This window comes from Gouania willdenowi, chromosome 6 (genome assembly GCF_900634775.1).
Source record: "Gouania willdenowi chromosome 6, fGouWil2.1, whole genome shotgun sequence".
Taxonomy (NCBI): domain Eukaryota; kingdom Metazoa; phylum Chordata; class Actinopteri; order Blenniiformes; family Gobiesocidae; genus Gouania; species Gouania willdenowi.
In genome coordinates, this window is record NC_041049.1 from 40,799,377 (window position 1) to 40,943,555 (window position 144,179).

The 144,179-nt window shown below is 38.5% G+C and overlaps 5 protein-coding genes and 1 pseudogene across 9 annotated transcripts in view; 3 read left to right on the forward strand and 3 right to left on the reverse strand.

Annotated features, from left to right (window-relative positions):
- Positions 1-4,906: 4,906 nt before the first annotated feature.
- Positions 4,907-30,818, forward strand: LOC114466004 (zinc finger homeobox protein 3-like). Of its 2 annotated transcripts, none has more exons than XM_028451420.1 (11): positions 4,907-5,318; positions 9,557-11,231; positions 11,947-12,488; positions 12,563-12,776; positions 15,854-15,961; positions 16,059-16,195; positions 16,349-16,459; positions 17,959-18,100; positions 19,216-23,837; positions 23,923-24,519; positions 26,247-30,818. In XM_028451420.1, exons 2-11 carry the CDS (start codon positions 9,593-9,595, stop codon positions 26,361-26,363), a joined length of 8,229 nt encoding a protein of 2,742 aa, XP_028307221.1. In that variant the 5' UTR covers positions 4,907-5,318; positions 9,557-9,592; the 3' UTR covers positions 26,364-30,818. The 2 variants fall into 2 exon arrangements, with proteins under 2 accessions (XP_028307221.1, XP_028307220.1); XM_028451419.1 differs by having other exon boundaries at positions 4,908-5,318; positions 17,959-18,121.
- An 8,746-nt stretch (positions 30,819-39,564) lies between these two features.
- Positions 39,565-39,680, reverse strand: LOC114466254 (uncharacterized; annotated as a pseudogene).
- Positions 39,681-42,849: 3,169 nt separating this feature from the next.
- Positions 42,850-53,882, forward strand: LOC114465469 (deoxyribodipyrimidine photo-lyase). 2 transcript variants are annotated; one of them, XM_028450498.1, is made up of 10 exons: positions 42,850-43,134; positions 44,622-45,060; positions 45,144-45,455; positions 45,532-45,704; positions 47,797-47,881; positions 47,946-48,178; positions 48,239-48,433; positions 50,143-50,368; positions 53,246-53,783; positions 53,862-53,882. In XM_028450498.1, exons 1-9 carry the CDS (start codon positions 42,916-42,918, stop codon positions 53,779-53,781), a joined length of 2,418 nt encoding a protein of 805 aa, XP_028306299.1. In that variant the 5' UTR covers positions 42,850-42,915; the 3' UTR covers positions 53,782-53,783; positions 53,862-53,882. The 2 variants fall into 2 exon arrangements, with proteins under 2 accessions (XP_028306299.1, XP_028306298.1); XM_028450497.1 differs by having other exon boundaries at positions 53,246-53,876.
- A 1,694-nt stretch (positions 53,883-55,576) lies between these two features.
- LOC114466138 (glycine cleavage system H protein, mitochondrial-like) lies at positions 55,577-63,912 on the reverse strand. The gene is made up of 5 exons (XM_028451656.1): positions 63,724-63,912; positions 63,118-63,200; positions 62,981-63,044; positions 58,754-58,885; positions 55,577-56,046 (listed from the first exon to the last, which is right to left on the reverse strand). Exons 1-5 carry the CDS (start codon positions 63,863-63,865, stop codon positions 55,949-55,951), a joined length of 519 nt encoding a protein of 172 aa, XP_028307457.1. The 5' UTR covers positions 63,866-63,912; the 3' UTR covers positions 55,577-55,948.
- Positions 63,913-65,459: 1,547 nt separating this feature from the next.
- On the reverse strand, positions 65,460-113,187 carry fam107b (family with sequence similarity 107 member B). Of its 3 annotated transcripts, XM_028451207.1 has the most exons (5): positions 112,804-113,187; positions 106,404-106,473; positions 70,819-70,990; positions 68,136-68,292; positions 65,460-66,758 (listed from the first exon to the last, which is right to left on the reverse strand). In XM_028451207.1, exons 1-5 carry the CDS (start codon positions 113,122-113,124, stop codon positions 66,639-66,641), a joined length of 840 nt encoding a protein of 279 aa, XP_028307008.1. In that variant the 5' UTR covers positions 113,125-113,187; the 3' UTR covers positions 65,460-66,638. The 3 variants fall into 3 exon arrangements, with proteins under 3 accessions (XP_028307008.1, XP_028307010.1, XP_028307009.1); XM_028451209.1 differs by lacking the exons at positions 106,404-106,473; positions 112,804-113,187 and adding an exon at positions 96,218-96,368 and having other exon boundaries at positions 65,463-66,758; XM_028451208.1 differs by lacking the exons at positions 106,404-106,473; positions 112,804-113,187 and adding an exon at positions 74,146-74,295 and having other exon boundaries at positions 65,464-66,758.
- A 6,062-nt stretch (positions 113,188-119,249) lies between these two features.
- The window catches only part of elapor2a (endosome-lysosome associated apoptosis and autophagy regulator family member 2a), a 41,351-nt gene continuing 16,421 nt past the window's right edge, over positions 119,250-144,179 (forward strand). The window contains exons 1-20 of the mRNA XM_028451161.1: positions 119,250-119,502; positions 127,212-127,332; positions 128,605-128,794; positions 129,227-129,374; positions 130,781-130,870; positions 132,779-132,884; positions 133,032-133,184; positions 134,133-134,221; positions 134,298-134,478; positions 134,551-134,679; positions 137,560-137,650; positions 137,722-137,836; positions 137,909-138,046; positions 138,872-139,135; positions 139,195-139,368; positions 140,853-141,033; positions 141,678-141,774; positions 141,856-141,957; positions 143,403-143,529; positions 144,043-144,179. The exon at positions 144,043-144,179 is cut by the window's right edge and continues 42 nt beyond it. Of these exons, the coding sequence (XP_028306962.1) occupies positions 119,404-119,502; positions 127,212-127,332; positions 128,605-128,794; positions 129,227-129,374; positions 130,781-130,870; positions 132,779-132,884; positions 133,032-133,184; positions 134,133-134,221; positions 134,298-134,478; positions 134,551-134,679; positions 137,560-137,650; positions 137,722-137,836; positions 137,909-138,046; positions 138,872-139,135; positions 139,195-139,368; positions 140,853-141,033; positions 141,678-141,774; positions 141,856-141,957; positions 143,403-143,529; positions 144,043-144,179 (2,732 nt within the window). The 5' untranslated portion in view covers positions 119,250-119,403. The remainder of the gene's footprint in view (positions 119,503-127,211; positions 127,333-128,604; positions 128,795-129,226; positions 129,375-130,780; positions 130,871-132,778; positions 132,885-133,031; positions 133,185-134,132; positions 134,222-134,297; positions 134,479-134,550; positions 134,680-137,559; positions 137,651-137,721; positions 137,837-137,908; positions 138,047-138,871; positions 139,136-139,194; positions 139,369-140,852; positions 141,034-141,677; positions 141,775-141,855; positions 141,958-143,402; positions 143,530-144,042) is intronic.

Consider the following 144,179-nt stretch of genomic DNA (forward strand, 5'->3'; position numbering starts at 1 on the left):
ATGTGAGAAGAAGGACAGAGTACAGACAAAGAGACATACAGACACCAAAAAGGAAGTAAAATGAATGCTGAGGCTAAAGTTGGAGTGTGTGTTTTACAATCAGGCAGAACGGGGGGCACACCGTGTAAATTAGCAGAGGCAGAGGCCCCCCCTTCAAGCTTTTGGGATGCAGGATGAACTTCTTCCATGAGGCTGTTCCTGTACATGATGTATTACCCTTGGTGCTCAGTGGCGTACCCTGGGGCAGGGCCGTGGGAAGGGTGGGGGTGGGTTGGGGGTTGAGTGACATTAAGGACCCTCCAAGGTGTCACATGGGCAACTGGCGGCACTCGCTCTAATTTTGAGCAGTCCCTGAAGTAAATGAACAAAGTGAACTAAAAACACCAAATTACAGAAATATATACTCGACCAGCGATTCTCAACTGGCGGGTCGGGACCCAAAAGTGGGTCAAAGTGTGGTCAAAAATGGTCAAAAATGAATAAATACTTAATGTCTCTCATGTTGGGCTTTTTTTATTTTGAAAGAAAAGTTCTCTTTTGACAACCATGCTGTGAAATGCATGTTGCACAGGATAAGATATAGATTTATGTTTTAATAATGATTATTTATTTATGTGTGTTTTCAACAGCTATTTCTGAAAAACTAAATTTGGTTGGTTGAATTCTAAAAAAAACTACAAAACAACAACAAAAACACAGAAAACAAATACACAATAATCAGAATCAGAAGTACTTTATTTATCCCAGAGGGGAATTCCTTATGTCACAGACACTAAAGAAATATTACAAGTGAAAAGAATAAACACTAAACAAAGAAGAAAAAAAGACAGAAACATACATAATTAAGTAAAAGACTGTTAATTAAATGAGTATTAAATACATGTGCACACATTACAGAAAAAGTAAAATAAAATGAAATAATAATTATAATAATACAAATATACAAATATAATACACATATATACAAGAATCAGAAATAAAATGTCTCCAAAATTACAAAAAAACTACACAAATTGGCAACATAAAAAACAAACAAAATGAGATGACAATACCCTAACTGACTCCAAAAACACCGTAAAACTACAGTAAAAACACAAGACAACAACAGAAAGTGCAAAATGGAGGAACAAATTACACAAAATGACCACAAAAAACCAAACAAAACAATAAATTACACCAAAAACACATGAAATGACAACACAAAGTTGTTGTTCTTCCCTGTAATAATGCTCAGATTGGTCATTATTCTAAATATTGACACAAATGCTAATATTGTGGCCCTCAGATCAGATAAAATCACTTTTTTGTTGCCCTGCTGTGATAATAGTTGTCCACCTCTGCTCCAAGGTGTCACATCGCTCCCCTGCTTCCGGAACATTTTCCCAGAGAAATGTCATAACGACAAGTTTAGATTGTTGGGGAGGTTTTGGGGTTCTTTTTCTGCCTGAGGGATGGGGGGGAGTAACGCTGTGGTTAATTGCCCCATTAGCAATGACAGGGTAAATTGGTGGAAGGGCTAACTATATATATTTCAGTGAAAACAACAAACCACAGGCGTACACCTGAGGGCACGAAAAGCACAATGAAGAGGGAATGGAAACGGGAGGAAAATTAACATTTGGAATGGAATAAAATCCACATCATGTCAGTCAAAAAAAAAAAAGTGCTTCAAAAAACCCACATTTAGCTGTTTAGTGTTAGCTTGTTTTTGTTTTTATACTCAAACCACAAATTAATCACTCACTCATGAGCAACATAAACATCAAATGTGACCACAAGCCTATTTAACAATGCAAAAAGGAATGGAATAAGTCCATCCATTTATTTGCAGGCCACTAATGAGCATTTTTGTTGCCGATTTACAGTTTTCCAGTTTCAAAAAGACTATATCATTGCATGCTTTTAAACACACACACACACACACACACTATTAATAATTGAGTGTTTTGCATACGTAAGCACCAAACATAAACATTGTGAAACAAAGCAGGTGTATTAACGTCTTAGATTTCCCCCTTTTTTTTATTAGAAACTATAAACTTAAGGATGCACTTAACAGATAAATTTTTCATATGGTCTGTGACACACACACACACACACACACACATGCACGCTCACACACACACGCACACACACATTATACATCCACTCTCAGCCTTTGTCTTTTGAAATAAAATGACAAATCGTGACACTAAACATTGGCCTTAACGAGGAAAAAACCCCACGAAAGGATAAAGACAACAAAGAAGTGACAGATTTATGTTTGTCTCCATTTATAACGCCGCTCTGACACAGAGGCCGACTGTAAGACCATCATTATGAATGTTTTTCAGGCCATAAAAATAATCATTGGATGAGGATCAGGCCATATGTCTATAATATTCTATACTGTATAAGTGCTTTCTTAATTGTTTTCAAATTGCATTGAAAATTATCCAATACATTTGCACATTTTCTTAAACAAGGTTAAAAAGCAACCAGGGGAAAATTGTATGTCAGTTTTTCCTGCTAAAGACTGCAGAATGTAGATGTGGCCTCGTCGTAGATTCTCTCAGCAATGAGCTGATGTTTCAGCGCCACATTTATATTTACTGCTGGAGCATTTCACTACACATCTAAGCTCACCCGTGTCTATTAAACAATTATAATGTGCATTTTTTTGGAATGTAAAAATGAGCTGCTGTGATGTAGATGACCACCCTGTTGTAAAAATATAGAAAATCTAAAAACAATGTTGCATAAGGACAGTTTCCATGGAATCCCATTTACGCCAGTAAAACACAACAAAAAACAAAAACAAACTAGAAATAGTACAATAAAAAAATACTGATACACTATCTCATAATTATGATATACTAAGTCATAATATATCATGATTATGAGATACTAAGTCATCATGTTGATATAGTATCTTGTGATTATGAGCCCATTTCCGCCAGAAAAAACCAAACTAAGAATAATAAAAAATCCCAAGTCTATCTCGTAATTATGAGATACAACGTCTATACTAAAACACTATATCATAATTATTAAATTCTAATGTTATGTTACTTATGAGCCCATTTCCACCAGTAAAAAAACAAAGAACAAACAAACTAGAAATAGTAAAAAAAATCCCAAGTCTTTCTCGTATTTATGAAATACAAAGTCTATACTAAGATACTATATCATAATGAGATACTAACGTAATGTTACTTATGAGCCCATTTCTGCCAGTAAAAAACTAAAAAACAAACAAACTAGGAAGAGTAAAATATATTTTTTTAAATCCCAAGTCATTTCTATAGATTATTATTATTATTATTATTATTATTATTATTATTATTATTATTATTATTATTATTATTATTATTATTATTATTTTACTTTTCCTAGTTTTTTAGGGTTTTTTTACTGGCAGAAATGGGATTCATAGAAACCTTCCTTATGCAACATTTTGTTTTCTTTTTTTCTTCTTTTTTTGTTTTACAACAGGGTGGTCAACAGCATCACAGCATTCCTCAAAATAAAGTCCCAATAGTTAAACAGGCACAGGTCAGCTTTGACGTGAAGAAAAACAAACAAATCCTATTTGATCTTACAAATAAATGCAGATTTCACTTTTTTTTTCTTTCTTTTTTTAAATATGGACGATGGACAGATTGCACATCGCAGCGTGAAATCCAACAATAGTATTATCATAACAATGGAGGCGAGAGGAGCTGAAGGATGGGACGGACAAAAAAAGCCACTGAAGGTCCTCCCGTGATAACACACACACACACACGCACGCACACACGCACACACGCACACACACACACACACACACACACACACACACACACACACACACACACACACACAGAAATAAATGGACACGTCACTTTGGCTTTAGATTATTTTTCCATGTCCATAGACAGAGAACAATCAGCGTGACAACCCTGCAAACCTCTGCTCCATCCCCAAAAAAAACGCTAAATATCAAACACTAAAACGATTATTCCACTAAATTATTGTTGCTATATCTATTGTTGAGATTTTATTTGAATTTTATTTATTTATTTTAGGTTCTTCAAAGCAAGGCCTACACATTTTTAATCAAACAAATTGATGTGATTACTTCATTTGATCCCACAGTGGGGAAATTAACATGTTACAGCAGCCAAACACACAAAGAGCATGAAGTGAAAAAACTAAATACAAAAATGCAGAAAGAAAGATAAAGTGAAAATAATAATAAAAATAAATAATAGATATTGGCCAAGATAACAGTTCAGGAAAATATATAAATAGGCAGTAAGTGTGATAAGTGTAATACACCAGTGTGAATAACGTGAAGATATTTGACTTTAATCCTAAAATAAGAGATTTTTTTTAAAATTTCAGAATCAGAATTTGAATCAGAAATGCTTTACTTATCCCATAGGGAAACTACTTATTTCATAGAGGCTCGAGAAATATTACAATTGAAAAGAATAAACACTAGACAAAGAAAGAAAAAGAAAATGTACATAATTAAGTAAAAGACTGGTAATTAAATAATGATTAAATACAAGGGCACACATTACCCTAGAAAAAAAAATATAATAAAAAAAAACAATAATAATCATGGAATTGTGTTGAATTAATTATATATGTTATGAATTACAGTTTTGCAATTAATTGTCTTTTTTTGTGATATAATCGGAATAAATGATTGAATTAGTGAATACAATGCAAAGAAATAAATGGGTTTTATTTTCTCCCCCAGCTACTGATTCACGCTTTCAAAATAAAATGACGGCATTTTTGGTTGAAATATTCTGACTGTTTGTAAAGTGTGAGCATCCCGTGTCCTCATCCTCATCTCTCTCTCTCTCTCTCTCTCTCTCTCTCTCTCTCTCTCTCTCTCTCTCTCTCTCTCGGAATCCTATTGATCCAAACGAGCTAATTAGCGGCGTCTGCGCAATTACGCGCATGCGCACTGCGCCTAATCTCAGCCATTTTTTGAAGGGAACTAATTAGCTTGAATAAAGAGCCCAAGTGTTTTTTGGCCGCACACTGATCAGAAGTCATTCTACCTCCGGAGCTGGCACCGACCCCTCCTGCCTGTCCCCCCTCCCGTCCTTCGTGTGTTTACTACGGCCTCCATGTAGCTTTAATTACTCCCTTGTTTGGGAAACTTGGAGCTCTCTCTTCCTCTCTCCCTCTCTTCTTTCCTTCTTTTCCTCATTCCTGACTCCGTAAACACGTCCAAAGGATCATTCAGAAGGAATGAGTGGCGTTTCTTTACCTTTGCTTGTCGGACTACTTCACGTCGCTGGTGCGGAGCTTTGTACCGGAGTCGCTGCGGAGAAAATGTAAGTGTTTCCGTTTTTTGTTTGTGGCGGGTCGGTGTAGGTATAGCTCGTGTTTCCGCTGAAAGCAGCAGCTTTTCCTCTGGTTCGGCTCGTGCTTTGAAGTCACCTGTTACTGGTTCTGTGTCGCTCGTAACCGGAACCGGAGCGAACGGAGCGGCTCGCGGTGTAAACAAAGGCTGGAGTGAGTGGGCAGCATCGGTCACGGGCTGGGGGTGAACCAGTGAACCATCCCATTAAAACACACCTTGTCCTTTAGTCATGTTACCTCCAGACCAGATCTTTGCGCTGCTCTGGATCCTTTGAATAGACGATAATAATAATAATAATAATAATAATAATAATAATAATAATAATAGAGTGTTTATCCATAGAAAGCGTTTGTAGTGCTGCTGCTGCACGAGCCACAAAAACTATAGAGCCATTGGACTGAAGAGTAGTGTCACACACACACACACACACACACACACACACACACACACACACACACACACACACACACACACACACACACACAGGGTTGCACTGTTGTTACACAATAATATTAGTGTTATTATTACACCAATCTCTGTGTGTTACATGTTTATGCATCTTCTATTTTAGAATGTTGTGCACCTTTCTCATCAAACATAGTCTCTCTCATACACACACACACACACACACACACACACACACACACGCACACACACTAGCTCAGTGTTACAGGATCAGACTTTAATAACATATTTGCTCATGTCCACCCTTACTTATTTCGTTTAAAGGCTAATGTATAATGCAAGTTAGTGTTGATATTAATATTATTATAAAACGTGTGTTTACCATGTTTATTATGCATTTTGAATTTCAGATGTTGTGCACCTAATTAACATCATCAGAGTCTCAACAGGATACACACACTCTCACACACACTTTGTTAAACGATGGTTTCCCGCACTTGTGATCGATAGAGAGCCAGGAATGCTTGTATAAATAGTTACATTGCCGATAGAGCCGGCTTTATTGATCCGCAGTGTAAATGAAAATCTTTATCAGATTAGAGATTGTTCTCGGCTGCTGGCAGCAGGAGGAGGAGGAGCCTGCTCTCTGCTCCTCTCCTCACTCTGTGGGCAGGACGGTGGACAGCTGCAGTGGCCAAGGGTCTGTGGCCTGTGACATAAACACAGTGCATTAAAGCACTATCAGGGTGCCGATATGAGCCATATATCTTAGAGCTGCATGGGGAGGGGGTAGGGAGGCTGTAGGGGAGAAGAAGAAGAAGAAGAAGAAGAAGAAGAAGGGCTGTGGGAGGTGGGTGAGGGGGTGTAGGTACTGGGTTGGTTGGAGGAGAGAAGGTAAAAGGGTAGATTAAGGTCCCTGCTTGATTTAAAAAGGTCAGTAATGAGATTGTGAGGACACACACACACACACACACACACACACACACACACACACACACACACACACACAGGCCAACTGACTCTGGCATTTATCTGTCTGTCACAAACTGGTGGAGGCCCGGCCTGTGATTAATTCTATTAATCTTCTGTGGTGGTTATGCATTATTATGCCGAGGTCATTCGAGAATCCTGGTGAAATCCTAATGATAATTTACTTTTTAGAAATGTTAATGATCCCCCCGTGATTAATGGGATTGTCTCATTTTTCCTTTTTGAATTATGATTCACAAATTTATGTCCTTAACAAATCCCACTTTTGAATTGTTTTGCATTACAATTTTTGAAATTAAGATCTAAATGCAAACATGGACTAAACAGAACCGAGCATTTATGATCCGTGTTTCAAAATGCTTGAATTCTTTTTTGTTTGGATGTATTTTAGGGCTTGGTGATATAGACCACAATTTATATCTCAATTTTGTTTTTTAAATGGCAATATATGACATAAATATAGATATTTTAAACTCAAATTCTTACCAGAAAGTCAATTCTGGGTTAAATTTGCTGATGCAAAATGACACACAGGCACATTTATTAACAAACAGCTTCACAATATAAGCCACTTTTGGCTTTTTGTCATCTAAAGGACAGCATGTGTGAGTGAGTTCTGTAGTGCGGCTTGTTTAGGGGAAGGTCTGAGTTAGGACGCACTTAGCAATCCATCTAACTGTGCTCTTCATGCTGTTCTAAGAAGTAGCAAAAGCAGCGACTCCTGAAACGAGAATTTAATACAAAATAAGCTATTAGATAAAAAAATATGTTATAGGCAATACTGTAATTTTATTTATCATCAAAATAGAAAACTTGATATATTGCCCAGGTCTAGTGTGACTATATTAAACATTTTATTAATTTTTTTTTAACGAAAAAAACTATTTCATTGTGCTAGCATATGCATAGCACGTAAACTTCGGCAACTTGGTGTCAGTGAACCACATCAGACCTTGTTAAACTACATCACTCCTCAATGCATTTTAGCTGGAAGTTGATTGCATTTTATTTTTCTAAAACATACTGGGCACTTTTATAGATGTATGTGATTCCTTTAAAAAAAAAAAAGATTTAAGAACTTAACTGAATCAGAATCCGTTATAGAAGCAAAAGATTTTTGAAAAACATAAATTGACAGTTAGATAAATATACCACATTTTTTATATTGGTGCTTGAATTACAGTTCTTTTTCATTTACTCGTTCTCACAGGTTTATAAATTGTATTTCATACCTTCCTGTTTATTTCTCCTGGCTGGCTCACCAACTTGGTGTCAACTTTTTTACTTAAAGTTCAAGTATTATGCTATTTTTCACTCATCTTTATTCATTCTAAGAAGCCCAAAAACATAGTATTTGAGGTTTATTCTCCCAAACTCTCCTGTTTTCCAGAGGTGTCAGTTTAATGACGCTTCTAAAAACGGGTTGTTAGGGGGCCTTCATGCATATGCATGAGTGGGTGTGTCTATATACACTGACTCCACACAACAGTTTTATTACCATAGCAATTTTCTTTAGCTATGCACACACTCTTGTTATTGTTTTCAGCCAAAAAACTGCACATGACAATAAAACACATGGCTATTTAAGCGGTTATTGTGATTGTGAGTCCGACAAAAGCTGCTCCATGGTGTGTGTTTATTACAGCAGCAGAGTTGGTCAGTTGTTTCAGCTGTTTCAAACACTCACCGGAGCTGCTCTCCTCTACTGATTGCAGGAATAGTCCATTCATGATCATAGTCTACTGTGTCCAACCGCTGCGTCGCATTGAGTCACAAACACATCTGATCATGTCAAAGGTGATACAAATTGAACTGATTGTAACTTCTCCCACATTGCGTGTATGTAGCTTTAGATATATGATAATAAAGTATGATGTATATTCTATATTAAATGGCAGTGTTTGTTTTAGCTGTAAGGTTGTTTGAGAGGGAGGAGCTCACATTCTTATACAGAGTAGGAGGAGCCCGGTTTGTCAGGAGGAAGAGATTCCTCGATGTGATGTCACATGGCAAGAAAAATCCAACTTGTCCGTTTGGAGCTGACTTTTTAAATGTGGAATAACAAGGGAGGGAGGAAACCTTGGCCCTTTCAATGAGGCTAAAGGAATGTATATCACTGTAGCAAAACCATTATAAAGTTTTTTTTTTCATTATACTGCCCCTTTAAAGGTGAAATTTGTAATTATTGATATTGCAATGTTTATTGAGTTGTTTAGTATTGTATCGTGACATGCAAATCGTGAATCGTGTCGTATCGTCAGATTCATGGCAATGCAACCCCCTAATAAAGTACAGTTTTGTTGTGTAAAAAAAATGTGCTAAAGGTTGAAGTGTAAAATTATTAAATCCAAATTGCTTTTCAATATCTCAGTGCTAATTTTCCACGTAATATGTAGCGAGCGATACTCGTGCTTCCAACTGTCTTCCTCTCTCTGCTTTTATCTAACTGTGGTAATTTAGTGGAAGCCCTTTAGCTCCGAAGCGTTCTCTTCTTTATTTAATCCTATTCCCCCAGGAATATTATAGACCTCCTGCGTAGCCTTTTTACCCGAATTCCTCCACCTAGTTTAGCGCTGATGCTATTGATTTTCCCATTAGGAGCTAACGCTAACCCCTGGGTAACCAGCAGCCTTTGGATTGCACGCTGTGTGAAGCCGGTATTGAACAGATGCTATCCAGGGACTCTAATCAATGCCTCCACTGTTATGCAATATTGTTATTTACTTGACTCATGAATTTCATTTTCTCTCTTTTCTCTCCTGTCTCTGTCTATTCGTCTACCTTCCCCTCGCTCTCTGTATCCTTTACACACAGGCGGGGGAGTGATGCGTGGCATCTGTAGCCTCTGCGATGGACAGCGGTGAGGGGGGAGGAGGAGGGGATGGAGGGGGAGGAGAGGAGAGAGATGCTGACCTCAGTCCCCAGGCTTTATCTCTTCCTCTCCTGACCCGAGTGGTCATTCCTGGGACGGGGTCATCCTCTCATACCTCAGCCACGGCCCCCGCCAAAGAGCCCGTGACCCTGCCCTGGCAGGGGGAGGAGGGCGCAGGGGGGTCCTCCACTGGAGAGCCAGAGAGAGGCAAACAGAAAGGAGGCCGATGCTCGGAGGAGAATGGAGTGCGTCAAAAGCCGGGGATAAAAGAAAACTTTGGGGAGGGATATTTGTCATGGCAGAGGAAAGAAGGAGGGGAGGCGCATGTAGGTGTGGGAGACGACCCCCCAGGAACCCTCAGCAGGAGAGTCAGAGAGAAGGAGGAGGAGGCCATCTCAAACCAAAGCCAAACCAAATCCAAATGTTCTTTATTACCTCAACAGAGCCAGCACAGCTCTTCTTCCAGCACTGCAAAGGCCAGTGGAACACTCGACAGCAAAGCCGCCTCCTCTCCAAAGCTCTCCTCGACTCCGTCTCCCCCTCCAAAGGCCTTCCCCATCTCTCCAAAGCACTTCAGTAGTCCGTCCTCTTCTTCTGCCCTGCTGAGTGAGACAGAGCCAACAGATGTTAAAGGAGATCAGGGCTGGATTTCTGAGTTCCCTCAGAGCTTTAGATCCCAGCAGTCTTATCTGGCTACGCCGCTAGCAGGAACCGATCCCGCTAGCAAACCTGCTGAGGATGACCGGCCAGCAGGGGATCCTCACTATTCCGTTTCCAATGGAGATGATGGTGCCAAAGCTCCAGAACCAAATGACAGCAAGATAGATGCAGAGGTGGACGATGGAAGGGATAAAGAAGACGAGGAAAAAGAAGCTGTCCCAAAAAACCTCAACCAAGACCTCTCTCCCAGTTCACTGAGCAGTCACATGACCATAATGCACTCACGCAACTCCTGCAAGACGCTCAAATGTCCTAAGTGTAACTGGCACTACAAGTCACAGCACACGCTGCAGGTCCACATGAAGGAGAAGCACCCGGAGACGGGAGGCCAGTGTGTATGCGCTGCTTCTGGGGGGAGTTGTGTGTGTGGCGGGGCAACGCGAGGTGTGTGTACCTACTGCAGCTCAGGGAAGCTCCATCCACGCCTGGCTCGTGGTGAAACCTACGCCTGTGGCTACAAGCCTTACCGCTGCGAAGTGTGCGACTACGCCACGTCATCCAAAGGCAACCTCAGCATTCACATGCAGTCGGATAAACACCTGAACAATGTTCAGAACGGGGGACTCACGACAAACAGTCACTCCTCACAAGTCACCAATGGCAGCAGCTCCTCCAACGGCCACGGAGCGGAAGAGTCAGCTTTCAGCAAGCTTGCGCTCTCTGTCCCCGCACCACCCGCGAGTCAGCACGCCAAGATCACGCCGCCCGCACACTCCCACTCCAACGGTAAGCGGTGGCGGTGCGATGTGTGCGACTACGAGACCAGCATTGCCCGTAACCTGCGCATACACACCACCAGCGAAAAACACACACACAACATGCTGCGGCTGCAAAGAGGCTACTACCTGTCGCACTGCAGGAGCCTTGGGCCGCAGCTGAAGCACCTGCAGAACGCCGGTGGGTAACGATACTACGGTGTACATTTTAGGACATCCTCAGGTCTCAGAGTGAGGTCTCGGGTATCAGGAAGACATCTGTCATTTGTCTGACCAAACTGATTCACTTGTCAAATCAAACAGACTCATGTCTCAGCAAAACCTCAATCAAATGAAACGGCGTCACTTGACAAACCAAACGCCATCAAATGACACGGCCTCAGGCTTCAAAATAAAAGTCGTCTGACTCAACGGCCTGAGGCTGTAAAACACAACAACAATGTATTTTGAAGGAACCGGAAATACACATGGTGTCATTATTATATGCTGCTTCGGACACAAGAGTAAGTTGAAAGCTGTTTTTTTTCTATTTGTTTTTAAAGGTTAAGATATATCAATGTTTCATTCAACTATGGATTTATTAATCAAACAATACGTTGATATATCTTAACTGTCAAAAAATAAAAGGAAATAATGGCTTTTCACCTTACTTTGTCATGTGTACTTCCGGTTTCTTCAAAGTAAAACACCATGTGTTTTACGGCCTGAGGCTGTCGAGTCTGATGAGGTTTTGCTGAGACATCAGGACGTTTGGTCTGACCAATGACAGAGCATTTCCTGGTACTTGATATCTCACTCTGAGGCCTGAGGATGTCCTAAATTGTAAACAGTACGATACAAATCTGAAGGAAATACTCAACCTAACTGTGACTGATGGAGTGTTTTTTTGGTTTCAGGTGCAGAGCTCTCTTTAAACATGCGTCTAACCGCTCAACAAGTCTCAGAGCAGCCAGTTACCCTTGGATCCACTTTGACTCCTTCCCCGTCCCCTTCGCCCTCCCCGCCTCCCGCGCCGTCGTCCATCTCCCCCACCGGGTGCCTCTCCCAGGGCGTGTTCCAATGCCTCATCTGCTCTAGCTTTTCCTCCGACAGCACAGAGTCCATGGAGCAGCACCTGAATGCACTGCGCTCCCTGCCTCAGTCCGACTGGTGCTCCCTGGTTGCGGGGGGTTGCCACTGCAAGCTGTGCGGCTACACCACACCGCTAAGAGCGAACTTCTCCCTGCACTGCCAGACTGACCGACACCGAACGCGATATCAGCTCGCCGCTCACCTCCAGGAGGGCGTGGATCGAGGCCAGGAGGGGGCGGCCCTCATCGCTAAAGGAAACCCCGTCCAACTGCGGTGCAACCTGTGTGATTATGTGAGCAGCAGCCTGGAGAAGCTAAGGGGGCATTCCTTTAATTCGCACCACGAGGCAAGCGTTCGTGTTTACAGAGTGAGTACGCACTGCAGTGGCGTCTGATTTTCGAAACGAACAAGTGCATAATCTCTCCTTCGTGTTATCTAAAGTTCTTGCAGCAGTATGACGGTGAAGTGGGCGGAGGCTCGTGGCTATTTCACTGTCTTCTATGCAACCACTCGTCATCGTCCAAACTACAAGTGCTGAAACACAGTCAGACGCCCGCCCATCAGCAGAGGGAGGGGCTGCTGCAGTTACAGCCAATGGGAGGAGAGGAACTAGCAGCCATTTTTACCATCAGGAAAAGCACTGATGGCAACACAGGTGAGAGCAGGAACTGTGATCAGGGCTTATTTAACTTCAAATTTCTGTTTTTACTTGTTTTAATAAGTCGACCCTAAACAGACTCCAGATCGTTCAGAACGCTGCTGACAGACTTTTATCTGGTGCTTCTAGAACATCCCATATTACCCCCATTCTTGCCCCTCTGCACTAGCTTCCAGTTAAGTTTCGCAAAGAATATAAAATATTAGTTCTCACGTTCCGAGCATTACATGGTCAGGCCCCTAAATATATCTCGGACTTGTTGTGCCCCTACTCATCAGGGCGATGCCTTCGGTCTTCAGGTCAGGGTCTCCTAAAGACCCCAAAAACTAAATTTAAGACCAGAGGAGACCTGGCGTTCCAGGCTGTAGCTCCCAGACTGTGGAATAACCTGCACCAGTCTCTCAGGGAGCTCAACTGTGTGGACACTTTTTAAAAACTGCTGAAGACTACACTTTACAGAAAAGCTTTTAGTTAACTGGATTTTAATTTTTATTTGTCCTTTAATGTTGCTGTTCTTATGATATTTATGCACTCTTGTTTTATTATTCTGTTGTGTTGCACTTGTACTTTTACCACAACTCTGTACAGCACTTTGTGATTTTATCTGCAAAAAGCGCTTTATAAATAAACTACTTACTTACTTACTTACTCACTTACTTACTTACTTACGTACTCAAATCTCATGCTTGGTTGCTAAGATCAGAGATTTGGAAAAGAAAAAAAAAAGATTTTTTTTTCTTCTATTTTTTCATTTTTTCCCTCTTCTTTTTTTCTACTTTTCTTTTTTTTTTTTTAAGCTCTCATTTCTTTTGAAAATATTCCAACCAACCTGGAATTGGTTCTAATCCCTCCTACTTTATTTACATTAGGTCTACTAGTGAATCTTTTGGCTCTACTAGTCCTACCTGTGGACTAAAAACAGTCTACTAGTAATACTAGTGAGAATCTGAGTGTACTTTTACTACAAGTAAACAACATTTTGTGATAAACTAATAAAAGTTTTTGGCACACTAGTGGTCGAATAGACCTTACTAGTAAAGCAAAATCATCTACTAGTAGACAGTTTTGTGTTACTAGTAGACCTATTTTTCTCTCTATTTGTTCTAAGAACCCCAACGTAGTATTTTGAGGTTTATTTTCCCAAACTCGCCTGTTTTCCAGAGTTTTAGCCCTCTGAAAAGTGACTTTCTGAGCAGTTCTAAAAACCGGCTGTTTTGTGGCCTGCTTATGCATATTCATGAGTAGGCGTGTCTGTAGACGCTGACTTCACGCCTCAGTCTTGCGAGGGAGATCAGTGATCACCAAAGCGTTTTGCTATCCACGCACTGTTGTTATTGTACAACTGTACATTACATTAAAACACATGGCTATTTAAGCGGCTATTGTAATTGTGAATTGGACAAACACTGTTTCAATGTGTGTATGCAGCAGCAGCGGAGGTATCAGCTGTTTTCAAAATCAGAATCACCCACCAGAGCTGCTACGTCACTTTCTTCTCCACAGTCACCTATGGATAGAAGGGCTGGAGTGTAAAATTTTATCGGAGCGCTTATATCAGTGATTTTAGATGCAGTCCGATAAAATTTGTTTTCTGGCTATCGGACCGATATCTATAGCGGATTGGACACCTCTAGTTTCTTGTAAAAATCAAAGTGTTACTTGTACTGCTACTAACACACAATGCACTAGTATGCCAAAAACCTTTACTAGTGGAACTACATTTCTGTTTACTAGTACTACTAGTACCCTCAGATTTTCACTAGTATAATTTGCCTTTCCCCACCACCTTATTAGCATATAATTCTAGTAGTAGTAGTAAATCAAATTTGAGCACTCGTAGAGCTTAACTAGGGTTGATATCACGTCTAGCTATAGAAAGAGCGAGAGGGATTGAGATGAAACCCAGGAGAAAATTAGTAATGGCTGTTCCGGAGTTATTGATCAAGCAAAGTGATTAGTCAATACACATCCTTGTTATATCCGCAGTCTTTCCTGACAACAGCTAACTAGCACCTGCTAATCAATGGACCGATACAAATCCCCTGGATCAGGTCTGTGGGAGACTGTTGCTCCATTTTTCACCGGAAATAGAGTTTAAAATCTCTCTGCAGTGAGATTTTTAGTTTAATTCAGTGCTTATTCGGGAGAACTGATGTGTTGTGAGTCCATAGCTCTGCTACTCCACCTCTGAGGAGAATCTAATATAAAATCAATAACTGATCGATAACGTGTAAAGGTTGGAGAGTGGCTCACTGATGTCGGCCTTTTGAAGGATATTATCACGTCCTGTAATTTTCAACCGAAAATGACCAAGTAAGGTATCAAAACTTGGTTAATTTCTGGATGTTATGCTATGTATTGAGTTAGTTTTTTTTTTTAAACTTCAACTTTTTTTCCATTTTCAACTTTCAAATTTATTTTCCATCCACTTCATCACATAGTAATGACTGATGGGGTCCTGTGATGTTTGTCATTAGCCAATTAGGAGCCAGCAGAGAGAAATGCTCACCTTTGATGTTAAGTTACCTAGTTACCATTACAAAATGTTACAATGAATTAGTTACTTTGTTACAATTACAACATCACAGTTAATTAATTACAATTACAAAGTTACAGTTAATGAGTTACATAGTTGAGTTACTTAGTTACATAGTTAGTTATATAGTTACAGTAGTTACAGTTACTTACTTACATAGTTAGAGTTACGTAGTTACATAGTTAGAGTTATATAGTTAGTTACATAGTCAGTTACTTAGTTACAGTTTCTTAATTAGAGTTACATAGCTACAGTTATTTTGTTAGTTACAGTTACATAATTACATAGTTGCAGTTACTTAGTTACAGTTACTTTGTCACAGTTGTATGGTCAGCAGAGGGAAATGCTGGGTCCTGATTGGTGGACGAAGTCAGGTTCTTTTTCTTCCCAGCAGCCAAATAGGGGTGCATTTCAGCTATAAATCTTCACTTGCATTTCCTTCGGGAAATAACTAACAACAATCGGCTGGACGACAATATGTTGGAACAATGCTGCAAGACACTTTGTTTGCATAACTTAATCATGTGTCGTCTCTCAGGAGAGCTCATTGAGGACATGGAAACTTCCAGCGAGACCAGCATTGCTTCTTTGGACTCAACCAAAGACACGTATGACTTGGGGGCAAAGAAGATTCCAGTGGAGACAGGTGTGTGCACGGTGCTTACACTAACTCTGCAGATTGCATTAAAATAGAGACAGCACAGGGTTTATCAACACTTTTGTGTTCACATTTAATTTCAAAGAGGAGAGCAGAAGACAGGAAGAAGAAAGGAGAGAGACTGTGCCCTCAGTCAAGCGTCCGTCGTCTGCGTGCGAGGAAATGGAAAGCACGCTCTCAACCAAACGGCCCAAAACTCACCAGCAAAATGAGAACCAGCAGGTGAGCGGATAACGCAGCCGCCCATAAGAATTTATTTTTATTCAAAGAAACTTGATCAAATAAAGACCTGAAGACCTGCAGTTTGATTTTTAATTTCATGATTATGTGTTTGTTGACGTTTTCTGTTTGCTTTGCGGTGATGTTGCTTCGCAGGCTGTCCAGTGCCCTCTGTGCCAGGCTAAGCTTCCATATTTTCACCTCCGTCAGCATCTCACACACATGCACAGTGTGGCGCAGGACTGTGTGGACAAGCTGATCAGCGCCGTGAGTGCACGCAACTGTGTATTTGTTGTATTTGCGTTCATAAGGAATCAAAAAGAAAGAAAGTGAGAAGGCGTAGCGATTGGAGGGGAGGGGGGGATGGTGGAAGTGAAATGTAGAGAGACAATTCCATTAAGAAGGCACCAGAGAGAGAAAGGCAGCGCTTTTTTTTTAATGCATGTTTAAGTAGCTCCCCGCTATCATCTTTGATGCAGCCGTGGCCGCTCGGTGTGTGTGCGCACGTGTTGTGGAGTGGAGGAGCAGGGAAAAAGCCAGCCTTTCTATAATGCATGTTTAAGTAGCCTTCTATTACCAGAAGTGCAGTCAAGCCAAAAAAAAGGGGGGCCCCATGCTTTATTTTTTTTTCTTTTTTTTTTTTTTACTGTGTCTCTCTAGCTAACAATGAGCGGTCATCTATCCACATCACCATCCTCCATCCTCCAGCTCCTTAGCCCTGTATGCTAAGTGGCCTTTGTCTCTTGCTCTCTTCCTCCACTTCACTGAATGCTTTTCACCCTTTCCCCCTCTGCCCCCCCCCACGAGTGACTCCTATCATTTCTATTCTGCAATTTCTGTCTCTGCCCCTCCTTCTCTGTCTCTTCCAAGCTCTCTCTCAATTTCTTATGCATCACCCCCCCCCACTCACTGTTTTTCCTTCAGAGCAGTTTTTTTTTGTTCATCGCCCTATACTTCCTCCCTCCCACTAGCTGCTTTTTCATATTCTTCACTCCTGAGCCCCTCATCCTTCCTCCTCCTACCCCTCCCTCACTCTCTCTGATAGTAATTGAGGTTCATTAATTCAGACTGAGGTGATGATGGCCATTATGTACCTTGCTTTCCAATTACGCTCTCTAGATTAAGGCTGACCTTCACTTTTTTCTTTGCTGTGTGTGTGTGTGTGTGTGTGTGTGTGTGTGTGTGTGTGTGTGTGTGTGTGTGTGTGTGTGTGTGTGTGTGTGTGTGTGTGTGTGTGTGTGCTTCCCTTTTGCTACTACAAAGCTGTTTTGCAGTAAAAAATTCTTGTCATGTAAATCTCATCTCTTGCCGTCCTTTCCTTAAGGTAGTTAGCTGCTCACGTAGATACACTATTTGCTCACACCACGTGAAGCTGGAGGGAACGGAAGGCTTTCTATATGAAAAATGATTTTTGAATAAATTCATTATTCAGCCCAGTAAAGTTATTGAACCCTTGGGGTATGTTGGAGGGTGTCAGAAGAACTGAAGGGCAGCCCCATATATCTTAACGTTGCAGACTTATTAACAAATTGCCTCGGTTTGCTCAGGCTGCTCTGCAAGCAGGTGCGAGATTTAACAATATACTTTAATGTTTTATGATATGAACATCCACTGTTTATTCATCTCGGGTATATTCGCTTGCTTTTATACATGATTACAATTAAACATGCATTATTTATAATGTTGGATCAGGAAAATGACAATATATCTTTTGTCTTAAAATGGTAATACAATGTTTAGTGTTTATTTTCCTCTTTTTTAATCAGGTCACGCCCCCTTTGCAGCAACAGCAGACACAGCTGGAGACCAAACTACAGGCAGATCCGTGCACAGACAAACCTCAGAAACATAAAACTACAAAGAATAATGATGCAAGCAACTCCCATCCTGCAGATTCCCCCGACCTGTGTGAGTCACCGACAAACAAAGGTGGGTGCACAGTGGAGGAGGTAAAAAAAGCAAATGTTTTTGAGCTAAGTTAGTTTATTCATTTATTTATTTATTTGCGACAAGGGACAATGAACATTATTGTACACAAACATGTAAATGTGCTAGATTGTAGCCACAGGCTAGTTTCCATTTGTAGTCTTCAGCAGGTTGATGTTGTGTACAACAGAAATTACATTTAAAAACAGACAACTCCAAAATCAGACAGCATGGACAGTACAATAACATACAAAGACTCAAGTATAACACATTGAGCTGAGGACAGAGCAGAAATAAAGTGATCCTTGCAGCTAAAGTGCAATACTGTAATAAGGCAGATGATAAAGTGCTTTAGTGCTAAAGTGCAAACATGCCAATACTTTGTCTTAAATAAGAAATTGCACCTCACCCTTAGCCTGGTTGGTTGTTATTTAAAGTGCTAATATTATTGCACATAGCCCTATTGCACATGGTTAGTATTAAATGATGTGTTTATGTATATTATTATTGTAGAGAGAGAGAGAGAGAGAGAGAGAGAGAGAGATGTATGCATATGTATATTTATTTATGTATGCATATGTATATTTAAATGATTAGGCATGGTCACAATTCCAGAGAGTCCTGAGCCACACATTATAAATTACCCTTGCCGCAATGACAACAAATGAATAATAATAATAATAATAATAATAATAATAATAATAACAATAATAATAATAATAAGACCTCCGCCAAATACAGCGCGAGTACTGGGCGGGACATACAGACAATGCACTTTCCTACCGCTACTACATTACCCATAAGCCAACGCGCTTCAAGGAGCAGGCTCAGGCACTGCTGCTATTTTCCTATTTTTTGGTATTTTCTCATTTTTTGTTATCCAGAACATCACCAAATTTAAATCACCTGTTCCTTGTCCCATTATCAACACTTTTGGAAAATGTTATCCAAATCCATTCAAAACCTTTCAAGTTACCTTGCTAACAGCCAGACAGACAGATAAGCACAGGGTAAAACATAACCTTCTGTTCTGCGCTTCACGCTTGGTGGAGGTAATAATAATAATAAAAATAATTACATTTTTGTGCATCCTGTAGGTGATTTTGTGGAGGACACTGAGGAAGATGCAGCCACACCCAAAGATGTCACAGCTCTTCTAACCCCACCCTTAGAGGACAACACAAGTCACCCTTCAAATGCTCGACTGGATCCTCAGTCCCCGACGCACGTCCCCCCAACCTCCCCGCCCGCCTCTTCACCCAGCGACACCCCTCCTCTCTCCGATCGTCATGGTTACCGCTTCCGTTGCAGCAGATGCAGCTTGGCCTTCCCGACGCAGGAGAAGCTCCAGCTGCACTGGCAGTACCACGCCATGAGGGCGGCGACGGAGTGCCCCCTCTGCTCCAGACAATGCCGCAGTCAGGAGGCTCTGCAGAGGCACATACAGAACACACACTCGCAGCTGGACAACACGCAAGGACAGAACACACACACTCCTGCCCAAACTGTGCAACACAGGGACGCTAATAAGAACTCAACTCAACAGGATTGTAGTCTGTCACCTCATGTGGGTCAAGAAGCAGGAGAGGAGGAAAATGAAGACTCGGATGATGAGAAATTGGGATTAAATGGAAAGGAGGAAGAACAAGAAGAAGAAGAAGGCCCAGTAACTGAGGAGGAAGTAACTGAGCCAACGAAAACACCACATGAAGACATCCCAGAGCCCAGTTCCAGCTCTCTGTTGAAAAAGAGCGCCAACCCCACAATGGACCGATATCTAGATCCATCCCGACCCTATAAATGCACAATTTGTTCCGAATCTTTTACCCAGAAAACGATTCTCCTGGTCCACTATAATTCAGTGTCTCATCTCCACCGTGCCAGACGAGCCATGCAGGACTCCGGGACAAGTCCAGCTGCCTCGGAAGCTTCCAGAGGCCCAGATCCTCGACCCTATCGTTGTCGATTATGTGGAGTAGGCTACAGCCAAAGCTCCACGCTGGATATACACCTTCGTTCTGTCCTCCATCAAACAAGAGCTCGCGCGGCGGCCCAGAATAATCTTTCACAAAACCCTGCATCTAATGTAGCTTCTTCAGTCCCAAACACTGCTGCCACCAGAGAAGAAACATCAAAGCATTTACCTTTCACTAGAAAGACAGATAAAGATAAATCCTTATCCTCTTCTTTGGTGTGTGCTGATTCATCCGAGGCCCAGTCGACCCTTTCTAACGCTTCTGACAGCCAGCAGGCTAAAAAGAGAGTGGCAGAACTACTAGCATCCAGAAACCAGTTGTTGTTGCTACAACAACAGCAGATCGCCCACGCACAAGTCCAAGCTCAGCTACAGCAGCACACAGCTCTGCTTCAATCTCAAGTCATGCAGCACATCCCTTTTGGACCCGAGAGTCTCTTGAAGCAACATTTTTCCCTCACACCAGACAACTTTCTTTCTCTACAGCAGCAACTTCTGCTGCCCTTTTATTTATCTGGAGACATGAAGCTAAACTCCGAGTTAGCTGCTAAGGCCCCAGAGCCAAGCAACTCCTTATTTGCTAACCCCGTTCCAAAAGAAGAGGTCAATGTAGAGCAAATGGAGGAGAAACCAACTGTAGACCAAAACCTAAATTCAGCTCGCAGCACATTAATGGATGACTTACAAAGTGAGGCTGCGGTTCAAAACACCTGTAGCGACCCCCCTATCACCACGGAAAAAGACCAGAGTGATCCTAGTTTTGAAAAGGAAAAAGAACAAATGCAGCCTTCTGATGTTAAAAATGAGAGTCCAACCAAGGAAGGGGTTTTGTCTTCTTTAAACACTCCTGGACTCCAGTGTCCTCCTCCCAGAGTTCCCTATGCTGCTGCAAACGGCCAACCTCTGAGAGCTCTGCTGCAGAGCTTTGGTTATGAACTGGCAATGCAATATATACAAAACAGACATAGGCACCAGCAGCAAATAGCAAGTCAGATGACTTTAGAGAAGCAAGAGTACTCCGATATGACCGCAATGGAGGTTTGCTTAATGACAGGGCAAGATGAGATAAGTAGATTACAGAATAGAAGCTCTGAAGTTTGGAACAAGACAAAAGAACAGACTTTAGAGCAGAGAACGATGGAAAACTTCCTAATAGAAACACAACAGGACAAATATGAACAGATGACACAGGCGGAGGAACAATGCTGTGAAAAAGAAAAGGGGGAAAAATGTGAAGACTGCGGCAAGGTTTTTTCAGACGCCCTAATTCTGAAAAGTCACCGGGAGTATAGTCATCGAATCCTTTTTCCCACCGCGGCACTGGAGAGGTTTTCTAAAGAATACCGACTTCAGTATGACCAGATTCACCCGCTCAAACAGTCTAAAAGTGTAGAGAACCCAGGTCCGGTCGCCGCCGCCACCTCTGTCTCGACCACCGACTTTGAATCTGAGCCAGTTCAGCTTCCAGTTCAAACCACTGAACCAGCTGCCACATCATCGGATTCAGAACCTGTGATCAAAACGAAGGATCCGAGTCCGAGCGTAACATCAACTGTTCCAACTTCTCCACCTTCCCCTTCTCAGTTTCAGGTACAGCAAGAGGCAGCTGCCCCGAGCACATCCTCTGCCTCCGCTTCCCAAAACACGGCCCAAATGCCTCTTTCTTTACCTAAATTACCAATGCTCCCTCTCTCCTTGCCTCAGCTTCCTCTTCCTCCACTGCCTTTGCCAAAGCTCACACTACCACCAATACCTTTTCCGATGGAGCTACCACTCCTTCCGTCTGTCGTAATGCAGTCTGTTGCTCTCCAGTCTCAACAATGGTTAGATTCCAGTGTTAACCCCGAGCTGGCAAAATTATACCAATCCCAACTGAACCCTGCCCTACTGGGGCAGCAGTCGCCGCTCAGTCCAGCATTGTTAGGTCAGTCTTCACAGACTTTAATGGGCCAGACATCCCATTCTAGTCCCATTCAAACTACACAACCATGTCAAGTCAGCCCAACCATATTTGACCAACAAACAGGCAAAAGAACTCGTACTCGAATCTCTGAAGAACAGCTGTCCGTCCTGAGGAATCACTTTGATATAAATAGTCTCCCTAGTGATGAAGAGATTAACAAGATGTCTACTCTGTCTTGTCTGCCACATAAAGTTATTAAACACTGGTTCCGTAACACTCTATTTAAAGAGCGCCAGCGGGACAAGGATTCCCCGTACAATTTTAATAACCCCCCAACCACTGCTCTTGAAGAATCCCAGGAAGAAATCACACAAAACCCACCTCTGACGCTTTCACCATGTACCCTATCCCCAGGACTACCAGCCAAAAACTCCCCACTAACTCAGACCTCAGACCCTCACAGAGCAGAGCTTCACAGAGGCCGACGCTCTTCACGTACCCGCTTCACGGAGCAGCAGCTGGACACCCTGCAGGAGGTGTTTGAGGCTACTCCCTACCCTAGGGAAGAAGAATACGACAGGTTGTCAGCTCTGTTGTCTCTTCCCAACAGAGTCATTGTTGTGTGGTTTCAAAATGCAAGGCAGAGAGCCCGCAAAAACCAAGACAAGGTAACGGAAGATGGATCCGAAGGCAAGAACCACAGACAGAGTGTTGCTCTCTACAAGGATCATGACGGAAACCAGGAAAATAACTGTGCGGATGAAGGTCAAGTTGACTCTCAAAATGAAAACTCCATGGATCTAGCTTATGAGTATTACTCCCACCCTGATTCTCCTACACCAGATTCTGCACCTCACAGTTCAGGAAGTGAGCATCAAACATATACAGATGAGACAGATGAAGCAGCTACAAGTAGCCAAGAAAATCCGAAATATCCCACTCCCACCCATAAGAGCGCTGCTTCAGTTCAAACACAGAACCGAACGTCAGATACAGACAGTCAGGACAAAAAGGCTCTAGAGCTAATGACAACTGCATCGTGTCTCCAACCAGAGCCCAAGCTTCAGTCAAGCACTGCATCAGAAACATTACAGCCTGCAAATGATTGTGCTTCACAAAAAAACGCCACCTCATTGTCTGTGTGTCATTCAGAGCAGAGGCAAACACACAGTCCTGCTACCGATGAAACTCCCAAAAAGGCTGCTGATGCGTCCCCCTGCCACCCGTCTGCCCCTGAGTCTGTGAAGAGTCACACTCCGCTGCCTGATGTCAAACCATGCCTGTCCAATGAAAACCAAGCCCAGCCTCAGTTCCAGTGCAGTCTTTGTCCAATGTCCCTACCGTCATTTCAGCTGTGGCAGGAACACCAGACCAGACATCTCCTGGCAGCTCAGTCCCAGGTGCAACTTCTCCACTCTGGCTTCACAGACCGAACTATGCCTTACATGATGCTCCATCCCAACCATCCTCTCATGGCCAGTCAGATGCTTTCAGGCGCTCTTTCCCAGATGCACCCTGGTCCCACTCATCCTATGATGTCTCATTTAAACAACATACCAATGAAGAACACCGTTCCTGATCATTTAAGTAATGCTCTCCAAGCCAACCCCTTGTCAACAATTAAACCGAGTCCTAAACATCTGTCTGACAGTAGCTTTGAGGGCCACAGAGCCAGCCGTGACTTTGAGGAGGAGCAGAGAAGGGACAAACGTCAGAGAACCACCATCACCCCAGAACAGCTGGAAGTTCTGTATCAGCGCTACAGCTTGGACTCCAATCCTACCAGGGGAGTCCTTGAAAGCATAGCACGAGACGTGGGACTAGCAAGACGCGTGGTTCAGGTAATCTAGAGATAAGAAGACATCCCGTTCGAGTGATATGGATTGAAATATTCTGTGTTCAAACAGTTTTTTTTTTCTCTCACAGGTTTGGTTTCAGAACACACGAGCGAGAGAGAGAAAAGGACAGTTCCGCTCAGCTGGACCCGGATCCAGTTTCAGCCTTGGTTTGAACCACCTGCGTTGCCCATTCTGCAGAGCTTTGTTTAAGGTAAAGAGCGCTCTGGATGCTCACATGAGATCACGCCACTGGGCAGAGGCTGAACGAGCAGGATACACAATGGGCCAGACTGGACACTCTGCGTCAGTGGTCGTAGACCGACCAGGTCCATCCATTTCTACCAGCTCACACCACGGCTGTATGATTAGCAACAAAGAGATGCAGTTGAAAACACCTGCCATTTCCATGACTTCAACAACTTCTTTGAACGACCCGGAAGATGACGACGAGTATGAAGAAGAGGAGTACCCGTGCGAGGAGGGGTCCTCTAGTCCTGAGGGATCTGGAGGTCCAAGCTCTGACTGGGGTCAGCAGCAGCAATATCAGCAGCAGCGCCAAAGGACACAGATGAGCCACTTTCAGGTGCTTCAGCTTAAAGACTTCTACAGGAACCATCGCACTCCCAAACGTCAGGAGTGTGAGGCGCTGGGCCAGGAGCTGGGACTGCCTCACCGTGTGGTGCAGGTATGTGTTTCAAACTTCAATAATACGGGTAGGACGATATACAGAGATCCCGATATGAGACGATATACAATGCTGGACTCACAATCACAATAAAGGGAAAAATAGCCATTCTTTTATTTTGACTGTAACTCTGGGTATAGATATATCTAGGTCAATGATGTATAAGGATTTCACTGCATGATATTTCATAAAATCAGCATCATCAGACAAGGTTTGCATGAATTATAATGGAAATAAACATAGAAAAACATTTAAATCTTACACAGGACTATAATACAACTAAAATAGGGTAGAAAATACATTGGAATAGATTTAGAGGATTTTTTAAAAAAAAATTCAAAACAGCAGTCATAGCAAGACAGTCGCACCACATGATATTTGGACACTTAGAATAACAGAATAAATTACAGAGGTCATTTAGAAAGTAACATTTAAAAATAATATCAAAGTGAGCTCATATATACTAAGTTACTACATATTTGGTCTCTTTTTATGCATTTAAACCATTTTTAACTAAAAGAAATGTAGTTAGACAGTGCCCTTCGTAAGTATGTACTCATATAGTGGGGGCTTAAGTAGAGTTGTCAATTATGGCCAAATGAGTATATGTTTGAAGGTTGGTATGGATAAAGAGGTGTACATACTCTGTACTCTATAGTGTTATAAAAGGGTATATTTGCGGGTGCATAGTAAAACAGCGTGTGCGATTTCCCTGGTGTAATTCTATGGGACATGCATGATAAATTGATTAATAAAGTTTGCACCAATGTTTGCTGGACTTAAGCAAATGGATAATAAATGTCATCCCCTGTCCTTAGACCTTCCTTCGGCAAAGAAAAACTAAAAAAAACAGTAGTAAAATTAATTACACACAAACATGTCATGTACATCCAAGGTGCACATTAGGTTATGAACACGTGGTAAAAAATAGCAGCGTTTATAATGCCGTGTTCGCAGAGAAATGCATGTTTTGCTGTTCGCTTTGAGCACAGCCGCTGGCTTTGCCCGGCAATAACTTCCGGGAACTATTTGAGTCTATTTTAAACTTCCATTGTTACGACTCTCTCTAAACGGCTCTGTGTGCGTGCGCCATGTACATCCAAGGTGCGCATTATAAACACGTGGTGAAAATATCAACGTTTAAAATGCTGTGTTCGCAGAGAAATGTGCATGTTTACAAGGACTTTGCAGACGTGTCACAGTACAGAGCCAGAGAATATCCGGACACCCCACCCCTCTCCAATATCCGGTCTTACCCGTGTTCAAAACAAAATTAAAATAATCGTTTTGCAACATCAAATAAGTCCAAAGTAATTGATGCACACCATGAGGCCATGTACAAGCTGTTCAAAAAGTTTCAGCTCGATCAGACACTGCGTCAGGGAGCTATATGCGCTCCACACATACACACACAGACGATCCTTGATTTATCGATAGATGTTAGATTGTTGTTATTTTCTGGCAAAAATTTAAACCTTTGGACTTTGACTATAGCTGCATTCTCATTAACCTTGGCAATGTGCAAAATCCAAACTGGTAATGGAAACACCCAAATTTTGAAAAAAAAAAAACTCCATATATCTTGCAACGTTTAAGTATCGCAATATCATTATTATTTTTGTTATATGGTCCCACCTTTGATTAATAACATTTGAAATTGACAAATCTCAATATAAAGCAACACAGAATGTAGAAAATACATAAGATTGATTGAAATGGTTTTCCAGGTTTGGTTCCAGAACGCCCGAGCTAAAGAGAAGAGGGCCAGGAGCCTGAGCTCGGACTCTGCAGAGAGGGAACAAGCTGAGTTGTCAGCAGGCGCCGGGGAGAGAGACAGAGCTTAGGAGGCAGACTGCTTCCTTTCACTCTTTCCTCACACACAACTGCAACAGCTTTTGAACATGAACCCTGTCCACTTGCTGCCAACACCCCCAAAGAAGCAGGAGCTGCAGCGGCCCAAAGAGAAACTCTCTCAATGGAAAGTAGGAGAGTTCCAAAACAAAGTCATCTCCACCACCACAGCTTTTGTCCTTTTCATACTTTCCCTTCAACTTGTCCGTGCTTTCTCGTCAGAAAGAGTTTGTCTATTCCTATTCCTTTTAGAAACCTTACTGCAACCAAACACCACCTTGATAGAAAAACCAACCGATGCCACAGAGGCCAAAGAGCATTCTCCAAGTATGTGACCTCACTGCCCAGCTAGACCTGCAGTCTACCTCTCAGTCTGCACGACAGACTCACAGTGGGCCCTCCACCAGACAGTGCTAGCTAGACAACTAGCTGTGTAGCATGTAGCGCCAGTCTTTGTCCAAGGCTGGCAGAGAAAATTGTCAAAGAGATTTTAGTGTAAATAGAGAGCTCCAAAAAAAGTAAACTTGAAGGTAAAACAAAGCAGGAGAAGAAGAGAAACTGACCGACGTCCTTCGTGGTACACAGGGATGTTTGCGTAGAGCTTTTGTAAAGACTGACTCAGATTCCAAAGCTCATAACCAAAATTTTACACGTCTGTGGGTTTGCTTTTCAACACGTTTGTTTTCAATAAGGAACCACACAGAGCTGACGTCTGTAACGGTAACGGGGTGAGATCTGCTAGCTGGCCAAGGTAAAACCAGTACCGATAGACTGGCACGGTGCTAGAACGCAACTCCACCCTCCAAAAGCCAATGATAAGTCTTCTGTTGTACATGTGTTCTTATGTTACTTTAGTTCATTAACAGCCCAAATAGCACAGAACAAAAAGGCCCATTTGTCTCTGAAAAGGGCAAAAAAAATAATTTTTTTAAAGCACTCAACCATTATACTGTATATGAAAACTTTAACCAAACTCAAATTTACATTGTGTGTGTTTAGTAATAGTTTCTTAATATAAATATTATTGATTGAGATGGACTGTCTTGCTTCGATATAATAATGTCACAATGATTAAAAAGAGATAAGGACACCTTTGATATGTTCGGGAAAGGCGACTTGATGCCTTTGCGTTCTCTTTGAGTATACCAATGGATTACCAATGTTGTGTGATTAATGTAAAGCTTTCTATGCTCAGGTCAACAGCTCAACACGGCTCTACTTCATCAGATAGGATCCCAATAATGTCGCTTTCTGTTTAAAGAAAAAAGAAAAGAAAAAAAAAACAGAACAGTGGAGGACTGGTTTAACCTTTACTGAAGTGGATTATGGAGAATTTTGATGGAGAAAGTAATCTTGGGCAAATCAAGGATAAAGTCGAAATGTTGATATTAAAGTTGAAATTTCAAAAATAAAGTTGAAATACAATGTTGAGAATAAAGTCGAAATGTCGAGATTAAAGTTTAACTATAAAGTTGAAATATAATGTTGAAAATAAAGTTACATTTTTGAAAATGAACTCAAATACAGTATTGTGATAAAAGTAAAAGGTTTGCGAATAAAGTCAAAGCTATACTATACTTTAATCTTTTATTTTTTTACTTTAAGCTCAACATTATATTTCAACTGTATTCTCAACATTTCAACATAATTCTTGGTTTCCAAAAAAATATTTTCTCCATCAAAATTGGCCCTAATTTGCTTCAGTAAACCCTCGATTGTGTATTTAAGAAAAATATCAACAAAAACACAGACATTTCTGAAAAAAATTGAGCTTTTCACCTCTGAGTAAATAGATTGTGACGAAAAGAAGAAAAAAAAAATCTTATTGAAACTAAAGTGTTAAATAGTGTAAGGCGGTAAAATGTACAGTATTTAGCTTTTGTATGGTTGACTCAAGACTTCATTGGATGTTTGAGACACAGCTCTCGCTGCGCAAAGCTGAGAAAAAACTTGGGATGTATTTGATGTTATTTTTGTACGTTTAATTTATTTCTTTCCCAACCCACTCCCTGCTCCCCCCCCCACTCTCTCTCCTTTCTTGCCCTCTGTTCATTTTCCAACCAGTCCTTATTCTATCTGTAATAAAAAATAATGATAATATAACAATAATAGCTAAACAATAATTAATGCTTTAATACAAAAATCCAAAGACGTGATAATACTTTAACCATATGACCTACAAATAATAAAAAAAAATAAAAAATAAGCGCTACTGTTTACTTGACGATGTATTGCTGTTCCTGTCCCTGCATCGAAAGCTACTGTTTTCTGCCTCTCATAAGCACACTGGAGACTGTAACCAAAACCCCAAACTAGAGCCATGGCAGTCTGTAATATATAGCGGTTGAAGAGTTTTACTTTTTTCTTTTTCTTTTATAACATAGTGTTGAACTTCAGCCCTTAAGGATGTCCAGTTTGCTGCTAATGTACTGTAGTTTCTATCGATACTGTAGAAAAGATGCATGCTTGGATCGCTTTACCACTAGGCTTTAATGACTACAAACTGTACTGATACCTGTGATGCTGTCCATTCGAACTGCTCCCTTTGTTATTCTGTTCAGACCTATTGGATAAGTGGGGCTCAAGTCCATCAAGTTAGATCCCGACACTCAGAAGACGCAAACCAGAACTATTTTTTACAAGCTTTGACCCAATTCTGAGGATAACGTGACGTCTGAGTGTTTTTGGAGATACTGTCAGCTATTTGAAGGAGTTCAGCCCCAGAGCTTCCACTGCTATGATGTCTTTCTGTATTCTGTCTTTAGTGCGTTTTCCAGCTATGACGGCAAATTGTCCGACTCAAACTGACATCGCAGCCAACTTTCCAAAGGATGTAAACTGACTTTTTGTTTCTTAAACTAACCAATGTTTACGACAATACCAATGAGCTTTCTACTCCAAATACCACAAAAGGCAGTTTTTTGGTTTGTTTTCCGAGGATTTGTTTTTCTTCTCGTGTTATTCTCTTGAACTTCAGTGACTGTAAGATGTACATATTGGAGTCCTCGGTGGTGAAGACCCCTAACTGTAGGTAAAACGGTTCCTGTTTCCTTTCTTTTTCTCCATATGTTGTTGCCATAGTGATGACCAAAAAGATGCCTGTGATGTGCACCTGTCCTAATGTTCTGCTCCGGTGGTGGTTTTAGTGTGTCTCTATACTCGCCCTGTCCCTCTTCTTCTTCTTTCCTGCTGGTGTGTGTTCCAAACCCCCCTCCCCGTACTCCACTGAGCTAAATAAAGTCTGCTTTGGTGCACGCTTCACGCCTCATGCCTCTGGTCTTGCCACGAGAAGCCATTTTGTAAAATCTTGTGCTGTTTCTCCCCGGTTCTAAACGTGTGTGGCGTTTCAGGTTGGGCTCGGAGGCTTTTTGATGTGCAGCCGCATGGTGTGTGTGTTGGTGAATGGAGCCGTGACCTCTGGGGTCACTTCATTAATTACATCTGTGACATTCAGCCAGATGAGTTTCCTTTGTGACTAAATGATATGATGAATATTAACGACCTGGGATAAATTACGTCGCCGTTCCTGCTGCTGCTGCTGCTGATAATGTGTTTTATGACTGTGAGAGAAGGAAGGCGAGAAAACTGCATAGTACAGCACATTTTGGACACATCCGACACATCCAGAGCATGGGACAGTTTAGGTTAGAATAAAAACCTTTTATTCCTTTGCTTTTTTCACTTGGATAAACTTTCTGCAGGAATGAGAACAAGTGCAAAAATGTACTTCCTTCCTTCCTGTTCCATTTGTTGAACAATGACAGACATTTTAAAACAAAAAAGCAGTAATCCTTAGTGTTATATAAGGAAGCAGATTAGGGCCAATTTTGAGAGGGAAAATAATTTTGGGCAAATCAAGAAGAAAGTCGAGATTGCAGTTGAAATTCTCAAAATACAATATGGTGATAAAGGTTTAAGGTTTGCTAATAAAGTCAAATCTATGGAAGCTGACGAGGGCCAATTCACCATATTATATATGACAACAGACAGCAGATCGTGGCCTTGTAAAGATGAATGCTTTAAACTATACTTTAAAGTTGGGTTTAATAACAAAGATATTCTTTCTCCTTTAGCTCATAAACAGCGTTGTAATCTCTTTAAGGACACTGAAGAGATATTGACAAAAACTGAATTTGTTCAGAAGGAAAAACCAGTGAAGTTTGGAGAAAGTGGACCATTCAGTCCGTCTGTAGCTACTGATGAGCTACGGAAACAGATTAGGGCCAGTTTAAATGGAGACTGTCGTCATCTATGGTGAATTGGTTATAGTCAGCTTCCATAGATTTGAATTTATTAGCAAACCTTCGACTTTAATTACGATATTGTGTTTTCAGTTTATTCTTGAAAATTTCAACGTTAATCTCGTCTTTTCGACTTTATTCTCAAAATTTTGACTTTACTCTCAAAATTTTAACTTTATTCTCAACATTTTGACTTTCCAAAATTTCGACTTAAATCTTGTCTTTTTTACTTTATTTTTGAAATTTCGGCTTTAATCTTGCCTTTTCAACTTTGATCTTGTCTTTTTGACTTTAAACTTTACATTTTGACTTTATTCTCGAAATGGCAACTTTAATCTCGACATTTTCAGTTTGTTCTCGACATTTGGACTTTATTCTTGATTTGCCCAAAATATTTTTCTACATCATAATCAGCTTCCGTAGTACGGGTTGGCGGAAAAAAGGAGAAAAACCCAAAGTGTAAACACAGAAAAAGACTCGGCGTATCTCCGTAGCTGATGATAGCCATCTTAGAAAGTCATCCTGATAAAGTGCCCCCCCACCATTTCTCCTACTCCCTGTCCTCCCCCTCTTAATCAAATGAGGACTGTGCAGCTGGTGGGGTTGCGGCAAAAAAAAGGGGTACGAGTGTGTGTGTGTGTGTGTGTGCGTGAAAAGATGTTAGAGGTGGGGGGGATGCTTTGAGGGATGGCGTGAAATTATTGCCTGCTGGTGTATATGTGTCGCTGGGGGTTGGGACGGCATAGGGGAGGGTGGGGGGGTGTAATGTCATTGCCTGCTGGTGTATCTGTAGTGGGGGCTCATTTAGATTTAGATTGGTTATGTGAGGAGGGAGCTGAAAGGCCAGCTCATGTTTATGCATGACTCCTACAGCGTGCTGTTGAGGCCCCGAACTTAAAGAGACAGAGCTGAAATAAAGACAACTAAGGATTCTGCCATCGCTTATATTTCAATCAATCCACGCACGTGCATCAATGCCTGTTTTCTCCCTGCGTACGTACACTTACATCAGATTCAGGTTCATAATTTGGCTCAAAATGCTTCCTGTATCTGTTGCATAGCGTCACGCAGTTAGCACAAGCTTTGCCCGTGAAAATTACACATGTTCATATACGCCGCAAGCTATCGGTAAACGTCTTCGAAGGAGAGTTTGTTCAGCACTTCATCAGGTGTAAAGTGGTTTTTATTTGGAAATGTGCTCCCTATCCATCTTTTAAATGACTTTTTAATGGCCGTCACACCATCCCAATCAATCATGTGACACAGCTACAGCCTAGCTGCCAGCGCAAATACGCTCTATTTATAATTCTCACATTTTTGGACCTTTTTAGACACGGTGAGGAAGAAGGGAAGACAGCTAAAGTGTTTCCTGGCTTTTTAATTCACATAAATCAGGGAATTCTCAACCTTGGGGTCAGAACTCCATTTGGGGTCACAAGACACTGGAAGAGGGTTGCCAGATGCCTTCAAGAAATGAAGAATCATTTTGTAAAATCAATTTAAGCTTGTTTTTTTGCTTATTTTTACATTTTTTTGCAACTACAGACCCAAACTTGCCATATTGTAACCTATTTTCAACACTTACTCCCATTTCTCTGCCATTTCTTTATCAAATTTCTATGGCCTTTTCTTTTTTTTTGGTCTTTCCACCACTTTTCATACCCAATGTCACAAATGTTAACCCATTATTGTCACTTTTAACCTTTTTTCACCCTATTTAATCGTATTTTTTGCCAATTTAACCACGTTCACCATTTATCGTGCTCATTATTTGCCAGTTTAAACTAATTGTTCTTTTTATCACATCTATTTTACCCCCCTCTAATTTCTGTGGTTTTTGAAATCCGATTTCAACACTTTTTACACCATTTTTGGTCACTTTTAAATTTTAACCCATTTTATTTCTGATTAAAACAAGGATTTACATCTTTAAGATGACTATATACTATGGCCCAAATAATAATAAACTTACTGGATAACAGTGGATATTATTCAGATAAATAAATAAATGTGGTTATCACAGATTCATAGAACATTGGACCATCATTTTGCTGACTTTATGGATGGACCCCAAAAATCTCTCCCCTTTATTCCCCCTTATAGATGACCCTGTCTCCACATGACTGTTCTTCAATGTTCATGTCTGTGTTCAACCACCTTCAGCTACAGTGGGGGTCCCTCGTCTCTGGAAGCTTTATTTTAGTTTGTCTTCGATTTTAAGCCGTACCTGCTGTAAAAACTCATTATTTTTAGTTCCTTTATTCTTTTTGTGAACATGGCCCCTACATTTGCCCCCCTTTCTACCCCCCCCCCCCCCCAGCCAACAGTCAGCACGGTGCTTTACATAATGAGATACAAATAGGCATCAGCAGGACAGTGTCTATGCCACGCGTCACTGTGTGAATATTACTCACACTTATTAGCTGGATTATGTTAATCTTTACACTCTCTGCTCACAGACAACAGACTCGCCATGATATGGGGGAGGCACAGGCACTAAGCGTGTGTGTGTGATTGCCATGTTGTCAAACTGATCTGCATGTGAAAGACTTGCTCTAATTATATCACTTATGAAGATGAGACGTGCACGTACGTAGACATCACACACTGAGCTCATTCTAAGGTCAAACACAGAAGTTTCGCCACCTGTCAGAAAAAAGGCTCGTCATCGCCTGCTGAAGCTTTTGTTTCCCACTCTGTCCCATGATAAAAAAAGTCAAACATTGAACTCAAACACTGTGAGAGTCAGAGTGGGAGGAGCCTAATCCACACTCTGAATGATTGATTGGCTCTGACACATTTTAATTATGGGGCCAAATTAAACGAATGGGCTGGCAGACTATAAAACATCGCCGTTTAATAATGAGTCCCTCCATTTTTTCCCCCTTCCTTCCTTCATCTAATCCCATATTTGCAACGCACACCAAATAACCTCTCCTCGTTTTAATGATATGTAAATGAATTTTCATGAACCCCATGATCCCATGCAATGATTAAACCGGGATGACATTAGCCGTCGCCGCCGTCAGTGTGTCTGTCTATCGCAGCCATCTTTCCTCTAGCCCAACAACAGACAGCTGCTGATATTAAAAAGCTTCATTGTGACCAGATATTGTTCCAGATATCCAGTAATAATTCAGAAAGAAAGATTCCCCTCCTAGCAGATCGACGCACTGTTGTGAAGACGAACAATTACAGCAACATACAATCTCTGCATCATTTGGAGGATTTTTCTTTAACCTTCCACATCTCTTCCAGTGCTCCACACCCCCACCCTGCTCCCTCTATATCCAGCTCCACCTCTGCTGCCGTTTATTGTACTCCATTTGCATAATGAAGCCCAGGCTTAATTAAGATCCCACTGGAGTCTGGAGCCAAGGATGAAGGAAGGAAGGACGAGGAGGAGGAGGAAGAGGAGGAGGGGCTTGCGTTCCATAGCTTATACGCACGTGTCCAAATAGGAGATGCAATTTAGGAGGAGTGGGGGGGAGCGTTGACGAGCGATTACATCGCTAATTATGATCGGCTGTTAGAATTAGTGTGTGGCTGTTAATTAGCTGCAGATGAGATGCCCAGACAGTTGCCCGCCCCCCATACACACCCCTGGCAGTAGAGGAACACTGGAGATGATGCCAACACATCCCTCCCCTTTAATGGGACTGGTATCCCTTTAAGAACATCCTTCCCAGGTGTGCATGAGCATTGAGGGAGGCTCTTCATCATTCACGTCCACACCATGTTCCTTCTGTTCTTCGCTAGCAACAAAACTCCTTATTTTCCTTCGCTTATTATTCCTCTTCCTCGCCATAGCGTAGCGTAGCCATGCTAGCATCCATTTTTGGTTCAGAGTGGCAGTTCTCTTTGAGGGAAGCAGAAGTTGATAAATGTTTCTCTTTACTTCAGTTTTTACCTTTTTTTTTGTTTGTTTCATTTCACGTCTGCAAAGTTTGGGCCCGTCTTCAAACGGTGCCAGCAAACGCCTCCTTCGCCGTATCTGTTTGGCATCGAGCCATGTGTTCGTCAGCTCTCTCCCACGAGGGCCATGATGCCGCCGTCGCTGTAAACAGTGAGGGCATCTGACGCGTGCCTTTTGTTTACAAACGTGTGTTGGCAGTGTGCCATCCTTCTCCCCCACAAAAACAAAGATGCCATCGCTGAGTCATTGGCAACCATTGCCCGCTAGCTTTTGCAAACAAAAGCTGATTAGCATTAGATTGTCGGCAGTAAGTCCTCCTCGTTTCGGTGCAAGTTTCATCGCTGTTCGTTCGAAGGCGGCACAGACTGGCACGCTGCCCTGTGATGGCGAGCTCGCAGAGAGAAAAGGAAGGAAGGAGAAGTCTGGAAATCTTTTCATAAAGTCTCATTCACTCAGTGGCATACCTACACTTTTTTGGGGTGGCATCCATTTTTCTTTTCCTCATTGCCTCCCTCGTGTTATCACAGAGTCATCGTCCATCGTCGTTCATCCGTGGCGTCGATTGTTGGACACATTCTCTTCCATTCCTCCGCCTGTGCCAAGGTGGCACCATGGCAGCAGTGTGGACGTCGTCTCCTCTCCCTCTGTCATTTTTATTCCTATCGCCCCTTTGCCCATGCCCGTGCCCGCCCCCGCTCCAGCCCTGACTGGATGGCACCGTGCCAACCTGCCACCGCCATCGCTCTCATTTGTAGCTCATCTCTCCATCGCCCTACCCCCCCCCCCCCCCCCCCCCCCCCCGCCATCTCTAAAACTCCATCCCCTCTTTTATTTAACACGTTTTAATGAGTTAAACACTCGCTTCCACAGCCTGATTTAACATCACTGATGAAAGGTTTGAAGCTGCTCGACACGTGGAGCTCCTCATGTTTGGCACATGAAGGAATGCTATTGCTAACTTTCCTTTGAATGTAATTACAGCAGCACATGCTTCACGCCTCCACAGAGGCACGAGAAGAACCAACACATGCTTGAGTTCTAAAGAAGCTTCTTGTGTTCTTCTATTTCTAGTTTCTGTTTCTCAAACTAAAACATGATTTATCCAATTAGTCGTAAAGGTGATTGTGTACGACTGACTTTTAACTCCTATTTTGGACCGTTTTCCTTCTTTTTCCTTCTCCCCTTCGCTTTATAAATATTCTGCTCCATCAAACAAAAGCTGCTCGTGGTGCTATTAAGCAAACACTCTCATTAGAACACAAAACATGATGAATATGTAAATGATGTGTGTAATTTATGCACAGACGGGGCCATTCACTCTCTGTTTAGCCCACAATTGTGTTTATATCTTAAAGTTCACACTAACTCTATGTGTTTTTTATATTTTCTTGTGTTTTTTAGATTTTCACGTGTTTTTCAGATTTTTATGTTTTTTAGATTTTAATGTGTTCCTTTTAGATTTTCACGGGTTTTTTAGATATTAACTTGTTTTTCAGTTTTTTACACCAGTTTTTCAGAATTTTCACATGTGTTTCTGATACGTCATCGACACACAAACTACACATGGGAAAAATCTGAAAAATACATGTGAAAATTGTGGACATATTTGTGAATAATCTTGAGATAAATCTTTCCCTATACTTGGACGTCCTTCTGTTGTGTCTATAATGTTTGCTTTTGTGGATGTTTCCTCTCGCCTTTCGGGACAATTTTGCTCTTCTGTGAGCTTCTCTTTCTGCTCACAGCCTGTTCTCAATGAAAACACACCCTGCAGATGCCATTAAACCAACAGCCGAGTGTTTGAACAGGCGCTTTGAATACTGAATAATCTACCTCAGAGATCACTTTGTACCTGACTCTGATGTATTTTGTGCTTCCCTAACGTGTGGCCCAACACATTTTGTGCTCACAGACAGAGTATCCTTTCTTCTGTCGATGAATATAAACACCTATGATACTGAGGCTCCCTTGGCAATCACCATGGCAACAAACCAGGGTACTAAAACCCACGTGAGTTGCATAATGAGATGTTCCCCAACACTGTGCACCATAAAACCATGACAAACTAGACACGTACCCAGAGCGAATGGGGCCGCATGTCAGAAATATAAAGCAATGAAATGTCAAACTTCACCTCTAATTCATTTACAATCAATCCCCTCTGTTTATCTATATATAGGCCTGTATTATCACACACACACACACACACACACACACACACACACACACACACACACACACACACACACACACACACACACACACACACACACACACACACACACACACACACACACACACACACACACACACACTCACACTGATGTGTGCATCTGTGTACACCAACATGTGGACCTTGGTCTAATTTTGTGTTTCTCGCAAAAGGAAAACACACAGAATGACTCCAAGAACACACACAATGATAGGAAAATACACAAGATGGCAAATGAAATGACAACAGACGCACACAAAATGAGAGAAGAATAGACAAAATGACAACTAAACACACACAATGACAACAGACACACAGAATGACAACTAAACACACAAAATGAGAGAAGAAGAGACAAAATGACAGTATAAACACACAAAATGACAGGAAAAAGCACAAGATGGCAAAAAAATATGCAAAACAAAAGAAAAAAAAACACACCAGAAACAAACAAAATGACAACTAAACACATAAGATGACAACAAACACACAAAAGTACAGAAAAATACACAAAATGACAGAAAAATACACAAGATAAGGACAAATTTACACTAAGACAACAGAAACATGGTATAAACAACAACAAAAATACACACAATTAGCAAAAATTATACTAAATGATACCAAGAAAACACAAACAACAACCAAAATACACAAAATGAAAGAAAAAATAAACAAAATAAAGCAGAAACAAAAATCACTTTGGAAACACATCCACCTTTTGTGATGCTGCAGACCTTAACAGGTGCTGATGAGCCACAGTCAATGATTGTAATGAGCTATCGATCACCGTGGGAAAACAGTGGGATGGAGAGGGAGGGAGGACACACACACACACACACACACACACACACACACACACACACACACACACACACACACACACACACACAGGAACCGATGGGGAAAAGCTTCAGATGAACTAAATGGAGACAAGCAACACGAGACAGCCTATCAATACCTGCTTTAATCAAGTCCTCATGTCCTATTGTGGGGCTTAATGTTGGATTTAAGGTGTGTGTGTGTGGGGGGGGGGCTGTGTACACAAAATGGGAAAGCAGCCAGCTTTGGTGAAGGGGGAGGTGCTTTTGCAAGTATATAAGTGTGTGTGTGTGTGTGTGTGTGTGTGTGTGTGTGTGTGTGTGTGTGTGTGTGTGTGTGTCTGTTGGTGTTTCACATAATGAAATGCAGCAGGGAACAAAGAGCTGGGGGCCCGTTCTCTCTCCCTGTGCCGCAGCTTCATTTTCACTCCCTTCACTCTATGATTCTTCTATAGCCTCTGTTCTTATGTGTGTGTGTGTGTGTGTTTATGAGCTGGTTGTTGTTGTTGTTGTTGTTGTTGTGTGTTTGAGACACTCCCCCCTCCTCCTCCTCTTCCTCCCCCTGTTAGCATTCTGCATGGCAGATCCCCCTAATGTAATAACTGTGTCTGCATGTCTAATTTACAGCAGGAGAGAGTAAATAGCCTGTGGTTAATTACAGTACGTGTGTGTGTGTGTCACAATGATTTATGAGTTGCAAATAGCTACACCACTGGCCCGTTTCTCCTCACTTAGTTTTTAATCTGTCTTTCCATTAATTTTGCCTGAGACGTTGTTATGGTTTTATGGGAGCGTGCACGAGGATGCACGTTGTTAATGAGAGCCTCAACCTGAGCTCAAACATCCCACTTCCTCTTCCTTCTCTTCTTCGTCTCCATCTCACATGCCTTCACTGAGTACCAGGATGTAAACCGATGTGTATTGACAGTACACGTTGGAACATGGAAGCAGCAGGTCAATCCGTTTAGCCCACGGCCCGATACACCAATTCACCAATTTGTCAGTGTTAGTTTGAGAGAGAAAAGCTGCTAATCTCTCCTCTCTGCTCTCTATTGATCACACACTTAGACTCCACTTTTCTGTCTAAACACTATTGATTCTCTCTCTCTCTCAATCTCCTTCTCTCTTCCTCTCTCGGCCCTCGGCTCTCTTCACATACCACACACATCTCAGAGCGTCTCACGTAATAGACTCTCCACGTTGTCCTTCTGTTTGGAAGAAATATACAGAACAACAGAAAAATATAGAAAATGACACACAAAACACAAAATCCTCCAAAAAACAACACAAATTAACTTAAACGGGCGATGTTGTGAAAAATTCACTTCATAGTGGTTTTGCTACAGTGATACACATTCTTTTAGCATCATTCAGAGGGACAAAGTTGAAAAAGTTCTGTTTCCTCCCTCCCTTGTTATTCCACATTTAGTATAAAGTCAGCTCCAAGCGGGCCAGTTGGATTTTCTCGGTACTTGACATCACTTAGCGGAAACTCCTCCTGACAATCCTTGCTCCTCCCACCCTATAAGAATGTGAGCCTTTCCCTCTCAAACTAGCTCACAGCTAAAACAAACACTATGGTTTTATCATACTTTATTGTCATATATGTAAAGCTATACACAAAATGTGTTCTCTGAATTTAACCCCTCCCCGAGGAGCAGTGGGCATCCACGTTATAGCACCTAGAGCAGTTCCATTTGTAGTATCCGTTATAATAATAATAATAATAATGCATCAGTTTTATATAGCGCTTTATCATAGACACTCAAAGTCGCTTTACAGAATTAAGGCATTATTCTTTCACTCCACACTTAGTGGTGGTAAACTACTATTGTAGCCATAGCTGCCCTGGGGCAGACTGACGGAAGCGAGGCTGCCATAGTGCGCCATCGGCCCCTCCGACCACCACCAACACTCACTCACACACTACATTCATACTAGGCAATGTAGGTGAAGTGCCTTGCCCAAGGGTACAATGACAGATACCACTGGGTGACTGCCACCCCACTGTGGCACCTGGAATTCTCAGTGGTCTCCCATCCAACTACTAACCAGGCCCAGACCTGCTTAGCTTCCGAGATCTAACGGGATCGGGCAATGACAGGCTGGTATGGCCTGTTATACCACCTCGTATCACCTTTGACATGATCTGACGTGTTTGTGACACAATGCGGTGCAGCGGTTGGACAAAACTAATGATTATCACTTTAAATACACTATTAGTTAATAAAGATGAGGAGAAGAAACTAAGCTTGACACTCTGAAGTGCTGAGACAAACTCACAATCACAATAGCTGCTTAAATATCCATGTGTTTTACTGTAATGTGAAGTTTTTTGGCTGAAAACAATCACAAGAGTGCGTGGATAGCACAAGAAAGCTGCTTTGGTGATCACTGATCTCCCTCTCAAGAGCAATGCATTAAGTCTGCGTCTATAGACACGCCCACTCATGAATATGCATGAAGGCCACAAAACAGCCTGTTTATAGAAGAAAAAAGTCATGAAATTGACTTTTCAGAGGGCTAAAACTCCAGAAAACAGGTGTTGGGGTTCTTAGAACAAATGGAGGTGTGTGAAAAATAGCTTAATACTCGACCTTTAAAAAACACACAAAATGACCAAAAAATTACACCTAAAACACAAAATCCCTGACTTTAAAAACACACAAAATGAAAGAAAAATTATGCAAAATCACAACACAAATATACAGAATGACAGAAAAGAATACAAAACGACAACAACAATACAAAAAATGACTTCTAATACACAAAATCCTCCAAAAAACAATAAAAACCTACTTAAAAGAACAAATATAATGAGAGACAAATATACAAAATCACAACAGAAATATACAGAATGACAGAAAAATATACAAAACGACCACAAATGTCAAAAAATCCCTTCTAAAACACAAACCCATCCAAAAATAACAACACAAATTGACTTAAAAAACCCACAAAATGAGAGAAAAAATAAAAAATCACAACAGGAATATACAGAATGATGGAAAAGTATACAATACATCTGCTTTCTCTTGATTACTCCACTTTTCTGTCTAAACACTATTGATTCTGTCTCTCTCTTCACACACACACACACACACACACACACACACACACACACACACACACACACACACGCACACGCACACACACACACACACACACACACACACACACACACACACACACACACACACACACACACAGACTCTCCACGTTGTCCTTCTGTGTGGAAGTCCTGCAGACTTGGAGCTTATTGGCTCCACAAAGCATTTGATGGTGTCACAAATCATTCGTCCCCTGCTGCGTACAATCTAAAAACATGTTCATAGTCTCATTAAAAAAATCAATTACTTAGCAACCCTTTAGCAGCGTGAATACAGGCCGTGATTAGAAATTCACTGCTGGGTTCATTGTTTCATGGCTTTATTTGATTCAGGATGCACTTGAAACACTCCCAGTCCATGTCAGGATGAAGGCAGGTGTGTGTGTGTGTGTGTGTGTGTGTGTGTGTGTGTGTGTGTGTGTGTGTGTGTGTGTGTGTGTGTGTGTGTGTGTGTGTGTGTGTGTGTGTCGATATAGAGCTTTTACACCATGGAAAGTCTCTTTGATTGCGTTGAACTTTGAATTAAGGACAGACTGGTTTCTGGATCTGCTTTATTATTGGTAGCCGCTGCTTTCTAGTATGGATGAAAATACAAAAAAAGAATTATAGAGGCTTTTAAAAGGCCACACATGGCTCAAATATCTATATTGTATCTTACACAACACTGCTTTATGCCTTTTAAAACAAAAGCCCTGCTTAAGGCTAAACACAAGGACAACTGGTGGCCCTTTGTCTGATTTTGTGAATTCCCCAAAGTAAACACACAAAAAGACACCAAAATAGCATAAAATTAGACAAAATTTGCCCTAAAAACACATAAGACGAACAAGAAATACAGAAAAATATAGAAAAAGAAAACAAAATTATATAAAAGGGATTCCCACAACACAAAATCCTCCAAAAACAAAAAAACACACATTGACCCAAAAAACACAAAAAATCAGACAAATGTACAAAATCACAACAGCAATATACAGAACGACAGGAAAATACACATCACAAGAAAAAAATAAAATAAGAAATTACTCTGAAGACACAAAATCACAACAAGAATACATAAACTGACTCTACAAACACACAAAACAGTAACAAGTAGTAGAAAAAATACAAACTACAACATAAACCCACAAAATTAGAGGAAAATATACAAAATAACAACAGAAATACACAAGATGACTAAAGAATGACAGAACAATACAAAATAATAATCCTGACCCTGAAAAAACATAAACACACAAACTCTGTTCTTTGCAGTGCTAATGCTCAGATTGGTTATTAATCTAAATGCTGAAATGGATGTTGATAACTTACAATGACTGACAAGCAAATCGGTTCAAATTACTCCAATCTTTATTTTTACAGTATTGTCTTACAGTGAAACACAGATATTTGTCACAAATAGCCCCATATTTGTTGAATAAAATGTACACAAAGTGTATAGCATGTAAAAAAAATCTATAAAAAATGAGTCTTTGACTTCATTAAATGTATGCTTCTTCACGTTATTTATTTGTTTTTATTATGTCTAATTAACTAAAACTAGAAATCCCTTTTTTTTATCATATGATGTGGACCAGTGTTAATTTTTCCTCAGTTTCCATAAACTACATTTTTTTAAGTGACAAAAACTAAACTTTGATTAATTAATAAAATACACGTGAACGATTTAAAAAAAAAAAAATGAAAATAATAAAAAAGGAAACTATAAGGGTCATATGGGATCAGTTTGCTTTTTTGGAAGGTATCCAATCAAAACTATTGTTGTTGCGTGGAAGGCGGGACAAAGCGGGTAAATGATCCAATAGGAAGAAAGCTGATTGTGTTTGCGGAAGTAAGACGCATTGATCGCCTCAAATATGTCTGTGTGTTTTAAAAACATTAGTATCAATACCATCCCATATCAGGTTTATTAATGCTAATTCATTCTTTTTTTTTTTGAATGCATAACTGTTTATTGTTTTGTCTATATTTGTATTTATATTTTAATCTATTTATAATTAGTCGGTTAAAATAATAGCATTTAGTTGAGTAACACTAAATACTGTAGCTGAAATAGTCCTGATAACTACATTTTGACTAAAATATTTGAGTCACACGGAGTGAAACTATTAGATTATTGCCCCCCCTAGTGATGGTTCCTATTCATTACAAGCAGCTCTTATAAAAGCCGTGTATGCTTGTATAATAATCAGCAGCTGTTCTGTAAGCTGTTAGTGAGCTGTTTACAGGTTCTCCCGCTGTCCGTCATGTCCTCCTCGGCTGCAGATCAAACTCTGCTCAGGCAGATGTTAGGACAGCTGTTGGGGGGTCGAGAGGACCCTGAGGGCTTCTTCGCCATGTGCGTCTCCGTCCTGGGTCACAGAGAGACCCGGTCCAGGTTCCCCTCCTTCATCCAGCCTCTGTGCGCCTCACACGGCTCTTTACACGCCCAGCTCACCTCCATCTACCTCCGCTACTTCTCCAAGGTCAGTGAGGGTCTGATGGAGACAATGTTGGATTGAAAACCTTTGATAAAAGTTTAGAACTGATCAAAATTCACATTCTTAACAATAGCTATGTGTATAGCTATTTATGTTTTTATTTTTTCATTTTGTTATTTAATTTTTAATTATTATACTTTGTCATATATTATGTGTTTTGCATGGGTTCATTGTGTTAGAGAATTACACAACACTTATTACTTTTCACTGGAAGGAATTTCCAAAATATCTGAAAAACTTTGACTTATCAATTAATCAAACTTTATTTATAGAGCACTTTTCTTACTATTCAATTGTAGTCCAAAGTGTTTGAAATTATTTTACTAAGTGATTGACAAAAGGTAAAATGATATATACATAATAATAATAATTAATATTATTAAGATCAGGGATGTTAAACTCATACAGACCAGTTTGATCTTAATTTTAACAGATTTTAGGTGGAAAAAAGAGCAAATTCAACATTAATGTGCCCTGGTTTGCACTTCCACGTATACATGATAAAGTATGTGAGTAGATCAGTGCCTGCAGGATCTTCACTTAAATGTCCTTGATTTTTGGAATTTGGAGAAGTTTTGTGGAATATTTTGAGGAAATTTGCAATTTGAGATAAAAAAAAAAAAAAAATACTGCCGTCGTGCAATATAAGAACTGGAAAACTGAGCTCTGCAAATATTGTGGATTTAAATTGAATTTTTGTGTTTGGAGCGGCTGATATATTTACAACTTAATTAGTTGGTAATTTACAAAATGTTTCATGTTTTTTCTATCATTTTTACTTTCTCAAGAGAGCCGAATTTGATGCTCTAAAGGGCTGGATTGACACGTGGTCTAGAGGTTAATACACATAGAAGTAATTTAATAAGATAATTTTTAAAATGACAAATAAGAAAGAGTAGGAGATTAAAACAAAGCAGAAAAGGGTGGAATTTTTGAAAAATAAAACTAAAACTAAATTAAAATTAGCATACAGTGAAAGTTAAGAACAACAATAATAAAGTATTTAACAAATCCAAAATTTCAAAGAATGAAAATATAAAATTGTAAGCATAAAAATGATAAAGCCCTACATAAAAGCCAGACTGAATAAATAGTTATTTTAGTTTGCGTTTAACAATCACAATATTCTCAGCTTCACTTTTATTATTAATTATTTTATATAATAGATTAAATTACATCTTTTAAACTAGTAGGGAATAAAAATACATTGCTGCTTTGTCCAACTTAAGACTGTTAACATTATTTACGATTTTATTGAGAATCATTAAAACAATGTAAAATATATAAAATAAAAGAATGTTCTGAATAATTTCATTTCATTTTCTAGATTTTATTTTGTATTTCTAATTAGTTTCTGGTCTATTTTAGATTGATTCTAACGCGATACATAGAACTTCATGTTAGAATTTTTTCAAAGATTTTAAATGTATTTGATAGAACAATAACAACAGTTTGTCTCCACCCACTTGTAGTCTGAAGATGATGAGCTGGGAATGGCGTTGGCGCTCTCTCTTGTTGAAAACACCAATCCACAGTCGGCACAAAGATCAGATGAGATCTCTGCTCCTCCGCTCGGTTCTGAATCCAGATCTCGGGGAAAAGAACCAGAAAACAAAGCCAAAGACAGAGCTATGATGAACGTTGAGGAGAGTTTGAAAACACAGGAGAAAGTGTCTCGCTCTAAGAAGAGGCGACAGCGGCGAAAAGGCGTCGTCCAACAGATCGTTGGTTTACCTGGTTCTCCATCTGCTGCTGCCCCGGTTCTGCTCTGGATCAGGAGGGATCTACGACTGTGTGACAACCCGGCTCTGATTGGATGTCTGGAGCTGGGCGCACCCGTCATCCCCGTCTTCATCTGGAGTCCTGAGGAGGAGGAGGGGCCGGGGCCTACCGTGGCTGTGGGCGGAGCTTGTGAGTTTTTTTTTATTGAAAGTGTACGTAACATAAACCTGTTTCTAAGATCTTTCCTTTTGCCGTTTTCACATTGTTTTTAGGTAAATTCTGGCTCCATCAGGCTTTGTCGTGTTTTTGTGCATCCCTTGAATACATCGGCAGCCATCTTATCTTTCTCAACGCCACAGGAAAAGCAAACGAGCTCAGAGCTTCCCTTCATGTCCTCAAAGACCTGATAATGGAAACGGGAGCTCGGACGGTTCTGGCCAACTCTCTGTATGAGCCGTGGTTGAAGGAGAGGGACGACGAGGTTCTGTCGGCTCTGCAGACAGAAGGAGTCGAGTGCAGAATGTTTCCCTCCTATTGTCTCAGAGAGCCGTACTCTGTCAGCACGCGGGGCGTCGGACTGAGAGGTAATTTTTGTTTCTATTCCAAACATTCAGAGAAGAATTTTAAATATGAAGTTCAGCGTGTTGTCGTGTGATGCAGGAATCGGTTCGGTGTCTCACTTCATGAGCTGCTGCAGACAGAATCCTGGAGCTGCTGTCGGGGTTCCTCTGGATCCTCCAGCGTCTCTACCCACACCGAGCTCATGGCCACAGGGGGTCCCTCTGGATACACTTGGCCTGGCTCGAATGCCTCGTAGAAAAGATGGATCAGTGGTAAGTGTGTGAATCTGCACTATATAATGTAAATAAAACGATGATATAAAATTCAAAGGTGCACAAAATAAAATCGAGTGAAAAAAGTTACAAGAACACAAAGGGGTGCAATGACATTTGACCCTCTTGTTTTCTGTAATGGCTTCGATGCTGCAGTGTTCATAAGATGGAGTATAGCAAACACCGTGGTCAGCTCACGTTTGTCCGTAAACGGACCAACTTGTCTGTTGGGTGGCCGTATTTCAACACATCTGAACACCAAAGCCTCTTCTAAGTAGAGATTGAGACAGATCTCTGTTTGTGTGATGTTGACGTGCAGCCCCCCAGTGTCCACACATGGATCCCTACACAGCAGCACATTTTAAGTATAAATTAGAATAAACACCCCAAAAAAGGGAATTTTAAAAAAAATATTTTTTATGTTACTAGTGAAAACTAATTAATAATAACTGATTATAAGACACAGAGGCAAGCTACAGTGGCCTCATGTAAAGGATTTTCAATATTCACGAGTGGTGAAATAACCCGAAGTTTGGGTCCAACGTAAAAATGAAGAAGTCTCATAAAGAAAAATTGTTTAATATCCCAAGAAATAGTATCCTTCATCTATATTATTTATAAAAGCAAGGAATCTCTGTCTGTCTGTGTGTGTGTGTTCCTCAAATATCTCTGTGAGTCAGGCTCAGATTGACCTGAGACTTTCAACAGGGCTGCTGCTTAGTTCAAGGATGTGCAAGGTCGGATTTGTTTGGATGACCCACCCTCACGCCCCACCTTCTTTGGAGAGAGACTCAGTGATGATGTCATCAGTCCTAGCTCTAAAGTGATGATGTCATCAGTTAGAACATTGGTCCTACCTCTACTGTGATGATGTCATCAGTCCTACCTCAACAGTGAGGAGGGATGGATTATCTCTGCAAAGGAGAAGTGCTCACTAACACAGATTTAGACACATTTCTGAGCAATATTTGTGAGAAATAGGTATTTTGTGTTTATAGAAAATATTTTAAATCTTTCAGTTTGGCTCATGAAAGATGGGAGCAAAAACAAAAGTGTTGTGTTTATATTTTTGTTATAATACTCAGCACACTATATACATGGAACTTCTACTTGTTCCACTAAAGTGAAAGAGTGGATGGAGAATGCTGAGTAGTAGTAACTGCTACAAGCTACAGAACAGTTAAAGCCCACATCATTGTGACCATGAATGGGAAATGATAAGCTTCAGTACGTGCTCCAAACACGAGTCGTATTTGAATCACACGCAGGTCCAAAAGAAAAAAATTAATGGAAAGTCTAAAGTATAAAGGCCATCAGACTAAAGATTTACACACTTTTATGTTACAGAAATGAGATAATAATAATAAAAACAGTTAGATTGGTACATTTGTTTTCATTCTTTATTTGTTAAGCAAAACAATCCCCCACAAGGGCCCTCATTTATCAACCTTGCGTGAAAACGGGTGTAAATCTGAGGTCACATGTAGTCGTACGGCAGGACTAACGTGGGATTTATGAAACATTTGTATTTTACCAATCCCATCATAAAAATGATCATGTGTTGATAAATGTGTCATCTGAATTTGATCGTAATTAACTTTCTAAGAGGTGCCCTCCCTCTGAGGTTTTCCGAGATAAATATCGGCATCCTCACATCAGAGGTGACGCAAAACAAAGATGTGTCTTTGACAGTATGAAAACGACATAAAGGAGCTCATTTAAATGCTCTGTGAAGTATCAACTACCGAGCAGGTGACGTCTGCCCCCCTGTGTGCGCTGAGAACAACTTTACAACGGAAATTCTGGAGAGCCACACGGAAATATGACATCGATAAATACCAAAGCTTTCGTGAATATCGTCGAACGCACGAACGGTCGATAATTGAGGACTAGGGATTCCAACTTTTACAGGCAAATTGTTTTTATCAACATTATGTTTGTTACTCTAGATTGGGATTTTTTCTCTCTATTTTTTATATTGTATCGTATTTCATATCGTATCGTGAGTTGTCTATTTCGTTACAGCTCTCATGGTAAGTTCTGATAGAACACGCAGACAGAAATAGAATCAGGATCTTTGTGTTTATTTCAGATCGACTGGGCAGCGAACATACGAACATCCTGGGACTTCAGTGAAGACGGAGCTCATTCCAGACTTGAGGCCTTTCTCCATGATGGTGAGTTCCTTTGTTTGTGTTTGAAATCATCGCAGAGGACGCTAATGTGTGATTCTGGCTGCAGGTGTTTATAGGTATGAGAAGGAGTCCGGCAGAGCCGACGCCCCCAACACCAGCTGTCTGTCCCCATATCTACACTTCGGACAGCTCAGCCCCCGCTGGCTTCTGTGGGACGCCAAAGGCGCTTGCTGTCGACCTCCTAAGTTTCAGCGCAAACTGGCGTGGAGGGATTTAGCGTACTGGCAGCTAACGCTGTTTCCTGACCTGCCGTGGGAATCTCTCAGGCCTCCTTATAAGGTTTGTTCTCACTGAAACATGATTTAAACTCTGCGTTCTCAACATGTGGTATCGTAACAGGCTCTGCGATGGAGTAGTGACGGTGGCCGCCTGAAGGCGTGGCAGCGCGGGAAGACAGGATTCCCTCTGGTGGACGCTGCCATGAGGCAGCTGTGGCTCACGGGATGGATGAACAACTACATGAGACACGTGGTCGCTTCCTTTCTTATTGCTTATCTGCACCTGCCGTGGCAGGAAGGATATCGCTGGTTCCAGGTGAGACGGCATCAAACACGTTTAAATACAAACACAGACGTTATCGTCAGAGATACGCATTATGGCTTCAACAGAGGAAAGGCTTTTAAAAAAAAAGTTTGAACTTTATTTTTTAGATGAATTTCCCATCATTTAATAAAGTCTGACATTTCTGTCATTTATTTGATTAACCTGCATTAAGTGAACATCAGATCTCTTTAAATTTAATTGCCTTTTAAAAATGGGACTGCTTTACAGTTCTAGAGCCTGCGTTCCTCCATCTTGAACAGGGCTCTGGGTAATATGGTGCTCCAGGCGAGAGTAGACTTTGGCGCCGCCACCCACCCACACAGAAACCAATACTTTGAAATACCTGTAATACAAAGTATTATGTTCATGACAAACTGCAAAATGAAGCATGTTGCTGCAAACATTTACATGGTGGCCTATCCTTACACAAGCACAAGTTGTCATTGTGACTTAAAAAGCTGCTAAATGATCTAAAAATCAGGCTGAACACTTCACTCCAATTGAAAACAATGGGATGTTTACAGGAAGTGGGGCCGTGTGACATCATCAATCACATGATTTCCAGATGAAGGAACACAGGCTCTAAAACTTTAAAGTAATCCCATTTTTAAAAGTTAATAAAACAAATATGGTGCAGAATAATAATTAGACATATGAACTAATAAGGATACAGTATTTCAAAGATTTTAAGCCAAACAGTGCAGAATCCATTAAAAGTTGGGGTGCTCAATTTATTTTATTTAATTAAAAAAAAAAAAAAAATTCTTATTAGCATCATATAGTATATCGTAAAAGTAATCTGTGTGCTGTCTGTTCCTTATAATTAATTATTTTATTTAATAAAACTCTGGAAGACATAATATTGGCGGTCACTCCCTCCAGCTCCAATCACAGGATTTAGAGAAAGGAGGGGTGAGCAGAGCCCAAGTAGGAGCCTCCTCATTGGCTGCTGCGATATATGGTGAAGCGTGTGCACGGTGCAAACTTGTTTTCAGCAAAGCACGGCTGCTGAAAAACCCACCAGGAAAGAAAGCTATACTGTATGGCTGTTACTGCATATACTGCTTAAAAAACCAAAAAGACAAAATCAGAGGAAGAAAGGAAAGAGTAAGTAACCATGCATAGCACTACTCCAGTGTGAGCATTATCATAATTATATGTTTCATAGATACAGTAATTGGCAGCTAAACTGCCTACTATGCACACATTTATCTTATTGTTTAAATATTAGACAAAATAAATCATATTTAATCCAAATAAAAATAAGATATGACACAAATCACTTTGTGTAGCTTTTCCTATATTTACAGTTTGTGCAGGTCTTTGACAACAACAGCACCTCAATGGAAGCCATTGATGTGTGATACAATGGCACCACCTAGTGGCTTGTAATGGGAATGGGTTTCACAGTTTTTGAAGAAATAAAAACAGAACTTCTATGCAATAGGTTTAAATATACAACACTTTATTCAGTGTTTGGGGCTAAATTTTGGTGAAAGTTGCAAATCTGTAGCACATATGATTGATTTGTGGTGATTTAAAAAAAAAAAAAAAATGTAGAGACTTCCTTCAGGATTCTTGGCCTGTTTTTGCAGCTGAGACATTATGGGATGGGACTGGACCTTTGTGCAAAATGTGGAGATTTTTGGGCATGGGAAGAACCTGTTTTTAACCAGCTGTTTAATGTTTTTGATGTTCAGGACACACTGCTGGATGCAGATGTTGCCATTGATGCGATGATGTGGCAGAATGGAGGCATGTGTGGCCTGGATCACTGGAACTTTGTCATGCACCCCGTCGACTCGGCGATGACCTGCGACCCTTGCGGCACCTTTGTTCGTAAATGGTGTCCGGAGCTCACAGACCTGCCTGATGAACTCATCCACAAACCCTGGACGTGTCCCGCATCCATGCTGCGGCGAGCAGGTGAGGATTCCAATAGTTCCTGTTCATTATCACCCAGAAATCATCCAGCATATGAGATCAGATATGTCAAAAAGATGTTCACTTCTGGAAGTAAGCATGAAAATGTGTACATGGGGTTTTTGAGTATACTGAATCCATTTTTAATGGGATCCACACTGGCAAACCAATGATTCCCACTCAAAATGAAGAAATCCAAGATGGCCACCGTCCATATTGCTAATTTGTATATTTTGTCATAACTTTGGTTCTATTTGATATAGAAGCATGATCTCAGTGGTGAATTATAGGTTTGCAGGGTCAAGGAATTCAATAATATATCTTAAAATACCACAAATTACTAATACATGTGCCGTTTGATGTAGAAACATGATCTTTGTAGCAAAATGTAGGTTTTTGGGGACAGGGATTGACATTAAATAGCTTTAAATACTGTAAATTGCATCCAGAGCAAGATAAAAGATGGCCAGCACAACGCTTTACACATGGAAAGGATGAAATTGAGGTTTTTTTGCTGCCGCAAGCACTGTGTATGACAAAGATGCTTTTTAAAAGGTGAACAATTTGATTTAAATCCCCATAGAAACATGAAATAATAATAATAATAATAATATATGATATTTTCACTTATTTCTCAGGAAGATTATAACCACTGTGATCCTGGTGCTTGCATGCATAAGCATTAATCTGAGGATGTGTTTATTTTGCACCACTTGCCAACATGTACAATGATTAAACTCAAACCTTTGATGTAGATTTTTGAGTAATATTTAAATGAACACAAAACAAATGTTTCAATTCTTTTCAGGAAGATATGTAGTGATGTTTCCATACACTGTGTCAAAGAGCATACCTAATTAATCTTAGTAAGCTAGGTCCGAATATTCCCTCTTATCTCCTTTCCTATCCACTTACCGTCACGGGGTAAAGGAAAGGTGTCAGGAGACTTCCTAAAGGAGTTATGGAAAGGCCATCACGTTGTTTTGACAATCAGAAACACTTCCACTAGGTGACGTATTAATCCGACAGCGGCAAAGGTTAGTGACATCTGCCGTGGTGAAAAAACTGCACATTTCTAAAACTGGACTAAAAAACACATTTATAACACTTTCCGCTGTTCCTCTAACCACTGATATAATCTCAAATATCACAAGGTTTGAATGTAAATCAAAGGAAAAGAGGGATCAGGCTACGAGGAACAACAGTGAAACTAAAAGAACGTCACATTGGTTGCTCACACTCACCTTTCACTCACAAATCAACATTAATCTGAATGAATAGGCTGCTCACAAAGGGGACTTTACTGTGTTCATTTTACAACATCCACATAGAATTCATAGTGTGAATATGGGTTTTAGATGATTTAAAGTTCTTCAAGGCATATTATTGCATTGGTAACTTACATCAGTGGTTCTCAACCTTTTTGGCTCCAGTACCGACTTTGTCCGACTACAACATTTTGCTCAGAATTCTGTGAAAAAAACAACTGTAGAACATAATCATGGAATTAATAAGTGATAACACACATTGTAAAGATTCCTATTTTCTATTTAGTGTCTCCTAGATTGATTTATTTCTGATGTGAGACTAAGACTGATCCTTGTATTTTCAGTTCATGTTTTAATCGTGAACATTTCTATTATCATTTTGTTGTTGTTTGTCTGTTCTTTTTATTATTCAGTATATTTTTCTCTTATTTTGTGTGTTGTTGGTATTATTGAATTTATTCTACCTCAGTGTGTGTGTTTTTGGTGTTTATGTTGTTTTGTATGTTTCTGTTATTTGTGTGTATTTTGTAGTGATCTTGTATTTTTTTTCTCTCATTTAGTGTCTTCATTGTCGTTGTGTGTGTTGTTGGTAATAGTAAGTATTTTATTCTCTTAGTGTGTGTGTTTTTGGTGTATTTTTGTGAGTTGCTGGTAATATTTAGCATGATTATCATTTTTAACTAAAAATAAGCATAAACCCCATATTTTAATTAATTCATTTGTTAATGTCCTTCTCTCGCTCTCTCTCAAATATCCCGTTATAGAAAAAGTAATTTACATGATCTGCTTCCCTTTTCAGTCATCTTGAGTTCCCGTGAACGCTCGGATGAGGGGTTCCTTTAAATGTTGTTGCAGCAAGGCATTGTGGGTCAGCATTATGCATCAATGTTTCCCAGCCTCTCTTCAGATTAGGAGAACCCTTCATCACTCCAATTTAGTAACCTTTCTTGTTTTATTTACATGTTGTTAAACATGATGGCCTCTGAAATCTCCTACAGCTTGAAAATGTCAACCTGTACTTTTAACGCACACTAAATATCAATTTTGTTCATTACAATTATTGTATATCAGATAATTTATTTACCTCAATTTTTAGTAATGTGCATAACATGTTAGTAACAATTTAGTAGCATATTAAGGCCACAATATTGTTTATTTCATTAATGCCGTTTATTGTCAACGAGCGTAAAAGATGTTGGCTGAGCATGTACAGTGTCTGAAATAGGCTTAAAAATGATTCAGCATGTTGGAAATAAATTCATCAATGTGTTCAAGTACCCCTAGGGGTACACGTACTCCTGGTTGGGAACCACTGTCCTAGGCTAGAGGAGGTTATACCACTTTGACACGGGGTTAAGGAAAAATGGATAGGGAAGGAGATAGGAGGGAGTATTGGGACGTACCCTTAGACTAGCTTAATACAACCAAGCTAGCTAATGAAGCTTGGATCACATTAAAAATGGATTCAGCATACTTAAAAAGCCCCATGTACACATTTTCATGCTTTCTTCTTCTTGAATGTCACTGGAAGTGGTAAGATATTTAATGAATATAGTTAGCCGTTTTCTTCTGTTTTTGTGTCTGAAAATGTAACCCTTCCTCTGGTCTGAAGGTGTCCTGATAGGACAAACGTACCCAGAGCGAATCGTCACTGATCTGGAGGAGCAGAGGAGCCAGTCTCTGAGAGACGTGGCGTTGGTTCGCCGACAGTTCCCCCAGTTTGTGGACAAACGCTCAGGCTGCGACTTGGTGCCTCTGCCCCCCCGCCTCGTATCTGAAGCTCTGGGAGGAACACGTGAGGACGTGAGTGGAGACTTCCTGTTGCCTGTCATCACTCGTATGGAATTCAAACACCAGCAGGATGACCCGGACGCTGACTCGGCATCGAACCCGTACAACGCCGTCCTGAAGGGCTACAGGAGCCGCAAGAGGGACGAGACCATCGCCTTCCTGAATGAAAGAGACTTCATGACCAGCGTGATGTTTGAGGGAACTCAGAGAAAGGAGCGTCTGGAGAAAGATCAGTGTAGACTGGAGGGACTTCCTCCTCCTCCTCCGTCTGCATCCAGAGGACGAGCAAGGAGAACGCCACACGCCAAAGATCAGTTCTCTATAGTTCCTGGAGGAGCCGTGACTTCACTCAAATGACCAATATACTTTTTAGAAATAGAATAAAAAAGGGGAGGAAAAAAGTAAAAAAATGAGAAAAAGAGGAAATACATTTGAGAAAAAAATGTAGAAAAGTGACCATTATGATTTTTATATATATATATATATATATATATATATATATATATATATAAGGGGTAGAAATAAATGAAAGGGAAAAAGGAAACTAATTGGAGAAAAAAAAAGAAATTAATGGAAAAAAGTGACCATTATCCTCTGGGAAAGTGATTTTACTACTATTATATGCAGCATCAGGTAATCTCAGGTGTTAACTGGTTATCAGCTGAGTTTGAACTGGACGACTTTAAGAGAGTTCAATGCAGAAAAACTCCAGTTGCCTGAAATGAGGTGGAAGTAATCTATTACTTTGAGGGTTGGGTTGCCTTTAACTTCAATGATGTGTTGAGTTGCTGTATTTTCTGGCCCATAGGAAGCTATTTATTCAGTTAAAGTTGAGGGTGTGGCCAATGTGGCCAAATGCTCCATGTGTGGATTTTTAAAAGTCATAATATTTTTATTTTCTGTACCTAAATTAATGTTTGCTTAGATAAAAACCAAATACAAGTAATAAATGAAAGTCTGGATTAAGGAGCAGTCCTGGCTCGTATGTATTTGTAGAAAAAGTACAAAACGGTTTAAAATGTAAGATTTCTCAACCACCTTTTAAAAGTTGTCAAATCACCACATTAGGTTTGTTCAGATCACATCCAGTCTGTTATAAATGTCTCACTAACATACTATCACTACGAAATCAATGAGTATATACTGTCTACTACATACTATAAGTATTATTAGGATGATGAGGGTTCCTACTGAAGTATACTTTCAAGTTTCCCAAGATGCATTTGGAACCTACAAGGACAAACACCTGAATCACACTGAGGCTAAATATATCTGTTGATTCTCCATCTTTGAAAGTTCTGAAAACATTTTAAGTGAGAAAATGACCAAGTAGAATATCAACATGAGCTCATTTCATCCATAAAACTTAAGACATATTTCATACAAACATTTTCAGACCCTCCATTGTGCTACTGACTAAACTTCCTGTTAACTTCAAAACCAACCTTATTTACCAAAGAAACTAAGGGAAGACGAGAAGAGATGCTTTTATTTTGATAAGGGAAGATTTGATTTTTAGATTGAAGCCAGAATCAGGACCATTTTATATTTTGCTCACAATGCATCATGGGAGGGCTGAGTAAGGCTTAAAAAATGTCCCCATATAGTATATATACATCCAGGCATTTTTCACCTACTCAATCTTTTCATACCATCTAATGTGAACACGCTACATACTCATTTAGAGTATGAGTAATACGTTAGTGTGACATTTATAACACAGGCTTGTGTGGACTCAGTGATCACTCCTGAAGTAAAGAAGGGAGTAGTGATGGAGTAGTGCATCAGTCTGGTTCCAGTAATAAGTGACCATATTAATCTTTAAATAAACTGAAATGCAGACATGGAGCAGCGAGGAGGAGACTTCATGTGGAGATGGAAAGTCAACTGAAACTGATCAGAATCCACAGAAATCTGTTTAGGGGAGTATAGCAGCCCACCTACCTGCCCGTTCTGAAGGGCACCCTCATCAGCCAATAGAGTACGGCCTATGTGACAGAGCAGCCTTTACGTGAATTTTTATTAGAAAATTGCCAAATTCTTGTGATTAATTTGACTAATCATTGATGAAGTCTAAATTGCCACGTTTAGTCGGTCGTTCACATCCAGTGTATACAACAAGAATCCTTTTTCTAGTAAAAACAACAACAGCTGCATGTGTAGAGAATATTTTATTGTCTATTTTACAAGCCTTGTGTCCACAATTCAGACCAAAGTATTAATCCCACAAAAAGTGCTTTAAGTCCAACTTAATGTTAGAACAGTCAGGGTTTAACACTTTGAAACAGTCTTTATCAAATCAGAGATTTGATGCTCCAACAACTAATAGTTCTCAGAAATATAAAAATCAGTCAGTCGCAGAAAAAGGTTTCCTTACTGATCACAGATCTACAACGTGAACATCTTCAGAGGTCACTGATGGACGCTGAACGTGTTTGGAAATAAGAGGCACAACTACCGCCCCTCCCCCGCCTGTCTGTGGATCTCACAGGAAACAGTGATTGATCAGCACCAAAAACACTTGTCAGTCTTCGATGGAGCGGATGTATCGCTCATACGACGCTTCATCCATCAACGTGTCGAGCTCAGAAGGTTTAGAGATGGTCATCTTCAGCAGCCATCCTATAAACAATAGACAGCAGCACATGGAAAATAACGGTAAGCTTCCTGATCACATAAACAGATACTAATTATTTATCACTAGCTCTGTTGAGCGTAGGAGCCTCCCACGCTGTAAATTTGCTGCCCTACAGAGCAATGGTGCCCCTTATGTTCAGTTTTCACCAACGTAGGGAGGATTTTCTGATTTTTTTCTTTTTTTAATCAGGACCATCGTAATAATTGTTGCACACTTGGACACAAAAGAGACTTCCAGGTGTGCACGGGTTGTTTTAACCCTTTCTAATCTGAATAACTGAGGAACACATACATCAGCCACACCGTCTATTTAATACAGGCAATCTGCTCAGATGCTCTCGTCCCGTCTTTACCTGAGGACCCCCGCAGTCACTTAGCTGCCCCCAAAGCTGCCTGTGTGCACCGTCCAATATAAACAGTGCTTCAACCAGACGTAGTGTACATGAAGCTGCTCGTCAAGTTTCTAAAACTTGCATCAGATCATTCTACATGCACGCGCACAGATGTGAACACCGTCTGACTGAAACAGATTCAGGCTTAAAGAGAGATAAGAAGCTTCATTCTGATCAGACTGGTTTGGGACGTGTTCTCTCACGCCAAGTCTTCTTTTTTGGCCCAATTAAAGCTCTACTGTGTGCGTGTTCCATTATTACTGCAGGTCCCAAATAATCTCATTTAAATTTGTAAAGCGTGTCCGACGCTTTTACAGAATTAAGGCATTATTCTTTCCACATTTAGTGGTGGTAAGCTGCTATTGTAGCCACAGCTGCCCTGGGGAAGACTGACAAAAACGAGGTGGCCATTGTGCGCCATCGGTCCCTCCGCCCAACACTCACACACTACATTCATACGAGGTAATGTGGGCGAAGTGCCTTGCCCAAGGACACAATGACAGATACCACTGGAGTGACTGTCCCCCACTCCCATCCAACTACTAACCAGGCCCAGACCTGCTTAGCTTCAGAGACCTAACCACTAGATCAGGCAATGACAGGCTGTCGTCTATACCTATATATCTATACCAAGCATGTGTAACTGTCTCATCATCACCTTCACAAATTCAACCAATAACTTTTAGCTTTAAAGTAAGGCTGGAATAAAGACAAAAAAACCAACAAAAAAAAAAACAACTTCAGCTTTACTTCACTAAATTAGGCCCACGCACCACATGATCCCCTTATGCTGTGAAAAATCCCTGGTGAGAACCCAGTTTACTACTAATTAAAGTCTGTAAAACCAGCAGCATCATGTGCATCATGGTAACTTTATTTTATGCATTGCTTCAATTTATTTATCTAACTTTGGCAGGAAAGAATGTTTTTCTATTTGCATAATGTGAAAAATTAACTAATGAAATAACTAAATTTAATTAATTATTTACTGAACATAAATGCTCAGTTTGTAAAGTTTTAAACCTAAAATCAGAATATTTTGCAACTAAAAGTAAAAAAAAAAAGGTTTTGCCTTTAAAATAAATGTACATATGCAAACATAAAATAAGTGAGACATCTTTTCTTATCAAGCCTTTTGATTTTCTTCCAATAAGGAACCGTTATTGTACTCATTCCTGATTTTATAAATTAATATTTTCACTTGAGGCAATGAAAGTTTTACATGTAAACGGTCAAATTTTCTGGTTCAATAAACAGGAAGATAATTAAATTCTGATGTAGCTGGTTATGATTTATATTCCACATAAACAGAACTGAATCATAACCTAACCACTAGAGTGGACATGGGCTCGTCTGTAAACAGTCACATTTACAGACCTTGTAGTCGCTGTTAGCTTATCAATAAATGGAAAGAGATTTATCACCTTTATAATAAGTGTTAACTAGACCACTGAGAGTGAGGTCTAAGGCCAAGACAGGCTGACTTGATAATAATGTATCATGTTTTTCTGCAGTCAGTGTCTTCTCCTCGTCCTTCTCTCTCTGCTCTGTTTCAGGTATCATGAAGCTGATGATGACAGTTCCTGATCTGTGGTTCACGACTCAACTAGTGTGAGACACTGATGTTCTATCTCTCTATCCTGTTCTGTTGGTCCTTCTGTCCACTAACCCAACCTGTCGACGCAGATGGCTGCCACCTCTGAACCTGGTTCTAACGGAGATTTCTTCCTGTTAAGGGGAGATGTTTCTTCCCACTGTCACTAAATGCTTGTTCATGTGGATCTTGTTGGGTTTTTTCTTTCTTATTATGAATTTTATATTTTGTTGCTATAGAAATAAAGTTGAATTGAATATCACAAAAGTAACTTAGGGCCTAGAAAATCCAATAATTTTTTTCTTAAATTTTGTGTTTCCCACAATATTTTAAAATATTTTATCAGTTTTTTTTTAAGGAAAAAGTGGTTTTCAACTCCTGTGAGGAAACTAAATAACTAATAATAAAAAATGTACGTCAGAGTAAAAAAGTTATTTAAAAGCATGTGTAAGCTACAATTAAAAGGTAGTTTTAAGTTGTAGTGACATGGATTATTCTGACTGCTCATTATTAATTATACATAATTAAATATAATAAAATAGTTATTTCACCACTAGTGTGCATAATATTGTAGAGTATTAGAAGCTATCAAGTTCTCATTAGTTTAGATAAATAACGCAGACAAACTCATCTTTCCAATCACACCTTTATCTTCATTTATCCACGTGATGAATGATTGAAGATGATCAGAGTGAATAAAACTCACCGTCTTTGTAGCAGGACTTATTGACCAGTCCTGGGCTGTCAGAGAGCAGTGAGTTCACCTCCACCACCTCACCAGTCAGAGGAGAATACAGCTCACTGGCTGCTTTTACACTTTCTAGAGCTCCAAACTCATCTGTGATGAAGAAACGAGACTCATCATCATCATCATCATCATCATATGAATGTCTCAGCACATCAATAAAGATCAGCAGGTTAACACACATCCACTGTCATCTAATCCTACATTTTATTTTCAGATACGATTTTTTTTTTTAATAACCATTACTTGATTCTGTTGGTGAGTGTTTTAATATCTGATCATTTCTTTTTCTAATTTAAATTGGTATATATTGTTTTTATTTATTTTACAGCACATGCAGTGAAATGTTTTTCCAACATATATGGATGTTTTATTTTTCTACTTTGCAAAATATGCATGTAATAAATCAATGTACATTATGCTTAAAAATTATTTTCTGTTGTATACTTAAAACTGCACTAAAGTATATTTTATCCTAATTCTCAATGAATCCATTACCAAAATCTTTGATAGCTGCAGTGACGTGGCTGGTGAGGCACTGACTGCTCTGGAGTTAGATGCACACATTCATGAACCCAATAAAATCTTTGGAAATGTGTAAATAGGGAGCAGTTATTTCATTGTACATTTAATTTCGCATTTTTATTCTGCAATTGCAAGAAGATTTTCTTGCATATATTACATGTTCATCTTGAACTGAAATTTTAATTTACAAAAAACATTACAATTATATTTAAATTTTGGCCTTAATAAAACAGTTATTTTAAAAGGCTTTGAATTTTTTTCAACAATACAATAGTAAGAAAAACTAACTTTCATTTTATCACAAAAACATGCTTTATTGTTTTTTTGGGGGGTGATCTCTTTTACTAAATAAAAATGAAAGTCACGGGTGATCTTCTATTAAAGTTTGGGGGTTACGGGTCTTGTTTAGTAGCCTGGCGATGAGCCACACCCACTTCCTTACTTTTTGTAAGGGGGGTATGGTAATGTGGCCATCTCTGCGCACTTCCTCGGTTTGAAAAAAAGCGAGCCAATCAGAGCCGTAGAGAAACAATGTCATATCTCCTTCACCAAGCAGTGCCAAACAAACATGGCCCCCACCACAGAGAAGCCGTTCAGAGCTGCTGCTGAATATATCGTTGAAACCTCAACAAAAATAGGCTTTAAAATCACAAGTCGGTACCATACTACATGCTATTCTCCTCTGCCATTAGGGAGCTAGCATACCCCCAATTATTTTCAAAATAACTACCACTGGTTCAGTCAGTGTAATTAAAATAGTAGAATTAAATAAAAATCTAATAAAGGAGCTGAAATTGAGAAAAAAACCAATAGCTTCACTAGCTTGGTTGACAGACATTAAAAATAAACAAATCAGTTCTTTAATGCAATTTAAAATGTAAAATACGATTTTAAAAAGCATCGCTGGTGTATGAACCACTGAAGTTTGTAGCATTTAGCTTTAGCATTACACTGTGTGACACCAACTCTCATCCAGCCAAGGTGCTGTTAAACTTTAGAGTGATACGGGGGGAAAAATGCCAGAGCTCCAGATATCAGATCTTTGACATCTTTTTATCTTCTCTAATATGCTTCTGCTCACCGTCTCATAACGTGGCTAATGAGCAGATAAAATCCCAACAACAGACAGTGGTTGTCCATCCATAACAATGAAGTTCAGTATCCTCTCTGTGATTTTTGTTGCCTGCGTACCATCCTTCGTCTCCTTCACAGGAAGCTGCTTCAAAGCGTCGTCTGTTTTATTTATTCAGTTCAATGAACACAGCATGCTCACTGGTACGACATCTCTGTTGGTGTTTGATTAGGTTGGTTGTGTTTTAACTTTAAGTTTTTCCACCACCCCTCAGAACATTTACAGCACATGTACAAGTAGCCGTCGGGTTAGTGGACTGAGGTAGTTTAAAAAACACTGTTACTCGCTCCATAATGAAAATGGGCTCCTCAGCGTTTAACTTCCACATGACGTCACAAATGCCGAGCATAGATTTTGACTGAATAGATCGACCTACTTTTATGATTCCCAATCCAGAATTTTCTATAGATCGGCCCCGATACCAAGTATTGGATCAGTGTAACCTTAGATGATACCACGTTTGGCCCAATCGGAGCACCTTTAAAATTTCACATAAATATTGCACTTATTCACGGCCCGCGCACATTTATCTTTAACTAATATAAATAATCAATTTAAGATAACAAATCCACTGTCTTTTTTTTTTTATCTATTTGACAATAATGCTTTTTCTCAGATGTAATAAACAATAGAAGACAAAATACAATAAACAGGAATTGATTCCCTATGAAAACTATATTTTATGCAATTTCTAGGTGCTTTGACATCCTTTAACTCTTCATTCCTCAGCCTGTACATGGAGCACATAGCCTAATATTAGCCAATGAGAAAAATAAACAAAGCATAGTCCATACCGATACTACTACTTCTGTGTAGTTTTACGGAGGTTGGCAACCAAAGCATTAACACCCACCATACTGATGCTAACCTGGTATTCCCAGATAAAAATGTGGGTGACGTCACAGGTGTTTTAAGAGGTTGGATGTGTTCCTTCCTTTGGGTCCTATAGCTGGTGACAGCGCCTGCACAGTGGATCTCCCATTACTTTACCGTCTCTGCCTTGTTTAAACCCAACATAGATCCAAATGAGACTTTTGGAGTTTGGTTTTTTGAGCAAAATCTGTGACGCCATTGATGACGACGCTGGCAGACTCGCCGCTCAGGTCCGGTGCTTCTGCCATGGTGAGTGTGTTGTCTTGTGTTTGTAGCCATGTGTGCTTCTGGGCTAGACAGAACTTTTGCTTGTTTGTTTTGAAGCGAGTTTCTATTGTAGCGGAGCTGTCTTCAGTTCCTTCATGCCGGTGTAGAAACACACGAACAGCCAATAAACTAACACACGGGCAGAGCCAGAGTGTGGAAACAGCCTATCATAACCTCGTACGCCACCAGTGACAGGCAAACAGCCAATCATTCAGCAGCTGTAGAGTTCGGTTGCAGTAGTTGCCATGTTGGTTTGTTTACAAGCGAGTAGCAGCGTACAATAGGCTTAGACTGTGTAGAAGCTGGGAGGAGAGTAGAGGTAGCCGCTATGTAGCGGATTCTGGCACCGGTAGTATTGTAATCCACAGTAGTACCATCGTGTAGAATTTTTAGTATAGTAGGAACCGTTACAATTTGGCACCACGGGGTACAGTGGAACTATATAAACCAGGTTGTATTATTTTATGTACTCATGTGTACTATAAGGTGCACTTGAAATCCTTTAATTTTCTCAAAATTCGACAGTGCGCCTTATAATCAGGTGCGCCTTATGTATGAAATTAATATGTCAAAATGTTTTAGTACAACTTTGGTAAACTATGAAGCTGCACCTCTTGATGGATTTTTGGCGCTTCAGGGCTACCGTAGTCAAGCGCCTCGTGGGGTGATATGTACCTGTACTGTGCTTCAACATACTGAACTTAAAAATTGTGTAATGTTCTATATTTTATGTATTAAACCTGAACAATGTTGAGTTATTGTTAATGAGTTGAATAAAGTTTGACTTATCTGACCATTTTGTTTTGCTTAATGAGCCTTAATAATAATAATAATAATAACAAACCGGTGCGCCTTTTAGTCCGGCTTATAGCTCACTCTACTTTTTCACTGAGCATTTACAGATGACGTAACACACCACAAAGACTAATAAATATGTCCCACAAGTTCATTAAATCTATCAGACAGACTGTGTTAGTAAATGACTAATCAAACATGTATATTAGTCATCTAAAGAGAAAGCAACTGGCATGCTCCGATTGGCTGCGCCATTAGTGTGTGACAGTGACGTCACAGGTGAAGCTGCTCTCTGCTTTCTTACATGAATTTGAACAGGAAATACATTAATTCAGTGATTTGACCATATAAATGTTTAAATTATACAAAAATAAATGTATAGATCAGTGGACAGATTAATGTTCTCATATCAATTTAGCATTTTAAATGCCATGATGACGACTGAGGCTCTGACTGCTGTCACTGGAGAGCTGCTGCCCTAATTAAAAAATTTATTTAGAAACAGGACTTGTTCCAATAAATGATTTAAAAAAAAAAAAAAATGCAAAATGAAGCAGGATTTTATCAACAATCACAGATAAATAAATGAATAATACCTTGTTGAGCCAGATGTGTGCCAACATCTGGCAGTCCACAGTAAACCACGTCTCCCAGAGCCTCCTGGAAAACACAAGTGATCAATAACGTTGTGTAGGACACGTTCATGCCTCCATGTGTGTTTCACATCACGTACTTGTGCAAAGTGGCTGATTCCGACTGTTCCGATGCCGTCGTCTCCGACTCGGATCCATTCGTGTTTGTCTGTGAATTTCAGCGCTGGAGGAGAATGGAGAGATTTCTCTCAAATATTCACAAGTATATCCACAATTTTCATGTGTTTATAAAATTTTCATGCGTTTTTCCTGATTTTCACGGTCTTTTTTTTTTAGATTTTCGCTTGTTTTACCAGATTTTCACGTGTTTTTTTTATTTTTATTTTCTTTAGATTCCTACGTTTTTCAGATTTTCATGTTATTTTTAGATTGCTCACGTGTTTTTTTTTTACATTTTCACATTTGTTTTAGATTTTCACTATTCAATATTCAGAAACGTCAACGACACAGAAATTATGTGAGAAATCAGAAGAAAAAAGAAAAAAGGGAAAAAAAAACATGTGAAAATTGTTGATATATGTGAATTTTTTCGAGATAAATGTTTCTCCATAGAGGAGAAACCTAAGCAAATAATGAAGTCAGTAGGAAAGGCTCTGTATGTGTTTGTCCTCTATGAGGCGGTGCTAGCATGTGTTAGCATGTGTTAGCCACCCAACGGCAGTAAAAAGCCGAGCCCACACACTGACCTGCTGACAGCCGACAGGAGGACACCAGCGTCCGTCTAAAGGCGTCTGTTGAGAACAACTGACCTGAGCGAGACAGTAAAGGTAGAACCGTGTGTAGATTAGCAGTGAGTGAGCGGAACAGACTAGTACACACTACAGCCATGTCTGTCGCTGACTGATGAGCGCGAGGTGCAAACTTCTTCTTCCTTTTATTTTCGGTGTTTTACGGCAGTAGGCTGATACATGTTGGTACTCTAGCGCCCTCAGCTGGTGAAGAATGTGACCTGCATGATGTCATCTTATCCATGGAGATAGATTTGTCTCTATAATTCAATCGAAAAAAATGCTAACTTTAAAATAAATGAATAAATAAATAAATTAACAGCTTTTTGACTCAAAATGTCATTTTGTGCTACTTTTAGTTGTTCTAAATCAGGGGTGTAATGTTAATCTCATTTTAGTTCAGGGGCCAAATACGCAGATGTGGGCCAAGTGGGCCACAGATGTAACTGGGAAAACAAATAATTTCAATATTATTTGCACTTCTACGTATACATAAAATACAAAATATGTAAGAAAATGACCATATCCAAGCAGTAAGTGATAGATATCAGTCCCAACAGGATCTTTACTTTACATATTTCCTACATTTTGTGACCAATTTATTTTGTGTTGTGCGCATGTGTAAACCCTGAAAAACTAGCTACATATATCCTACCTTGTGGGATTGACTGCAGCCTCATCACCATCCTATAGCGTAGGTTTCCAAAGTGGGGTACGGGTACCCCCAGGTATTGTCATAGAGGGTATGTGAATAAAAATAAAAAAAAATAAAAATGACTGCAGTCATAGGAAAATTGCAATTTCTCCAAATGTTGTGGAATATACATTGAATTTGTGTATCTAGATATCTGAGCTGATTTATAGACAACTGAATTATTTGGTAATCTGGAGAATAAATTATATTTTTTCTATCTTTTTAACTTTCTCTTGCAGGCCAAATTTGATGGTCTAAAGGGACAGATTTGTGCTGTAGGGCTTCGCTGTATATGATATTACATTATTATGTTTTTAAGTGTGCTGGAGTAGGGGTACATATGGTTAAATGTCTGAAGGGGTATGGGACTGTGGAAAATTTGTGAACCACTGCTGTACAGAACGTGTCAAACCCAAGGTCTGGGGCCCAAAATCGGCCATTACAGCATCCAATTCCACCCAGTACCACAGGTAAAAATAATGACGGCAAAAACGTGAATCATTGCGTAAATCACAAAATGATTCACACTATTTAATGAAACTCCACAATATTTACAGGGGATTCCAATTTTCCTTTGTTTTTTATCACAACTGCAGTCATTTCTAATTTCAACTTTTGCAAGATTTTTCAAGAATCCTGCATTTTTTCTCACTAACAATCACACAAAATTCCTTTAAAATTACACTAAATCTGCTCACAACATTAAAGAATTTAGAAGTGAAGGCACTGTTATCTGTCATTTATTGATTGGATATTATATTATATGTGGAATTTCAAATTAGGTCACAATCAAGTTGAAATGCCTTTTTTCTCCACCTTAAATCTGTGGCCCAGTTTAGATCAAACTGGTTTGTTTGACAGCAACAATAAAAGTTAAATAAATGAAATTAGACATTATTCAGAAACGAGGGTCATTATTTATCAGATGAATAAATCCAAGAGAAAAACAATAACGACAAGGTACTTTTTAAATCATTATATTTATTTAAAATATTCATTTAAAAAAATCTGGAGATAAACACAAGGTGATGTCATTTTGTTTTTTTCAAAACAACATGAGGAAGATTTAAATTAAATGTGCAGGTAAACGTCTGTTTCTGACCACTTAGAAAATACAATTAATTTATGAGGGATTAGATTTAGGATTATAATCAAAATTATTCAGTAGAACAGATTAGAATAAAGAGTTGGAAAAAAGCAAAATACTAAAAAGATTTAGGCTCATTAAAGTACATTAGATTATTAATGTCAATTAGCCTTTACAAGTTTCACTTGCTCATTTCATTTCAAAGCTAAAGAAAACAAGAACACTCAGGCTTTCACTGATTCATCAGCCTGACAAAAAATCTTAAATTATTTATTTTAATAACACTTTTATTTATACAAAAGACAATGAAAAATAATATAAAGAACAGCCGCTGCTCTCTTGCTGGAGAGTTTTGCTGCTGTCGTTTAAAATGGCGCGAGTTGAGAAAATGATGACACGTTAACGTATAGTAGATTAAAAAATAAGTTCCTGTGTGAGTCGCACACTTGCATTGTCCTCTCGTGGCTTCATATACTTTGCTGTAAAACCAACTAAAAAATATAGACTGAGTAAAAGTGTGCTCCGCTAAGCTAGGCTAGGCAAAGAAACTAGCAACATAAATAAGAACAGCACGTCGGTTTGGCTTTTACATCACATTAGCTTCAAGAGTCTGTCCAGTGTCACCTTTTCCATGAATTTATACTGAAGAAGAAGAAGAAGAAGAAAACAATACTACGACGACGACAATGACGACAACACTGATAACAGTTGAAAAAGAAACAACAGCTGCTGTGGAGAGATCAGTGGGAAGGAACGTACGTGTGTGTGTGTGTGTGTGTGTGTCCATCACAGCTCACTGGAAGCATGTCCATGTTGGGTCCCTCCTGTTTGTGGTGCGGTGTGCTGCTGTGTGTGTGTGTGTGTGTGTGTGTGTGCGTGGCTGTCCATAGCAGGTGAATAGAGGGGGGTCTTTAACACTAAAGTCTCTCTCTCTCTCTCTCTCCTCAGTGCAGGAAGGAGCAGCTGGGTTTGGGAAAGCCAGGACCACGGTCAGCTAGCTCAACCGTGTACCACACGCAGCTGACGCAGCCGTGCTCACGTACACATGCACGTGCGCGGTCAGCCGGAACTGAAACCCCCCCGCTGAGTCTTTTAGGTGGTTCGCTCCTCGTCGTCCATGGCCTGTCGGGTTCGACGCAGGTTGCTCTTCATTTTCACAAACTCGGGCGTGTTCTCCTGCTCTTCTTCATCCTTCTGCTGATCCAGCTCCAACTACAAACACAAAAAAATCATTCATTCAGAAACATTCCTTAACACGACTTACATGCTCACATTTCAGAGAGCGTGACTTACAAACTCGCCATTTCAGGAGAGTAGTTTATAAATGATTCAGGTCCATTTTAAGAGACTAAATAAAAACGTTAGACTGAAGATGCTGCAGATGTTCATTTATTTATCAGATAAAGACAAAGTGTAGGCCTCATAGTTCAATAAATCCAAGATCATTTTCTCGATAAAAAAAAGATGTAAAAGATTGACATTGTTGCTGGAAAGTTTATTTTGATTTCCACTGTAAACACTCTCTAAGGCTGCATTCACACTGGTTTAGTGGTGGACTGGTTCTGAATTAGTGGAGGACAGCTGATCACCTTGGTTTGGCTCGGTTTGTGTTCAGAAAACAACTTCTGATCCTCTCCAAACAGCCTCTGGTGCAGTTACATGAGCTAACCAGTTGAGTTACTGGAGTAGAGACTTCTCTAGGCAGAGAAACAAAAACCTGAAGAAGATGTTCTCATCTATGGGTCAAAGCCAGCACTTAAAGCTGCAGTTTGCAGAATCCTCTCTCCACTCCGTTTTGAAACTGAAACCGAAACTGAACCTCCCATACCGGTGTCTTTTGAGAACGCTCTTAGCGACTTTTTTCTCAATATAAATTAGTGACGAGTGTATGGATTTTATCTTGTGTTATTGGAGATTTTTCTGGTGTTTTAGAGACTCTAACATGAATATTCGTATCACTCTGTCGTTACTGTCCTCTCTGGTGACGTGTGCAGTGATTGTTATTATTATTTTATGGGGACAACATTAGTGCAGCCCTGCACATCATTGTTGTCCTGTTGAAGTCTCTTTATACCAAAACTTAAAACAATCTGAAATGAGTGGTGACTCTTTTGCACATTTTGTTAACATGTAACATGCCTCCAGGATTCTGAGGCGTGCAGGAAAGATTGTGGCCGACCCCTCCCACCCCGGTCATAAACTGTTTCAATCTCTCCCCTCTGGAAGGAGGTTTCGGTCCATCAGGACCAGAACCTCCAGACACAAAAACAGCTTCTTTCCCTCTGCCATCATCCACACGAACACACCCCCAGTCACCCACTGATATATATATATATATATATATATATATATATATATATATATATAGATATTGATATTTATCCTATATTCTCTATCTATCCTTTATTTATCTTCATCTTTTATATTTATTTATTTATTATTATTATTGTTGCTGGGTTGTTTCTTTGTTCTTTGTTTTCTTTGTTTTTTGTTTTGTGCACCAACTACCAAGACAAATTCCTTGTGCTGTCCTAAAAACTGTACTTGGCCATTAAAACATTTCTGATTCTGATTCTTTGATTGCGTCACCTGCTCTAGTTTCTGTTGTCTCTTCATGAGCTCGATCTCCAGGTCGCTCCTCTTCTTGTGGGCCTCCTGCTCATCCTTCTGAGCCTTCAGGATTTGTTCCCTTTTTCTCTTTTCCAGCACTTTTTGGAGTTCAGGTTTGTTCTGAGGAGCCAGGCCCCTGCAAAAATAATCAGTCGGTTAGAAAAAAGGATAAGGACAAGGGCCTTGAAACATGTCAGTCCTGTATTAATTTAACATTGAGATGCTCCTTTGATTTTAACAGAATATTGTAAAACTGTTGTGAGGTAAAGGAGTTGAAATCATGGACGTCATATACTTTGAAATAAAATAACGTAGATAAAATAAACAGTTTTAGCCTGCAGACAGCAGCAAACCAACGTGACTGTTACACAACCAGTGAAAATCACACAACACAACACAATATTAAAAACCCTCAATCCCAATGCGGCTGCATCTCAAAGTGGGAGACTAGTGCAAAAAAAGTGTTACGTAATACTTTAATATCCTCCAAATAACAAGAAAACCAGGGGCCTGGACTTAGGTTAAAAAAAACCAACAAACAAACCATAACCTTCTAAAGGATGGAGGAAAAGAAGGAAAACAATAGAAGAAATAAGAGGGATTTGATCCAGATTATAAAACATTCCTTTGTGAAAATCTTCAGACACATCATGGCTGCTCTTTAACTTTCACATTGATTTCATTAAACACACAATTCCATTCTGCCTCTTACATAACAGACTCGTAACGTTCCAAGAAGCAGCAGGAGTTCATTTAAGCATTTACTAGAGTCACTACTGCAGGTTTACATCAAAGAGACAATGAGCTGTGCTAGCGATTAGCGAAGGAAACAGTCACAACAATGGGTGAGGAGGAGGAGGTCAAGGTCACCTGGAGCAATAAGACGGACTGTAAAAGATGCTTCGTCTCAGTGGGCAACATTTACATAATCCAGACTAACGCAGCACACAGTGGAGGGAGCAGCTGAGTGGGAGGAGCTTAAAGACGGACGCCTTTTATCACGTATCTTTCTGTTGTTTGTCATGTTTTGTGTTTCTATTATCATTCAGTGCATCTTTGTTGTTTTTTTAGCTTCTTTAGTATATTTGTGTATTTCCGTCATTATCTTGTGTATTTTTCTGTCATTTTGTGTCTTACTTCATGTGTTTTTATTGTTCATTTCTGGTTTGTTTGGCATTGTTTTTTCTCTCATTTTGTATTTTTGTTGGTGTTTGTGTGTTCTCTGTATAATTTAGTATATATTTCTGTCATTTTGTGAATTTTTGTCCAGATAATGTATTTTTTTTGTCCTTTTTTGTATTTGTCTCTCATTTTGTGTTTTACTGTTCTGTGTGTTTTACGTGTGATTTTGTGTGTTCTTTTCTTATTTCATGTGCTTTTGTTGTCGCTTTGTTTGTTTAGTATATTTTTCTCTCATTTTCTGTTTTCGTTGCCATTTTGTGTATTTCTGTTGTTGTTTAGTATTATATTATTGTTGTTTTTGTGTATTTTTCTCTCATTTTGTGTGTTTTACTGCCACTCTGTGTGTTTTACTGCCATTCTGTGTGTTTTTGTCTTACTTTATGTGCTTTGATTTTTGTCGTTTTGTTTGTTTCTGGTTTATTTAGAATATTTTTTCACTCATTTTGTGTTTTTTTTTGTTGTCGGTTAGTTAATTTTGCTTTTGCTTTAGTGTATTTTTGTTCATCATTTGTGTATTTTTCTGTCATTTTGTGTGTTTCTGGTGTTTGTTCTTCTTGTTCCATCAGTCCCTTCACTAGACCAGTGTGTGTGTGTGTGTGTGTGTGTGTGTGCGCGTGTGTGTGTGTGTGTGTGTGTGTGAAGGGGTGGACACAGCAGCCAATCTGGATTACGTAAAGTGTTTTTTCTTTCCATATAGGCATCCATTCATCCATCCACCACACCAACCCTCCCATTATCAATACTGGGACCAATATTAATAAAGGGATCTTTCTCTGTACCAGTCGATGGTTAAAAATAAGTCAATTATAATTCCCTCAGACTGAAATCATCTCTAGATATCTGTGTATTTGTCCTGATTGATAAAATCTAGCTCATTTCTATGAATCCGTGTATTTTTCTGCTGCCTCACTAATTGACCCGTTTAAAATGGAGCACTGCTGTGGTGATGTAACGCCTGTCATCACTGTGTGTGTGTGTGTGTTTACAGAGCTATTAATAGCTCGCTTCCAATGAACAGCAAAGAGAGAAATTAAAATGAGCCGCTGACGGATGCTCACTCAGATCAAACGGATCATGTGTCCTGCAGCTTTTTATGAACTCGTTCAGCCTGGTTTTGTGTAACAGCTCCTATGAAAGTTTGATGCTCAGAGCTTTATATAATACTGCAGCTGGAGGTTAACAGTGAGGTCAGCCCATGGGACACGCTGCAGCTGGATCAGTGACGCGTGTCTGGATCCCAGAAGAAAAGAACCATGATTAGTCAGCGACATCGCTCCTGATTATAAGGCATGGAATCTAATTAGCCTCAGAGTGGAAAAAGTGATTGGAACAAGGAGGAACTGGTTGTTGTTTGTCCAAACCAACTGTGACACAAGGATGACTCAGCACTTTAACCCACAAGAAGGGATTTTAGGACCGAAAATTGAATCCAAAACAGGATTTTCTCTTTAGAAAACCAAAGTAGAATAAATATCCTGACCTCTTCTGGTTCATGAGCAGCTCTCTGTGCAGGTCCTGGTGGTTACGGGAGTTTTTCACTGGGTTGATCAGCTTTTTGGGTTTGATGAGCTCATCACAGTCGCCGTCTAGGTAGTCCGGTTCGGCCATGACACTCCTGCCTGCTGACAGCGACAGAGTGGGATCGCACCGATCTGCAATACAAAAAAACCAAGACAGGCTTTAAGATTTATTGATCACAAAATTGATTATTGTAGTAGGGAGAGGAAGAAGTTTCACATTTCCTGCTCCTGACATTACATAACTAAGTGTGCTAGACCAGTGGTTCTCAATCTTTTCAGCCCACGACCCCCAAAATAAAGGTTCCAAAGACCAGGGACCTCCACTGTAGCTGAAGGTGATTGAACACAGACATGAACATTGAAGAACAGTCATGTGGAGACAGGACCATCTATAAGGGGGAATAAAGGGGAGAGATTTTTGGGGTCCATCCATTTATTCATCTGAATAATATCCACTGTTATCCAGGAAGTGTAGTATTATTTGGGCCATAGTATATAATCATCTTAAAGATGTATATCCTTGTTTTAATCAGAAATAAAATGGGTCAAAAGTGACCAAAAATGGTGTAATGGGATTTTAAAAACCACAGAAATTGGTTAAAAGTGGCCAAAATTGGAACAATTAGTTTAAACTGGAAAATAATGGGCATGGCAAATCATGGATGTGGTTAAATTGGCAAAAAAAAGCATGAAATATTGGTCAACATATCAATCAATTTTTATATATAAAAAGCGCTTTTCATACAAACAAATGTAGCTCAAAGTGCTTTTACATAGTTAAAAATACACCCACCAAGTACAACACACACAGACGCACACAGTTGTCCTTACAAGTAAAAGTAAGGAAGGACAATGGCACATGGCTGGGTACAGAGGATCTAGGTAAGGAGACATCACAAGGAGCCGATTGCACCAGGAGGAGGTCACAGATAGTGGGCACAGGGTGCTGAAACAGATCCCCCAGTCCAGCAGAACAGCAAAAACTATTCACCAAACCTGAAGGCCATGATACAGACAGAACCACTGCAGCCACGGCCCATCACAGCCCCTACTGCAGAGGACTACCTCTGAGGAAACACTGGGATAGTAGTCCTTTATGCATGTTGAACATGTATGCATCATGCATGTTTTTTTTTCACAATTTTAAAAAAAATCCAAACGTTCACTGCCTTTGACATATATGTACAACAATTTTGTTTTTCAATGGGGGTTTCTAGGAGACACTGTGACGGAGGTCCCCCGCAAATATCAGCCATGTACTATGATGTAGTGACCAACTGGTGCCATGTAGGTGGCAGCAGCGCAAATTTGGATGAAAGATTAGCCATGATGGGCAGAGGTCAGAGGGAGAGGAAAAGAGTTATTCATTTATTTTTTAACAGCACTATCTATTTAGATTTTGAAATTCAGGACTCACCACCGTGTATTAATTCAGAAGTGTGGAAGCATTTTGGCTTCCCCAAGACAAAATGAAAGAGGTGAGAAAGAAAGAACATGGAATGAATGAAAGCCATAGTTTGTTTATTATATTATTTCTTTGATATGGGATTTGTTTTAAAGTCCAATTGTTCAGACACAAAATACATTTTCAGTTACACTTTTAAAAAGAAAAGGAACTATTCTGCAGTTTTGCATAGTTTACTGTAGAGCCAGAATTTACTGTGAATGAATAGGCTTCTTCATTTGTACTATTTGTTTATTTATTTCATTCAGGATTTAAATTAAATTGCATTGATTTGCATAGTTTATCAAGGGATTCTTTTGACAATGATATGGCAAAATAATATTTTTGCCATCAAAATCCTGGATTCAGTGTTGTTTTTGTTGTTTTATAGAAGCAAACCAATGTTCAGATGTTGGAGGTGTCACTAAAGAAAAAAATGTTTACCTCAAAGTCACTGACAGGTTTTTTTTTCCCCACAAAAAGGCTTTTTCTCAGCTTTTTGTCAGAAACTGGCATTTTGTGTGAAAGTTACCTATATTCAACTGCTGATTACGGAAGAACAAGACAAGCTAGAAACCAATAAAAAAAAGAAATTCTGATGAAAGTAGAGAATTTATTCTTTCAGAATCTGTTTTCAGATTCTACATGGTCATAATACTAAATATTCTGTGGGTCTTCAAAGATCAGTCAAAATGCTCTAAAATGGCTGGCAGTGAGGGGCTTAGCTGTTCTGAAAATGGCTGGCAGCCAATGAGTTAAGAAAACTCCAATTACAAATACCTTATAAAACAAATTAAAGTTTAAAATACACAGAAATATTATACATTTTTTTTTAGAATAATCATGGTTTTCAATATAGTTTTACGGCATATTAAAATATCTCCAACTGCATTTCTTTTAGTTTAAAGAGAGGTTTAAATGCATACAAAATACCAAATATGCAGTAACTTAGTATATACAGTATGTGCTCACATTTTTAAAATAATTTTTTTTAAATGTTACTAATTTTTGTTCTTATATCTATTCACATTTATTTTCTGCCCTATTTTAGTTCTATTACAGTACTGTATAAGTACTTCTATTGATGCAGATTTTATGAAATATCATGCAGTGAAATTGACCCAGATAACAGCATCAATTATGACATATTAGTTTCATGGAAGCATCTGTCTGAACATCTGGCCTGAGCTGTGAGCTTTCAAACGCTGCTCTCACTCTGTTCTTGTGACAACCAACATCATCATCACTGATATTATGTAAGTGTTCCACTGTGTGCGCTCGGGAACATTTAAAAAAACCTGCGTGCAAAGGAGCAAATCAGGAGAAAACACTTCTGCAAAATATGACAAATATTTATCAACTCATGCACATAAACATCAAATCATCTGCACGTTTGCATCCTTCAGGAACACAAACATGAACTTATGATTCCAGAAGCAGCAGATACGCAATGTAAACAAAGACTTTGTGACCAATCCCAGAGCCCTGAACAAGTGCAGTGCAAAAACACCAAACTGGGATAAACATCACTTTGCTTTTCATAATTTTTCTTTTAAAATTTACATGCACGAGTGTGTGTAAAAAAAAAAAAAAAAAACACAAAATGATAATTTAATCATACAAAATAAAATATTCAAATAAATAATACAATAGTAGGTTTTGAATGATATATCATGGGTTTTCTACAAATAATCATAAAGTAAAATAAAAAATACATTGAAATCAATTAAATTAAATAAGAAAATCCAAAGCACATGAATAGAGAAGTTAAACAGTAAAAGTGTGAAGCGTTTTTAATCTAAAATCGAAGACTTATATTAAAAATGCATGGAGTAAAACTCACCCTGCAGATGAGGAAAGACTGGGTATCTGAACATTGTGGCCATCTTTTCAATTTAAAACCAGAGTTTAGCCGTCGCTCTGACTGACCGAGAGTTGAGGAGATGAGTTTGGTTCTGCAGCGAGTTAAATACTGAGCTGGTGGGAGTTCAAAAGTCTTTTATAGCCGAGCTCAGACATGCACAGTGCACACACACGCACACACACAAACTCTCTCCCTCTCTCTCCTCCTTCACCTAAGCTGTCCCAGTCACGCTCTACACATCTCTCACAGCTCTTCATATTTCATTATTATTATTATTGTTATTACTAAAAAAGTGAAATTGATATTTTCAAATATATTTTGAATATTTTGGGTATTGTTCTGTCCAAATCTGTGTCGTGTAGCCACCAAAGAGACACTGGAACGATGCTGAATCACATGACTCAGCTCCAGTGAGGAATGTTGTGTTTAAATGTTCGCCCACATGCACAGAACGATCACGTTGGCCATGCTGGTGACAGTGAGGGGTTGCTGGGTTACAGCTCTCTCACCTGCCTGTGGCTGATCTGGACAACAACAAACCAATAGAACAAAGGGCGACACTTTGTCATCCCTGCCAGCCAATCACCATCAGATGCATCACACTGCACGTGCTGCACACATGTACTGTATATGCTCTCACATTTATTTATATACAGTACACAACTACACTGGCAATGTTGTGAGACGATGCGATCACCACTAGAGGGCGACGTTTGTGCACGTTGGTAGGTTGGAAATATTGTCGGTTACATAACAAAAGGAGCAGGTCATCACCATCATCATCATCATCATCATCATCATGCGAGTGAGAGGAACAATGGGATGGATCAAATAACAGAGAACACGGCAGGATGACAAAGGAGAATGCAACTTTTTATAGCAGACACCAGATATAATCTAATCTGGACTAATCTGGGATAAATTAACATTAAAAATGAGTGTCAACAAATCTCTGTAAACAACACATTAAAAACATCAACTAAAAAAGGGACAAGTATGAACACCAGGCAATGGGTTACAACACTGTAAATAAATAAATCAAATGAACAAATGAATACATAAATAAATTAAAATAAAATGATTGAATGAATGAATAAATAAGATACATAAATAAATAAAATGAATGAATGAATAAACACACAAACAAATACATTTTAAAAAAGCACTCAGAGTCAAACCTCTGCCAAACTCCAAATATTCTCTTTTCCAGGTATTGTGAGTTATGTGGCTCAATGATCATGAAAAAAAAACAAAGCAAAAGCAAATTCTACATTAATGTGCCCTTGTTTGTACTTCCACATATAAATGATATAGAAATTATAAAGTATGTATGTATTTCAGTCCCTTGGATCTTCACTTAAATTTCCCTAATTTGGAGAAATTTCGTGGAAGTTTGAGTTCTTTCAACAATTTGAGTTTAAAAATGACTATCGTCATGTGATATAACAACTGCAAAACTCAGTTCTGCAAAGATTGTGGATTTTAATTGAATTGAAAGTATTTGGAAGGGCTGAGAAATCTACAATTGAATTAGTTGGTTATTTACAAAATGTTTCATGTTTACATTCTTGAGTGGGCTGAATTTGATGCTCTAAAGGGCCGGATTTGGCCCCTGGTTCTTGAATTTGACACGTGCTTTAAAGGCTTTAATTTATTTATTTTCATTATTTATTTATTATGTATCCTTATTCTTTATTTTATAAAATCTAAATGAGTAATCTGGATCTTATTTTATGATCTGGATATTCAAAGTGTCCCCTCTCCTACCTCCTGATTGGCTGGTGACAAACATCAAAGAACCCATCAGCCATTACTCTGTGGTGAATTGGATGGAAAATGAATGGGAAAATTGAAATTGAAAAGGTGGAATAATTAAAAAAAATCGAAGAGTTGTGTGTGTATATATATATATATATATATATATATATATATATATATATATATATATATACACACACACAGCCTAATATATGACTGCTGTTTTGAAAATCTATAAAAAATATTTTCTGTCCTACTGTAGTTCTATTATAGTCCTGTACAAGATTTCAAAGTATTTCTATTTTTTATTTCCATCATAATATTTGCCTGATGATGAACATTTTATGAAAATATCCTGCAGTGAAATCCTTATATGTCATTAACATAAAACAAATAAATAAATCGTATGAATATATTCAACCTTCTTGGTGGAGCTTATAAAAACGAGGACCAAACATTGCTGTGCACATCACAGCTGCTTGTGTTGATGTTGAGTTCTGAGGCTGGAGGAAGAACTAAAAGACTGGCAGCAGGAGTGTCAAAGTGTCCGTTAGCTTAACACATCTGCTCCCACTTCCTTTGAGCCCCAGGGAGGGAGGAAGTTACATGGGGAGTTCAAAAGAGACCTAAAAACCTCAAATTGTAGCATTGCTGGGAATGAGATTCATAAGTGGTAAATTTCCATCTTTTAACATCACCATGTGGGATCACTGAGGGATATTTAGATTACAGGTAGAACTTAAAATGCTAAAAGAATTGAGGTCAACAATTTAAAGAGAGAAAACTCAGTGGAGAAGAAGTGAGCCAGAGAAGTGATCAGACAAAGCAAAGGATATCAGTTTGATTCTTCCCTGCTGTCCTAACGACCTGTTGGTCTGTGATCTTACATCCTGTTAAACGTTGCAGGCTTTAAACCAATGATGAGCAGGAGATATCCAATTAGAAGCAGAAAAGACTAATGGCAGGTTTTAAACGTACGCCCACGTTTCAAAAACAGCCCCTCCGGGTTTCGTTGCGCCATGAAACGACGCGTGGCCTGTTACAGACGAACGTGTTTGTGATAAGATACGTGTGTGAAAGTGTTCCCACAGAGTTAGGTTGCATTAGAGCTGATAGGATGACGGTCGTTGAAGGGTAGGGGGCGGGCACTAGGCCAAGTGTTGCATCATCACCACCAGCAGGCCCTCGGTCTTTACTCACACATCTCTCAGAGTCATGGAAGAGATCCACGTTTGATGGAATGAGACAGCACTTATGAAAAGAACGTCAGGATGTCCAACGAACAGCATCAGGAGTAAAACCTTTTAAATGGACTTGTTATGAACACACATAGTTTATACAGAAATAATCTATATCATATTAAAACTAAAAGGTGAAGTAATTAATAGGGATTAACAATGGCAGAAATGTTTCATTCAGCAAGTTTGTGTTTCTTAGGAAACTGCTTTTATCTTCAGAGTTCACACCGACAGATCCTAGAGTGGTTAAAGCCCTCTAGGATTCTTTTGCTCCGATAGTCCTCCTTGTTTGGTCAGTGTGAACATGCAAAGGAAGTCTGGAGTGCATTAAACAGAAGAATTCTAGAACAATTTCTGTCGTTCTTGGAGCGCTTCCAATCGAAGTCTAGAGCAGTTAGAAGCGATGTGAACGCAATGCATTGAGGGTGGTCAGGAGGTCATCCGCAAACGCCTCGCAACCCACCCCCACCCCAGCTCCTCCTCTTCTGTCTAATTAAACAGATGGCAACGGCTCAACTAGTCTGGGACACACTGATGTTCTATCTCTCTATCCTGTTCTGTTAGTCCTTCTGTCCACTAACCCCAACCAGTCGAAGCAGATGGCTTCTGAACCTGGTTCTGCTGAAGATTTATTCCTGTTAAAAGGGAGTTGTTTCTTCCCACTGTCGTTAATGCTTGCTCATGTAGGTTAGCTGGGTTTTTCCTTTTTCTTACGAATTATTCTATATCTTGATAGTGTGTTGAGATGACTTTGTCATAATTTGTGCTATATAAAGTTGAATTGAATTGAAGATACTAACGCCTATGCTTCTGTTTCAGTGGGGTCCTGCTGACCACTCTCTCGACTTATGCCTCTCCATGTAACTCATGGAAAAGTGAATGGGAGCTCCTTTCGCTTTGGGCTTTCCACGGAGCTGCTGGAAAGGGCAGAGAGGTCCCAGAACAGAGCCTTACAGCCAAATCTAAAATGCAGGCTAAATAATGCTATTTGACTAAAATGATCCTGACAGAAATGCACGACAACTTGTTGCTGCTCCATTGTTGAATGTTGTCAAACTTTAAAACAAGACGAAGGATGAAAGTTGACGTTCAAAAAGAGGTCATGGAGACATTGTGAACACTGACTTTATAACCTACTTAACAAGCTAGATGTGAGTTTTTTCTCAGCTGCTAACTGATGCTATTAGGCTAGTAAATAAACCCTAAACATAACTGTGGAAACCATCAAGTAAGAGACATTGTACACGGTTAATTGTGTTAAAGCACCACAGTCGGCGTTGTTGCTTTCGTGCCAGCTTGCTTTTGATTGGCTACATTCCGTTCCAAGTCACATTTCTCGTAGTCAGGACTGGGCGGTCATCTGCTTTCACACATATGAAGATTATTGGTTGTAAATATTAAAAAAGTTTGATATCTACAATTTTTGACCCGATTTGGAGCCGATTCTCTGAATAAAGTCAATCTTCGGGACAAAAACAACCTGATATGTGTACCTCCTTTAACTGGTGAGGATGTGATGGGAGTCTAGGAGCTGGATTCCCTCCTATTCTGAAATTCGGCCTGTTTGCTCTGCACTATACAAAGCTGGTTCACATCCTACTCAGCTAACGGGTGCTGTTCAGGATAAGATATTAGATAGAGTATATAAGCTCCGCCTCCTAAAAAATAAGTTGTCTTTTGGAAAAGGACCTGCCTGTTCCTTAGGAACAGATTTAGAAAGTCTAAAACGTTAAGAAAGTAAGAGAAGGCAAATGTTTTGAAAATCAAGGCTATTACTGCATTTTACCATCACCCAAATGTCCCATAGAACTTCAGAGCATTTAATCACCTCTTGCAATGAGCTGAATGAACAATTGCAATCAATGGAGGAAAAACTAACTCACAATTTACAAAACCAGAAGAATCAGCACTGAGATAATGAATAAGATCTAAGTGGACTGAATATTATTACATATATTAAATCAACAATAACAGGGAGAAGGTTTTTATAGAAGTAATTATAAATATAATACATGGGGCTCATTATGTGGTTTGGATTAGTGATTTCACAAGTAGTGACTGGCCGTCTTTATGCAGGCGCATTAGAAAAAGGAAAGAGTAGTAGGTAACGATGGGCAGCTGGTGGTCGGTTTAACCATTTAACCATCTGACCCGATCCGGACGCCTGCAGGGGGAGGGGCTGCAGGCGGCGCTTAACCATCAGCTGTCATTGGTTGATGAATGCATGCCTGACCACACCCACTTCATGCTCTGAGAGCTGGGATTGGTTTTTATCAGCATTAATGTAAAGTATGTAAAACAGTAACAATATCCAAGCATTATGCGACAAATACACCTACATTTCCACATTTTTTTTTTAGAGAAATTTAGTGGAATAATTGAAGTTAAAATTCATGATTTGGGAAAAAATTGGAGTTCTTTCATCAATTTCAGATTAAAAATTACTGCCATCATGTAATTTAGGCAAAGGGAAAACCTTGCAAAAATTATGGCGTTTCATTGAATTTGTGTATTTGAAGCAGATTAGAAATCCACAACCAAATTATTTTATATTTCACACAGACTGATCAATTTATTCTGTCATTTATTTACTTTCTCTGGGCTGAAATGGATGTATTAAAAGAGTAATGTAGTAGTAAATGACCTAAATGACTCCTTCATTAAAAGCTCACTTGGATCTCCTTCCTTGTCCCATAAAGTCACAGCCCGTCTTCAACTAGCTGTATTTCACTCACAGATGGGAGGTCCACCTCTCTGGGGAAATGACGTCACCATTACCCCTAAAGCGACGCCCCACACCCCATTCTCTATCACGCACATACTCCCCCCGCCCCAAGCCGTGTACTGCGAGCCGGACAGATCTCCTCCTCCTCTTCTTCTTCCTCTTCCCTGGTAATGAAGCGGCTATTCAGGCATAAACAGGCAAGGCCCTAATTAAAAGGCAGAGATAGATGGGCTTTAACCAACAGTGGAGGGGGTGGGGAACGGAGCGGAGGGGTGTGTGTGTTAAAACAGTGATAGAAAAAAGTGAAAGAAAATCCAACTCGGGGGCCAAGCAGTGACAATGATGTCATTTCCCAAACAGCTAGTATTCTCATTTACAAGCCCTCTCCAAGATGACCCATAAATCATCACAGGAAACACACACACGCACACTCATGTTTGACTTGAATGGAAGTGTTAAGATGGTCAATGATGTGACATGTATATATTCTATCCAACTGTAGTTCTTTTATTTAAAAAAAAATATTTAAATGCATTAAAATACATGAAATATGTAGTACCTTAGTATACATGCGCTCACTTTTTTACTAAATCAGTAGTTTTACTAAACTACTTCTGTAATTAGTGAGGAGGCATATACTATGGTATTATTACATTTCCTGAAGAAAATGCAAGTGAGGATGAGTCACTGAAACACACCCCTATTTGGCTTATGGGAAAAAAAACCCAACGTGGCCCACCAATCAGAAGCCAGACTTTCTCTCTGCTGACCATACAACTGTAACTTTAACTAAGTAACTACATAACTAACTGTAACTGTAAGTATGCAACTATAACAGTAACTATGTAACTATAACTGTAACTATGTAACTAACTGTAACTGTAAATGTAAATATGTAACTAACTGTAAATCTAAGATGTAACTAACTGTAACTATATAAGTGATGATGACAAACATCAAAGGTGAGCATTTCCCTCTGCTGGCTCCTGATTGGCTGGTGACAAACATCAAAGGACCCATCAGCCATTACTATGTGATAAAGTGGATGGAATATGAATGGGAAAATTGGAAATGAAAAGGTGGAATAACTTAAAAAGTAGAAAAACAATACACAGCATAATGTCCACATATTATCCACATGTTTTGATACCTTACTTGTCCAAATCGGTTGAAAACTGTGGGATGAGTTGAATGAAAATGGGTGGAGAAGTCTTAAATTACTCTAAATCTATACAATAACTATTTTCTGCCCTATTTTAGTCCTGTATAAAATGTGTATACTTTTATATATATTTTTTTATTTCCATCATAATATTCATGCAAACCTTGCCTGTTGATGCACATTTTCTGAAATATGTGGTGAAAAAAAAACTACAACCATCAAGAAGTGTAGGACAGAAAAAGAAACAAAATGTGGTTTTCTATCTATAAACTTTAAAGCAAAGTCAAAGTTAAAATTATTCTATTACCTTATTATTTATAGCATCTGGAGAAGATGAACTAAATGGCAGCCTTCAAGATATTCTGATGATCAATTTATTTCTAGGACACAAATTATTTTAAAGGAACTGAACTCGACTGAAATGACAAACTTTCTCATCGCTTTGTTGTTGAAAAAAAAAAACCCAGATTGAATTAATTTATGAGCCAAAGCTTGAGTAATAGTGCTTTAAAATTCTCAAGGGGGCGTGAGTCAAGAACAGAGATGAGCAGCTTTCACTTCCCTGCAAAACAAATGAATGAATTGGTTTCTTTTTTCACGAAAAACAATAGCAATGAATTAGAAAGTTTCAACATTCCCTAAGTATGAAGTCAAAGGCTTGAACAAAGTCACGGGCATCCTTCACCTATTCATCAATTGGAAAGTTCAATAGGCGCAAATAAGAGTTGCTGTGTTGGATTGGACATCAAAGGCCTTATTCTATCTTAGGCCAATAAAATAGTCAGCTTTAGTGTTGAAGAGGTGTAAACAAAAGTCCTACAAAAGTCTGTTCGGAAGTTCTTATTCAAACTGAAGTTTGAGTGAGAAAGGGAACAGGGAGGGTTCTTTGTGGAGTTCCAGATCTGTTTTGTATTTCCTGCCTGAGTGTGTGTGTGAGTGGGGGGGGGGGGGGGGGGGGGTGAGAAGAGGAGAACATTCTGGGGCCTTCAGCATCTACTGACCCCTAAACGCACCCACACAGCTCCCATAATGCACTGCTGTCACTGGGGAGATGCAGGAGGATGGGAATTCACATCACATGATGTTTTAAGTAAAGATAGGAAATTGTGACTTTTGGAACATTGTAATCTAGAAACAATGTTACAAATTGTTTTCAATTTTCAGATATATGAAGTAAAAGTCTCTCCTGGCAAAGCTTAGCATGAGCAGCCAGATTATTTCTCTTTATGGCTCTTTGGAGGAGCAACAATAAAACCAATGCAAACAAGGCAATGAAAATAAAACTTATTGACTTTTGATAACAGAGAGTTTTAAATGGAATTTTAAAAGTTACATTTACATGAATTTTGGCAGGAGAATGTCTCTTTATCTCTGTGTGGATGAAGTTTGTGTGTCACATGAGCTGTTCAGCAGCAGAGAGTGAAGCGGTGAGGCTGTGAATTAGCTCCATACACTCAATGGTCCTTTCATTAAAAAAAAAAAGCACTGCTTTAGGACAGGACAAAAAGAGAGAGAGAGAGAGAGAGAGAGAGAGAGAGAGAGAGAGAGAGAGGGAGAGAATGTCACAAGTTCAGTGGTATTTTTAGGTCCTGTTCACCAGTGTACGATTGGTAGTAATTTAAACGTCTATACTGTGTGAAGCTCACTGTTAGAAGACTTCAGCAAATGAGTTTTTTTATTTACACAGAACCTATGCACAACTGTAGTCATTGATAGGTGTTACAATTAAATAAATACAACAGTTAGTTCCAACCAAGTAATTTCACTGGACAAGAGACAGTCCATGAGTGCTCATTAGAGGTGTAACAAAATGTTATGAAATACAATTTATTTAGTTTTTTGAATGGTAACTTACTGTAATCCAAATACAAATATAAAAAAACAAGTGATATGTCTATAAAACTTTCAAATTCCATTTTTCAAAAAAGTTTAACTCAATATGTTTTATGAACTTCCAGCTAAAATGCATTGAAGAGTGAGGTAGTTTAACAAGGTCTGATGTGGTTCAACGACACCTGCTTATTTTAGTGCAATTAAATGTTTTTTTTGGGTTGATACAACAATGGAAATATTGTGATAAATCACCTAATCATTTTACAGACATTATCACTCCTCTGTTCAGTTGTTCTAATAATAAGGAAATGTTTATGTGTTGCCTGGCAACAGCCTCGTCTCCCTTCCAGTTGTGGACCTATTTGTTTTGGCGGAGCAAAATAAATGACTAAATGAACAAATCACAATCTCATTCTCTTGTCACTTAATACTGTTGACTAATAAAATGTGTTTGTAGAACTATTGGATAAAATACCAATGCCAAATATCAGCGTCATTTTTTAAAAAAGGAATAAAATGGTGTTAAAATATAAGATAAAATACACTTTAAATAAATATTGAACGTGGGTAAAGACATACATGAGTGAAACCAGTGGAGCGTGTGATCTCTCCTTTGGGCAGTTTTTGCTTTTGTTGAGCACAAGTTCTTCTTCCCCTTTAAAAGGTTGATCTACAGAGCAGGACAATGACCTTTGTTCCCCTTTTTCTGATCAAACAGAAGCACAAAGGCTTTGGGCAACAATCACATTAGATTAATATCATCATTTATAAAGCATCAGTCGTGTGCCAATACACTTCAAAGAATCAGTAAATCCACTGCACACGGACAATAACGTACACATATAGGAAAGTATGACATCTTGGAATAAAATCAAAGCATTAACTTAAAACAAATGTTGGATACGTGTCCTGAGAGACAGGTGAGGGTCACACCTGTCAGTCAAAAACAAAGAGCTGCTCTATACGCTCTCACAGTTGGTCTCTGACATATGTTCCTGTATGTGTATGTATAGACCAGAGGAGAACAGGTGGACTGACAGACCGATGAAGAGAACAACACATGCACAAAACATGGTACTGAGATCAGCAACTTTCATCACAGCAAGGCCACAAAAATGTGTTTCTGTGTCACATGAGCAACATTCATGTCAGCATTTAGAAAAATGACCAATCGCAGTGTTAAAACAGGAATTAACAAAGGGTTCGTGTGTTTTTGGGGCTCATTTAGTATAGTTTAGTTGTCATTTAGTATATTTTTCTATAATTTTGTAAATGTCTATAATTCTGTGTGCCCGTGTAGTTTTGTGTATTTTTGGACATTTTAAAAAATTTTTGTGTGTGTTGTTTCGACTTTTTTTTTTTTTTTTTTAAATTCATTTTTGTGTACTTTCGTTGTTGTTTCATATATTTTTCTGTTATTTTGTAATTTAAAAAAAATAATTTTGTGCGTGCTCTTAGTTTTGTGTTTCTAATCAATTTGTGATTTTTATTTAATTGTCATTTTGGTTTTTGGAGTTGTTTAATGTATTTTCATTGTTGCTTTGTGTATGTTTTTCATTTTGTAAATGTTTGTTGCTGAAGTTTTTAGTGTATTTATTAGTGTATTTATTTGATCGCATCATTTTGTGTATTTCCTGTTGCCATAATGTGTTTTTGGGGTTTTTCCTGTGTTTTTTGTATTTTTCTTTCATTTTGTTTTTGTTCTTACATTTTTTGTGTTTGATGTTTTTGGACTCGTTTTGGTGTGCTTTCGTTGTCATTGTATGTAACTTTTGTGTATTTTTTTTTTCCTTTGTTGCTATAAAGTGTGTTTTTGGGCTAATTCTGTTGTTATCTTTTGTATTTTTCATTTGTATTGTATTTAACAATTGTTTTGCCATTTTTTGTGCGTTTATCTCAGGGACCGCACTAAATTAGAGTGAGGGCTGCACTCGTTGTCCATGTCTGTGTGTCTGTGTCTGTGTGTGTGTGTGTCTGTGTGTGTGCAGCATCCTTCCTGAGATGTAAACACTGTGTACATTCCTAACAATGGTCACTCCTCCTCTTTTAACCAACACGTCTGCAGAACTTTGAACAATAAAAAAGCCAGAGCTGCTGTTTTGTCTGCTCATTGCTGCTCAGCCGTAAAGCAGCACGGGTCTTTGTTGTGACTCTGCTGTCTGTTCCACTTTCACATTCAAAGCTTTGTGCTTTAACTGCATGTTTTTCCCGTTACGGAGGCGAGCGCCGCCTCTCCCCTCACCCTATTGGCTGAGCTCAGCTGCTATCTGCGCTCTAACTGGCTGCAGGGCACACCGGGAAACGTTTGGGAGGTTCTCCTTTGTTTACATGCCAGGAGAGAAAAAGAAAAAAACCCAAAACAAGTGTTACCTTGAGCAACAGACAAAGGGAAACCTGATCATGAAGAACCAAGTGTTCAAAAATAAAGCTTTTGTTCTGTCTGCTAAGAAGGAGAAGCTTAAAAATACCCGTTTGGTTCCCGTATATAGTTTCACGTTTCATTTTTATCTGTTGGCTTGAAGCAGAGATGGGAAACTTTAACCCCACGGGGGCCAAAAAAAATGTGATTGTCTGATCCCAGGGCCACAATATCAACATTCATGTAAGCGTTTGGAATAATGACAGATCTGACAATTGATACACAAGAGAACAAAGGGCTGCTGCTGCTGTTGTTTTTTGTGTGTTATTTGTAATTTTTTACTCCTTGTGTATTTTTTTAGTTACTTTGTGTGTTTTATTTATTTTTGTTTTGTGTGTTTTTGTTAATTTATGCATTTTTGCTGTTTTTTCCTTCTTAGTGTGTTTTTGTTGTCGCTTTGTATGGTTTTCTTGTTGTTTTGTGTTCTGTCGTTTTATGCATTTTGTTCTTTCGTCCATTTTGTGATGTGTTTTGTATTAGTTTCGTACGTTTTTTCTTACCGTAAAATTTGGAGTTACTTTGTGTTGCTGTTGTTTTGTATACTTTTGGAGCCTATGTTACAAATGTAGATTGGATTCATCTCCGTTAGCTGGCTTCAACTAACCAAACATTCTCTGTCAGACAGAAACTGTCCTACAATCGTCGATCACAACAAGCTTATTTAAGCCAAGTGTTTTCAGCCTCGCTACGTGCGCGTGCACATGAAAGAGGTGGAGAATGCAGCGTCCGACCAATCAATGGAGAGAACTGGCAGAGTGAGTGTCTTTACAATGAATGGAGGAACAGCTTATGATATTAAATAAATATAATGAATATAAATCCAAGATGACAGTGAAGATCCACACTGTTAGTGCAGTGCACAGCAGGAGGCGGAGCTTTTATACTCCCTCAGATCTGATCCACTTCATAACTTGGGCCCTACCAGGTTGCTGAAGTTTAAAATTATGAATATTTCGAATCCATAATTCAGACCAAAAACAACACTGTTATTACAGAAAAGGCAGAAATGAAAGAACTCAGGCAGGAAGCTGCTGACACTGTTAATGTGTAAAAGATTATTCATGATTTTAATCCACTGGATGATAAACGGACAGCGCTCTGCAGTTAAACTTTATTACAGCACACACGTGTTTCTATTCAAGTAGACCTCTATCACACACAATGGGATGAGAGCATAGTGTGCATGTTCCTGCTGATAATGTCAGCCTCAGCATATTAATTAACTAATTCATGATTTCACCAATCTGTGCGTACACAGGTTTCATCAGCAGACTGTAAATCAGTCCATTAGGTATAAATCTATATCTTTCCTAAAGGATGCCATCGGAAATGAAAGGATTGCATTTATAATTAATAATCTTCTTTCCTAAACGCAGTTGTCAGATCTGCACCAACCAGGATCATCTAACAATGGGTAGTTGTTTTCCATGAGATCTGATTGGTCAGGAGGCGGGGCTTTAGGACTCGCTAATATCCAAGCCAGCGCAAAACCTGCTAGCGACCAGGTTAGTCGTTCAGCATTAATTGCCATGGTGATTAAAGGGCCCATGTTACGCTAAATCAACTTTTCTGTGCTTTAAACATCATAAAAGTTCTATTAGGGCTTCATACACATGCCCAAAGTGTTTTATTCATTGATTTCCTCAATCGTTAGTTAGAGGGTGATTTCCTCCTTTCTTTCTGCAGGGTGAGCCCAAACACCACGCTCCAATTTGATGACACGTTCCCACTTTGATGACAAATTTGACGCGGCACTGAGCTGGAGAAGCCGCGCCTCCAGGAAGCTCTCTGCCGTGATTGACATGTAAACAGACACGCCCACAAAGGTGAGCATTTCAGTGTCTTTCGTGCAGTGCTATGTATGTATTTTCTACTGTCCTCTGGCCCTACGTCACCGTGTCCACTCATGAATATGCATAAGTAGGTGGTAATTCAGCCTGTTTGTGTAGAGTTGCTCGGAAAGTGGTTAAAACTAAAGGCTAAAACTCTGGAAAACAGGTGAGTTTGGGAAAATAAACCTCAAATACTATGTTTTTGGGGTTCTTAGAACAAATTGAGATGGGTGAAAAATAGCATGACATGGGACCTTTAAGCCCCAACGAGCTTTGTAGGATAGCACACACTGATGAAATCCCGGAAGTTATCGCGATAGGTAATCCAGATTCGTAGCATACATCCTTTTAAGTCTTCTTATGTGTTTTTGTTGTTGTTTTGGGTGTGTTGGTTGTCATTTTGTGGATTTATTTTTTCTGTTTTTGGAGTCATTACTTCATTCCGCATGTTTCCCATGTCTGGCCTAAAATTTTTACTTTTCTATCAGCAGTGGGTCAGTGTTTCATTTACAATGGTACGGACTCACAAAGAGCTTAATCCAATACATGCTGCTCCAAGCCCAAATCTCTGTAGGCTAACAAGCTGCTTGAAGGAAAGCATTTAGTGTTTGTGTGTGTGAGTGTGCGCGCGCGCACACGCATTCATGTCTTCATTCTAGCCAAAGTGCTCGGTAGAGTAATGGTGCATGATTGTGATTGAAGCTCCACTAAAACAGCAGAAAAAAAAATCAATGTTATTCACTGAGAAACTGCATCTCTGTAGAGGTGTGTGTGTGTGTGTGTGTGTGTGTGTGTGTGTGTGTGTGTGTGTGTGCCCCTAAGCTCCAGCTTACTGTAGGTATAGCACAGTATCTACACAAGTCTCAGCATGATGTGAATGTAGTGAAGTGAACGCTCTAGTGATGACACCACCAGTGTTTTTTTTAAACCATGGTAACAAACCCACAACACACACAGTGTAAACAGTTTCATGGTCCAGCTCCAGAATCAAGTGGTTGCATCATCACTCTTTTGTGTTGCGTCATATTTTTATCACAGCTCGTCTTGGAGGCGTAACAGTAATTATTACACAGAGAGGCCATTAGATTTTTCAGAGAATCTGCTTCAAACTTAACAAAAACACTTTTGAGGCTTATAGGACTTGAACAGCAGAAAAGTAGGATGACAAACTTCAAGTTGTAAGTTTATCTGGATGAAAAAACTGAATTGAATGAATGAAATGGAAAAACCAATCCTGTTTATCCTTCCCTCTTTGTTCAAAATCAAGCTCAAACATGACACTGAAATGCCTCACATGCATGTTTTGAGACAATATCACATATTTACATACTATTTATTCTCTATAATTTCTCATAATCACGTTCAAAATCGCAACTGTGTTACACTTCGAGTAGTGCTCATGTTATCCTGTGACTGAAAACTAATGCAGAGCTTCATCTGAAGAGTGCTTTTAATGTGTTGGTTCAGATTATTACGACTGCATTCAAATGTAAAAAAGGCTCTGGTACAAAGACAGGTTTATCTGATGGTGTATTAGCTCAGGGGTTCTCAACCTTGGGGTCACGAGACACTTGGAATGCCTTCAAGAAATAATGTTTTGGGATCAAACCCTTTAACTGGAAGAATCCAATGGAAATGTATGATATGATGATCATATCACACATTTCCATTGGATTCCTCTCATTAAAGGGTTTTTAACAATGTGGCTAACGTTGCGTTAACAATTTACTGTAATATCGTGTGATTTCACTTCCTAAAGCATCAAAATTGAAACTAATAACAGTAGTTGACACTCTATTAACCCTATTCAGCATGTTTGGTATGATTGTAGGAAGTTTAATAGTTAGTGAAGTCATTGAAGCAGGGAAAGATGATGAAACAAAATGAAAAATTGTAACATGATGCAGAAAAAAATTGGCAATTTGTGAAATTTTTAAACAGAGAATTGGAGGCACTAGTAATGCATTTGACCGGTGCTCTTTAAAACCTCAAACCGCACTTATTCGCCTATCTGGGAGTAAAAGAAACTAGGGTTCTCACCAGCACAGGTTTATAGACATTCTTCTCAGCTCACAACAAGCAACAACAGTTATTCAAGGCCAACTGGCAGAAAACAAAAACGTATTACAACATGACAAAAATTTATGGGATGTGCCTGAGATTGTGTGATTTGCTTTCCATCAGCTTCTCTGTATCTATCAGCTCTTTGAAAATTTGGCAAATTTATATTGGGACCATCCATACTGACAGAGACAGGCTGTCTCACATTCAGTTTTGCAACACACTCCTGTGAATTGACATGGCAGTTTGTTAATTTATGACATTATGCCTTGAATTTCGTTAGTTTGTTCTTGAAATACACAGGCATTCAAATTAAATGTATCTATGTAGCACATTTCAAAATTTAAATTGCACCATAAATGCTTGGTAAATTTCAAAATAAACTCTCCCTCACACACACATGTTGAAGAAGCAGTGTTACCTGCGTGAACTTAGCTCTTTTAGCATTAGCTCCTTTAGCATGTCCCGTGTTCTAGGGGCTGGAGTTCTTCCGTCTTTCCCCGCTAACAGAGCCTCTGTCCTGTGCTGCTGGTGTTTCCTGCTTAAAGTACGGTACTAGCCCGAATCTCATGACGTATGCAGTTTTGTCCTTGCCATAGGTGAACATCAGCAATGTCCAAATCCGGAACGAAAACATTGACTTAAAATATCAGAAATGCCTTTGTTTGAGTTTAATGAGTGGTGAAACCTCTGCACGCAGTGTTGGTGTGCCGCCCATAGCCACCCTTATGTCAGCAGACAATGAAGCAGAGGTCGCGGTCGTAGCTGTGGTGGCTAGCTCACCTGTCACGTTACCAAGTGGTCGTGTTACTGGTGGACCACAGAAAGATGCTACCGACAGCTGCTGCTGTCTGCAGCTAACAGCAGTCTTCCTCCCTTTTTTGTTTTCTTCGTCTGTTTTATCAGCAGAAAATTCGCTGTCACGTAACGTTGCACCCGTACACGCGTGGTCCCGAGGCAATCTAGCTCCGAGTACGCAACAGAGTCAAAGCTTGAATACAATAAAATTTAATACCTCATAAAATCGCTATTAAGACTTTTTAATACTTTTTCAGGGCCTTAATTTTCCCACAATTGATTTTTCAACTTTTAATACTTTTTAAGACCCCATGGACACCATGTATCAGAGGAGGACCTACACAAAGCCTGAGTAACTCTCTAACTGCATTCATCATGAGCCTTCACCAATTCAACAAATAACTTTGGGCTTTAAAGGAACACTGGAACTTTACATCACAAAAAGTGGCCTTCAGAATGCAAAAAATAGGTTTTCAAAGGGTTAGACATTCAACATTTTCTGAACACCCCATAACACTTGCGCGCCAGCAATGCATGCCATCCGGCTGCGCCCCACTAAGCAATTCCCTATGCTTTGAAAAATTCCTGGTGAGAACCATGGAAAGGCAACTTTTGAAAGTGTGGGAGAATTCACCTCTGAGAACAAAAATCCTCTAAAACTCTTGTTTGTTTACAAAGGATTGCAGGAAAAGGCCTTAAAAACAGTCACTACAAGCTCGTCTTTCACTGCTCGTTTAGAGAATTTAAAGAGCAAACAGAAAGACCAGCACACGACACAGCGTCTGGTGTGAACTGTGTCTTTAGGATCGGGCCTTTCTGCTGAGTCATGACGATACAGAGCAGCAGCAGCAGGGAGGTAAGAGACAATAATAGAAACATGAATGTAGCTACACTGTTACTCTATGTATTCCTATTCTTCACCTAAACACAGAGTTCCTGCAGTTGTCTTCATCTCCTGATTCTGGATATGGATTCTATGACCCAGACAAGCACCAGAACCACTAATGGATATTTCCCGTCACAGAATGGAAACTTAGACATTTCATTCACATTTAAAAATTCCTCAGAGTGCAATAATAACAGTGTATTCTGACACCCAGTGCACATCTCACACACTCGCACTGACAGCATCGGCTCTGACGGGAAACTGAAAAACAGCGAGGGGAGTCCCAGTGAGAGAAACCAAAGGGGAGAGGAAAGAGGAGTTCAAAGATCATAAAACAGATGTAAACTCCCTCCAAATGACTAACACATGTGAGACGGCGTTCCCTCCCAACACATGCACGACAGCACGCACATCTAAGAAGCTGTTCACCAAAAACAGCATGAAAACTTAACTTCCAGCACCTGCTATCGGACAATCTGATGAGCTAGACACAAACTGCTTCATCTCAAGGCGCCGCTGCCGAAAAAAAATTTCACATTCTGAAACGAGAAAGCAGTCCTATTCATTTTTTTTTTTTTTTTTTTGGAAAACAGGTGACTGAATGTCTAAAAAGTGTGAAATATGTCCAATTCTGCTCATAATCTCACCCTAGGTCTTGGTGTTACAGGTTGATTAGTGCTCATGTTATCCTGTGACTGAAAATGAATGCAGAGTTTCATCTGAAGTGTGTTTGAAAGTGTTGGTTCAGATTATTACGTGTGCATTCCAATGTGAAAAGGCAGGTTTCGCTGATGGTATACTAGCTGATTAATCTTTACTTTTGGAAAATAAATAGAAAATAACAGCTTTCAACTCAATGAGACTCAACGGCCTCAGATTACTTTTATTTTGAAGCCTGAGGCCGTCTCATTTGATGGCATTTGTTTGACAAGTGACACCGTTTCATTTAACGTAAGTTTTGCTGTGACACGTGTCCGTTTGGTCTGACAAATTAGACCGCTTGGTTTGATAAATGACAGGTTTTTCTGATATCTCACTCTGAGACCTGAGGATGCTTTGTTGGGTTTTGTGCAAAACGTGAACTAGATTTTCCGGTTGACGGTAATTCAAAGGTTTGTTTTGGGATCAAATCACACATTTTAAGGGAATTTTTTCCATTAAACATGTGGCCGAAGGCAACCATCCCCGTTTGTTTACAGTCTTGTTAAAAACTATCAGAAAGCTTATGAACTATTGCTTTAAAAAAAAAGTTTTTCTTTCTCTTCACATGACAGTGATGACAGTGATGACGTCACATGCGTCAGTTCATAACCTTTGACTAAAGCCGTGCGGTTTGGTGCAAAGCCGGAGTCACTGCAGAGCTATTACACACAGTCTGAGTCATGATAGGACGTCAGGTCCAGCTCATTGAAGGAATACACTGAGTTTCTCTCTCAGCACTAACGGATTCTTGGCAAACAAAAGCAGTTTAATTTAAAAAGGACAAACATTCAGAATCAGTTGAGCAAAACAGCACGTCATGCCTCTTCAGAAAAAGACTGGAGCACAATATTAAATTAGCTTTTGATTTATTCTGAGCTCTTTATTCTGATGTTCACTGTTTCCAAACTGTCCATAGAGGTGACTGTAGTGTGTTTCCATTACCCTTGGAAATGTGCAAAATCTAAATAGCATAATAAAAACTGGTAATGGAAACACCTTAATTTCGAAAAAAAAAAAAACACTCAAATGTCACTAAAAAGTTTTTACGCTTTCATGAAGATGAATTTCAGACGTTTTGATATTGAAATGTGTCACAAAAGTGCTATGGAAATACTTTTTCTGCAATTACACGTCACAGAACGTGACGCACATGGTCACATGGCGTCAGGTATCTGGTCACATGACCACTTCTCTCTGAGTAAACATGACACGGTACATGTGAACAGAAGAGGAGACAGGACACTACCTAGCATTATACTTAAGAATGATTAGTGCCACATTAGACGTGGAACAACAAAGGAACACAGAGTGTTCTAAAGAGGTTCTGAGCATCTGTTTTCCTGCAGAGAAATCTTGCGAGATGAGATTTCACGGAAGTTACAAGACACCAAAACAACCTTCAATGGAAACATGTTCAAAGTGCAATAAAATGTGTCTACATTTAGAAATATCACTTTCATTTTGCGAAAATCTGTAATAGAAACCCAGCATGTGTCGGTATCTGTGGTGTGTTTGTCTGTACAACAAAATACAACATATATATGGTATGATAAATCTTACATGTACCAACAATACAAAACATGCAAAAAACATATTTTTAAATATGCTAAATTACTTAAAACATTTTTTAAAGTCATTCAGTGTATTTTGGTTGTCATTTTGTGTATTATTTTTCTCTCAATTTGTGTGTGCTTTGTGGTTTTGGGTGCATTTTGTGATTTATTTTCCACCCATTTGCATGTTTTTGCATATTTTTATCAGGGATGTCCCGATACAACTTTTTCACTTCTGATATGATACCGATATTGCAGCCTTCGTATCGGCCGATACTGATATTGATCCGATACAATATCAGCACGAATCATACATACTTTTATTACTTATTTCGTAGTGTGGAATATTGGAAAAGGCTTCATTAAGTGATGTTACTCAAACAGAGAACAATTGTCAGCAACAGTAGGCTACTTTGTTGGAGTGTGAACGACAGTCACCTATGGATAGAAGTGCTGGAGCGAAAAAATTCTTATCGGAGCACTTATATAGGTCAAATCCGATACTCGTTTCCTGGCTGATATTGGACCAATATAAACATCGGATCGGGACACCTCTAGGTTTTATTGCTGTTTAGTGTATTTTATCTTATTTCGTCTATATTTCGAAGTCATCCCGTGTGTTTTTCAAGTAATTTTGTATATTTTTGTTCTCATATTGTGTTTTTGGATAGATTTATGTGTATTTTTTGTCATTTTGTATATTTTTGTAATTTGAAAGTAATTTTGTGCATTTTTAATTGTTTAATTGTACTTTTGGAGTAATTGCGTGTATTTTTGGAGTAATTATGTGTGTTTTTGGAGTCGTCTTGTGTATGTGTTGCAAGTAATTTTGTGTATTTTTGTGCATGTTTGTGAGTTTTGCAAGTCATTGTGTGCATTTTTATTTTCATACTGTATTTTTGGAGTACTTTTGTGTATTTTTGAAGTCACCTTGTGTGTTTTGTGAGTAATATTGTGCATTTAGTTGTTTTGGAGGAAATTTTGTGTATTTTTTCTGTTGTTTTGCATATTTTTCTCTTTCCCCAACAAAAAACAACTTCTTCTGTGCACTTTAGTGTGTTAAACTTGAGCAATATTTGGATTGAGCACAGGAGTGAATGTGGAGTGCATCATGCATCGGTCGCTGTGACTCATGGGATATAATAAAAAATATCAGGGCTGTGTTTTATAATAAAAACAGAAGTTTTAGACAGTTTGTACTTCCACATCTTAAACTGATCATTGTCATGAGACGCTGGAGTCAATCTAAGCTCACGCCCTTCATACCCGGAGTAGCACAACGTTTGGCACGCTGCCTGGCAAACACAAAACCAACACATAGAAAAACAGAGCCCCGCCCACTGCCAATAGAGATGCCAATTAACCAAACATTTTGGAGCCTGGGAGAAAATCCTCACAAACAAACACACAAAGAAAAGCTCAGAAAGACCTGCTGGACATCAAGTGTCTGATTGTTTATGAGCTTTTTGGAAGCTAGCAAGAGTTATTTACATGTTTTAGACTGCGTTTTAACAACGTTAAAGCAATACATGTAGACACTTTTTAGTGAATTTACCCCTGGAAAGATTATTTGAGCAAAAACCTTCTCCGACATGTTTTTGCTCAGAAAAATACTATTAAAATGTGCAGTTTGGTCCCAAAACATTGTTTATTTAACACCAAGCGAAGAATCACCCTCACGTTTTGGACAAAATTCTACACAACTAAACCTGTCTTTGTATCAGAACCTTCAGTCACAGGATAACATGATCACTCGTCTCACTGTAACATGACATTTTAAAAGGGATTGTGGGTAGAATTTGGACACATTTTTCTACATTAAATCACTTGTTTTTTGGTTTAAAAGAAAAAGCGTTTAAAAGTGCAATATTGTCCCAAAACATGCATGTGAGGCATGTCTGAGTTTTAAATACAGAGCGAGAGAGAAGTAAAAAAATAAATGGATCAAAATGTGAAATCTGTTTTTTTCATCAGTTTCCCACAATCACAGAAAATCACACACAATCTCCTTAAGCTGATCATTTATGAAGGGATCTGAGTCAGCTGTTGATCAACTATTGTGAGACTATCTTGTGTCACTTAAAAAGGAGGAAATCTTTTATCTTTTATCACAGCAGGGCCACAAAAACTAAATGATTTGATCAGCATTTACGATAATGATCAATCTAAAAGTTAACACAGGAAAGAACAAAGGGTTTGTGTTGTTTTTGTTGTCGTTTTGTGCATTTTTCTATTATCTGTAACAGTGTTGTATACGTTTTTGGAGTCACTCTGAATTTATTAGCTTTATTTTTGTGTTTGCAGTGATTTATATATGTTCTTTGGAGTCAATTTGTGTATTTAAATTTTTTTTTTCTGTACCTTGCTGTAATTTTTGTATGTTTTTTGTTATAATTTTGTGTATTTCTCTGTACTTTTTCCTTGTTTTCCACGTTTTAACCACATTGTATTTAGTCAAACCAGCAGCAACAAAACCTCAATGATGTGTGTGTTTGTTTACATCAGCCACATTTCTCCTCCATCAGATTCCCTACATACACAAACACCACAGAAGCTCACAGTTGATCTCCTTAAACTGATCATTCATCCATGGATCTTAGTCACACTATCTTGTATCATTTGAAAAAGGAGGAAATCAGTAATAATGTCAACAAATATGACCATAAATCCAAGTTATGACACATACTTAACAAAAACCTATTATCTGTTAATATAATTTGTCCTGTGTGTGTTTTTTATTTTTTTAATGATTAGATCAGAATCCATTCATTTAATGGCAGTAAAAACAAGCCCAGCGTGTTGCCTTCACTGTCCCGTTGGCTGCAGTCAAAGCTGCTGCAACAAAAGGAGACAATGGAGCAGAGTTTGAACTCCTCATCAAAGCTCACATCTTTATCTCCTCACTTCTATGTTCATCCAGTAAGCAGCAAACATTGTGTGTGAGCTGTACAGGGCAGGGTCACAACAACGTGCTGCTTTTGTTAGGAAACCACCACCACCACCACAAACACACACACACACACACACACACAGAGAGACACACGCGCACACACACACTGCATACACACACACACACACACCTACCGCAAAAGTCGTAAATTGTTCAGCTCGGGCCGGTGTAAAGGTTTAAAAGCTCCTCGGAGGGTGAAGGTGTGACGCTCCTCTTCTTCTTCTCTTTCTTCTTCTTCTTCTTTGACTCCAGCGCACAGACACACACACACGTAGGCTGAGGCAGGACCCATAGAAAATGTAAATTTAAACTGAGTGGGAGGGGCGTGCTGACGTCACGACACGGTTCCGCCCCTAATTTTGTTTTCTGAAGATAAGAGGGGAGTCCTCAGAGAACACCATGTGCTTCCACACTCTACCTCCATCATCATCATCATCATCACCATCATCATCATCATTTATCATCATCATCATCATCATCATCATCACCATCATCATCATCATCATCATCATCATTTATCATCATCATCACCATCATCATCATCATCATCATCATCACCATCATCATCATCAGAGTAAAGAGTACTGATATCTCTTACTCAAGTAGCAGTACTGTTACTTGATTTAAATTGTACACAAGTACAAGTAAAAAGTAGCTCAATTAAATAGTAGTCAAAGTAAAAGTTACTAGTGACTTTCACCTTGTGGCGTCAAGAGAATAAAAAATAGTGTGATTCATAAATTATGCTCTGTAATTAATGAATCCAATGAATCTCATTTTTAATATCACCTAAAAATTGCTGAGAAACACCCTGAACTTGAAGTATTTTCATTTAAATTAATTACATTATTGGGGCAGATCAAAAGATTGATATATAACAAAGTGGCTTTATGAAGTAATTTATTGTTTTTAACAGACTTGAACAGATGCAGGCGTAGACATTTACATTCCTCTGTATGAGAGGCTACCTGTCATATTGATGTGTACTTTTGTCAATCTCCAAATATTAGAAAATACAAAGGAAATAAAACATCAGGTCCATATGTAGTGCTATAAGTTAGCACGTCATAAACAGAACACTTATTTGAGCAATACAAATACTGAACACTGATCTTGTTGCTTTTTCTCTCCTTCAGAAAATATAATTTATCTACTGACTTTGTTCATTTGTCACTCATGGATTTATTCATTTTGGCTCTGAACCCTGTCTGAGTGTATAGTGTGGATTGTGTTGCAGTTAGCACTGTGCGAGTGCCTGCGCTAGCTGTCCGTGCTAGCTGCTACATGTTTAGCATTGAGGTATTAGCTGCTACAAGTTTAGCATTGTGGTGTTAGCTGCTACATGTTTAGCGTTGAGGTGCTAGCTGCTACATGTTTAGCATTGAGGTGCTAGCTGCTACATGTTTAGCATTGAGGTGCTAGTTACTACATGTTTAGCATTGAGGTGCTAGCTGCTACATGTTTAGCATTGTGGTGTTAGCTGCTACATGTTTAGCGTTGAGGTGCTAGCTGCTACATGTTTAGCATTGAGGTGCTAGCTGCTACATGTTTAGCATTGAGGTGCTAGTTACTACATGTTTAGCATTGAGGTGCTAGCTGTTCCATGTTTAGCATTAAGGTGCTAGTTGCTATATGTTTAGCACTGAGGTGCTAGCTGCTACATGTTTAGCATTGAGGTGCTAACTGCTACATGTTTAGCATTGAGGTGCTAGCTGCTACATGTTTAGCATTGAGGTGGTAGCGGAGGCTGCAAAAGCCCTGGAGATCCACAAACTCTTTCTTGCACAATTTACACACAAATGGACTTTTGCTTATCATTCGGTGTTTTTATAAACCAAATTTAACGCAAACAAAGCTGAGAAGCTTGGCAGTTTCCCTTCTTGTATTGTAGTCTGCGCGTCAGTATTATGGCATACCGGAAACTCTTGAAATGGAGTTGTTTGCAGTGCAAAAAAAAAAAGCTATTGACGGTGTTATTTTTTTAGTACGTTATTTTTTCCGGTAATTAATCAATCGCAATTTACGTATTAAATTGACCGCTGTACTTTCACCCTCACGTTTATTGTTGGTAATAAATCTTGCCACGGTTCCTTTGCATACAGTAAACATAAACTTAGAGGAAAGAGACCAAATCTACCACAATTGGAACTTAGATTATTTTCCACAAAGGCATTTGTATAAAATAAAAGGTTTATCAAAATGTACAATTATTTAAAAAAATAAAATAACACGAATGAATTCAATTCAAAATAAAATAAATTGTCACACTCTAATAGACATATTTATGAACTGTCATTTTGTCTATTTTTGGAGTCGTCCTGCGACTTTTGCAATTAATTTTGTGCAATTTTATTGTTATATTGTATTTTTGGAGTAATTTTGTGTATTTTGTTAATTGTCATTTTGTATTTTAACAGTAGCTTTGTCATCATAATGTGTGTTTTTAGGAATAATTCAATGTATTTTTGTTGTCATTTTGTGTATCTTTCTATCAGTTTGTGCATTTATTTACCTTGGGGGGCTGCATGTGGCCCATCTCTGATAGGGACAAACACATTTACTGTGAATATGAAGACACAAATGAAGCCAACACTCATTCTATTATTCCATTATTTTTGCAGCATTGTGTTAATTTAATCAATGTTACATCTCATTTAAAAGGTAAAGTGAAACATCTGATCACTCTTCACCCTGATTAGAAAAAGATCAGCCAACACCCCCACAGTCCGTCACACACTGGAAATTCTCAGCATCCTTTGTGATGAAGAGTAATCTGCTTACAACCGAAGGCTCAGTGGATCATCTTATCCACCGTCCTTTGGTCAAATTATCCTTCTGGAACACTTGGAAGCTACGCTCATCTATCTCAGTGTGCTCCAATGCAGTGGTTCTCAACCTTAGAGTGGGGACCACATTTGGGGGTGCGAGACACTGGGAAGGGGTCACCAGATGCCTTCAAGAAACTAAGAATATTTTTTTAACAACTTCATCCAATTTTTGCAAATTTTTACCCTGTTTCTGCAACTACACCAAACTTGCCATATTTTAATCTATTTTCATCACTTTTTCTTGCCATATTTTTAATGCATTTTTGCAACATTACTCCCATTGTTGCCGCTACTCCATCAAATTTCAATGCCTTTTCTGCACATTTTTTTTTCCCACTTTAAAGACATTTTCAGCACTTATAAACCCTCTCCACCACTTTTCCACCTAATGTCACATATGTTGACACATTATAGTCACGTTTAACCTCTTTTCACTATAGTTTATGCTTATTTTTTGCCAATTTGACCACATTCACGATTTGTCATGCCCATTCTTTGTCAGTTTGAATAAATTGTTCCTACTTCTAAGACTTTGAACCCTTTTTACCACTTCTTCTGTCTGTTTTTGGCCACTCTAATTTGAAACTTTTAACCAATTTATTTGGTTTTTAAAATCCAATTTCACCACCTTTTCTGGTCACTTTTAACCCATTTCATTTCTGGTTAAAACAGGGATTTATGACTTTATACTATGGCCCAAATAATACTAAACTTACTGGATAACAGTGGATATTATTCAGATAAATAAATAAATATGGTTATCACAGATTCATAGAACAATGAACCATCATTTTACTGACTTTATGGATGGACCCCAAAAATCTCTCCCCTTTATTCCCCCTTATAGATGACCCTGTCTCCATATGACTGTTCTTCAATATTCATGTCTGTGTTCAACCACCTTCAGATACAGTGGGGGTCCCTGATCCCTGAACCTTTATTTTGGGGGTCGTGGGCTGAAAAGGTTGAGATTCACTGCTCTAATGCAGTGATTCTCAACTGGTGGGTCGGGACCCAAAAGTGGGTCACGGACCTGTATTGGGTGGGTCGCGGACAGCTGGTCAAAAATAAGTACCTCTCAAATTGGACTTGTCTTTTATTTTGAAAGAAACTTATCTTTTGACAGACTTGCTGTGAAATGCATGTTACACAGGAAAATATATAGATTTATGTTTTTAAAAAAAAGTTCCAAAAAAAAAAAAGTGGGTCACGATTTCAAAACCGTGGCAAAATGTGGGTCTCAGGGTGAGACCAGTTGAGAACCCCTGCTCTAACGTGACTCCAGACTTCTGATCTACTGCTGGGTGGAGTTTACTGGAAATGAGGGAAAATGTCTTAAAATCAGCCTGAAGTTCTGCCCTGAAATGAAACATTCCTTAGACGTTTCTCATAACTCAGGAGAAGGGTGAGTAAGAAGTGCGTAGTGAACAATGAGATGAGTCACGAGGAGGGTCACCTCTGACTGAGAACACACTCCCTCCAGAGACCAACGCAATCAAGGCATACAGGAAACACATGTGCAACAAGTGTGTGTGTGTGTGTGTGAGAGAGAAAAAAGTTCAGGCAAAGATATTTCATCAAAAAAGTAAAACTGTGCACAAGAGACACATTTATCATCAAACTGATGCAGAAAACAATTGGATTTCTCTGTAGTTTTCTAATGAATAAAACAATATATGCTTCCTAGACCTTTCCTTACTGCAGTCCACAGTGACACATGCACCACTGCAACAACATTGATCAGTTACTGCAATGTGCAGTGGTTTCCGTTTCAGGTGGTTTTTTCAGTTAGGTTTAATCATCTTTGTAAACCACAGCGGAAATAGAAATAAACTGTTACAAAAGTCTAAGATCAGGTTTATCATTTTGTGTATTTTTCTGTACATTTTTTTGTTATTGTAGTAATTTTGTGCTTTTTTATATTTCATTGTAAATTTGTATATTTTTGATGTCTTTTCTGTATCTTGCTGTAATTTTTTTAAGGTTCTTTGAGTCATTTTGTCTATTTTTGTTGTCATATTGTGTATTTTTCTGTTATCTTTCATGATGTTGCAGTCATGGTGGTCAATTTTGTATATTGACATGTAAATTTGTAAAAATGTTGGATTCACTTTGTATTTATTTGCTTTCCTTTTGTAAATTTGTATTGTCTTTTCTGTAAAACTGTTGTATGTTTTTTAGAGTCTTGGAGTCATTTTGTCTGTTTTCGTTTTTGTTTTGTATTTTTCATTGTAATGAAATTACATTGTAATGTATATTTTTATGTTCCTTAGTATATATTTGTCATCTTTTTCTGTATCTCGCTGAAATTTTTGTATAATTTTTTAAGCCGTTTTGTGTATATTTTATATCCTTTTGAGCGTTTACAAGAACAGGGGTCTCCCAAAATGAGTCCGAGGGCCACCAGTTGCTCCTGTGTTGGTCAAACTGTTGTCTTTGTGTGTGTGTGTGTGTGTGTGTATCTATTTTTTGGGGTTACACTCGAGGCTTCTTGTTCTTCTTCTGTGATGCGTCTCTAAGGGCCTCTGCCTGAAACAGGATGTTATCTAGAGACTGCACTGACTGACAGGATTCCCTGTTGGGAGCAGGTTTTACATTTCTGTGATTAATACAACAAGAAATAATCAATGTTTGAGAATTTACAGAAAGAGTTTGTTGCAGATGAGTGATCATAATTGTGGTGCACACATAGACACCACCCCCGACGTGTTTGACCTACTTCCCATTGATGGGGGGGGGGTTATACCAGCAGTGCCCCCACCATATGCCAAGGCAGTGTGTTTTCATGAAGACACAGTTTGATCTGGGATGGACGATGAAACGTAATCGGCTCTTGTTTCATCCATCCTAAACACAGATACTGCTTTATATGCAAGAAATGAATTTACATTTTTCTTAAAAAGTCATTCAGTGTATTTTTGTTATCATTTTGTATATATTTATAGAGTCATCTTGTTTGTTTTGCGAGTAATTTTGTGCACTTTTGTTCTCATATTGTGCTTTTGGAGTGATTTTTGTTTGTTTTTCTTGTCCTTTTCTTTCATTTTGTGTATTTTTGGAATGATCTTGTGAGTTTTGTAAGTCATTTTGTTCATTTTTATCCTCATATTGCACTTTTGGAGTAATAATGTGTATTTTTGGATTCATCTTGTGTGTTTTGTGAGTAATATTGTACATTTTTGTTTATTTGGGGTGATTTTTGTTGTCGTTTTGAAAATTTATTCCTTCATTTTGTGCACTTTTGAGATCATTTTGTGAGTTTGCAAGTCATTTTGTGCATTTTTATTGTCATATTGTATTTTTGTGGTAATTATGGGTGTTTTTGTTGTCATCTTGTGAGTTTTGCAATTTATTTCGTGCAACTTTATTGTAAGATTGTATTTTTGGAGTAATTCTGTTATCATTTTGTATTTTTAGAATCATTTTGTTGTCATAATGTGTGTTTCTGCTTTATGATGAAAGATGCACTAAAATGTGTTGGATCTGTTCATGAAGCTGCAAATCTTCTGCAGTTCTTACACTTTATCTACTTCAGCCACAGTCTAGCTAATGTAATCACTGCTGAGTGACACACAGACACACAAAGGTAAGAAGGAGGATTGGGTTAGCTTTGTTAATCTTATGTTAGCTTCTCGTTAGCCCTTATCACCCACAGATCTGTGTCCTGTAAACCTGAGAACGAACGTATGTGTGATGCGCTTCAGAGAATATTTTGACAACAAACCTTAAGATTAAAAATTCATTCACTCCAATGTTTTGAATTCAAATGATAGTCAGAGACACAGTCAGAGTACAGAAGAAAAGAACACAGAGATATCTGCACACTGCTCCTTTGCTTCTATTCACCCAAAACATCTTTGTTTGATAAAAAAAAAAAAAAGGCGAGAGGCCATGCAGTAAAAACTCAGATTAATATTATTTTACATTATTATTCTTTGTGTACTGTTTTGTATTTTGTGACTCCTCATCCTATTAGTTGTTGCCGAGTTTTTTTGGCATCTGCCCACACACATTCCCCTCCCAATACTTGGACTTCTTTTTCCCACCTATGGACACTCAGCTGTTGGGCCTTTAAACTGTGGTTGTGCCTTGTCATTACAGGCAAAACTTGAACTTTAGGCATTTATGGACCATACTGTATGTGCACAGCTAAATTATTTAATGTCCAATGACAAAATGAATTGTACATACTGTGTTACTCTATGAATGGCCATTTGTATTCTTATTATGTCTATTGTTGTTATTGCTTGATGTTGGTTGTTTTCACTATTATAATATATGATGTCAGTAAAATCTAATCCGTGTTCAGTGTCTCATTCTCCACTCCTAGAATCAAACCTAGTCTTCTGAGTTTAGCCCAAATCATAACTGTATCGCTATTTTTAGTACCTAAACTGTACTTTAAATAGGATAGCATGCATGCTACATTTAGTATCGGAGAAGACAAACGGAACGGCGCAAAACAAACAATAGGAGCTGAAATAAAGTTGTAATATTAGTTAGAAAAAAAAGAAACAAACATATGGAGATATTTATGGGTGGTGAAAAACCTGAACTGCTAAAAAAGGAAGGTTACTGCCGACACAGGGGAAAAAGAAGATAAAAGAGGATCTGAAAAGCAGAAGAAATTGAGGAGTTTTATTACTAAATAGATGTTGGGTCGTGAGTGGCTAATATTCGACCATTTGTTCACCTTTAAAATGTGCACTATACAGTTTGTGGAGAGTGGGATTTGTTTACTTTTGGAGAGAATACATGTTATTAAAACGTTTTTTCTCGACAGTACATGTAATTCTTAGTAATGATTACATCTATTCTTTCTAGCTCAGTGTTCCATGGATTCAATTTTCATCTGAGTTTATTTTGTTTATTAAGTTATGAGAATACACTTTAGAAAAAGTTCACTTCTCCAACACACCCTAAGTTCCATGTTGCACCTTTTAGGCATTGTTACAACATTGTTTTTAAATTAAATGTTTATATTTTTACCATTTTAATGTATTTCTGCAATCAACTAAAATGAAAACTATTTAAAGAAACATGAATGCTTAAATCTATTCTGTGGCTCTCATAATGTAGTTTATTTTTGCTGGTGGAAAATCTGGTTGGCTGGCAACTTTAAGAATCTACTAGCCATGCTGGTTGGTGATCTAAAAAGTTAATCTAAAGCCCTGATTGTTATCATAAGTTGGTAAATGTATGTCTATTGCTGATTAAATAGTGTTTATTATTGTGCACTGTCCCAGTATAATGAACCAATATTTTCTTTTTATTATTAAGATTAATTATAATCATTGTTATCATTATCATCATTATCATTATTATTATTATTATTATTATTATTATTAACATTTGTATATTATTATTAATATTATGGCATGCAGAGATAAGATGAGCGTGTACAAAGCAAAGTGAAGCGTGTCACTGCTGCTCTTGCATGTCTGCGTCTGTGTAACAGTTGCATGTATTTGTTTGTATTGTCATGTGGCTCTTCAACACGCGGCACACACACGACAGTCTTCAGACGTGGTTACACACAGATTTACTCAGCTTTACTACTGTGAGCCTGATCCATGGTGTAGTGACATGGAACAGACTCACTGTACACTCAGTGTACTTTACTTCACATACTCTTTATTTTTGGAAGAAAAACTTTAATTTTTGGATGTTTTCTAAATAATGTGACCAGTGCAGTGTAGCTGCATTACATGATTTATTGCTTCCTGTGTCTATTCTATTGTTTCTGTGTGAGAAAACGCTGAGTAAGCAGGATTTCCAATGCACAAAACAACACACATGAGCAGTGACTAGAGGAAATCAAGGTCAGAGCAACAATTACTGTAGAGTAAAGAGAGGGGAGTGTCTGCACTTCCTTTACCCCCCCAGCGGTGTAATATAATCTCTCCTATTTTATCCTCTGAGGACAACAGTGTGCTTGTATTGTTGAAATTTCTAACATTGGGTCATTGTGTTTATAGGAGGACTCCTAGAGAGCCACATGTGACAGATGTTCTCTTGTTTTTTTCCCTGAGCATTCGCATTATACAGGCATCATTAGATATGTTAATCCTTTAAAAGCCTAAAGTGCTCAGCTGGGTTATCCAAGCTTTAATACTGTATATATATATATATATATATATCAGATAAAGACATACACTGAATTTTTTAAAGTTGATTAATTTAAAAGTCAACATTTCCTGGAATTTAAAAGGTTGATGACTGGCTACTTGTACTTTTTGGTAGCAGTTAATTTAATTAAGTTAAAATGCTATATGAATTAAGTCTATTTCTAAATAAATTAAGAATACTTCTATGCATCCATCTACAGGACTCCAAATCCCACAATACAATGCACTAAACTTTTCCAAAAAGGTCAGTAAGAGAGAGTTTACAGTGGAGATCAAAACAGACATTTGAGCAGCAATTTTAGATGTAGTTTTAGTCCAAATTTTGTCACCAGGACCATTTCAGTTATAGTCTAGTAGTTTTAGTCAACTAAATGACAGGATTTTAGTTGACTAAATCTGTTACAGATATGAACTAAACTAAAAGATAAAGCATTAGGGTTAGGGTTTATGCATCTTACAAATTAAACTACCATTGATCAACCTGATATGGGATGATATTAATCAAAATAAATGAAAAACATGAAATATGGTTAAAAGTGACATCAATGGTTCAAAATACTGTATCTGACATTAGGTGGAAAAGTGGTAGAAAGGGTTTATAAGTGTTGAAAATGTTTTGAAAGTGGAAAAAATGTGCAGAAAAGGCACTGACATGTGATGGAAAAGTGGCAGAAATGGGAGTAATGTAGCATTAAAAGGAGAAAAAATATGGCAAGAAAAAGTGATGAAAATATGACAAGTTGGGTGTAGTTGCAGAAAAAGGTAAAAAAAAAAATGATCTCAAAAAAATAAATCTTAGTTTCTTGAAGGCACCTGGCAATCCCCTCCCAGTATCTTGCGACCCAAGATTGAGAACCCCTGGTCTACAGGACTCTACATCCCACAATGCCATGCGCCAAACTTTTTTTTTGAGAAATTGATCTTGCATTTATTGATCTATGAGTCTTTATCGATTAAAAAATGATCGCCTCCAGCTGCTTCAATTGTTAATAAACACTTTTAAAACACAGACTTCTGATCGTTTATCTTTAGGTGTTGATTGGACACTGAAGTCCATCCCTTCATTTATTTGCAGCTCTACACTTTTCCCCTGCATTTTATCACTGTGGTAACCATCTGTAGCTGTAGCTCCTCCCACCATAAGGTGAAGAAGTAAACAAACTATCTCTTTCTCTGATACGTTTTTACAAATGTATCCATTCTAAAATAGTTATTTCTAGTCAACAAACTGAAAAGTTTGAAGGCTTTTGTTGTTTTTCCATCTTAAACCTTAACTTTACATATTTATGTCAGCGTGCAGCAACCTCAGGATGGATGATGTCAAGGTGCAAAGCGGGAAGTGATGAGGAGGTGGTTTCCTGTACCTGATAACGCTCCATCCTCTGTGTCTATGCAGTCCGACTCATCAGACGCCGTTTCCTGCCATTCTGAATCCTGGGGTGGAAAATGTAAAAAAAAAAAGGTAAAATAAAGGAAAGTGTGAGTTAGCACTACAAGGTCATCATTGAATGCACAAACACATTCATATTATTCAACTTTTAGCCCCGTTTCATTCCTTCCTTCACTAATGTAAGCAATGAAAGCTCATTTTTATCAGCTGATAAAAAGATAAAAACCGCCTCACACCAGATGTAACTACTGTACACAGTAATAAAAAAAGGGATGTTAGCTGGTGTTAAAAAGAAGAAGGCTTCTGGGTTAAAAACAAACAAACAAAAAACAGGAAACCAACATAAAGTGCGTGGGATTAAAATAAAAAAGCAGATTATTTACAACCGACGGCTTGGCTTTGTGTCGACATCGCTTCTTTACTTTCTGTCATCTGCTTCTCCTAATAACAGTAATCATTCCTTAATCTTTTACCACTAATTGTAGCCCTACGATGGGAGAAAGTGAAGCATTTCTGTTATAGGGCCATACAATTACTCCTCCTGTCTCAGTGTGACAGAAACTTTAGCTTTAGATAAAGAAAAGCATGTATGTCTGACATACAAATGGAGATTAGGACTCGAGCCACATCTGTTGTGCTGGACCTCATAAGTAACAACCATACCATGATCATGGAAAGTCGTTTGAGCATAAATGTGATATCAGTGATATCGACCATTATTAATCTCTAATAGTGCTCAATTATGGAGTACATGTACTCCATTTTAGTTTACTAGTATCACTAATAGCCTTTACTAGTGAAGAAAATGTGTCGCTAGTACTAGTACATTGACTTTAGAAAGTATTCCAAGCAATCAGAGAGCTGGATTTGGTTCTAATTCCTCCTACTTCATTTGCATTAGGTCTACTAGTACTACTAATGAAACATTTTAAGTGTAGTAGTAGTACTCGTAAAAAAAAAAAAAAAAAAAAAAAAACCTGTTTTACTAGTAAAGATTTTTGGCGCACTTTAAGGGTTTAAAAGTGCCAAAAATGTCAAAAAGTGGAAAAAAATTTTGTTGAAAAGGCATTGGAATTTCATGGAAAAGTGGCAGAAAAGGGAGTAATGTATAGCAAAAATGCTTTAAAAGGAGCAAAAATATGGAAGAGAAAAAGTGATGAAAATAGGTTAAAAATTAGAAAGTTTGGTGCAGTTGCAAAAAAAAAGGTAAAAAAATAAGAAAAAATGGGCTGAAATTGGTTAAAAAAATTCTCATTTTATTGAAGGCATCTGACGTCGTAAAGGTTTTTGGCGCACTAGTAAAGCAAAATAATCTACTAGTAGACAATTTTGTGTTACTAGTACTACTTGAATTTTTACTAGTAATGACTTAAGTCTATTCGTATTAGTATTTCAGTCAATGTTAGGTTTCCTTGTTCATTCTTGTGATTTGTGTGTAAAAATTGATTTTGCTTTGGTCGAAAATCTAAATTTTGTATACTACGAGTAAACTGAAAATTTCATTAGTAGTATTAGTAAAGCCAAAAGACTCACTAGGAGTTTAGTAGATCTAATGCAAATTAAGTAGGAGGGATTAAAACCAAATCCAGCTCCCTGATTGTTTTGAATACTCTTGAAAGCCAACGGCAAGCCTGAATTTGCTTTCCCCACCCCCTCATTAGCATACAACGCTAACTAGTGACACCCAGAGCTGTTAAGAGAGAGAGTTGCGACAACTCTGTTCACGTCAATGGACCTTTTTTTTTTTTCTGTACAGCAATGGGGGTTCATGGAGCCTCACAATAGTTTGTGGAAGTCAGCAGTTAACTATTGTGGAGTAGACAGTTTTTACACTTTTTAACGGTAAGACGTTTAAATAATCTTTTTGGATATCATTATTATTATTGTCAGCATATCTAAACTCATTAACGTGTGCATTAAAGCATGTTTGTGGGTTATCTCCTGCTAAACTAGTAGATTAAGGGATCATTAACAGATACACAGCGTTTACTTCACACACAGCTCAGTTTTATCTACGCACATAGGCTACATGTTTTTTAATCAAACAGTGAGCTTTTCAATTGTATTATTTGTGAAAAAGTGCAAATGAAGTGTTTGAATATGGTTACCTGACAGAATTATTGATTGTTATAATCCTGCTGACTTTGTCTAACCATGTCTTTCTCCTCTCTGGTTCGGTTTGGAAGCCATACATTTTCACTCCTTTTCGGAGCGATTGGAGCATCCCCATGCAGCACAGCACAGCAAACCATGGTGGAGACTACATGCACGGACATCTTATTAGCATATGATGCTAACTTGTAGAACCACTGACACTTTTATACTTCACCAGTACAAGTGTAGTAATAGTAACACAGAATTGCCTCTAGTTGACAATTTTGCTAAATCTAGTGCACACTAGTGCACCAAAAACTTTCACTAGTACAGCATATTTTTGTTTACTACTAGTACACTTACAATATCTAGTCCTACAAGTAGAATGTTCTTAGTTTACTAGAAGTACGAGTAAAGCCTTCTCGGATTATTTATTAATGAATCAGCAGTTGTAATTAATTGTATTTGAATTTTAGTTATTGAAAACATAATTGCATTGACTTTCAGGGGGGAAAAAATAGGGCTGTCCATCCATCCATTCATCCATCCATCCATCCATCCATCCATCCATCTCTGTTACTTCCAAACAGAGAGTTAATTAGACCATTCGTGGTTATTTGGTTGTGTAAGATTTACTTTTTATGAATGTTTAATATTATTTATTTATATTTTTTGGGTAATAAAACGATATTAATAATTTGCAGTTGTTGTTATCTGTGTTATATACATGGGTATTTGACTCTTCTGGTCTATATTTGGTGTCACATCAGGTTCTGTGTGGACTTTGAACTCCATAGTTTGGATCATTATGTTTTAAAGCTGAATAAACTTCGGATGTTACATAAGATTAATATTTGCCTTTGAAAAGCAAATATTGCACAGGCTCATTTGGAATTGCTACACAAGTTGTGAAGTCCTTGTTGTGTAACGCTGAATTAGGACAAAGGAGAAAAAAAAAAACTTTTCAACACGACAGAACACAACCTGCTGCTTATGCTCCAGTTTAGTTTAAAGGTCAGAACAAGACGGTGAAATATATTTAAATTATAGTTGTAACTTAGACAAACAACCCATCAGTGGATGAGATGTGTGGTTTAAATAAAGCAATGCACAGGATTTCCATTGAAGCAGCACTGTTCCTTCTATTACTACTGCTGCTGATCAGCATTATTGATCAGAGGAAACTGCTCATCTCACCTCTTCCGGGAACAATGAGAGGAAATCATGTGAAGAAACAATTTAAGGTTGAATGACTCAGTACCATCTCCACACACACACACACACACACACACACACACACACACGCACACACACACACACACACACACACACACACACACACACACAGAGGTCATGTCATGTCAGCAGTCGTGACAGGTTTGTAATGTCAGGACTCACCAAAACAAAATACTGTCTGTTATCGATCACATGAAAGACTTTTCAGACTCATGTGCTTCACAAACTCATCATGTTGCACCAATTGTTGATCTTTTCAGTGACAGTGTTTCACACAGGCCTGTTTCCATTGTGACCCAACACATCCTCCTGGTGGTCAGAATATGCATTACAATAATCAGAGGATTGATTCAGAATTTTATCAGTTTATTAGATGATTATCGCTTTCATCAGGTTTTCTCAATCTTGGGGTCCGGACCTCATATGAGATTGCGAGACACTGGGATGGGGTCACCAGATGCCTTCAAAAAACAAAGAATATATTTTTTTAACAATTCGAGCCCATTTTTGCTTAGTTTTATACTTTTTTTGCAACGACACCAAACTTATTTTTATCACTTTTTCTTGCCAGAATTTTGCTCCTTTTAAAGCATTTTTGCTACTTTACTCCCATTTCTGCCACTTCTCTATCAAATTTGAATGCTTTTTCTCCACATTTTTTCCACTTTCAAGACATTTTAAGCACTTATAAACCCTTTCCAACACTTTTTCAGAATCAGAATCAGAAAAACGTTATTTATCCCCAAGGGGTAATTATAAAGGCAAAGAGTGGCATATAAAAGAAAATTAAAAGAAACAATAATATTAATATTAAATAAATAAATTGGCCGAGCCGCCTTGGCCGCTCCTCCTTTGCAGCGTGGCTTTCGCCGCGCCGCCTTTGCCGCGCCGCCTTTGCCACACTGTCTTCACCAAATTGCACTGCCTTCTGCAATATGCGCCGCCTTCGCCGCATTGCCTTTGCTGTGCCGCCTTCGCGGCATCGCCTTCGCTGTGCCGCCTTCGCTGTGCCTCCTTTGATGTGCTGCCTCAAGTTCATACGGAGACATAATATAACAGTGAATTCTATACTATCAATGCATTATTATTGATTTGTTTCGACAGAAATGTACTATTGAGATTTAAACTTAGACATATTTATGATTTTTGTTGTAGTACTAACACATCCAAGAACATTGCTGGAGTTATAGTTGTAATAGTAGTAGCAATAGTAGCTCCAGGAAGAGTGTTTTAAAGTTTGAGCTGATGATTTTCAAGATTTGACCAATTTCCTATTAACACAAAATGGAGAGTATCTCTATACAAAATAACTCATTGACTTTTTTGATCGAGAGGCCAAAACATAAGTTTTTTTCCCCATATTAAATTGTCTTCACTCTGTAGGGGGCGCTAATGCGCCAATTTCCGTATTTCCACATTGAGCTGGTTTACATTTTATTTACATGATTTACATTTGACGCAAATCAAAGTTTAAATGTGCAAATGGGAGCATTTTCAAAAAAAATAAATAAATAAAATTTAAAAGGTTTTGGCCAAAATGCAAATGATCAAAACTCTATAGATAACTTTTGATGTCCCACTTCTCTAGATGATCTCCAGCGATTTTGAGCCCGTGCTTTAAAATACATTTGCCCCATAATAAATTTTCTTCACTCTGTAGGGTGTGCTAATGTCCGAATTCTACATTGAGCTGGTTTAAGGCCAGGAGTTTAACAACTGAGTCACATTTGAAGCAAATCCGACTTTGTATGTGCAAATGGGAGCATTAAAAAAAAAAGGAAAAAAATTAGGTAAAAATATTTTTCACTTGTCTTGTCATGGTCTTCTGTGTTAATTTTCATGATTCTACAATGAATCAATTTTTTTCGGCAATTCCTATCTCGTAATGCATTTTTGGCGTACTTGGCGGCGCTGGTGGATCAAATTTTTGCATTTTTAAAATTAGAAATAGCTGGAAATTAGAGAAGCGCGCAATTGAATTTTTGAAACTCTACACAATGGTTCAGTGGGTCAAAAGTAGGTGAGTTGGTTCCGACACCGGGAAAGAAAGAAAGAAAGAAAGAAAGAAAGAAAGAAAGAAAGAAAGAAAGAAAGAAAGAAAGAAAGAATAATAATCCAACCCAATAACAATGTTTCTCCCTTTTTGAGTACCATGAACTATACATTTTTGGAAAGCTCGGGGGCATGCCTACGACATGACAAGGGTCCCTGATCACTGAGGGGCACGTGGCGTTTGCATAGGCTCCACCCCTTCCCTCGTAGTGTGGCCACTACAAGAGCAAGAGGCAGTTCGCCAGCTTGTGGCGCTCAGGCCTAAGAATTTTTTTTTGACCTAATGTCAATAATGTTGACCCATTATTGTCACTTTTAACCTCTTTTCTCCGTATTTCATGCTTATTTTAGCCAATTTAACCACATTCACAAATTGTCATGCCCATTATTCGCCACATTTCTGCCACTTTTAAGACACTTTAAACCATTTTTACCACTTTTTATGTCCATTTTTGGCCACTCTAATTTGCAGCTTTTAACCAATTTCTTTTTTACGTGCAATCTCATTTCACTACCTTTCCACCATTTTGGCCACTTTTATTCCTGATTAAAACAAGTGTTTCCATCTTTAGGATTACTATATTTTATTGAGCAAATAATAATAAACTTCCTGGATAACAGTGGATATTATTCAGATCAATAAATAAATGTGGTTATCACAGATTCATAGAACAATTGACCATCATTTTACTGACCATGTCTCCACATGACTGTTCTTTAATGTTCATGTCTGTGTTCAACCACCTTCAGCTACACAGTAACAGGTTATTATTTGCCAAAGCATCCCATATACAAAGACTGGTCTAAATACAATACACAACAATCAAGAACTAAACAGAAAAAAAAGATATAAGTAACTCAGAAGTCACTCAATTGAAAAAATTCCAATAATTTGGAATCCAATATATTCATTTTGAAAATATTCCCAGAATATATATATTTCTACAGAATATGTAAAATAAAAAATACTTCTCAATATGTGGCAAACAAACCTGATGTCGGACTATGATGGATGGTCTGGGAATGTGAGGAAACTTCAGAGGATTTCCCTCTAAGTCCAGCTCTTCATCCTCTGAGCTCCCAGAGAAACATCTTGGTGGTGAATTAAAGGCAAAATATTCCTGGTCCTGCATGTGGTGAACTCTGCTGCTGGTTCTGGTGACTTTTGGTCTCCTGGTCCTGGTGGAGCGGATAGAAATGCAGCTCATGGTCCTGGTACAGTGAGTGTCTGCCTGTTGCTGTGCAGGCTGGGACTTTATTATTGGACCTCCAGCCTCCTGAAGTGTGTGTTTGTTCCTACTGCTGTGATCCATGGAAGGGTTTGAAGGTCCTCCTGGGTCGATGTTGGCATCAGACGAGCTCCTAAAACAGAGAGAGAGAGTTGCGTGGTATCCCATTACATGACCAGGTTGTCTCTGGTCCTGTTGTGACTGGAGTCAAGGCCTCTGGTTACTATCTGATTCCAGGTCAGTTACCAACACACTTGAACACTATTAATTAATGAGCTCATCTGATCACAGAGCAGTGGCTCAGGGTGTAAAGGTCACCCGCAGTGTCACAGATGGCTAGAAATGGGAGACGTTAAAGGATACACGTCTGATGAGAAAGAAAGGAGGGATGGAGGGAGGAAGGAAGAGCAGATGGATTCATGCACTAATGGACAGATATGGAAATTAAAAACACATAAATATATCAAATAGACACTGTGATGATGAAAAAACAGACCAAAACAGAAGTTTTCAGACATTTAAAACAATTCATTTTTTATAACCAATTTGGTGTAACTTTATGTATGTATTCATTTATTTATATATTTATTAATCTCAAACAAGTAGAAGCACAAAAACCTGGAACAAATGGAAATGAATATTAATGATATAATATAATATAATATAACATAACATAATATAATTATATTATATTATATTATATTATATTTGCAAGGACACTGTAGGGAGTTGAATAACATCTATTCCGATTCCTCGCGGATCTTCTCGCACCGGACTCGTTTAGTGTCATTAATCCACAACAGCCAGTTTAGATGACACAGAATTTGTAAAGCATTTAAGAAATAATTCATTGTCGGTATCATTGCAGTCCAAACAAATCCGATGTCGCTCACCCTTGAACCAAGCAGCAGCCATGTTGAAAGTCTCATGGCAGTCTTTGATCCTGATCCGCAGAGATATTATAGGAACACACAGACACATAGAGATTCCTTGCTTTATAGACAGATAACATGTTATAATATAATGTAAATTTATATAATATAATATAACATAATATAATATATAATTATATAATATAAAAAATTATGTAACTAATTATGACAAAAAGAAACAGATAAGAAAAATATATATATTTTTTTTCATACACATTTTTTTTGTGCACGTTCTTCTGTTTAGAACTTTCTGTCTTTCTATTAACTTCATGGTGAACTAGTGACACGTGGTACTGGGTGAGCATTAACCAGTGCATAAAAATAAAAGCCCATTCTCCATCTGCAGCAAAAAAACCATCCACACCCATACATTATTTGTCCGTTTAAAGAGTGGTTAATGTGTAAAGGTGTGTTGTAACACACACACTGTGTTCCACTGATTAAAGGGAGAGGTCAGGGTGGGAGGACTGTACTCTTCAGTTTTTATCACAAACACACAATGGACACACACACATACACGGATATAGAACATTTACCTTTGTGAACACACCTCAGAGAATGTTTGAAGGAGAACTCGCTTTGGTTGGAACATTTTTGGATTCAGAATGTTTTGAGAAGATATCTATAATAAGTTCAACTCACATGAAAATGTTTTAACAGTGAAGCTCAAAAAGGAGTTTTTGTCCTCTTGTTTCCAGGTTACACAACCTCAGAAATACCACAACACAAACCTACATTTAAGATCAGTTTAAACAACAAAGGTAGAGATGAGAAACTTTCATCACAAAAATGTGATTGAATCTGATCCAAGGGTCACATTATCAACATTATTAATAATAATAATAATAATAATAATAATAATAATAATAATAATAATAATAATAAAACAAAACAAAACAAAACAAAACAAAACAAAACAAAACAAAATTCAATAGGATAAAATATTAATACAGGAAAGAATAAAATAATGGTGTTGTTTTTGTGAAATAATTCTTATTGTGTGTGTGTGTGTGTGCGTGCGTGTGTGTTTGTTGTTGTTTTGTTTGTTTTTGCCATTTTGTCAAATTTCTTGTCATTTTGTGTATTTTTGTGATTGCTTACAATTTTATTCTGTTGTTTTTGTAATCATTAATTGTGGTTTTGGAGTATTTTTTTTTTGTATTATTACTGTCATTTTTTATTTTATGTTTTGTATTTTTATATAATCTTATGTGTCATTTTGTGCGCTTACTTTGGGGCCATATAAATATTGTCAGAACTAAGGCTTAAAGAAAACAAAGGCAGCAAAAAGCTTCTCAATTGTGAATCCAAGTACAAACTTTTATTTTTTTTAAATCAAATTAGTGGCTTTTATAAGGAAGAATAAGTGTGTGTAAAAAGGTGGAACACACATGATAATAAATGAGATAATCGGGAGCAAATGCAAATCTGATAAAATATTATTAATATTATTTTTATTATTGGAAAACTAAGACACATCCACCTGTTAAAAAGTGCTGACTGATCTTGAGGAGTGTGTTACTCTGCTGGGGTAAAATGAACAGCGTGTCCTCTTCATACTGCATGAGTTCAACTTCCTCAGACAAATTGAACGAGTGTGTTCCTCTGAAAAATGCATGAGCCTTTTTGTCCCTGGTTACACTCAGCAACATATAGTTTCCCCTCACATTCAAAAACCTTGAGGAACAACAGCGGCTCCAAGATCTACAGCATCTATCAGCAACTGGCGGCTCGGGGTCCACATGTGGTCCTCAGTCTCATTTTGTGTGGCCCCAAAAATAAACATACAAAATCACTCCAAAAACACAGAAAAGGAGAGAAAATAAACAATTGATACTCATTTATGTGTTTCAATGTCGTGAATTTACTGTTGTGAAAAAAAAACAAAAGAAAATATATACATAATTCTTTCTTCATTTCAGGAAAAATATCTTATCTTATCAAGAGGGAAACAAAAATAGACAAAACAACATCAATTAGGCAGTAAATCACTCCAAAAAACATTGCAAGTTATAAAAAAATACAACAACACAAATGCACAAAAGGAGAATAGAAATACAGAAAATTGTATAAAAAAATACAAAAAATAAGTAGAATTTATTTTTTATTTTTTAAATACACATAACGAAATCAAATATACACCAAATTACTCCAGAAATATCCAAATTACAGAAAAGTACTTCAAGAACAAAAAAAATGCTGAAATGGACAATAGAAATACAGAGCCATAACAAACAAAATCAAAAGGATGACATAAATGCACAAAATGATGACAAAAATGGAAAAAAATAACTACAAAATTACAAAAACAACCACAAAACAAAGCAAACCCGTTGTTTTTCCCTGTATTAATGAACAGATCAATATCAATATTCAATATTTTAATTTGGAGTTAAATTAGTTTCAGCTTTGACGTTGGTTACATTGCAACAGCAGAGCTTTGCCTCCCTCTGGTGGTCAGTCACGTGAACTACAGCTCCCATCATCCTGCAGATGTCATCCTCCATCAGGGGCCTGGCCTATGATACGAAGCTAGATAATTATATTCTGGAATAATCTCCGTTAGCGGGCTTTACCTAACCAAACATTCCCTGCTGTAGTGACGGAGGTAATATCACAGCGTCAGACCAATCACAATCACAGAGGAAGTAAGAGCAACTTACGTCACAATTGAGAAATAATTCTTTAAAAATATGAATATTTAAAATCCATAATTCAGACCAAAAACAACACTGTTGATGCAGTAAAAGCAAAACGTAATAAATGCAGGAATTGATGAGGGTTAATACTTAAATTAGTGAGATTATAAACAGAGAATAAACATACACTCTGACCAGTTCACTTTCTCTTTTAACTTGTCTGTGGTTTTGATGCTGCGTTCATATAGATCAGCCTACACCATAAGGTGGAATATGTTTATATTTTATATTATCTTACAGGACTGAGATTCTTTGTATAACCCCAGAATACACAAATTAATTAATGAATTAATTTATTGGTGTGAAAGCGCCTGATGCACGCAGGCTTTATCAGCTGACTTATTTTACTTTATCAGTCCATCAGATATAAAACTCTATGTTTCCTATAGGATGTCATCGTAAGTGAAAAGATTGCATCAATGTCTAAATATTCTGTCTCTCCTGTCAGCGTCACATCAGATCCACACAGTGACGACGTGTTCACACAATGATCCTCCTTTAGGACGACTCGCTTTCCAAAAAAAGTGATTGGTCAGGAGGCGGGACTTTAGCTTTGGCTAAGATCCAAGCCAGAACAAAACCTGATCCTGACCAGGTTAGTCGTTCAGCCTAAGTTACCATGGTGATTTAGCTCCATAAAACTTAAATCAGCTTCGTAGTCCAGCACACACTGATTAAATACCGGAAGGTAGCGCGATAAACGGTAATCTATCTTTGTAACATACCCCCAGAATAAAGAGTGAGGAAAATAATCTTATTGATAATAGATTGGAATATTTGATAATACATTAATATATAACAATTGCTGTTTACATTACACGACAATTTTTAACAATAATAAATAAATATATACATGTACGTTTTAACAATAACATCATCAGCAGAGCACAAGTAAAAATAGAAATAGAAATGTGATTGTTTCTCTGAGCGTCAGTGATTAAAACGCAGCTGTACAAGCATCAAGTTAACACACGTGGCTGGAAGAAGACCGCACAAACCATGAAACTTTCACAATAAAGCACCGTAAATCGTTGATTAGATTTTTATTATTATAAAGAACGGCATCATTATCTGTCATCAACTTATAATGAGTGACGTATGCTTCTATGTTGCCATAAATGAGTGAACTACTACTACTTTTTTCATTCTTTATTTTGTTGACAAAACTTTAATCAGTGTGTCATCCACTTTATTGTTATTCTTTAGTACTTCTTGTTTATTAAATAAGTTTCCAATAAAATGCTTAATTTAGCAAAACAGGTGGCAAAACTTTTTTTTAAATCATATATAAACTCGCTTACAGACCAACTTCCAGCTATTACCAAGCTTTTCATAGAAGTCCTAAATATTGCCATATCATTTTCTGTGATAAATTATGTCTTTACTGTTAAAAAATAATAAAATATAACATTTATACTTATACACAAAATACAATTATTGTAATATACCAAATCCAGAAACAAGTTTTGTTACTGTTGCTGTTGTTAATTACCACCATCAGGATTATAGTGGTCATCTATATATTAGTAAATACTATTAAACAATGAATTTAAAGCAGTATTTTTAAACATCGGGGTTGTGAGTTTAAAAAATATGCAGTAAAAAAATGTCTCAGTTGTTGCACCGTGTCACTTTGTGCACTAATCCTGTTTAAAAAAAGAAAAGAAAAAACATGATTAAAAACTAATTCTAGAGAAAAAAATATCTCTGGGGTCATCAGAAAATTGTGACGCAAAAATGGGGTCACGACCCTGAAAAATGTTGGGTAACACTGTCTTAAGGGCAGGAAGATGTCAGCACCGATTGTTGCATGTTCGCTTTAAAAATGTTGGAACAATCGTCACAATCAGAGAGAAAATCCAAATTCATTTTTGATGAAACAATTTTCCTTCCATTTTCAGCTTCTAATATCTCAAGAACTACATCACATAGGAAACTGAAATTTGGTATAGTACAGTTCCACCTACTCTCTCAGAATATACAAAAAAAGATCTGTGTACTATCTATCTATACATCCTATCTTGTGGACGTGCCAGCTCATCAAATTTGGAAAAAAGTGACTGTGTTTGGGTCTGGAACATGTTTGGTCCTTCAGTAAACAACTTAGCATATGCCTCATCAGCTCCCTGTAATCTGATCAGCTCTGAGCCATGTATATAGACTGATCACATCACTAATGATTAGTCACATATATGTATTGGTTTTTGGGTGACACCTGTTGAAATCCAAAAAACTATTTTCATTGACCCAAAACTGCATGTGGGAATGTAACAACAAATCTGAACTCTATTTTAATTTATAATATAAAGGTTACTCTTTCTTTAAGTAACTTCTTCATTTTTATTTTGGACCCCAACTTTGGGTTATTTCACCACTTGTGAAAATTGAAAATCCTTTACATGAGGCCATTGTATCTTGGCTCTGTGTCCTATAATCATTTATTGTTCTTTAGTTTGAGACCGAAGTGCGTGGGCCATTTTTTGTGAAACGTCATTGAATGACCTGTGGTTGTTTTTTCTCAATTGAATTGGCATATTTTATTTTGATGTTCCATAGCGGAAGTGCTGTGTGATGGTTTCCCGCTTGCTGCTGCTGAAGCCGCTCTGGAGCTTCTAGTGTGGGGATAATCGCAGGTGGACAGGCCGGTAACGAGCCTTACGCAGGTGTCGCTTCGTGTCCGCCTCAGTGTTCGTGTTTCTACTCTTTTCTGGGCTCCGTGTGGATGCTCCACCATGGGCTACAACCCTCATTTCTTCCCCCGATTTGCTGTCATCATCCTCGGCTCTCTGTGTTGGACCTACGCGGCCAAAGCACCGCGACAATGCAGTGAGGTGAGCGATGGACGGGTTTTATTAACGGCTTTTAAACCGAGCTGCTGGTTTAATCAATGATAGCTTTGGGAATGGAGCGCTTTAAATGTTGCTAATGTGGAACTTGGTGCTGAGGCTCTTATCAGCTTCCTGCACAGACCGGCCTTTCCTTCCCTCTGACCGGACTCACATCAACACCTCCTCCCCTCATAGATGGAGGACAACTACCATACCAGCTTACTACACTAATCTCTGTTCTCACACATTTATATCACCTACAAAGTATGAGGACAGAAATGTCTCGAACACATTCACAAATATATCAACAATTTTTCCATTTTTTAGATTTTCACATGTTTTTTGTTTTTGTTTTTGTTATTTGAATATATATATTTTCAATTAAAACAATATTTTAACGTGATTTTTTTTTTTTTTTTAGATTTTCACATATGTTTTTCAGATTTTAACATTTGTTTTTAGTTTTTCACTTGTATTTTTCAGATTTCCACATGGTTTTTCTTTTTAAATTTTCACGTGTTTTTTTAGATTTTCATTAGTTTTTCTGATTTTCACATTACTTTTTTATATTTTAACGTGTTTTTCAGAAACGTCAACACATAAATTATTCATGCAAAAGATACATATGAAAATTGTGGATATATTTTTGAGACGAATTTCTCGCCATATCCAAGGCGCTGAACCCAATCTTGACGTGACTCTACACTTAGGGCTGGGCAATACATCGAGATTCAAGATTTATTGAGATTTCTATTTTTGTGATGAGACAGAAAATTACAGTATCGCTTATAATGATATATTTTCATTTTAAAGCACATTTAGATGGATTTCTGAGTGCGTCCTATTCCAGACTTTCCCTTAAACAAGCCACACGACAGAACTCACACACGAGAAAGACTAAAGTGGCACATATTGTGCAGCTGTTTGTTATTAAATGTGCCTGTCCGCCATTTTTTATCAGCAAATTTAACCCAGAATTGTCTTTCTGGTAGGGGTGTGCCATCTAAGGAACCTCACAATTCGATTATAATTCAAAGTGCTATGATTCAATTATTCAACGATTATCACGATTTTTGATCCACCTTTTTTTCACGATTTTTGATCCACCTTTTTTCACACTTTGTGGCTACTTCATACTTTTAAACAAGTTGTGTCATCAGCTTTTATGAATTACATTCTCCTCTGCTTCTCGACGAGGGTGGTCCAATTTTCTCTGCTCCCTCTCTCCCACCGTATCCGTCCTTGCTGCTGCTTTGTTTTTTCTGGTCTTGTGAATTTATTAGCAACCTCTCTTTGCATCTTATCCATATCTGGAATTATGGAATTGATCAGTTTGCCTCTCAATGCAATCGACCAAATTTTTTCGACAAAAAGAATGGGCAGTGGTGAGCCCGCCTGTCCGAGCGGTACGTTTGCAGCTGGAAATGCGCTCGACCCTTGGAACGAGTGTTGAGTTGTGTCTGTCGATTCTTTCCATGCACGTGGAACATCTACATGATTGTAGTTACGGTAGTAGGCATACTGCTGATTGGAGTAGGCAGCTTTCTGACCTATTGCAAAGTTTGTATTACGTCGGCAACTGTTTTGGGAAGGCTGCCAGTAATTTCTGAAGGATGGATCAGGGCTCTCAACACTCAGACTCATGATGAATGATCTCAAAAGAGGCTGCTTTGGAACGTTTACATGAAATTGAATCGACCTTAGAAAGTTGAATGCTCGGCTCGCTAGTTAAAAGGCCACCTTATTGGATCACTGCTGGAAGACCGGGACTAAAGGCTATCAAAACTGAGCTAGCCTGAATCGAAAACAAATCACTTACCGTCTTTGGCTCCCGAAGTTAGCCATCAAGGCTGTCTTATCTATCACCATGATGTTGTGCAGAAAGATGCTCCGTCCTCCCATCCCCATCTCCACCTGGAACTTTGTTTCTGAACCAGATCTACTCAAGGCCATTACATGTCATCAGAAATGAAGCAAAGGGATCATATTTCAACGCCTTCGTTAGCTATGTTCTCGAGTTTTTGTTGACTGTGTTTTGGTCCCGTCCTTGTCTCCCATGTATGCTCATGTTATGTGTCTTTTCATGTTTTCTTGGACGGGATGTAGCTGAAACTAAATTGCCCCCCCGGGATAAATAAAGAATCTGAACCTGTTACCATTAAATATAACTCCATTATCTTTTATCTATGTCAAGTCACCAAATCTAACAGTAATCACATTACAAAAGAGAGATAGGAGATTTTTCACCTTATTCAATCTGATTTAACACAAAAGCTGTCTTATTTAGTAAAAATAAATGAAGACTTCCAAAGAAAATCGTTAATGAGCAGCACAAATCCCACAATAAACGACCTATTTTGCTCTGCACAATCAAAGCAGCTTTAAAAACATAAAACCTACAACATCAGATTCAGCTTTCAACACTTGTGGAATTAGTTTTTTGTTGGGATGGATAAAAGAGCACCATGAATTAATAAATCATGCCCCACCAGGTCATCGAAATTGTGTATAATAATACAGCTCCACCTACTCTCTTAAAATATACAAAAATATATTCCATTGTGTAACCTTTATACTATGAATAAATCAGATATGTGATTTTTTTCTCACATTCCCACATGCAGTTTTGGGCCAATGAAAATAGCTAAAAAAAAGTATTTTTTCGAGTTCAGTAGCATGTATACCAATGCATATACAGTGGATATAAAGTCTACACACCCCTGTTCAAATGCCAGGTTTTTGTGATGTAAAACAATGACACCAAGATAAATAATTTTACAAATTTTTCCACCTTTAATGTGACCTATAACCTGTACAATGCAATTGGAAAACAAACTGAAACCTTTCAGGGAGGTGGAGTAAAAATAAAAAAATGAGTGAGGTTGCAAAAGTGTGCACACCCTCTTATAACTGGAGACGGGACTGTGTTCGGATTTGACCATTCACATTCAAACTCATGTTAAATTGGAGTCAGCACACACCTGTCACCATTCCAGCACAAGCCGTGGTCCGCAGAGAACTTCCAAAGCATCAGAGAGACCTCATTTTTCAAAGATATCAGTCAGGTGAAGGGTAAAAAAATTATTTCCAAGGAGTTAAATATAACATCAAACACAGTGAAGACAGTCATCAAGTGGAGAAAATATGGCACAACAGTGACTTTACCAAGAACAGGACGTCCATCCAAAATTGATGACAAGACGAGAAGGAAACTGATCAGGGAGGCTGCCAAGAGGCTGACAGTAACATTGAAGGAGCTGCAGGGATTTCTGGCAAGTGCTGGCTGTGTAGTACATGTGACAACAATATCCATGTCTGGGCTATGGGGTAGGGTGGCAAGAAGGAAGCTTTATTTTACTAAGAAAAACATCCAAGCCCGGCTTCATTTTGCAAAAACACATTTGAAGTCTCCCAAACGCATGTGGGAAAATGTGTTATGGTCCGATAAAACCAAGGTTGAACTTTTTGACCATATTTCCAAAAGGTATATTTGGCACAAAAACAACTCTGCTCATCACTAAAAGAACACCATACCTACAGTGAAGCATGGTGGTGGCAGCATCATGCTTTGGGGCTGTTTTTCTTCAGCTGGAACTGGGGCCTTAGTCAGGGTGGAGTGAATTATGAACAGTTCCATATACCAGGCAGTGTTGGCACAAAATATTGGGGCTTCTGTTAGAAAGCTGAAGATGCAGAAGAACTTTATCTTTCAACGCAACAATGTCCCTAAGCACACAGTATAATCAACTAAAGAATGGCTTCACCAGAATAAGATTAAGGTTTTGGAATAGACCAGCCACAGTCCAGACCTGAATCTGATTGAACATCTGTGGGATGATCTGAAGAGGGCTGTGCACAGGAGATGACCTTGCAATCTGTCAGATTTGGAGCAGTTTTGTAAAGAAGAGTGGGCAAATATTGCTTCATCAAGATGTGCCACACTGATAGACTCTGACCCAAAAAGACTGAGTGCTGGAATAAAAGCCAAAGGGGCTGCAACAAAGTATTAGTTTAAGGGTGTGCATGTTTATGTAACCAGGTTATCTGAAGATTTTTATCTTTTTATTTTTCCCCTTTTAAGGTTTCAGTTTCTTATTTCAATTGTATTGTACAGGTTATAGGTCACATTAAAGGTGGCAAAAGTTGTGAAATTTTTTATCTTGGTGTCATTTTTTTACATCACAGAAACCTGGCATTTGAACAAGGGTGTGTACAATTTTTATATCCACTGTATGTGACTAATCATTAGTGATGTGAACAGTCTATGTACATAGCTCAAAGCTGATCAAATTACAGCGAACTGAAGTTGTTTACTGAAGGCCCAAACACGGTCTAGACCCACCAAACACACTAACCTTTTTCCAATTTTGAGGAGCTGGCATGTCCTTAAAATAGGATATACAGCAGACATTTTGTATATTCTTAGAAAAATAGTGTGTAAATGCCCCCAAAACATGAAAAACGTGTTAATTGATTTATGTGTTTCAGAATTTTAGTTAAATTTTTTCCGTTCGCTTTCCACAGTCATGGAAAATTTGTGTACCCCTGGTTGGGAATCACTGATTCACAGTATTACACACTTTTAAATGAGTAAATGGTTTAATCTTGTGGTGGAGTGACTCCAGCCATCTGCTGCCATCACCCTGGAGATGGTGTGCACTATGCAGTAAGTCCTCTGGGTTTGGAATTCGAGCGATAACGCTGTGATCTGCTCTGTTGTGACTGGCTGTCAGTCTTTGACCCTGTGGTTGTCTCTTATGTACAGAAGAAGAAGGTGAGTGCGTCACCAGTAGGGCTTTGTATTGTCATGAAAATGACAATACGATTCACACGTCACAATACGATATATATCCTGAATGATAGTAAACAATACGATATATGTCACGATATATCACAACATCAATAATTACAAATTTCACCTTTACAATTACAAAATGGCATGAAATACAATTTCTTTCTTTTTTTTTTTTTTTTACTAATGAGAACAAGTAAATGGTAACTATAATAAAAAATAAAGTGCAATCTCTTTTCTGTTTGAGGTGTTGTGAAGCTAATGATGACAGTTCCTGTTCTGTCGTTCATGGCTCAACTAATCTGAGACACTCTGATGTTCTATCTCTCTGTCCTGTTCTGTTCTCTTCCCCCTGTCCACTAACCCCAACCAGTCACATCAGATGGCTCCCACCTCTGAACCTGGTTCTGCTGGAGATTTCTTCCTATTAAAAGGGAGTTTTTTCTTCCCACTGTCGCTATGAGATGACTTTTGAATTGAATTGAACTTCCAGCTAAAATACATTGAGTAGTGAGGTTACGGTAGTTTAACAAGGTCTGATGTGGTTCACTGACACATAGTGACCGGGAGTTTACGTTCTATGCATATGTTGGCATAATTAAATAAATGTTTTTTTAGTTGTAAAACAATTGTAATCAGAGGGTTCCCGGTTCAAGCCTCACCTGGGCCATCACTGTGGGATGTTGAGCAAGTCCCTTAACCCCAAACTGCTCCCCAGGCGCCGCAAAATGGCTGCTGACTGCTCCCCAGGGATGGGTTAAATTGTAGAGGACAACCTTCAATATATGTCTAACAACATATATACATGACCAATAAAGGCCCCAAAAGCAAGGCAAGGCAAATTTATTTGTATAGCGCATTTCATACTCAAGGCAACTCAATGTGCTTTACATGATAAAACATTCAATTGTTTAAAATCAATAAGAACATTTAAAATCATCAGTAAAATCAATTAAAATCATCAGTAAAATCATCATGACATCAACAACATGACTAAAAATCTCTCTCTCAATCATATGCAGTGGAGAAAAAAAGTGCCTTTAACTTTGATTTAAAAATGTTCACATTAGATGCTGACTTCAGCTCTGCTGGCAGTTTATTCCACTTCTTTGCAGCATAACGACTAAAAGCAGCATCACCATGTTTACTGTGAACTCTGGGCTCCATTATCTGACCTGTGTCCATAGATCTGAGAGATCTGCTGGGTTCATACCTGACTAACATCTCACTGATATATTCTGGACCAAACCCATTCACAGATTTATACACCAGCAGCAGAACTTTAAAGTCTATTCTGAGGCTGACTGGGAGCCAGTGTAAAGACTTTAAAACTGGAGTAATGTGCTCTGACCTCTTTGTTCTGGTTAAGACCCGAGCTGCAGCGTTCTGAACCAGCTGTAGCTATTTGATGCTCTTTTGGGGGATTCCTGTTAGAAGACCATTACAATAGTCCAGTCTGCTGGAGATAAAAGCATGGACCAGTTTCTCCTGATCTTTCTGAGCCATTAAACCTTTCACTATGGAGATGTTCTTTAGGTGGTAGAAGCTGTTTTTGTGATAGATTTGATCTGACTGCTGACAAAGCCCAGTTTAATGAATTTTTAAGAAGTTCCAGAGTGTGGATGGGAAAAGGAATGGCATTTATATATATGGCAGCCAGAACATCACCAAAATTTGTCAATTTTCCTGAAAATCTCATCCTAATCTGTTCATAACTTTTCAAGTTATCTTGAAAAGTTATGGGCGGAGGTAAAATGGATTTGGAAATTTTTTGGATCGATACGATAATCGTGCGGTGAAATTAGGGCTAAGTAATATATCGAGATTCAAGATATATGGAGTTTTCTATTTTGGCAATGTAGAAAATTACAATATCACATATCTATATATATGTAACTAATATAAGACACCTTTATGGATCCCTATAGGTGAAATTCACACATTGCAGTAACACAATAGAAGAGCAGAAATTAAGAATAAAAATAAATACCAACATAGGAGTCGCTGCTTTTACTACATCTCAGAACCGCATGAAAAGCACAGTTGGAGGGATTACTGAGTGCGTCCTAACCCAGACCACCCCCTAGACAAGCCGCACTAAAGAACTAATTGATCCAATATTGACACTTAAAACTTTTTTTTTTTACCACTTTTTTGTCTGTTTTTTCCACTCTAATTTGCAACTTTTAATCAATTTCTACAGTTTTCAAAGTCTCATTTTACCACCATTTCCACCATTTTGATAACTTTTAACCCATTTTATTTTTAATTTAAACAAGGACTTACATCTTTAATATGACTTTATTCTATGGCCCAAATAATACTAAACTTGCTGGAAAACAGTGGATATTATTCAGATGAATAAAGAAATGTTATTATCACAGATTCATAGAACAATGGACCATCATTTTACTGACTTTATGGATGGACCCCAAAAATCTCTCCTCTTTATTCCCCCTTATAGATGACCCTGTCTCCACATGACTGTTCTTCAATGTTCATGTCAGTGTTCAACCACCTTCAGATACAGTGGGGGTCCCTGGTCTCTGAAACCTTTATATTGGGGTCACGGGTTAAAAATTATGAGAACTACTGCCTTACAGGAGAAAAAAACAAAAGTGTCACATATTGTTCCACTGTTTGTTATTAAATGTGCCTGTGTGGCATTTTGCATCAGCAAATTTAACCCGGGATTGTCTTTCTGGTCAGACTTTATTTGAATTAAAATGATCAAGAGAAAGATGTAGAAAAAATATAGAGCGATGAGTTTTGGTCCACATCGTCCAGCTCTAGGTTTTTCTTCCACACTTAGGCAGGCCGTGTGTGTTGGGTGGAGATGATCCTGGTGTTGAGATGTTTGCTCACTGTGTGGATCAGGTTGTCTGCACTGACTCACACACGTTTTTATGTCTGTATACAGGCGGACTACTACTTCGAGTACACAGAATGTGACCGCACAGGGTCTAGATGGAGAGTGGCCATTCCTCACAGCCCTGGAGCCTGTACCGGACTCCCTGGCCCCGTGCGCGGCACAGTGTGCAGTAAGTCACTCTGTGTGTGTGTGTGTGTGTGTGTATATATATGTGTGTGTAGTGGGAGTGAGTGTCGCCTTCTTATCTGTTGATGGAATGTCCACCACTACAACCTGAGTGGTCCCACTTGGGCTCCAGCGAATCACAGAGCAGAGCTATAGGCCAATAACCCTGGAGCAGAAACACTGTAACATACCAGAGGGAGTCATTAGTGGGCTGAAAAAAGCATTGTGTGTGACCAATGTGAACTTCATTCTCACCACAAGTAAGAAGTCTGACCTTTCTCTGGATCGTTCAGGGACATTAAACACATTTTCTACTTTTCATAAAGCTCGACTAAATAAATGGTTTTATGTGCACAGAAAGTGAAAGTCAGACTAAAAATGTCCTGAATACAGCATTTATCAGATTGGATGGAATTTTATTGCTTCATTCATTTGGTTTAGCAAATTAACATGAACTCACTAATACCTCTCTATGACATCACTAACAATTCACATGTAATGCACCATTAACTCACCTTTAAATGAACATTAACTCACCATTACATAACAAGTAGCTCACATTAATTCACTGTTAAATAATCATGAAATCTCCATCAAATCACGAATAATTCACAATTAAATCACCAATAACTCGCTAATTAATCACAAAAAAAATCACTGTTAACTCTATTAACTCATCATTAAATGACCAATTATTCACAATTAACTCACCATTAAATTATAATTAATTCACTTATCATTCACATATTACTCACCATTAACTCGCTATTAACTCACCGTTAAATTAACATTAACGCACCTATAACTAGCAAATAATTCACCATTTATTCACAAATAATTCACAATCAACTTACCATTAAATCACAAATAAATCACCATTACATCACCAATAACTCACTGTTAAATTACCTTTGCCTCACTATTAAATTACTAATAAATTCTAAATAAATCACTAATGGTTCACCATCAAATCACCATTAACTTGCCATTAAAACACTATCTTCATTGGGACTGTAAGCAGTAACATCTGATAATGTCCAATGGAATTAAACCATTTTAAAATATGAAATCCTCATCTGGTCACCTACCTACTAATCCTGTATAGAGTCACAGGGGATGCTGTAGCCAATCCCAGCAGTGTAAACCTCCTAGATAGGATGGCAGTCTATCGGGAGGGGGTCACAGAGACAGGTTGGGGGGTCACCGACGGGACTTGAACCCACGATGAATCTGACTGTAGTATGAGCTGATTTTATGATCTGAAACCGTCCTCCAGCGTTTTCCTGTGGTGCTGGTGAGTTCCTGGAGATGTCTGCTCAGGAGTGCACGCAGTGCGCGGCGGGAAGCTACTCCCTCGGCAGCGGCATCCGCTTCGACCAATGGGACGCCATGCCTCCAGGCTTCAGCAGTGTGGCCACCTCCCAGAGGAACGATCGTCATGGAGATGACCTGCTCAACTGCAACAGGTGAGAAACGTGGAACACAAGTTTTAAAGGATTCTCCACTGTTTTTTACCAATGTGGCCTAAAATCTTTGAAATGTCCTTATTAGTAGATCTATGTCTAACAAAACACATTATTATGCACCATATTCATTTAAATAACTTTTAAAAATACACTCCAATAGGAAACAATGGAATGTTTACAGGCAGTGGGGCCATCATGGTGGTGTGACATCATCAATCACATTATTTCAAGATGGAGGAACAGAGGCTTTTTTTAAACTTTGAAGTAGTTCTATTTTTAAAAGTGAATAAAATGAATATAGTTCGTAATAATGTGTTTTATTAAAACATCTTCTATGTTTTAATAAAACATAGAAGATTTTAGGCCACATTTGTAAAAACAGTGGAGGATCCTTTAAGAGACAAATGAAGCAGGGGATGTTTGTGTCGACAGTTCTTTATGGATTCCTCGTGGAAATTATCTGGAGTCCAACAGAGACGAATGCACCGTGTCTCTGATCTACGCCGTACATCTGAAGAAACAGGGCGCCGTCTCCTTCGACTATCAGTATCCTGACAGCAACCTGCTCTTTGAGTTCTTTGTGAGTGTCTCATCATCATTTCAGTGAAAAACAAGTCCTTTTAGCATTTAAAACACATGTTAAACTCAAGGCCCGGGGGCCAAAACCAGCCCTTCAGAGCATCCAATTCGGGCCGCAGGAGAAAGTAAAAATGACAGAAAACATTTTATCATTGTGGGTCTCACAGTTTTACCATGCATTGCTTATATCACATGACTTCATTTTTTTTTAATCACAAATTGTGGAAATATTTTTTTTTTAAAACTTTGGAATTTCCTCACAAACAATTCCACGCAAATTCCCCCAAAACATTACACAAAAGATGTTAACACTTACGCATTATTTTACTTTTTACAAGAATAAACCCTGCAAATGTAGCGTTTACCTTTGATGACATACAAAAGCCCTAAAGGTTCATGCTTTCAAATATTTTATTTCCTCCGTTTTCTCGTGATAGCGACTCAATTTTCTCGAGATCAAATAATGTCTAAAAATAATAATACATCAATTTTATATAGCCCTTGTTTTTGGTCTCATGTGGGATATAGGATCTTCAATACAGTTATTGGTCATTTTAGTGGGGAATATCCCATTGTTTCCTATGAGCAGCTGACGCTGAGACGTTGCGCAGGGACTGTCAACAAAGTGCAACCACCGACGCAATAAATATTGAATATTCAAAGGTCTGTAATGATGCATAGCAATGTGACCAAATTTATTGTGGACTTTGATGGTCTTCATTTGATCATATTACAACTCTTACTTAGCTAAAATACCCTTTTGTATTTTTTTGATTATATGTATATTATATTGATCATTTTTTGTTATTTTCATTTTTTTTAAATTTTCAATTACTTTTTCAAAAAGCACTTTGTTGACGTGAAAACGTTAGATAACCTTTATTAGGTCCACTTCTATCTACTACAACAGAGAAAATGAGAGGAAAAACACTTTATTTAAATATTTACAATATTTATTTCAATAGATTCTACAAAACAACAGATAATCTTCATTGGTGTTCTTATATATACTACAGGAAACAAAAAAACAAGTCGATTTTCCTCAATTTTGCAATATTTCTTTCAATAGCTTCTACAAAAACACAAGAGAAACCTGGAACCCACAGATAATGAGTATTGGGTGTTTTTATTAATACTACAGGGCTGTGGGATAAGCTTGTACTGGGCTTAACCTTAGACATGTTAATACCAAATACCAGTTTTAGGTTTAACCACTCACTCCTTCCCTCTGTTGGCCCTTCAGGGCTTCCGTAGACATATGCAGACATGACAAGATAAATGGATAGAAATATTAATTTAAAAATAAATTTATTTATTAATATCAAACTGCTGTGTTTGGCCCCTGAGTGGAACGATGTGTGCTTTGGTTTGATGCCTGTTATTCTGTGTGTGTGCGTGTGTGTGTAGATACAAAACGACCAGTGTCAGGAAATGGATCAGTCGTCTGATGGAAAGTGGCTGAAGGTCACCAGTCAGGGCAAATGGTCCACTCACACGGTAACTGTTCACTGCTCAGTGTTTCTACTTTGAATGAATCTGTACATTATGACTTAAAGGTGAAAACATGATCTATTGTCACAGATATTTACATCTAAATACATTACTGAGCTTTTAGAAGAAAGTACTAAATGTTTTCAATTATAATATCAAACAGCTGAGTAATATGATAGTCGATACCAGAGGGGGGCAACTTTTATCACAGCTAGGGCCACAAACATGATTATCTGATGTCATCATTTTAGATTTAGTATATAATCTCATTTTGTGTGTTTTTTCAGTCACTTTGTGCATATTTGTTGCTTTTTTTGTTGGGTGTTTAGAGTAATCTTATACTTTGATTTTGTTGTCCTTTGATGTATGTTTTCTGTCATTTTGTTTGTTTCTGGAGTCAGTTTAGTTTAGTTTTTTTGTGTGTATTTTTGTGACATTTTGTGTGTTTTTGTTATAATTTTGTGTGTATATATATCAAACTTTTAGAAATGCCTGAAAAATGTGCATTCAATGCAACGCAGCTGGAAAATGTGAAATAGCAACAATGGCTGAAGAGAGAAGAGAAGCCTGGTCGTGGTGGATGTAAACTATTTTAATCTTATACTGTAATTAAACATTGTAGCACTTAGTTGTTTACTGTTACATTCAATAGCTGATCATCAGTGTTGGGAACGTTACTTTAAAAAAGTAATTAGTTACAGTTACTCACTACTTGTTCCAAAAAGTAACTGCGTTAGTAACTAAATTATTCTATAATAAAAGTAACTCATTACCAAGGAAAGTAACTATTTGCGTTACTGTTAAAAAAAAAAAAAGTTGCTATATGTCAAATAATTCACATTTTTTAGATGAGCGTGTGTCGTCGTGAGGTGCTTCATTACATTTGAGTTGCTTATAACAGATGTGGACAAAGTCTTCACTCTTTGATATAATGAACACTTCACATACACGTTCTTGCCTTTGACCACAATTAATTTAAAGTAGTGTTTGTATCGTCACCTTAAAAATGACAACTTTTCATCAGACTGCTCCACGCTCACCATCTCTGCTGATTCATCAAATCTGTTGTCTGTGTGTGTGTCGTGTGTGCTGGCGTCGCCTTAGCCAATCATAATCGCTCACCTTGTTTTTAAACCCACCTCCTCACTACAGCTGAGTAAGAAGCCGGGGTCGCTTTCGGATAAAAGTTTATTCAATCAATACATGTAACGCACCGCATTTAACGTTCAGTAACGATAACGGCGTTGTAATGGTGTAAAAAGTAATTAGATTAGTAGTTAGATTACCCCTTTCCTGAAAAACAAACGCCGTTACCTAACGCCGTTATTTTAAACGCCGTTATTCCAAACACTGATCATCATTTAAAAAATATTGCAAAATGGGAGTCAAAGGCAATTGCGCCATTGCACGATGCTATATGATAAGTGATGGACACAACCTGCATTCCCTGTGCTACATTTTTGCTACTAACACTGTCTGTTACACTGGTACACTGGAAAGGCCTGCTCATTTTTGTGCTCTAATGGTCTTGAACAGATCTTAGCGGTTCAGAATTAAGTCATGAAAATTTGGTAAAATATTTTGAAAAAAGTTTTGGAAACGTTTCAAAAAGTGTGGGAACCCTGTCTATATAGTTGTTGTACGTTAATGTATTTTTCTGACATTTTGTGTGTCTGGAGTTTGTGCTTTTATTTTGGGGGCGGCCAGTTGCTCATGTCTGTCCTAAACGTCTCCTACATGATAAAATGTAACCTTTTCATTATATATTTGTTTGTTTTTCTGTGTTTTATTCTGACTTGAGTGTATGATTAGATTTGAACTTTATTAAAAGCTGTTTACGGTTAATAAATCATTGGAGGTGTACATCATGTCTGCATTGATGATGATAGAATAATATTTCCGATGTGTTTGAAGGTCATTCTGAAGTCTGGCACCAACATCCTTTATTGGAGGACTGGAGGAGTTCTGATGGGGACCAAAGTGGTGAAGCCCATTTTACTGAAATCTGTTCAAATTGAAGGTCAGGAACTGACTTTCTATTCCCTGCTTTTTTCATTTCCTCCTCTTATTTTTTTTTTTCTTTCCTCCTTTTTAATATTGTCTTTAAAAACCACTGATGGACTCAGTCCTAATATAACCTTCCTTTCCTAACATGTCGGTCCATCAGGCGTCGCCTACACGTCGGAGTGTTTCCCATGTAAACCTGGAACCTTCAGTCGAGTCCCAGGCTCCTCTAAATGTGAACTTTGTCCTCGGGACTCTTTCTCTGCTCGTGGTGCCAGTTCTTGTACCTCCTGTAACACAAGCACGCAGTATGCAGGTAAGTGTGAGGTCTAAGGCTGTCCTGATCCAGTGTTGATAAAGGTTTCGGGCTTCAGAAACATTAGATTTTAACATAGATTTTTTTATACTCAATTCTCCTCTCAGTTGGAATGAAGCTGTTTTTTTGCCACTCCTACATTTTCTTTATTTCTTAATTTGTCTCAATTTGCTCCTTAAAGCTGCACTACCTGAATCTTGAACCATGGCAAAGGGGCATCCCTCCCAGTCTCCTCCTCTGGAAGTACACAAAGTCACACACGAGCGCTGAACGTGCGCACACATAGGTTGACAGTCTGAAGTTCCATCCAAACATCTTTCTTTTCTTCCTCTGATTTTCTCTTTTAGTTTTTTTTTTTTAAGCAGTATATGCAGTAACAGCAATCTTGGGTGGGTTTTCGGCAGCCGTGCTTTACTGAAAACAAGTTAGCACCGTGCACGCGCTTCACTAAATATCTCGGCAGCCAATGAGGAGGCTCCTTCGTGGGCTCTGCTCACCCCTCCTTTCTCTAAATCCTGAATAGTTAATTAATTATAAGGCACAGACAGCACGCAGATGTACGATTTCTTCAGAAATTATTAGTTTTACGATTTACTATATGATGCTAAAAAGAATCTTTTTTTAATTAAAGAAAATAATTTGAGTGCCACAGCTTTAATTTGTCTATTTGTTTCCTAATTTTTCTTTATTTCCTAATGTGTCTTTATTTGTTTCATAATCTGTCTATATTTGTAATTTGTTTTCTGTTTCTTCGTTAAAGTCTCCTGTTTTTTGTTTTGTTTTGTGGTTTGTTTTTTTTACACTAAAAAATGATTAGAAAAAGTTTCACTTTGTACCCTCCTTATTTCCCTTATTATGATTAAGTTTAGTTGAATGTCTTCAGGACAGGGTGATAAATATTAAAGATCTGCAATGTTTACTTTCCTTTGATTTATTTTCCACTCCAAGCTGAGGGATCAATGAGCTGTAAGGACCGCCCTCCGTGCTCTAAGAAGGATTATTTTCAGATCCACACCGCCTGTGACCATAAAGGAAAGGTGAGGAAACCAACGGGACGTTTGGACGCTGATTATCACATGTGGAAGCGTTAAACATTTAATGTTGTGGTTGCAGACGCAGGTGATGTACAAGTGGATCCAACCAAAGATCTGCCTGGAGGGCGTGGCCGGAGCCCAGTCGTTGCCTCCCAGTGGGAAACGAGAGCCGTGTCCTCCGTGTAATCCAGGTTTCTTTACCAGTGACGGCGCCACCTGCGCTCCGTGCCCCCCCGGAACCTTCTCTGATGGCACAAAAAGTAGATTCACTTCATAACTGTGTCTTTTATTTATTTTCGCCACTTTTATTTGAATGTGCGTGTGTTTTGCAGCGTGTAAGGCGTGTCCTGCTGGCACTGAGCCCATCTTAGGCTACGAGTACAAATGGTGGAACGTTCTCCCTGCCAACATGAGGACCTCGTGTTTCAACGTGGGAAACTCAAAGTGTGACAACATGAACGGTAACGTGGGCACGTGTTTGTCCACTATCCACAAATTCACCTCACAGACTGAAGCGCACACAATTTAAGAGAAAATGCCCTAAAAACGAAGTAGATAACAGTAAAAAAAACAAAAAATGAGTTTGGCAACATTTATAGCAAAAGTTATGACAGCGGGGCAACAAAAATGTGACTCTCTGCTCTCAGATTATCAACAAACCAAACATTAACAGAAAAGAACAAAATGTTTGTTTTTAGGATATTGTTTTAATTGTGTATATGTATATTAATATAATTTTGTGGGTTTTTTCTTTGAGTAATTTTTAATAATTTCTCATTCTGTGTATTTTGTTTAGTTTTTCCTCTAATTTTGTGTTATGCAGTAATTCAATGTATTTTTCAGTTAGTTTTGTGTAATTTTGTGTTTTTCTCCCATTTTGTGATAATTTTGTATATATTTCACTGCGTCTATATTTTGTCCTTTTATGTATTTTTGACTTTTTGTAGTAATTTAATAGATTTTTCAGTTATTTGTGTATTATTGTCCTTTTTGCTTAATTTTGTATTTTTGTGATCATTCTTTGTTTTTGTAGTAATGTCATGCTTTTTTCTGTAATTTTATATACACTTAACAAAAATATAAACCCAACACTTTTGTTTTTGCTCCCATTTTTCATGACCTAAACACAAAGATTTAAAACATTTTCTATAAACACTAAATGTGTGTTAGTGAGCACTTCTCCTTTGCAGAGATAATCCATCCCACCTCACAGGTGAGGAATATCAAATGCTGACTAGACGACATGATTAATGCACAGGTGTGCCTCAGGGTGGCCACAATAAAAGTCACCTCTGAAATGTGCAGTTGCTTTATTGGGGGGTGGGGGGGGTGTCAGAAAACCAGTCAGTATCTGATGTGACCACCATTTGCCTCACACAGTGTAACACATCTCTATTGCATAGAATTGATCAGGTTGTTGATTATGGCCTGTGAAATGTTGCTCCACTCCTCTTCAATGGCTGTACCAAGTTGCAGGAACTGGAACACGCTGTTGTATACGCCGATCCAGAGCATCCCAAACATGATCACTGGGTGACATGTCCGGTGAGTACTCTGGCCTTTCAAGAACTGGGATGTTTTCAACTTCCAGGAATTGTGTACAGATCCTTGCAACATGGGGCCGTGCATTATCATGCTGCAACATGAGGTGATGGTCACGGATGAATGGCACAACAATGAGCCTCAGGATCTCGTCACAATATCTCTGTAAGTAATATATTTATAGCACCATTTGTAGACAAAAGCCACAAAGTGCTTCACAACACAGCTTAAAATAAAAAAATACACTAAAATACACAGTTTAGAATCAAAACCGTACACAAATTATAAAAAGGGCCAAATGCCATCAATAAAATACACCTTGTCCATAACATACGTCTGCCCATACCATAACCCCACCATGGGCCGCTCCATCCACAACGTTGACATCAACAAACCACTCACCCACACACACTGTCTGCCATCCGTCCTGAACGGTGAAAACCAGGATTCATCCATGAAGAGAACACCTCTCCAAAGTGTCAGACGCCATCGAATGGGAACATTTTCACACTCAAGTCGGTTCTGATGATGAACTGCAGTCAGGTGGAGACCCCGATGAGGATGACTAGCATGTAGATGAGCTTCACTGAGATGGTTTCTGAGAGTTTGCTCAGAAAATCTTTAGTTATGCAAACCGATTGTTGCAGCAGCTGTCCTGGTGGATGGTCTCAGACGATCATGGGGGTGAACATGCTGGATGTGGAGGTTCTGGAGTGGTGTGGTTACACATGGTCTGCGGTTGTGAGGCTGGTTGGATGTACTGCCATATTCTCTGAAACACCTTTGGAGACGACTTATGGTAGAGAAATGAACATTCAATTCATAGGCAACAGCTCTGGTGGACATTCCTGCAGTCAGCATGCTGATTACACGCTCCCTCAGAACTGGTGACATCTGTGGCATTGTGCTGTGTGATTAAACTGAACATTTTTAGAGTGGCCTTTTATTGTGGCCACCTGAGGCACACCTGTGCAATAATCATGCTGTCTAATCAGCATCTTGATATGCCACACCTGTGAGGTGTGATGGATTATCTCTGCAAAGGAGAAGTGCTCACTAACACAGAGAAATAGGTTTTTTGTTTATCGAAAATGTTTTAAATCTTTGAGTTCAGCTCATGAAAAATGATGGCAAAAACAAAAGTTTTGCATTTATATTTTGTTCAGTGTATATTTGGAGTAATTTTGTGTTTTGTTTTTTTTTTGTTGAAGTTTTGAATATTTTCTCATTTAGTGTTTTTTGTGTTCATTTTGTGTCTTTCTGTCTATATTTTTTGTTGTTCTTTTATGTGTTTTTTTGTAGGAATTTAATTGATTTTTCAGTTATTTCTGTGTATTATTATTGTTGCCCACATTACTGATCTATAGCTGTAAGAGAGAGATTTGAAACCAAACCAAGTGAAAATTACATTTTTATTATTTTTTGCATTTCTCATCTGATGTTGAGCTGAAAGTCTGCAAATGAAGAAAAGTGTTTGCTTTATTTACATAATTAATAGATACATAAATAAATAGATATATAGATAAAATATAAAGATAATTAATTATAAATAAATAAATGAAAATATAAATAAGTAGATAAATGGATATATAAGTTCATTAATTCTTAAAGATATATTGATTAATAGATAAATACATGAATAAATAAACGGATGGATAGATAAATGGATAAATAAATACAACCTGGAGTTAATAAATATCACCTCACAGACACTATAAATAAATGAATAAATAACATTTCATGAACACGTCTGATGATGGTTGCTTGAGGTTGATTGATGATGACTAGTTGCTCCGTAGGTTGGGAGGTTGCAGGTGATCACATCCAGAGCGGAGCAGGGAGCTCTGACAACGACTACCTCATCCTCAACGTCCACGTTCCTGGTTTCAAGTAAGCCCCGCCTCCTGGTAACGCGTGTGTTTACCTCCATCCATTGCTGACTCAGCTCGTCTATGTTTCAGACTCCCCACCTCAGTGTCGGCCCACGCAGCAGCAGACTGGGAGACAGAGTTTGGGCGCATCACGTTTGAATTTGAAACGGTTTGCACGGGTGACTGTGAGCTTTACTTCATGATGGTGAGAATAAGTCGTGATGTGCGATCATTGCGTTAAAAACTTCCAGTGAAGACGTGGGTCTGTGTGTAACAGGAAGCAAACAGGAAGAGCACAGTGATGGTGGAGTCGTGGCAGAAAACTCAGGCGAGACAGACCTACACGCACGTGATGACGCAGAATGCCAGCGTTTCCTACACGTGGGCGTTCCAGAGAACCAACCTGCCTTCAGATGTGAGTGAGCCTTCAAACGCTTCCACCATTCAGGACGGGTTCACACTGAGCATTAACTCACGAAAGAACAAAGGCTTTGTGTGGGTTTTTGGTTTTTTTGTCTTTTTTCCCCTAATTTTGTCCTTCTTAGTTGTGGTTTTGTGTTTTTTGTCATCATTTTGAGATTGTGGAGTCATTTGTGTGTCTTGTTTTGTAAGTTTGTGTAAATTTCTGTGTGTTTTTGGTGTAATTTTGTTAATTTTTGTTGTCTTGTGTGTTTACTGTTTACCACAGTATTATGTTTTTTGTCATATTTTTGTGATTGATTAGTCATTTTGTGTTCTTTTGTTGTTGCTTTGTGTATTTTTGGAATAATTTTGTGGTTGTGGAGTCATTTGTGTATGTCTTGTTGTTTTGTAAATTTGTCTATTTTTTCTAAATCTTTCTGTCCTTTTGTGTTTTTTGTTTTCGTTTCATGTGTTTTTGGTGTATTTTTGTCACTTTTTGTTGTTTTGTGTGTCTTTGGTGTCATTTTGTGGTTGTCTTGGGAATTTTTAGTTTTTAAAGTTATTTAACTTTTTTGATATTATTGTAATGTTTTTGTTTTGTTTGGAACATTTCTGTCATTTTTTTTTTTTTTTTGTTGTCAAGTGTATTTTTTCGTCATTTTTTATGTTTCTTTAAAGTCATTTTGTATGTTAACTTTGTTAGGCTCACAAACTTAGATTGAGGGCCTAGTGTGGCCCCAGCCTTCCAGTACCCACATCTAATGTAAATATTTTACTGTAATTCTGGAGTTTTATGGAAAGGTTTTTCATTTAAAGTCGTGCTGGATGTTTATTGCAGCTCCGTCATTACGTCAACGATGTGGCTCGGGTCTTCTCCATCACGGTGAGCAATGCGGTGGACGGCGTGTCCTCGGGGTGTCGTGTGTGTGCCCTCGGCACGCAGCCCTCCAGCTCCACGTGCGTGCCGTGCCCCCCGGGACATTATATCGACTCGTCCAGCAGCCAGTGCACGGCGTGCCCTCAGAACACCTACATCGACCCACGCGTGGCCCTAGGCCCTGAGGCCTGCAGGCCCTGTGGACCGGCCTCCAGGAGCCAGAAGGTTGGAGTGAGATCTGATGGAGGGATCGGGTTGAACGCTAACATCTGCTTGTTTTACAGGACCATCGTTTGTGCTACAGCGACTGTCACTTCACCCACACGGAGGGAAACGTCAGCCTGACCTTTGACTTCAGTGCGCTCGGCTCTTTGGGCTCTCTGATGAACGGGCCCAGGTTCACCTCCAAAGGAACCAAATACTACCATGAGTTCAGGATCAGCCTGTGTGGAGGACAGGTGAGCAGGAAACACTCAATACACACGACCAATCACAGGCTTGATTGATTGATTAGTTGTTCATTCCGAGTTCAATGTACATTACATATACACATGACTTTTTTCGAATTAACAGGTACATTTTAACATATTCATATATACATAATACTGTACATAAACATAAAAGGAGGGGGAGGCAGTTATAAGTTCCCACCCCTGTAAGTATCATAATTTCATTAATGTGGTTGCTTCCTTTCACAAAATAGTTAATATAACAGATAAACAATTTACATGCAAGAAACATACATATGCATAGACACGTAATTATATATACACATAAAAATTTACAAAAAGATGTTACCAACAATGGAAAGTAAGTACTTCAATTGATCAATGTTATCAACAATGGTTAGTACTTTAGTAGATCACAATCTATTCTCAAGCTCTTATATGTAACAGTTTTTTTATACTCCTGTCATTCTTAACTAAGAACACTGATACATCCTTTACCTTTATGTTCTATAGGCCGTGTTGTGAATGTCACACTAATGTACTCGTTAGGGATGTAACGATTCACTCAACTCCCGATACGATTCGATTCACGATACTGGGTTCACGATACGATTCTCTCACAATTCATTTTACAAAATGGGACTGTACTTAAATGACTGAAAAATATTCCTTTATTTTGGGGGGGAAAAAAAACTAGAAAAAACTGTACTATTTTCCTTTTATTATTCATTGTCAAAAGAATCCCTTGATGAACTATTCAAACAATGCAATTTAACTAAAAATAAATCTTGAATGAAATAAATAAAGGAATAATACAAATGAAGAAGCCTATTCATTTAAATTCTGGTTCCATAGTAAACAATACAAAACTGCATAATAGTTTTTTTTCTTTTTAAAAGTGCTACTGAAAATGTATTTTGTGACTTAACAATTGGACCTTAAAAAAAAAAAACAGTCTGCACTGTATTTGTGTCAGAAATTTGTTTGAACCAGCAGAGGGCGCTGGTAACCCAGTGGTCGGTTGGGATGCAGCTAAGTGCAAAGAAGAAGAGATGCTATGCTAGCAGACAGAGCTAATAGAAAAACGTGACTTTTACAGTTATTCACGTAATATTACAGATATTCTTTCGGTGCTAAAGGGGTAAGGAATCATTTATGAACGTGTTTAAGAGTAGAAGGCAGCCAGAAAGAAACTATTAGCAGATTTCGCCCGCCGCAATGACAAAGATATTTAACCTCAGAGTGATTCAGGTTTTTGTTGATGTAGGTTCCAAATGTATCTTGGGGAAACTTGAAAGCATTCTTCAGTGGGAACCCTCATCATTCTAATGATACTACAGTATATAGTACACAGTATATACTCATTGAGTTTGTAGTGGATAGTATGTTAATGTGTGATTTTGAACACCGCAACAGTCTGAGCAGGAAACCCACTAGGACACACTCGACCAATCACAGTCTGACTCACACTGTCTCTGTGTGGTGGTTTAAAGCTGGCGGTGTGCACAGACAACGTGACCGACCTGTCCATCACTGACGCTCAGAGAGACAAAGGGGGCGGAGCCAACGCCATCAAGGCCTTCGTCTGTCAGTCGACGATCATCCCCGCCAACGGCCAAGGCTTCCACACGGCGCTCTCCTCTCAGTCCATCAACCTTGCCGACACCTTCCTCGGTGAGTTCACAGGAAGTTTAGTCATCATTTTTCGATTGTTGTCATTTGCGTGTCCATTTTTACATTTTTCTCTTTGATTTGTGTGTTTTTGGTGTAATTTTTCTATTTATTGTTGTTGTTTTGTGTGTTTGCTGTCGTTTTGTAGTCGTTTTCTGTCTTTTTCTCTCATTTTGTGCGTTTTTGTCATCCATTTTTTTCATTTCATTATTTTGCGATTGTGGAGTTATTTGTGTCTTTTTGTCTGGTAAATTTGTGTCACTTTTTACATTTTTTTGGCTTTTTTTGTGTCTGTTTCATGTGTTTTTTGGTGTTATGCGTCTTTTTCTCTTATTTTGTGTGTTTTTTATGTGGTTATTTGGTACATTTGTCTGTCATTTTGCGTTTTTTTCATTATTATTTAATTGGGGAGTCATTTGTGTGTTTATGTTGTCACTATGTGTGTTTTTAGTGTCATTTTGTAGTCGTTTTTGCGTCTCTTTCTCTCTTTTTGTGCGTTTTTGTTTTCATTTTGTAAATGTTTCTGTCATTTTGCGTTTTTTTAAATCGCTTTGTGTGTTTTTGGAATCATTTCATTGGAAGCGTTTGTTAGCTTTTCCTCAACGTGTTCAATCAATGTCATGATTCCATCGACTTGTTGTTTCCAGGAGTGACTGTCAACGATTCTCTGGAAGGAATAAAAGCAGAAGCCGAGCTTTTCCCTTCAGCGTCCAGCAAAGTCCCTGATGTCAACTTCTACTACAGGTGTCGCTCAATCTGAGAAAAGTTAAAAAATGATCAAATAAATGTGCTGGAGGTCCATGTGTGTACATTTTGTTTGTTTAGATCTTTGGAGAGGACGTCGTCCTGTGAGTCGGGCCGCAGTGCAGTCGTGAGGCTACGCTGTAACCCAGAGAAGACGGCCAAAGGAGAGCTCACCGTTCCCATGTATTACAACTCTCTCTTTCCTCTTTTTGAGTGGAATCATTTCCATTTTAAAACAGTTAAATAGATAAATATATAAATACATCATGTAGGCTTCAGAGATCAATAAATCAACATCCTTTACTCAAAAAAGATTGGACATGCTGCTCGAAAGTTTGTTTTAATCCCCACTATAAACGGTCAGTGTGTTGAAATGTTGGTAAAGTTTGGTGCAATGCATTGTGGGATATCTAGTCCTGTAGACGAGTGCATAGAAATGTTTTCCCTTCATTTTTACTGTAATTTCTTGTTTCTTCTCCAAACAAGGAGGAGGACAGTGATTGGTTTGACCCCATTTTTTGTTCTTGTTTGTTCCCAGTATTCCCAGTGATTTCTTCTCACTCCTGCACACATTCAGTTTTACACACGAAATATTTTAAACACAAAATATCACAGTAAGTATGAAGGAAAAACATTTCTATACATCCGTCTACTCCAGGGGTTCTCAACTTAGGGGCCAAGGCCCCATTTGGGGTCGCGAGGCAATGGGAGGGTGTGCCCAGAATATTTTTTGAACAATTCCATCCCATTTTTGCTTATTTTTACCCTTTTTCCGCAACTACACCAAACTTGCCATATTTTAAAGTATTTTCATCACTTTTTCTTGCCATATTTTAGCATTTTTGCTACATTACTCCCACTTTTGCCACTTCATCAAATTTCAATGCCTTTTCTGCACATTTTTTTTTTTCACTGTCAAGGCATTTTTGGCACTGATTAACCTTTTCCACCTAATGTCACATATGTTGACCCATCAATGTCACTTTGAACCTATTTTCACCATATTTCATGCTTATTTTTGCCAATTTAACCACATTCACTTTTCTGGCCATTTTTTTTCTTTGGCACTTTAATTTGCAACTTTTAACCAATTTCTGTGGTTTTTAAAATCCCATTTCACCACGTTTTTCACCATTTTTGGTCACTTTTGACTAATTTTTATTTGCAAATAATTGTAAACTTCCTGGATAACAGTGGATTTTATTCAGATTAATAAATAAATGTGGTTATCACAGATTTATAGAACAATGGACCATCATTTTACTGACTTCATGGATGGACCCCAAAAATCTCTCCCCTTTATTCCCCTTATAGATGGCCCTGTCTCCACATGACTGTTCAACCACCTTCAGGTACTGGGGGGTCCCTGATCTCTGGAACCTTTATTTTGGGGGTCATTGGTCTAAAGGACTCCACATCCAATGCAATGCACCAAACGTTTCCAACGTGTCAACACACTTACTGTTTTCAGTGAAGAATAAAACAAACTTTAAACTTTTTAAAATACTATCTTTAGGCCTACATTGTTTTTAATAAACAGTTATCGTCTCCATCAGCTTTAATTTATTTAAGAGTGTTTTTTACTTTTCATTTTGATCAAACTCGAGGTATGTCTTGTATTTCTTTAGCCGATGCTCTGGAGGGACGTGTAACGGCTGTGCCTTTCACTTCCTGTGGGAGAGCTCTGGGGCATGTCCCACCTGCACGCCGAGGGATTACCATCGGATAGAGGGAGTGTGCAGAGGACGACAACAGGTGTGTGTGTGGGGAGAGATTTATCTCAAAAATATTTTTTTTTCGATCTTTCTGTTTCTCAGATTTTCACATCTTTCAGATTTTCACATGTACAGTATAATTTAAATTTTCACGTGTTTTTCAGATTTTCATGTTTTTTTTAGATTTTCACGTTTTTTCAGATTTTCACGTGTTTTTTTAGATTTTCATGTGTATATTATATTTTTTTTATATTGTAACTTTTTTTATATATATTTTCACGTGTTTTTTTAAAAAAAATTTTTTTCACCTTTTCTTTTTTTTTTTCAGATTTTCAAATGTTCTATTCAGTTTTTCGTTTTTTTTTCAGGTTTTCAATTTTTTTTTTTAGATTTTAATGTGTTTTTCAGAAACCTCATCGACATGCAAATTACATGTGAAATATTTAAAAATTACATGTGAAAATTGTAGATATATTTGTATATATATTTTTGAGGCAAAAATTGTGTGTGTGTGTAAGTTAGACACCCGTTTTTCATGTTCCTGCGTTCACAGAACCTTCTGTACGTGTGGAACGAGCCCAAGCTGTGCATGGGGGGCGTGAGTTTACCCGACAGGCAGACGCTGCCGTGCGAGGGCATAGAGTTCTGGGTGCGACTCGGCGCCGCATTGGGAACGACCACAGCCGTGCT

Excerpts from the sequence above, each read along its gene's own strand:
- LOC114466004 (XM_028451419.1), top strand. The coding sequence starts at position 9,593 with ATGGACAGCGGTGAGGGGGGAGGAGGAGGGGATGGAGGGGGAGGAGAG. Across the intron at positions 12,489-12,562 it reads CAAGCGTTCGTGTTTACAGA|TTCTTGCAGCAGTATGACGG; the intron begins GTGAGTACGCAC and ends TGTTATCTAAAG. Across the intron at positions 23,838-23,922 it reads TAGCAAGACGCGTGGTTCAG|GTTTGGTTTCAGAACACACG; the intron begins GTAATCTAGAGA and ends TTTCTCTCACAG.
- LOC114465469 (XM_028450498.1), top strand. The coding sequence starts at position 42,916 with ATGTCCTCCTCGGCTGCAGATCAAACTCTGCTCAGGCAGATGTTAGGA. Across the intron at positions 43,135-44,621 it reads ACCTCCGCTACTTCTCCAAG|TCTGAAGATGATGAGCTGGG; the intron begins GTCAGTGAGGGT and ends ACCCACTTGTAG. Across the intron at positions 45,061-45,143 it reads CGTGGCTGTGGGCGGAGCTT|GTAAATTCTGGCTCCATCAG; the intron begins GTGAGTTTTTTT and ends CATTGTTTTTAG.
- LOC114466138 (XM_028451656.1), bottom strand. The coding sequence starts at position 63,865 with ATGGCTGTAGTGTGTACTAGTCTGTTCCGCTCACTCACTGCTAATCTA. Across the intron at positions 63,045-63,117 it reads GAATCAGCCACTTTGCACAA|GAGGCTCTGGGAGACGTGGT; the intron begins GTACGTGATGTG and ends TGTGTTTTCCAG. Across the intron at positions 58,886-62,980 it reads CACACATCTGGCTCAACAAG|ATGAGTTTGGAGCTCTAGAA; the intron begins GTATTATTCATT and ends TCTTCATCACAG.
- fam107b (XM_028451207.1), bottom strand. The coding sequence starts at position 113,124 with ATGGATCACAGCAGTAGGAACAAACACACACTTCAGGAGGCTGGAGGT. Across the intron at positions 70,991-106,403 it reads AGAGGATGGAGCGTTATCAG|ATCGGTGCGATCCCACTCTG; the intron begins GTACAGGAAACC and ends TTTGTATTGCAG. Across the intron at positions 68,293-70,818 it reads CTGCTCATGAACCAGAAGAG|GGGCCTGGCTCCTCAGAACA; the intron begins GTCAGGATATTT and ends TTATTTTTGCAG.